A 121,896-nucleotide genomic window follows, 5' to 3' on the forward strand; every position below is an offset into this window, starting at 1 on the left:
AGACCGCATAGCAAGATTGCGTGACACACTGCATAAGGACTGGAAGTATATCCTTCCACTGGCTCTCTTTACCCTACGCAATCAGCCAGGATCCAACCATCACCTGACTCCTCATGAGTTAGTGACAGGTCGCAGGATGCATGTGCCCATTACCCCATCCACGTGTGTGCAGACAGATGCCCAAACAACTGCGACTGTATTAGGAAATGAGTTACATGACTAGTTGATGTCATGACTAAATCTCTCTCTTTCACTTCTCGACAGGTAAAGGATAGGCAGGGAGGTATGGCAAAAAGGCACAAAAGAAGACTAGACAGAATTGGAAACTGCCACAGTTAGTCCACCTCTCCAACTGTTCTCTTGGGATCTCCTGCTGTGCCGCAACCATGTGTGAAAGTGGCACCACCCAAGGTTCACAGGTCCCCATGTTGTGGCTTATTGTACCCCTACATCAGTAAAATTCCAGGGACAAGAAGGCGTGGGTCCACCTCACTGATGTAAAGCCATGCAAGAGTGTTGTCTCTCTGCCTAACTACCAGGATCCAGAGGGAGAAGAGAACACAACCAGACCCAGGACAAGAGCTCAAGTGCATTCTGAGAAAGAAGATAAAAGGAATAAGGAACATGAGAATAAAGAAGATATAAATCACATTGCACCACTTGAGGAACACGGACGCTGAACTATTACTGGAACAGTAAGAAGGGAGTTGATGCTGAGGACCTTTTGAATTCATCACCAGCACAGTTCTGAGGCCAATTTTTCACAAAAACATATGTCTATCTCCCACATTTTTTATATTTTTATATTTTTTACCACCATTATTTTTATATTTTTCAATGGACCACATAATAGTGGAAGTGGTTTGAAAATCATCAATCAAATCTTTTATTATTGTCATTATATGTGGTTGTAAAATGTTTTGAAAAATGTATAAACAGCTCGCCTCACTCAGCATTGAAAAATAATAACCTACTATTGCCCGGTACTAAGTAAACTGTATGAATTTTTTGATATCCTTATGTTCCTGATATCTTCAAAATATCCCGATCAATACACCGCAGGTCATATCTACACACGACAGACATTGTGGCTATTGCGGTCCTTCTGTTTTCCTTTCTCTTTTGTTGTTTTTATTTCTTATTTTATCTCACACTGCATTTAACGGATTATGATAAGATAAATGTGTCCCTATGGCATAATGTTAGTGAATAAGTTAAAAAACAAGTAGATTTCCAGTTAGAGCTGGAAATGGTATTCCGCCCAGACATGGAGACCCTAAGGGCTAGGAGTAGTATTGCAGATGATGAAAATTATATAAGAAGGTATTTTGATAGTTCCATTAATATTTAACGAAATTCATGATATAGGTCAACAGAGAAGGTGGGAAGAGAGAGATCAGGAGAAAGATGCCTTGTTTCCTCACTTATCTCCTAGCCATGATAGCCTCTCGAGTATTCATACCTCAAGAAGTACACGAGTACAGAGCACACTGCTTGGTACATCTCGCAGTATGCCAGACCTGAGCACGATTTCAGGGACAATCGGCATGGATGAAGTATCTCACAGGATCAGAATTCCCATATGTAGAAAACTATGTAAAAGAGGTAAACATGATGGAGAGTATAAGAATGAAAAGTAAGGTGCTAAAGTACATACTACCAGGTCCAAAAAGAGGAGATGTTGAAGTAGTGGATCACCAAATATTAAGGAGTACAGATGCCCAATTTAATTTGATACCTCATTGTGCCGACAGACCACAATTGCAAATAAAAGATAAAAATATATTCCTCAGGAGGATGGGTTGATGGAATAATGGAATGCAAAGCAAAGACAGTATGGAAAGCACCAATAGAAGTGATAAAGTACGCAGACAGAGTGTACTGTGAGGAATGGAAAGAAATTGCTAAATATTTAACATGGGTGGAAGATGAAGCACGACCACTACCCATAACCAAACTACAAGCACCAACATTATGCTTTAGAAATAATGGTTCAGTAAAGCTTGGTGACAATGAAGGGTACAAACGCATTATGGATTTACCAGGTATGAAAGTTGGCACAGCTGTACTAATGGACAATTACTGGGCCTGCGGTAAAAGAGCTTATATGCAGCTTCCACCCAACAGGGGTGGCATATGTACAACAGTGTTACGAAATTCAGCTGCACTAGTAAAACCACAAAGTGAGGTTGACATTGGGACTTCTCCTTCAATGGCACACAACAGGAAGAAAATATCCCCAGTCCTAAAACGCACAAAAAGAACTATTTTTCCAAAGAAGCCAATGCTGCATTCAATGACATCCCAGAGAGTCATAAGTTGTTTAGTAAAACAACATTCTTCACATCCTTTCTAATGTCTGGCCTGCAAGCAGCAGCAAATGCACATTTGATGCAGATAACTAGGTGGGAACTGTTACAAACTATTAATGCCACATTAAAAGGCTTTAATGCCATCAAGGAGGAGTTAAGAGTGGTCAGATTGATGACCCTACAGAACAGGTATGTTCTGGACCTCCTCAAAGCCATGAGGTGAGGAGTGTGCACAAAGATAGGGTCAAGTTGCTGTCCATATGTACCTGCACATGATGAGGAGAATGGGACCTTGACAGAGACCTTATACTCCCTGAAAGAGCTGCGTGATAAAATGGAGGAGGAAGTGAATGACATTGAAGACGATAGCTGATTCAGTTCTCTATTCTCCTGGATGACTACCTGGCTGATAGATGCATTCAAATTTCTGTTGGCAAGTTTGGTACTGGTCTTAATGGCTTTTTGCATCTTGAGGATAGCAATAAGCCAATGTTAAAAGACTGTCAAGAAGGCACTCCAATTGACAGTAATGGTTACTGTGGCTGACACCGTACATCAGTACACTCAAACTGATGATGACGTTTGCTGTCCCATGTACCCATTGGGGCAGCCAGCCAGACACCCTGGAGCATTGTTTACATGCCCAAAAGATACCCATAACTACATTGAGCACAGAATGAAATGTGAGACAATGGCAAGTGCTGGCTTATGACATGCAGTCCAGCAGAATACTTAGCACAAGGAGGTAACTTGAGCGGGGGTCACCAGAGTGGCTGTACAAGGATGGCTATAATATGATGAGACAAAATGAAGGCATGGTCAAAGACTCAACCAGAGGGGGGAATGTAGTGGGGCAATTGAGTAGAGAGCATGTGCCCCCCTGCCTTCCTCAGAAGAAACGAAATTATAGAATCAGAAAGGACACATTTGAAACTGCACTTTAAATTCACCTGGAAATGCAGCTGGCACAAAGAATAGTTAGTTTCGCTACACAAGTAGGGGACAGTTAGGGTCTCATTACGAGAAGTGCAGTAAAAATTGGGTCATTACCGGCATGGAGGAACTAGCGGGTCCGTGCTCGTATGACGCCGCTAATAGCGGCTGATTACGAGTGCGCGAGCATGCGCGAACCCCCATACCGGTAATGACCATACCGGCATGCCGCTAAAGGCCCTCCAACCCCCCGATAGTGCGATCACGGGACCCGCAGATACCACCTCCACCTAGGAGGAACCGCTTAATACCGCCCCGGTAATAACACCATGCTAATACCGGGCTCGCAATACCGGACCCGGAAGTAACGTCATCACGTCAGAACGGGAAATGCGCCGGCGGGCATCTTGAAAAACACAATCCATTGCAATACTCCCAAACCACCAGTGTATTTGTATTACAGGAGAGACCAGGGCCTTCCAAATCGCCATGTCCAAGGCAAGCAGAAAATCTAACCCCCGACTACGCAAGAAGCGTTTTTCTGACGAAGAACTAAACATGTTGGCGGAAACCCTCGCTGCTCATGCTGAGGACATAAATACACATAACCTCAAGAGGGAGGCATAGCAGAAGAAAAAGGAGATTTGAGAGCAGGTAGCCTGCAAGGTTTCTGCTGTTGGCACCACCCCACGGACAGTCAAAGACTGTAAGACAAGGTAGGATGACCCCCGCCTAAGCGTACGAAACATCCTGGCCAGTAATCGGAGGGAGTCCATGGCCACAGGCGGGGGTGCCCACTCCCCCACAAAACTAATGCGCTGGGAGGAGACGTGCAGTACCTTCATACAGATGGAGTCCATCAAGGGCTTTGGGGAGATGGAGACGGCTGCCGCAACATCTTGAGATGGAGGTGAGTGACCCTGCAGACCCCAGTAGGGGAAACCATGACGTAGCACAAGTGATCTGGAATGGAGTCTAGGCAAGGGAATGCATGTCCCAACGCACACACATCAACATATCCATGTCCAGATGTAGGCCCAAACCCTGCCACACTGAAATGCATGCTGAGTGCCAATAGCATTACCAACAGACAGCCAACACACACAGACCATTCCCATGTTATACATCACACAACCCCCAATCAAACGGCATGCCACCTGCCATGCAGCATTCCTGAATTGAGACGTCACGGCTAATGCCAAAATGCCCCCCTTCAAACTACCCTGTGTGACACACCTGTAAGATATGAATGCATGATAAATGAAAATCTCCACAGCACCATATAATGCAACTTGCATGTAACACCATCACTGATGCCCTGCATCTCTTCCACCCCCCCCAGGCACCGATGGAGAAGATGCCAGTGAGGAAGCAACCACAGGGGCATCCACATCCCGGGCCAAGACAACTGGTACCGACAAAACCACCTCCGGGGCAGCCTCGCAGCCCACAACAAAACCCAGGGCGAGTGCCCAGGCCATGGCCGCACATGAGGGCCCCACATCTATGCCTGAGACCGAAACCACAGAGCTGGTAACACCGGTGGAAGGCGAGACCAGTGGCACACATTCGGCAGCAACAGGTTCGGTGGGCGAGGCAGCAGCCACTGCCCCACTGAGCGACAATGAAACTGCAGTGGAGGAGTATGTGGAATAGGATGGACTAACCCATGTGGCATGTCCACACTCCCAAGCCCCGTGTCCACCCCCCCTACCCCACACTCAGGCCACACCCGCAGCATTGCGGATCCTTTACTCAAAGATTCATACCTCAGCACCCCCCCCCCCCCCCGGGGACAGCCCTGCCAATGCACGCCCGGTCGCAGCACCCTCAACCACTGCTGCTCCCACCAACCTTGAGGCACGGCTAGCAAGGGTGGAGGCTAGACAGGACTCCATGCTGGACCTTGTCCGACAATATGTTGCGGAGGGAGAGGACACGAGGCGTGAGATTGCGCAGGCCATAGCGGCAAACACAGCCGCCATTAATGCCTCAGCGTTGATGATGCGAGACAGTCTGGGGACCGTCACGCAGGTCCTCACCTCAATCCTGCTGCACATGCAGCAGCAACAACCCGCACCAGCCATGCAATCACCACGGCTTCCACCCCATCCACCACACCCCCATCCTCCACACTCGCTTCCTCTGCACCCTCCTGCCCTGTGCGTCCGACAAGACGGAGCGCGACGCAGTCAGAAATGCTGCCCCCGGACAACAAGAAAGCAAGGAAATAGTGTGGGACAACAATGGGAGTGGGTCAGATGGTGTCGGTGGTGTATGGGTGTATTAGGGGGAGTTCAATGGGGATATGGGGAATTCTTTGGGGGGTATGGGAAGTTCATTGGGGTATGGGGAGTTCATTGGGGGTATGGGGTGTTCATTGGGGGTATGGGGGGGTTTGGTGTTGTGGGGGAGTCTGGGGGTAGAACATTTCTGTAGTTGATATTAATACACCCGTTGTGTGAAAAATCATTCAATGCCTGGACATTGTTCATTTCGTGTGTATACATTTTATTCATGACAGTGCACAGTGCCCACCTACCCACATTCCCTGTGTGCATGTCCACATGGACCCAGAGTACAATGTGTTACTGACACATATCCATTAATGTCCCTGTGTGTCAGAAGTATTCGTCAATCAGTGATTGGCGTACTGCACGGCCATCTTGTGCATCACGTACTGGCAGGAGTGCTGCTTCTCCTCTGTCTTCATCCTCATCATCCTCACCCGGTGCAAGCATGTCAATGTCAGGTGGCAGTGGTACATTTCTCCGGATGCACATGTTTTGCAGCATGACACAGGCCATGGTGATCTTTGCCACCTTCTCAGGCCTATAAAGGAGTGCTCCACCAGACCTGCTTAGGCAGCGGAGCCGCGCCTTCAACAGGCCAAAGGTCTGCTCAATCACAACACGGGTACAGGTATGAACCCGATTGTACTCCTCTTCATGGCTGTTCCGCGGGTTCCGCATAGGGGTAAGTAGCCACGGCTTCAAGGGATATCCTCCATCACCTGCAAGCGAATACAAATAGGTCTGTGTGAGTCACTCTGAACTGCCACCTTCAGGATTCACAGCCATGGCCGCAGCAATTTGGTGTTGACATGCACATGTCCCTGTACGTATGCACAAATATTATTTAGATGCATTGTATTCTGCAATATGGTGTGGTAGTGCGGATGGCATTGTACAGATGATGCAGGGTGATTACTTGCATGCTGATTCGGATGTACTGTGGATGCAGGACGATGTTTTGCCTCCCATTATTGCTGTGTATACTACACTGTGCATGATCACACTAGCCACATTGGCACAGTTGCAATCATGTTTAGTCATGCATTGCTTGACATACCCATGGTGGCCAGGTTATGCGTCTTACATGTTGTCATTGATATACGGCATTGGTCCAATGTGTGGCAGTGATGTGTCATGTTCGGGTTGGGAGGATCAGGTCAGGAGTGTTTAGCTCTCCGTGCATTCTCCACTCACCCCCCATTCCCACCCTGGTGGAGTATGCACCCCCCACCTCATAACCCTGATGCACTGCCATGGGCCAGTCGGGCAACTCACCAAGCAGCCAGGCACTTCGTCCAGCATGTCACTCCATGTGACGGGGTAGCGTGGAGTTAAGCAGCACCATGGCATCATGTGTCGATCCGGGATATCGGGTGCAACAATGTGTGATGATCTTGCTGGAGTCACATACCATCTGCACATTGATGGAGTGGTATTGCTTGCGATTGCGGTACACCACCTCTAGGGCATGGGGGACTACCAATTCTACATGGGTGCAGTCGAGGGCACTGACGCAATTGGGCATGCCTGCCAGTGCATGGAAGCCTACTTTGTTGTCGGCTATCTCCCGGGCAGTGTGTGGTAGGGATATGTGGGTGCTAGCGTGCTTCAGGAGGGCATCCAGCACTTGGGTCAGCATGCATGAAAATAGTGGTTGTGAAATGCCATGCAGCTGGCCCACTGTGTGCTGGCAGGTGTCTGTGGCCAGGAAGTGGAGCACAGACACCCCCTTTAGTAGCGGGGGGGTGGCAGTGCATATTTCTATGAGGCTGACGATGTCGTCATGTATCATGTCCACAATGGTGGTGATGGTGTCCCGGTCCAACCGGTACACGGTGTGGATCTGCTCAGGGGTTAGATTGAATGGACTGGGTCCGATGCGAGGGATTGGTGGCTGCCTACGAGGTACTACTGGCTGCACTGGTGGTAATTGCTGGCCCTGTGTCACCCTCCTTCTCCTCCTGCGTCCCCTCTGTGCTGCCTGTTGCTGTAGCTGTAGTTGTTGCTGTAGTTGGTGTTTTTGCTGTAGTTGTAGCAGTATAGGCATGTCCTCCAGCCCCATGATTGCAACAGCTAGTGGTATCATTTTGGTGTAGGAAGGGGTGTGGTGTGTGGGTGTACTCCTTTTATACTGGGACAGGCTCCATTGACTCCACCTGTGGTGATTGTGTGCACCTGTGGCAGTTGCAATGACTGCAGGTTGCTGTTTACGGGTGGTCCGCGATGCCTGTATAGCCGCCATCATGCAGGCCCTAATTGCCACCTTCGGGATGCCGGTAATTGCATGCCCGCGTGAGTTGTGATGTCCTCCTATTACCGCCATCCCGGTATTTATTCCGCGAAGGGGCACGTGTACGCGCGTGTGCCGGTATGAAGGGGCATGGTCTGGGCGGTGGCGGTAATGGCGGGTTATCAGGTCGTAATGGCCCAGGCCCGTTAACGATGCCGGTATTACCATTCCGCCTTCCTTTTTTCATTACCTCCATTCTCCTAATAGACTAGGTGACAGGGAGGTGTGTACCCAAGATAGGGGCTCACTACACAAGTAGGGCAGAATGACTGTAGGTAGGATCAGGTTGCAGCTACCCATAGGTAGAGGTATCATGTGCCAGGTATGCACCAGGGCTCAGCAGATAGCAAAATAAATGCAGCGCAAATGTGTCCTACGGAGGAAAATAATGTGACAAGCAGCTGCCATTTTAAATTACACCAGTACAGCAGAGAATTGAGCTCGGCAGCTTTAAGAAAAAGCCCCAGTTAAGCACACTGGAACAAATACATTTAATTCTGGGAGATACTGTGGTAGCTGGACATAGCTTCTACCAAGGAATGTGAAAACTGAAGGCTTCTTAGGGGAGGATTACATGGCGGAACAAGACACCATTGTGTGCATCCAGCTGTCAAAGTAAATTAGGTTACGATAACACAGCAGACCATTTCAAGTCTATGGGACATACTAAACATCCCAGCAAGTTCACAAGTAGTTGGCAGATAAATGCCTCTGCAATCGCCTAGGCGTGACAGAGGAACGCGATTTCACTAAAAAGATAACTAATTGCTGCAATGAAATCTTAACAGAGTGGAAGTAGCATGACTCACAAAATAGTTATTCATAAAAGTGTCAAGAACAGGATGGCGCGGTCACTGTTGCGAGAACAGGTCCTTTATTCTCGGCAATGTCATAGCAGAAGATGATAACCTTGGCTGTTTGATTTAATTAAGAACAAGGCAATACGCTTGCCCTCTCTCTCCTCCCATTTACATAAAACATGTCATCATGTAGCTAGTTCAAGGAGAGTGTGACTGCCTGTTAACCGATGAGCATGTCTTTTTTTCACTGCAGAAGTAATTTAGGGCCTACCAATAATATTCAGGAATGATGAGCAGCACATTTTTTATGGGATAGTTTATGGGTGGGATCTTAGATAAGGACTGTCCAATCACTAGTTGTGGACATATAGAATTATATATGTAGCTTAGTAGAGGGAGCCAATGACCAGGAGCGATAGGTTTTCATAACTGTGACATCATATTGCCTATAAAACCTGCTGTTTCCTGTTAATATGTGGAGACATTCTTGAGTCAGAGCTTGGCTTTTAATGTTGCTTTTTCCCCAATCTATATTGTAATAAGGCTGGGTTACCTTGCATTTGGCATACCACAATCATTCTGTGTTGTCTATTGTTTTGACAAATATGAGGGCTATTTGGCTTTTGACCTCTGGTTATCAGAAGCATCCTGCAAGTGCAGGGTACACCTTTCACTCATCGGTCCATAACTTGGTCACTGACTTCACTGTGGGAAGGGTCTCCGAGGTATCTATCCTAGCACGCACTCTGTAGGATCATGCCCCGGTGCTGCTGTCTCTGGAGGTCCCGCGCCAAGAAGGTGGAAGACCACCATGGGTGTTCAAGAGTGCAGGGCTGTCAGATGGGGTGTTCCGAGATGACCTGACTAAGGCTATAGATACCTTTTTTAAGCTTAATGATGGATCAGTTGAGTCTCATGTAATGCTGTGGGAGAGGTTTAAATGTGTTATTATAGGGGAGTGTATCACGAAAGAAGCCGGGGTGCTAAAACAAATCCGTAGACAATTGGCGGAATCTGAGGTACTCATTAAACAATTGCAGTCAACGGCACCCACACCTACCCTCACAGAAGAAGCCGGAATTAGGGAACAGTTGCAGGTGTTTAGGGAGTTAGCAATCAGGGAAGTAAAAGTCAAGGGAGGGAAAGCGGGAGTGCAACAGTATGGGGAGGGGCAGCGGCCAGGTAGGCTATTGGCAAGCGCTGCGAGAACAGACACGTCTAGTGGCCGGGTCCCATCGGTTAAAAATTAATAAGAGGTTGAGAAATTTGGGGGCATTGATATTGTCCAGGAATTCTTCACATTTTATGCTCGATTGTATGCCACTCAGGTACAGGTCTCCCAACAGGAGGTGAACAGCTATCTATATGGACATGAAGAGGGAAAACCTGGGTCGCTCACTGGAAGAAGTTCTGTTGGCGTTTATATCCCTACCCTCTGGGAAGGCTCCTGGCCCCGACGGGTACACAGCAGAATTTTATAAGCAGTCTGCTGCGACGTTGGCCCCCCTACATGTTGGAGGTGTATCATCAAGGGTTCAGGGACGGTAGATTGCCTGACTCATTGAGGGAAGCAATGGTAGTGGTCCTGCTGAAGCCGGACAAGGAAGCAAATGACTGCTCATCCTACCAGCAAATATCTCTTATTAACTTAGACAATAAAATCCTGGCCAAGATATTGGCGTCCAGACTAGTGCCACTTATGCATAGGAGAAAGGATCCAGTCAAGATTTATTCCGGGGCACTCCACCTCATATGGGCCACGCAGGATTTTCGGGCTAATGTCCGCAATACAGCAGGATGACCCTATGGTGGCAGTGCTCCCCAATGCCACGAAGGCATTTGACTCGGTAAAATTGCCCTTTCTGTTTGGAGTCTTACAAAGAATGGGGCTGAGGAGGGATTTTTCTCCCTAGTCTCATTGTTATACACCCTGCCCAGAGCCAGAGTTAGAGTGAATAGCCTACTCACACCCATAATACCATTGGAGAGGGACATGCGGCAGGGGTGCCCACTCTCACCGTTGCTATTCCCACTAGCCATCAATCCCCTGGATGAGATGATTGGGGAACACCATCTGGAAAGAGAGGGGCAGCTGTGTAAACACAAGTTGATTGTCTCTCTCTACACGAGAGATGCCATGGATCCGCAACATAATTTGGACCCGATCATGGTGGATGTTGACCAGTTTGCAGACTTCTCTGGGTTGAGAATGAATGCCACGAAATCAGTTCTATTCCCACTAATAGAGGGAACTGAGAATTTCAGGGATAGGTTTGGGTTCCAATGGCATGGGTTATATACACAATATCTGGGGATAAATATACCCCCCAGGGAAGTATACAAACACAATTATCAGTGAGTGTTGGGACAGGCCAAGTTAACGATGGATAGTTGGATGAATCTACCGCCTAACCTGTACAGGAGAATATCCCTGGTTAAAATGGTATTAAAGCCTCGTTTTATATATATTTTCCTTAATGTGCCCCTGGCAGTATAGAAAGAAGTATTTTCGGGATTTGAGATCTGCAATACTGCGTTTTATATGGGCGGGGAAGCAGGTCAGGATATCTTGGGAGAAGCTAGTGGCGTCACTGGAGGGAGGGGGCCTGGCACTCCCGGATATTGAAACGTACTACGCGGTGGCACAGGCAGGGTTTCTTCTCTGCTAGTTTGGGAACCAAACAGATAGGAGACATGTGGAAGTTGAAAGGCAGGGACTTCATTTGGGTGTTGACAGGGGTCGCAGTTGCTACCCCTGAGGTCTCCCTTGCTACCCATAAAAATAAAGAAGAACAAAAATTGTTTTTTATTTGTTTAAGGTAAACTGCTGGGCTATGGCAAGCACCATGTGGCTCTTTATTTGTGGTGTTCAGGTCTCTTAAAGAACAGGGGGTTTCACAAGTCTAACACTTTGAGCAGTGACCCTAAATAAGAAAGAAAAGGAATAACAAATAATTTGTCTTTCTGGAATTCTATACAATAATTGCTAGACTCATTAAAGGTTTATTTCAGGGACACTTCAGGGGGTGAGTCACTAATTTAGTCTATTCTTACACACCTGAACTCAATCTTCCATCCTTCAGAGGTTGATAAATGAGTAACAACACAGGTTGAGTGATACTGTATGTATATTTGTTCTACAAAAAGCGCTTAAGTGTAAGTGCTATATAATAACACATCATTATTATTTGGTCTTGGACGCCTGCACTCACAGTAATTTGGTAATATGGGCCTATACACACTGATATTAACGATACATATGGTGATCCATTCTTGTATGAAATGAATATCACATTTTAGTGATATCATAACCATATTTTTCATAGTGTACTTAGAAACAATGCTATGTGATTCAACTTCGTGTTTTGTCAAGGGGTGAAAGATTGTGTTCCATCCCTTCCCATGATGTCATTTTGGGGTGGGAGGTCATATGTCATCACTTCCTATGATGTCATCAGAGGTCCAAAGTCATGTGATATCACTTCCGCTACCCCTGGCATTTTGGTGAAATGACATCCCTGTGGAAAGGGTACTAGCATCCCCGTACTGACAGCACCAGATAGAGCCTCCAGAGTAACTAACATGGTTGAGGTGACCTGCAGAGCGTGGGTCCGCATAGAGAAAAAAGCTAAAGGGTAGGTTATCTACTCCCCAAACCTTCAAGTGACTTACATACCGGGGATTCCACTGACCAGCGAAAGACATTACCTCACATGTATGCAGCGGCCTAATATAACCTGCTTTCAGGACCTGTTCCCCAATGGGCAGTTCCGAACGATAGAAGCGATGAGAGATAGGAGGGATCTCAAACCTCTAGATGTGTTCTTATACTTCCGACTGAGGAACTCCCTGAAACAAGTTTTCCTGAGTTCTCTCAAAGAGCTGGAAAAAGCCCTTATACTAGACAAAATGGTTGGGAGGGTTCACGAGAGTAGGGTGAAATCTACATTGAATGTCACTTGCATGGCCGCTAACACGGGGGGTGCATGTCCCTCTCGAAGCAAGTGGGAGGGCTTGCTGGGATGTATAATGTCAGATGAGACATGGGACTACTGCTGTGGGGGAAACAAGGAGAGTGACCATAAACTCAAATTTAAAGGGATACATTTCAAATAATCAACAAACAATAGTGGGAACCTCCAAACCCCGACACCTAGAGGTAAAGCAAAACATATGAAACAGGTAGTGGTGCCGGAAACACGAGAGCAACTGAAGAACAAGGCAAAGGATATTACATCAGATATTCATTTTATTTTGTTATAAATTGTAAAAAATCTTTAATTAATTCATTTTATAAAAAACATCCTATATAGCAGACATACATTCATTCAACTCTAGAAATAGTACATTTACATTTTTTTAAAGCAAATGTGAAGCAAATGCAACAACTGTTCCATTGTTAAGATACAAATTACACTTTCAAGAAAAACAATTAATGTGATCAAAGGAAAGCAATCAGGTAAACAGATACAATTTCTGTATAATGGGAATGTAAACAACACTTCCAATGTTCAATAATAGTGGTTCACTCCAGACAAAAATTATTAATTTTTTAGTGGTTCTCTCCAGACAAAACTATTAATTTTTTACAATTCATAACAAAATAAAATGAATATTTGATGGAATATCCTTTGCCTTGTTCTTCAGTTGCTCTCATGTTTCCGGCACCACTACCTGTTTCATATACATTTCAAATAATACCTACATTAATTTTCCTACGCACCAACTTCACTACATAGATTTCACTCGGACACCCAGGAGAGCTGTGCAGGGAGTGGTAAAGTGTGATGCTAGAAATGCATTGGAGGGACAGGGCCTCCATGTCCTTGTCCTGTACTCTTTTTATCATGTGTGTTCTGTGTTATTTTCTGTACAGGAGTCCATGTGGGACTCATGGCAGTGCAGCTCTTCCTCTTTTTGGTTTGGTGAACAGACCCTTGGGATACCCTTAAGGCACCTATGGGTGGGGGTACAACCCTGTACCTGTACCCCTAGTGTATGTTTTTGGGCGCCTGTGTGTGGCCCGCAGAGCAGGGTATGGGCTGGTGGCAGCTCCATGCTGAAATTGACAGGTGCTCTGAGTATCCTCCATTTTGGGATACCCAGGCCCTGCCATTGGAATCAATTGATTCCTGATAGGAGACAAGATGTCCCCTGTGGCCTCTTGCTTACTATTGACTATTACCTTGTTTTCCCAAAGTCCTGGTAAGCCGGACTGGCTGATGGGTGGAAGTTCCATATATGGTATTGGGGGGGAAGTCCAGGTCAGACCGGCTGGAGTCTTCCCAATGTTTGTATGTTGTGGGTATGGCCTTGCGGTGGGACCTGGGTGAATGGAGTGTGTGACCAATATACAGTTCATGTAATGGGTGTCTGGTTTCTAGTGTGTAACACAATGACTGAGACAGCCCTGCTCGAAACTGGTATGAATGCAGTGTGGAGTGCTGAATGGCTGGATGCTTGTCCCAATCCACATTCCTTGTTGTGAGTGTCTGGATGGAGAAGAATGGCCTGAATGCAACGTGAGCCTGATTGGCTGCTTGTCTGTGAATGCCCTTCTGAATGATTGGCTGCCTGGCTCAGCAGTGTAAATGAGAGAAAGAACAGTATATCCGGGGACCTCTCACTTACTGGAATTGTTCAGAAGCGGAAGTTCAAAGTTGATGCTTACTCTCGAAGCCGAGCCTGGAGAAGAAGAATTGCTACTGCTTTCCTTCAACGCAATCTGAAAGCTATTGTGCCGTCGAGGACTGATCCAAGAGAGGACCTGGCTAGGAGACCTCTTCCCAAGCTACGAGGGAACATCGTGCACCAGCTAACCTTCACCAAGGCTCCCTGTAAGTCAGTCCTCGAAAGACTGCCGACCGGAGACGGGGTCCGCCGAGGAATCTGAAGCGAAGCACCTGGACATTGAAGTCCATCGCCGTCGACGACCATCATCGTCGACCGGAGCTGCAACGCTCCATTGCCTAAGAACACTTGGAATCAAGGGCGCCCTTGCTCATCACCATCGACCGCTTTGTCCCGCCAGAGAAAGTCAAGGTTGCTGACGAACCGAGGAGAATCCACCGGTGGGTTTCCCGCCACCCAAAGTCTTCAAAGACGCTGACGAACATCTGAAAGCCAGCCGTGGCTGAGTCCGGATCACCAACGCCAACTGCTGACGACCCGACACCCTTGCTGGGCCTATGTTCTTCATTGGCTCTATGCAGCAACGAACTATCGTCGTCGAGGTGCACCGCATGCCTCATCAGCGCAGGATGTGCACAACCGATCATCGACGAGCACGGCCAGGACCGAAGCTGCTTACTCAACGCCATTGTTTACCCTTTTCTTCGAAGGGATCTTGACGATCCGTGGCTCCTGCCTTAATGGGAGTTCACTCAAGAAGGATCCGTCGACGACCCGTCTACGAACTCTGCTAAACCGGCTGACTTCCTCCATCAGGCATGGAACTGTCCAGTAATACTGTTATTTCGGGAAAAGGTTTTTGAGGTTCTGAGTGCAATAGTGAGAGACAATATGGACTTGAATCCGCTGACTGCACTGCTGGGTCATACAGCTCAGATCCTGAAGGGGGTAAGAAGACTGGTCGGACTCCTATTGGTTCTGGCAAAAAGACGGGTGGCGATGGTCTGGTGCGGACCCAATCCCGAGGGTGGAACAGTGGTGTGCAGATATTTTGTACTATAATGAAATGGAGACGGAACTTGACAGGATGTCACATTCCCAGTCTAAACCAACAGACATCTATGGCCTGACTATATACAGTTCCTGATTACCTCTTCTCAGACAAAATTGAGGCCTCCCGGTCTGCACCCCCCCGAGGCTCTGGGGAGGCAGAGAGGTGTACCTGATGGAACTAGTGAAAGACAGCTGACCGAATTGCTTAACTTCAAGAGATACTGGGGTGCTGTAATGTGTTAGAGTTGTGATGTATGAGCAGCTTAAGGGATTGGGGAGAGCCCACTAGTCCCTCTGTGTTACCCATTGGTTGTTAATGTTTGCTATTCTTCTATTATCTTTTGCTGTATGGCTTTGTTGATGTTGTGAAACGCTAATAAAAAAACTTTTTTAAAAATATTTTGAGAAGAGACCTCCTGAGCAAGCTACAGATGTCGATTGCTTTCACGGAGGAAGGTATAGTATGCTCGACCCCAGGTTTTTATCCGGTAAGAGTAGATGCACGTTGCATGCCTATTGTAGCGACAGTGCAATTAGAGGGGTTCCTGTAAGTTCAGCATTGTTTCTTTATGGGGTGATGGTTTATTGATTTGGGTCCTGGGGATCAGAAATCAGAGTTGGTGGGTACTGATTGAGTTTTTATTTTGGCCTGATGTGCCACAGGAAGTAACACCAGGCACCATTGTTACGATTCTCTTAGAGGACATAGTGATAAAGAAGAACAGGGTGGTTCTCTCAGGCACAGATGAGGAAGGCAGAAAGCGGCGCACACTGCTGTGCATTTATCGGACCTTGCCGCTAAGGTACGTGTCCGACAAGAAATTGTTCGAAGACACAGGAGAAATGGTCTTTGGGATTGGGGTGCGTTGCCAGATAGTGAAAGAGCAAAGGGAAGTACCTCAGATCATGCTCATCGGTAAAAATACATCGCCATATTGAAAGGTGGATTTGGGAAAGGTGGCAGGCCATTTATGGACCAGCATTCCTCATGATGTGGGGCTGCTAAAGAGTATTGGAGAAGTGCAAATAAAATTGAAACCTGTTGTGATAATACCACGGGTTTAGCAGTGCCCCAGGTCTAGGGAGATGGAGGAGGGGATCTACAAGACCATTATAGCATTTTTAAAGCAGGGCATAATACAACCTTCTGTGTCCCTATGCAATATGGCCATCTATCCTGAGTCCAGTTGGAGGATGATCCAGGACTTGCGCCCCCTCAATAATATTGTTGAGGTGGAATTCCCAGTGGTCCCAAATCCTGCCACCATTCTCTGTAATGTCCCTACTAGGTTGACCCAGTTCAAAGTGATCGATTTAAAAAATGCATTTTTCTCTGTTCCTTTATGCCCCGATTCTCAGTACCACACAGCGTTTACGTATCGTGGTCAGAGACTCGAGCACACAAGGTTGGCCCAGGGGTACTGCAAATCTCTGAGTATCTTTAACAGGGTGGTTCAAATGGATCTGGAGAATTTACATGTGTCCGGTACCATAATTCAGTATGTGGACGATCTATTGGTTTGTAGAACTTCAGAGAAGCAGTGTTGAGGATATGCAATAACGCTCCTCATCTTGCTCGCGGAGAATGGGTACAAGGAGAAAAAGAGAAATTGCAGTACTGCCAGACAGAGGTAGTATAGTTGTGGCAAGTAATATCGCCTGCAGGAAGGAAGGTAATGGCAGAGAGAGAGCCACTGCATTTCAGAATACGCCTCAGCCAGTCACAGTAAACCAGATGCAGCAGGTTTTGGGGCTTTGTAGCTACTGAAGGTTATGGATTCTTGATTACTCTAGTTATGTGAGGCCCTTACTGCAGGGAGTTTAAGGAAGTGCAGAAGGTGAAAGGTCTGATAGAGTGGTCTGAGGAAATGGGGACTTGCTTTTCGGCAACTCAAGGCTACGATCAGCAATGCTGCAGTCTTGGTGGTGACCCCGAATTATTAGAAACCATTTTATTTGTTTTCACATTCAAACAGGCAGTTGATGACACCAATCCTGACCCAGCAAACATCGCTAGGCCACAAACCTTTAGCGTACTACAGCGGACTCTTAGACACAGTGATGCAGTGACATTTCCCTTGTGAGCAAGCTCTAGCAACAGCGGCTTTTGCGATACAAATGTCTTCAACCATTACTATGGGTTGCACTTTGACATTGTACGTAGAGCATGCGGTCTTGACGATTTTGGAGAAATCCAATACGACATTCACAACCCAAAGAGTTTCAGGGTATGAGATAATGTTATCAAATGCATCGATACATCCCGTGCAGTGTCACCTAGTCAATCCTGTGACATTTGTAGCCGAACCAGTGAAACCTGAGGACACTGTTCATGAGTGTGCCACTTATAGGGGAGAAGAGGAAGAGAGAATGAATGTTAAAGAGGATTCCCTGGAGGGGGGATGAGGTACTTTTCATTGATGGGTCTTCAACCATAAATCAGGACACTGCTGAAAGGCATACAGGTGAAGCTATTGTGCACCTTGTGGACGGGGAATACCAGGTCAGACTGAAGAGATCATTGCCTTCGCATTACTCTGTAGAAGCGGTGGAACTAGTGCCACTTATAGTGGTGCTAGAAATGAGCAAGTGGAAGGCAGTCACTATTTATTTTGACTCTGCGTATGTTACCGCCATGTACATGCTGGATTATCAAGATGGCAGAGAAGAGGTTCTAGGAGGTCTGATGGGTCCGCAATCCGGCATGCTGCATTGCACTCCCAACTAATTGAAGCATAAACTTTGTCCACAGAGATATGGTTAGTTAAATGCACTGCGCATACTAACCATACTAATCCAGGAATGAAGACACAGACAAGGCGGTGAAGTAAGCGGTGTATTAACCATTTACAGTTTCTCAGAAAATGGAAACCATGTCCCAGAAGGTACAGTTACCATCTCCATACACCACAGTTTTGGTGCTTCAGATCATAGAAATGCAAGGGAAAGCCCCTACAGAAGAACAGGAGCTCTGGAAGAAGAGGATGTGTTCTCTCGCCCACGGATTTGCTATGGAGAATGGAGGCGACAGGGAAGGTAGTAATGCCCATAGAGCTGCTTCTTTTGGCTCTAGAGCAACTACACTAACCATTGCATACTTCTCAGCGACAAATCACAGCAGAGCTCCAGGAGGAATGGTTTATCCCTAACCTACAAGAACAGGTAAGTAGATTCGTAGGGAATTGTGTAGTGTGCAAGGAATTCAATCCCGGAAATTCCATGAGGTCGGTAAGGGCGTGTCCTGCGTAGGCCCTCTGGACCATTCAAGGAGCTCCACATTGACTTTGTGGGCATGATTACAAGATGCAGTAACTTTAGATATTTGATTGTGGTTGTTTGGCCATTTTCCTGGTGGCTTGATGTTGGTTCCTGCATACATCCCGATGCTATATCAGCAGCGAGATTTTTGGTGAGTGAGGTGTTTCCGCACTGGGGAATTTGTGAGGTCCTAAAATCCAACAATGAAACCCACTTCTTTAATGCCTTGTTCGCAGAAATTATTTTGTTTTTAGGAATCAAGCGCAGGTTGTGCTCAGTTCACCACCCGCAGGACAGCAGAATGGTGAAGAGGCTCAATAATAACAATAATAATTAGGCATTTATATAGCGCTACGAACCCTCAGGTATCTGAGCGCTGCTTATTATTACCCGTGGTGTGTGGTGCTCATTTATCGACCTCGGAAGGATAAAAGGCTGAGTTTGGCCCTGCCGGGATTCGAACCTGCGTTAGCGGACTCTGCACGGATGTCAAAGCAAGTGCTCTACTTGCTGTGCCACTTGACCAGCAATGGGGTCCTTAAGGCTCATTTAGACAACTAGTGTAATGAATTGAAAAAATCCCGGCACCACTGCCTTCCACTTGCCTTGTTTTATTTGAGAAGCCAGCCGGGAAAAGACCATCACTTAAACCCTTGTGAAATTGTGACAGTTGTAGGCTACACACACCTCTCTCATATGCACCCACGGCATCAGATGCACACAAGAGGTCCTAGGAGAGGAGTTTAGGGAGTACCTTAGGGCTTTAACAAAAAGTGCTTAGATTATATCTTCACTGGTTGTGTCTCCTTACCAACAGACAATAGGAGAAAACAGCGAGGCTACTGACGATCAATGCAAGACACAGCTGCTCCTGGGAGAACACAACTTTGCCCGCACCTTTGTGCATCGCTGGAACGAACATCGCTTACATGGGCCTCACAGAGTTATCTCCTGAACTCCGACTGCTATGAAGGTGGGGGGCAACAAGAACTGAATTAATCTCAGTGAAATACTGAAGAGATACCGTCACCCCTCCATCGGCACAGGAGCAGGCATAAAGTTAAGTATGCCGTAAGGACTCACAGTCAAATCCAGAGCAAAGGGAGCTGCGAACAAAGATCCAAAATTGTAATCTTTTTGTTTTAGAAAGAAATTTCTAATTGTATATTGCGTGAAAATTAATGTTTTTATAGTTGTTCTGGTCCTGGTGTCACCATGTCTGAAGCTTGCAACGACTGTAAATATAGAAAGTTCAAATGTGTCTAGTTTTGTGGAATGCGAAGAGATAATGTCAAGAGAAATAATGAATGTTAATAATGATTTTTTGGATAATGGGATGATGTACTAGATCCCACAATAAATGCACATGGTTTTGCAGCAGATAACATGGTATAGCCATATGAGGAAGGTGGGGAGAGAGAGGGAGGATATTGCCACATCTGCTCTCTCATCCCCCATGCTTCTGGCATCCCTACAGTATTTATCCTGAGTGAGGTAGAGGTAGCAGATGTGCTATGTATAGTGCACCTAGCCTTGTGCAGGGTCGGAGGGCAGTTAAAAGGGCAGTCAATTATGGTATCAATCGTACCAATCGATGAAGATTGTTCAGCTGGCGATCGTAAAGAGCAGAAATAAATACAGTGGGCCTCATTACACGGTAGGCGGTGAGCCATGGCGCTATTAGCGCCATGGCTCATGCCGGTAAAATACCGGCACCGCCTTGGCGGAAAGGGGATTTACCGCCCCATTCCAAGGTTGGAGGGGCGGTAAATCCCCTTTCCGCCATTGCCCTTCCCCATTCCCATTTCTGCCCCATAGGGCTCTATGGAAATGGGGAAGGCGCTAATTACGGCACCGCAATTTTGCGGTGCCGTAATTAGCTCCGAGGTCCCTTAGCGGGTTGGATTTTAACGCCTGCAAGAAGCAGGCGTTAATTCCTCCAACCCGCAAAGGGACCTCGTAGTACGGCGGTAAGGGTTAACGGTCACCGTTGCCATTAACGGTGACTGTTAACCCTTACCGCCGTCCGTGTAATGAGGCCCAGTGTGTTCAAAGAGCCCAATTGACTCTTCAAGGAGCTATTTTTTCTAAAAATCGATGGGAGCAAGGGGTGAAGAGTTGCAGAGCTGGAGGAATGAGGGGATTCTCAGAAGGGGTGGCACAAATAAACCAAGAATGTGGGAATGTATGGAGAAGTTACTTACAACATCTGCCGTGGCTCAAAGAGCCAGAAAGACATGTTAAAATACACATTCTTACCCATTTTCCGTGTTTCAAGGGTGATGGCACGGTGCCCGTTGACACAAATGGAAACTGCAGTCACACGCTTTGCATCGGTGATCTGGCTGCAGGTACAGCTGCCCTTCTACATAACTTCTAGACCTGTGGACCAAAGCCATACAGGCAGTTGGCTTCGGCCTGGCGAGGTATGTGCAGTTGCTCTACCCTTCACGTCCCAGTTCTTGTCATCCCTGAGGAACATCTAGTTTTGGCCCGTCCAATGCCCGAAGATACATATGCGGCCCGTTGGTCACCTGTGCCCCTTACCCACCCTTTCATAATCTTATATGGACAAACCAAGGACTTTGTTCACTGAAAATCAAGAATAATTGCAACATAGCCGACAAATTATCTTTCAGCAGCATCGTCAAAAGCTTTAATGGACATTCCTGATCAATATTGGAGTCATACTGAGACCTTATTTTCCTCTCTTCTGGCACCTGGCGTACAAGCTGCAGCGAATGCCAAATGGCTCCAGGTGACCAGATACAAACATTTATAATTTGTCAGTGTTTAGTGCCATTAAGGAAGAGTTACAGGCACTAAGGTTAATGGCTGCAGAACCGGAACATTCTGAACCACCCGACAGCAATGGATGGGGGAGGGTGTGAGTGAAGATTGGGAGTAACTGCAGTACATTTGTGCCTTCCAATGATGCAGAGAATGGTACCCTAACACAGACTATCGCTGCCTTACATAAACTCAGAGTGATCATGGAAAATGAGGCAGGAATTACAAATGATTTGTGATTAGACTCTCTGTTTTCTTGGGTACCATCTTGGATGAGCCTCGCTGTGAAGATCTTGTTACATATTTTTGTCACTATTCTTATTCTTTTCTGTTCCTGTCAAATGCTCTTAAGGTGTTGTTCTGCCCAGGTACTGAAAGCAGCTGGCATGATGGCTGTGTCCCTGTCCAAGGATAGAATAACTACCATTTCATCTCATATAGGTACTCAAACTAAAGCTCTTTTGTGTCCTCCACCAAGTCGGGTGATTGTGTGGAGCAGTGGGTAGATTATGGACATGGTGGGGGTACATTGGGGTTGTTCAGTGGAGGAGTATGCACATATTGGGGCCGCAGTGAGAGATAGTTTTAGGGTTGTTCTCCAAGAAGATGATTATGATTTGTTATTTAAACTATTAGCTAAAGGGGGGAATTTTGGGGTGGTCAGGAAAGGTCCCCACAAGGTTTATGTTGCGTGCATCTTTTTGATGGGGTGCTTCGAAGAACGTGGAAACTGAGAGAAGGGTAGGGTTAAGCGCTAAGAATTCAATCTAGTTGCCTGGTCACAGCATGGAAACTCGCAAACGCGCCAGCTCAAACACTCATGAGCCTCATACATAGGGCCAAAACTATATGACCAGCACTAATGCCAAAGTGCTGCTTGGCCAAAATAAACACACTCACCAACCACTGGCTACATCAAGGAGACCTAATGCTGGGCATGACATTAAGCACAGACTCAAGGAAACGCTGAACGAGAAAATCCTAGAGCAGTCAATGGCTAATCTAGTGACTAAAAACCATGCATCTGAATTCTAACGACATATCCAAGATCAGAACATACCGCCCCCAAACATCCAACACTCCATTGGCAATTCCTTTGTCTGGGACTACATTAAATAGAGATTCAACACCATCGGGACTAGGGAGATAGAGGGTGCATGGTATGGTATCCGTAGGGAATGCAGGGAATGCCAAATGTGTGGGGCAGGTATCCTTAATACAGTAAAACATCTTTTGTTTGAGTGCGAGGCTCTGGGGACATTGAGACAAACTACACTGCTGGCCATTGGTATGATGGATGCAGAAGGATGCATGGAGGATGGGAGCTGTTTTTAAGTAGGAAGAGTGAAGCGTGTTTCATTTACAACTACGCTGATGACACTCAACTAATTCTAAAACTCCTCCTGAACTCAAAACCCAACTGCCGACCTGACCTCGCTTCCTGCCTCCTCGACATAGAGCTCTGGATGACCAGAAACCACCTCTTGCTAAACCCCTCCAAAACAGAAATCATGGTATGTGGCAACTCCGAACTTCTTACACACCCACTACCCTGGCCATCTGCCATGGGCAACTCACTGACTCCCTCCAATTCAGTAAAAAACCTTGGATGCGCCCTTGACTCTGACCTAACACTGTTGGGCCAAGTCAACAACGTCTCAAAGTACTGCCACTACCACCTTAAAACATTAGGCGCATCTTTCCATACCTCTGCTTTCCCAACAGACTCTCTGCGGTCCAATCTATTGTTATATCAAGACTGGGCTACGCTAACCCCCTCTACCTCGGAGTCCACGCTTACCAACTGAATAAACTACAATGAGCACAAAACGCCGCAGCCAAACTGCTACTAGCGCTCGGCCCGAGAGACGACATCTCCCCAGCCCTCAAAACTCTGCACTGGCTTCCGGTGGCTCGAAGGGTGACCTTCAAAACCTTATGCATTTCTCACAAGCACTGCATAAAACCGGACCCCAAAATCTTCAAGACAAGCTAAAACCTCTCACCCTGCACGAAATCTAAGATCAAGCTCAGCCGGCCTCCTAGTCATACCTAAAACAAACTCAGTCAGGTTAGGTGGATCATCATTCTCAGCCTTGGCCCCCCGCTGTGGAACGCACTCCCACCCCACATCCGCCTCGTACTCAAACTAACTCAAACTGAACAACAGCATCTCAATGACACCAACTCAACAAACTAGTAGATCTTGAATAACAATAAGACAAATAACAATTCAACATCAAGATCCAAGCGAGAAATCAATAACTAATAACCGCTAATGTAAACTAAAAGGACAAACAGATATGATATGATATGATATGATATTTGTAACGCGCCTATACACAAGTGTTTCAAACAGAATAGAATGGGTAAAGTAGATCAATGCAGTGAAGTGGATAAAAAGAATAAATCGTAGGAAAACAGTAATGCGGTCTAAATTAATGAAATGGATGTAATGATTGCAATGGACAAAATGAACAAAATGGACGAAATGAATAAAGAGAAGAGGATGGAAAGATGAATACAGGAGACTGATGAGTACACAGACAGATGGCATGGAATGTATGAGTGCATGGCATAACTGGAAAGTACAGAATAGACGAATCCAGTAAATGAGACGGATGTAGTGCATGAAACAGATAGAGAGCACGGAACGGATCCAGTACGTATGCCAAGTGACATGGCTTGAATCGATAATGCATGATGAATGAACGAAGTGAGTGGAGTGGATGAAATCGGTAGAATGGATGAAGCGCGTTGAACGGATGAGTGCGCTGAGCGGATGAATGCGTTGAGCAGATGAGTGTGTAGATCAGATGAGTGTGTAGATCGGATGAGTGTGTAGAGAGGATGAGTATGTAGAATGGATGAGTGTGTAGAGCGGATGAGTGTGTAGAGCGGATAAGTGTGTAGAGCGTAGAGCGTAAGGGTGCTTAGAGCGGATGAATGAATAGAGCGGACGAGTGTGTAGAACAGATGAGTGTGTAGAGTGGATGACTGTATAGAGCGGATGAGCGTGTAGAGCGGATGAGTGTGTAAGAGCGGAGGAGTCCGTAGAGCGCAGGAGTTCATAGAGCAGATGAATGTGTAGAGCAGATGAGTGTATAGAGTGGATGAGTGTATAGAGCGGATGAGTGTATAGAGTGATGAGTGTATAGAGCGAAGGACTGTGTAGAGCAGTTTTTTGCATAAAGCAGATGAGTGCGTGGAAAGGATGAGTGTGTTGAACGGATGAGTGTGTGGAGCGGATGAGTGCGTGGAGCGGATGAGTGCGTGGAGCGGATGGGTGCGTAGAGTGGATGGGTGCGTGGAGCAGATGGGTGTGTAGAGCGGAGGTGTGAGTAGAGCGGATGAGTGCGTTGAGCCGATGGATGCGTTGAACAAATGGGTGTATAGAGCGGATGAGTGCGCAGAGCGGAAGGGTGCTTAGAGCGGACGAGCGTATAGAGCGGACGAGTGTGTAGAGCGGACAAGTTTGTAGAACGGACGAGTGTGTAGAGCGGACAAGTGTGTAGAGCAGATGAGTGTTTAGAACAGACGAGTGCGTAAAAGCGGATGAGTGCGTAAGAGTGGATGAGTGCGTAAGAGCAGATGAATGCGTAGAGCGGATGGGTGTGCAGAGCGGATGGGTGCGCAGAGCGGATGGGTCCGCAGAGCGGAAGAGTGCGCAGAGCGGAAGAGTGTGCAGAGCGGACAAGTGGGCAGAGCGGATGAATGTGTAGAACAGATGAGTATATGGAGAGGACGAGTGTATGGAGCGGATGAGTGTATGGAGCGGACAAGTGTATGGAGCAGACGAGTGTATGGAGCGGACGAGTGTATGGAGCGGACGAGTGTGTAGAGCGGGTGAGTGCATAGAGCGGGTGAGTGTGTAGAGCGGGTGAGTGCATAGAGCAGGTGAGGGCGTATAGCGGGCAAGGACGTGGAATGGACAAGTGCGTGAAGCGGATGAATGCATGGAGCGGACGAGTACCTCGAGCGGACGAGTACCTCGAGCAAACGAGTACCTCGAGCGGACGAGTGCCTCGAGCGGACGAGTGCGTAGAGCGGACAAGTGCGTTGAGAGGATGAGTGTGTAGAGCGGACGAGTACGTAGAGCAGACGAGTGCGTAGAGCTGATGAGTGCGTAAATCAGATTGAACAGGTGAAGTAGGTGGATGGAATGGGTGACATATGTGGATAGAATGAGTGATGTATGTGGATAGAACGGGTGACGTACATGGATGGAACGGATGAAGTATGTTGAAGGTACTGGTGTAATATGTGAAAGTAACAGGTGAAATATGTGGAAGGTACGGGTGAAATATGTGGATGGAGTGCATAAAACAACTTATAATACACAGAAATGATCGGAGTACATGGAGCAGATTCGGGTGCATGGAACGGATTGAAGTGCATGGAACGGATTTGAGTGCATGAAACGGACTGGAGTGCATGGAACGGATCGGAGTGGGTGGAACGGATTGAAGTGCATGGAACAAACTGGAGCGCATAGAAGTGCGCGACATACATGGAATGGTTTGAAGTGCATAGATCATTTGGAAGAGCATGTAAACCATCATATCACATCACCACGCTTACTCTCTTCTTTACACCACCATTCAACTAGAACACAGAGATACTGTGACCCCTTTCGGTATAGCTGTTCTCATACCAACATCTGCCTCATACTCCACATCACTCTAACTAAACACTGCTGGTTACACACCCTCCAGCCAGGCATTCTCCTAAGGCCTAACGCAGCCAGAACCGGTCTGGATAAAACCTGCCAGAACAAACACATACTCTTCATCTCTCAACCACCACACCTACCGCTATGAAGCAGCTATTACACGAATGCCACACCAGCTGCACACATATCCGGTGCTCACACGGACCTTTGACTGTCTCTACTCTCTCTACTGACTTGAACTTCGGTTCCCGAGGGCGTTCAACCTACCAGCGCCTTGAGACCATACCAATGGTACATAAGGCGCTGTATAAATGCAAAGTAACATAACATAACATAACATGTCACACATCTGTGGAGGAAGATCTCAACTATCCTGGATATTTACAGATTAACTGTCTATCACTGGATATAACAGCCTGAGCTTTTTCCTTCTTAGTACCTTGATGTACTCTGATATTGCTATGCAATCATTTCATGGATGTATGGATTCTTCTGATTTTTTCACTTGATTGGAATTCTTATGTTGTGTGAAAAGTTTGTATTAAACTATATCACAGTAAAGTAAATAAAAATAAATAATGTGCATGCAAGGAAGAGGACTGATCATAGAGATCCCACTGTGAAGAAAATATGATAGTTATTAAACATTTATGCACACTGTTATCAATACATAGGGAATTTGTGGATCTAAGTATAGTGGGATTTTCACAAATGGATTAAAACGGGCTTAGGCCAGTTATTACTAGTAATGTATTATATCTGCATACAAATGTTTAACTGGTTGATGATGTCATGACCTACCAGGGACAAATCCTAAAATGAGGTGCATTCTAGACATGAGCTGAAGATGGTAGTTAAGATAATAGCTCCCAATGAGAATGCAGGAATTGGAGAAAGATGGGATTTCTTTTAAGAGGTTTTTGTCCAATCACATGTTAGGGGTAGATTGTAATGAAGTACATGGGAGTGTTTTAACTGTTGCAAAAATGTATACAAGATGTCAGCTGATGCGGTTCACTGGGACTTGGGTTAGTTTGGTTCTACAGCACCACCTTTCTGCTACCCGGATAATTGTACAATAAACTTGCTTTATGTACAGAACGTGCACTCGTTTCTCAGGTGGTGTGGCCGCCTGGGTTAAGGTGATCAAGGGGCCCGCCCTCACAGCTGTTATGAAAATTACATGAGGTATGAATGCTATTACAGTGGATCTCTATATAATCCACCTGCTCTTTACAGGTGCAAAAGAGCAGGCAGAGATATCTGCCTCTCAGCCCACACCAAAATAGTGATATGGGTAAAACATGGGTAAATTAACAGCACAGAACCAGTAAATATAGAGAGCAGAGGTAGGAAGACATCCAGAGAGGTTATTGCAGTGTGTCGTCCCCTGCATCAGGGCCATTTTCTGGCTTCTCACATATGAGGCCAAAGAGTGAGCTGAGAAAACGAAACAACTCAACTTAAAGCCTCCCATAGACCTTATTCTAGGTCTAGAGATCAGATATTGATTGGTAGCCAGATAATTGCCCTGAACTGTGCTTTTGTAAAACATATGGCAGAGCCATGCTCTGAGACCAAAGCCAACAAATGGCTGGTGTGAGATGGGTTAATGTAACTATACACTATTTGGTTTCCCTTATCTCTTGTACAATGTTATGGTGTACGTTCTATGCTACCTAAGGATTTTTTAGTACATGTAGGACTATTGTAGAACATGTATACAAAAGAACTTTAATGATTAGCCCTAAGGTGGAGCACAGGGGGAGGCATCCTGTTCAACAGATTAGCATCAAGTAAAATGGGCAACTCTTCCATCAGATATTTCAAATTGCCACGAGTTCCATCTATTTCTATTTTATATTTAGCCACGAAGATAGGTGTTACTACCAGAATGGTTTCTCATCGCTCAACCGATTGATCAAGAATAGAAGAGGGTGAGGCAATGTATCCGACTAAGCCGTCAACTGGAAATGAACAGTAAGGTTTTTCAGTCTTTTTCTTAACTACAAAATGGACATATCCAACAGAACATTATTCTAGAGCTTAATACCAATAGCCATTACATGTGCTTCATTACAAGTCTGTCGGTCTGGAATTAAGGGAGCTGATAGCAACGTATCGGCACCCATTCCGCACCGGCAGACTACAACTTTGCCTGCTGGGGCCTCTGTGCACGGCAGGTCTGAACTGCCGGGTGCAGCGGCCCCGGTGGGCACAGTGGTCACGGAAGCACCGGCACCATTACCAACGGTGCTGGTGCTTCCGAGTCTCCAGTCCTGTGGAGTCCTATGGGATTGCACAGGAATGGGTACTTACCAAATCCGCCGCCTGACTTCCTGTTCCGCCAGGACTTGTAATGTTCTGGTGGCACCGGGAAGTCAGGCATCAGATTTGGTGTTGCAAGGATGGTGCCAGCTCGCCGGAAGCACCAACGGTAGTTACCGCCATCCTCGTAATGAGGCCCTGTATCTGGCAAAGGCTCTATATCTAAAAAACCTAGGGACTGAGAGGGAAAGGTGAAGCAAAGATCTAAGACGCCTTGTAAAGCAATGCCAAGCAAACCAAACCACAGACTCGTGTATAAAGGAGTGGTTCTGTCCAGAGTCTGATGGGTGATTGCCTAAAGTCAGTGTTTTTTTTTCAGAACGAGTGTCATAATACGAGCAGCAACATTTCGAAAAATCTTTAAGTGCCGGATGACATGTTCAGTTAAACCTGCATAGAGACAATCACAGTAATTTTGCCTCAACAATGGTTCTGGTTAAAGTAGCAGTCAGATTCTGTTAGCAAAGATCAAAGTTGTTTTAAGATCATAAGGTGAAAGTAAATATGTAGAACTAATTAGACCACTAATCTGCGGTACACTATACAATGATGAGTATGGATCGTGCCCAGTGATTTTACCTGAAACAGAACATGTATGGAGCAATTCGACTGGGAGAGATCTATAAACCTGGGTAGTTCTTTCCGAAGAAAGTGAGAATGAGGAGTGAGAATGAGGAATAAACACTATTTCAGGTCTTGGTGTAATTAATAGCTAACCAATTTGAAGATATCCATTTGGAAATGTTCTGAAAGTTAGATTGAACGAAGGCCACATTATAATCTGAATATCATCTATGTAGTTCTGAGAATTACTCCAAGATCCAGAGATCATGTAGGGGTTTTAAAAAGTATACGGGAACTGCAAGATATCTGTGGAATCCCAGTGGGACAGGCATACCCAGACTTGGGTCCCAAGCCTGTTGGACCTAGAGATCCGAGCTGCAACTCAATGATGGCTCCCAATGTGCCCGAAATACGGCTGTCGTTCAGGGACGTCCTTTCACCAAAATGCCTGGGCTAGAGGAAGTGACATCCCCTGACCCTTGACATCTGATGACATCACAGAAAGTGAAGTAATTTGACCCCACTCCGAAGTGAACTCACAGGAAGCGAAGGAACAAAACCTTTCAGGAAGTAGCATCACATAGCATTGTTTCTAAGTACAATATGAAAAATATGGTTACGATACCACTGTAAAGTGATAGATATTTCATACAAGAATGGATCACCATATGTATGATTAACATCACCGCGTGTAGGCCCATATTACCAAATTACTGTGAATGCAAACAGACGTCGAAGGCCAAATGATAATGATGTGGTATCATATAGCACTTACGCTTAAGCGCTTCATATAGAACAAATATATATACAATATCACCCAACCTGTGTTGGTACTCATTTATCAACCTCAACAGGATGAAAAGTTGACATTGCCAAGAGTCGAACCTGCAACCTGAATATCACACACACAGTGTAGTAGTGAGTGCTCAACCCAGTGAGGTATTTTACCGACTATAGCTATCTGAAAACCAGACACTGCAGAAACAAAGAGCCACATGCTGCTGGCCACAGACCAGGAGCCTCAATTTATTAGAAAAAAGAATAATAAACGTTCTTTTTGTTTGTTTTTTTGGAGGGATAGCAAGGGAGACCCCAGGGGTAGCAAGAGAGACCACAGGCATCGCAGGTGCGACTCCTGGTGAACCCTAAATGACGTCCCTGTTGGCGTTGCTTGTGGTCTCGTTCACAAGGAATCTGATCAAAGCTGTTCTGGCTGGCCTGTCCCTTTTGGGGTGGGGCCAAGCCTAATTTGCATATGATATGATATGGCATTTATAATGCACCTATATACAAGTGTTACAAGGCGCAACAAGGCAAGGGGGGGGAACAGAGGGAACACAGACAACGATCTTGGGAGGCCAGGTGACAAGGAGATTTTGCAAGCGCTGGGGGGGGGGGAGTGAAGTACATAAGATAAACAGTAAGATAAATAAGACAATAAATAAGAGTGCGGCCAGCTGGTGGCAAGTGCAAAGGTAAGTGCAGACATCAGGTGTCAAGTGCAGGTAGGGGGCTGTAGGGATACATAACAGTCCCCAAGTGCAAGGGCTGCCAGGGGGGGTGGTGCAGGTGTGCAACTGGCGGGGGGGCTGGGCCTGAGATCATAGGGTAGCCAGGTAACCAGTACAGTTTCAGCCAGGAGATCAGCAGGGGAGGGGAGGAGAGAAAGCAGAAGCAAAGGAAGGTCTTGAGGTGCTTCCGGAACCGGTGATGGTTCTCCTCAAGTTTCAGAGAGGCAGGGAGGCTGGACCATAGGGAAGCCCTAGCAGAGGAAAGAGATCTACCACCAACTTGTTGCTTGGAGAAGCGACTGACCCTGAGGGAGTTGGAGGCAGATGAGCAAAGAGCTCGAGGAGGAAGGTATTTAGGAAGAGAGAGTTGAAGGTATTGAGGCCTCAGGCCACAGAAGGCCTTGTGGACAATGCAGAGGGTTTTGAACTTAATCCTCATCGCCACTGGGAGCCAGTGCAACGATTTCAGTACTGGTAAGATATGATCTCTGGGCTTGAGGCCAAGGACAAGTCTTGCAGTCCTGTTTTGGTTGAGTTGCAGAGGGCGGAGAGTAAAGACAGGCAGATTTAGAAAGAGGCTGTTGCAGTAGTCCAGCCTAGAGAGAACTAGAGCTCTGGAGACAGTGAGCCTCTGGGGGAAGGAGAGGAAAGGAACAATACCTCTGAGGAGGTGCAGCTGGTAGTGTGACTTCTTAGAAACATCAGAGATGTGAGGAGAGAAGGAGAGTGTGGAGTCGAAGATGACCCTGAGGTTTTTAGCCTCACCGGTGGGCGCAGGAGGAGGGCCAAGATAGGCCAGCCAGAGAGTGACAGGAAAGGAGAGAGCGGGTGTGCCGATGAGGAGATTCTCAGTCTTACTGGCATTAAGGCAGAGATCATTGGCGGCACACCGCTCCTGGATAGCAGACAGAGATGAGAGAAGGAGAACAGGTGGCAGCAAAGACCCTGAAAAGGAGTTGAGCGTCAGCCGCATAGCACTGAATGTTGGAGCAGAGAGCGGCAATGCAGTGGGCAAGAAGTGCCAGGTATTGATTGAACAGCCAGGGAGAGAGGTTAGACCCCTGGGCAACACCACAGGTAGAGATGGAGATAGAGGAAGGACCCAAGTTGGACCTGGGAGGGTCGATCGGAGAGGAAAGAAGTCAGCCAAGCCAGGGCCTGATCGGTGATACCCAGGTTATCACAGAGACGGTTGAGATGGATGGCATGGTTGACCGTGTCAAAGGCAGAAGAGAGATAAAGTAAGAGGAGGGCACAGGGGGTGTTGGAATCAAGGATGGAGAGCAGGTCTTCATGGATGTTCAGAAGAGCAGGTTCTGTGATTCTGGCAGCTCTGAATCCAGACTGATGGTCATGGAGACAACCAACAGAGTCAGTGTGAAGATTAAGCTGGGAGATGGCCAGCTTTTCCAGGAGTTTGCCCAGGAAAGGAGTGATGAAGATTGGCCGATAGATAGCCGGGCAGGAAGGGTCGGCTGTGGGTTTCCTAAGAAGTGGGTACACAAGGGAGTGCTCCAGGGGGAAGGGAAGTCCCAGACTCCAGTAGCGAAGGAGTGGTTGCAGAAGTCAGCCAGAGCAGGAGCCAGGGTGTCAATGTGGTCCTTGATGGTTTTGGAGGAACATGTGTGAACCTGTTTTGACAAGACTTTCATAGATCGGACTTGTCTAGAAACCTTGTTTGGGGAGAATAGGGGAAAGGCAGAGAATGAGGGAGGAGAGGTGGCCAAGGAAGGGCCAGAGGAAGAGCAGGGAGTAGAGGAGGAGGAGAGGAAGAGAGAGAGGACATGATGTCCTGAGTTTTAGAGATGAAATGAAAAGCCAGGGCCGTGCAGAGGGCCTGGGAGGGGACAGGAGAGGTAGAGACTGCAGTAGGATTGGCCAGCTCCTTGCATATTTTAAAGAGTTCGGCTGAATTGTTAGATGCCGCAGGGATGCAGGCTTGGATGTGGGCTCTTTTCTTGGTGTGGACAGAGAGCCGGTATTGAGCCATAAGTGAGAGAGATTTGAGGGTGATTATTAACAAAAGAATCACCCTCAAATCTCTCTCACTTACGCATAAATGTCTCGCCAATCAAGAACTGATATACTTGTCCAACAGATTCACACCTATCTCCTCCAATCGCCCCCAATGAGCAGCCCAAGCCAAGTACACGGCCTCCTGCTACCTAGGTTCAAGCTGCAGAAAGCAGGGTGTTGCAGTTTCCCAGTGCTCGCCGCCAGGCTGTGGAACTCACTACCAAACTCTCTCAGATCAGAACCCTCATTCTATTTATTCAGAAGCAAAGTTAAGACCTGGCTTGCAGCGCAGGACCATTCAAACCAAAACTAGACACACTGCTCATAACAACGCACGCTCTTTTCTGCGCCTATGTTATGCCTGTTATACACTGTATATGAATGAACATGTAAATTGTGATATATATGTAAATGGATATGTAAAAGGTGATGTATTTGCATCACCTGTAAATCTATTTGACTGTAACCTTTCAAAAATGCGCCCAGGGGCCTTTGGCCCAGGCGCGCTATCCAAATAAACAAAATACAAATACAAATTGCCTTTGAAGCAGGCGGCAGGCCAGTTTGTCAGAGAATGTACAGGAAGCACGTCATTTCCTCTCAGCCACCTCATACCAAGAGTTGCACTTGGCTTTGGGCTTCAAGCGGCTCCTCATGTCAGGGGCAAGAACACTGACAATATCAGATATAGCAGAGCGGAGCATTGAAAGGGCTGTGTCAGGGTGTGAGTCAGCCAAGGGGGAGGGGTGTGAGAAAGTGGCAGCAAAAGCCTCAACTAACACACGCTTAATGGGTCAGATAACCGAAAAGGTAGGTGGCAGTGCTGGAGTTGGCTTGGCCTGAGGGGTAGAGAAGGTGAGCTGGGATGAAAAGAGACCCCTCCAGGAGAGAGTATTGGTAAGAGGGATCGAAAGGGGAAGGTCTGAAGAGATCAGAACATCCAGAGTGTGCCCTGCAGAGTGAGTCGGGTCAGAGGGGAGAATAGAGGGAGAGAGTCACAGAGGTCGTGAAAGAGTCCAGAGGAAGGACAAGAAGGATCCATGTGGATGTTAAAGTCTCCAAGAAGGAGGAGTTGAGTGTTCGAGACCAAGAGGGAAGAGGAGAGGTCTGCCCACTCAGAGAGGAAGGAGGAGATCGGACCTGGTGGCCGATAGATGGTAGCCACAGTAAGTGAATGGCCGTGTAGAAATAACAGAGGCCGGAATCCACACAGGGAAGACTAGGGCTACAACACCTCCCGAACGGTTGGATCTGGGCGCAGAGAAGATCTTGTAGCTGTCAGGGAGGAGAGTGTCAAAACTTGTGACAGTGCTGGCCGTGAACCATGTCTCGGTGAGACTGAGGACATCGAGGTCAAGTTCACCCAGGAGGCAGCATTCGTCAGAGGAGTGTTTGACAGCTGAGCAAGAGTTTAGAGTTGCAATATGGAGAAGGTTGACGTCCTTGAAAGACTTCCGGGGAGGGATACAAATCAGAGGTACGCCCTGCGGAGGTGTAGAAGAAGCCCGAGGGGGGGCAGAAAGGGAAGGAGGAGAGGTCAAGGTAGCCAAGGAGGAGACAGGAGGGGGAGGCGAGGAAGCCGTGGAGGGTAGTGAGGGGACAGCAGGAGAAGAAAGGAAATTGATGAAGCGCGGGAAGCGTCTATCAAAGAGGAGACGGTTGGCTTGAGGGGCTTGGACCAAGACGGTACCATTCAAGTAAACATTAATGATGACCTTAGAGGAGTGGCAGGCGGCCAGGAGGGCCTCCCACCGGGTGCCACCATTAATGTTAGAAGAGAAAGGAGAGAGCACAGAGACCATATGTAGAGTCCATAGGTTTGGCGAGGGAATGACAAAGAGGATGTTGGTGAGTGTTTGCCTGGAGGAAGCACTGGTATCGGTATCAGCGATAGGGAGTCCTGGGTTGGAGACCAGGATGTCCTTTTTAAACTTCTTCCTACCAGATTTAGGGCCTCATTACATGGTAGGCGGTAAGGGTTTACCGGTACCGGTAAGGGCACCGGTACCGGTAAACCCTTACCGCCTTACTACGAGTTCCCTTTGCGGGACCCGACCTTAACGGCTGGTTTTACCAGCCGTTAAAGTAGGGTGCCGCAAAGGGACCTTGGTGCTAATTACGGTACCGCAATTTGCGGTACCGTAATTAGCGCCTTCCCCATTCCCATTGAGCCCTATGGGGGCAAAAATGGGAATGGGGAAGTGCCTTGGTGAATGGGGAATTACCGCCCCCGCTCACCTTGGAGTAGGGTGGTAATTCCGCCATCCACCAAGGCGGACACAGTAAAATACCAGCGGCAACCATGGTGCTAATAGCGCCATGGTTACCGCCTACCGTGTAATGAGGCCCTTAGTGAGGAGAGCAGGATAGTTGATAGAGAAGCAGTTAGATAAGATAAGAGAGACGGAGAGCCCCATAGAGTAGGTAGGGAGAGGAGAGAAGAGGAAAGGGTGTGGGGAGGGGAGAGCACTAGGGAGGGAAACAGGAAGGGGAGCAAGCAGACAAGACAGAAAGACGCGACAATAGTACAAGATGACAGGAGCTTATATAATGGTAGAACAGTTTGCTAGATGAATGCTTCGCTAGGAGTCAAAACCACAGAACGGCACTACTGCAAGATGTAATTTGAACACTGGAGAAAACACACGTAAATCTGAGAGTCCTGTATAGTGGGGAAAAGACCTAGGTTTCACAATGCAATTTTAAAGATTTTCACAATGCAATTGAAATAACAGAGAGAACACACCTAAGTCTGAGAGTCCTGTATAGTGGGGAAAAGGCCTAGGTTTCAAAATGCAATTTTAAAGATTTCAAAATGCAATTTAAATAACGGAGAAAACATACCTACGTCTGGGAGTCCTGTATAGTGGGGAAAAGGCCTAGGTTTCACAATGCAATTTTAAAGACTTTCACAATGCAATTTAAATAATGGAGAAAACACACCTAAATCCGAGAGTCTGCTATGTGGTCAGCTTTTCAGGTTAGAGTGAAGGCTCTGTCCCTAACCCAGGCCTCTCCTACCTGACTTAGTCGCTGCTGGTTGACGGCTGGCCACTGGTTTCCCCTGCTGACACCTGCAGACAGGATATGGAGCCGCCTCAGTGGGAGCCACCCTTTGCCTTGGGGCCCTTAGCTGTAGGGGGCTACCTGGGGAGGGTCAGTTAAGACCTGAGAAATGACCAATCAGGGCTGGTGGACGGGAGGAGTGGATAACAGGGAGGTGGTCGTGGACAGAGAGAAGGGTGAGGGAGAGGGCACACAATGGGGCAGAAGGCAGGCAAAAAAGCACAAAAATTCACCAAACAGAGGCCCAGGCGGGTTTCAAGCTCCAAACACTCACCTGCTCTGTTTTTTTAAAATGAAACGAGCAGGGAGATCTGCCAGGCTTTTTGCCTTGCAGCAATCAGGGAAGGTGGACCGCCTGGGAGGTGGGAGGGTTGGGCGACAGGGAAGTGGTCTTTGACATAGTGAAGGGTGGGGGAGAGGGCACACAACGGGGCAGAAGGCAGACAAAAAAGCACAATAATTCACCAAACAGAGGCCCAGGAGGGTCTCGAGCTCCAAACACCCATCTGCTCCGTTTATGATTTTTGAGCTTTCTTTATTGGCTTCGCAAGCTAAAGACCGATGGTCTGGAGGGTTTCCCAGAGCAATGCCATAGATTAAGATTAATTCTAAACCTTCCAGCCATCACCGCTTTTGTTTTGATATTGAATAAACAATTAAATAAAGATTGTGCATGGCCGCAAACTTTGCACTGCATGCAGAGTACAAACTTAGATATACCAAGTGCAGCACGTATCCGTCTGCTGTGGATCATGATTAAATCTAGCTGCAATCCTGTAAAGTGCATACCACTCAGGTACACAAATGATGACTACGTGTATTTGTGGGGCACACAGTACGCAGCATCATGCCATGTGTATACCAGAGTATGGCAAAGTTTTGGCACTCAAAGCCTCGTATTCTGAGGACCACAAACTTTAGTCTGTCAACATGGTCACGCTCTTTCCAACTACTCTGAACAATTACCACAGGACACTTGACTGCATGGGTAAAGCACACCTACCAAACTTTTGAGTTGAAAAGGCGGGTGAAAACAGACGATTTTTTATTTGTTGATGGGCTGTGAAGAGGGAATAGAAGTGAACGGGCGTATAGGGGCATTAGCAGATGAGTCCGCTGCTTGCAAGTCGGGTGACGATGGTGCCACTTGTAATGCCAGTGAGTGACGACGAACAACAGCACAGCAAAATGGAGGAGGCACCCCTGATAACCCGGGCAGTGTCCTCCTCCTAACCTCCCCTCCTGGGAAGAAGGTTGCATTTATACATTCACTAACGAGGTATTTGACTTTTTACGCTTTGGGGTAAGTTGAATACCCCTTCAACTGACGTTTTTCCGTGGTAAGCTTTTAAAGTCGTGTGTGCACCTGTTCGTGTTTGAGCTCCTGTGCTCGCATGACTGCATTCGCGTATGTGATGGGTTTGTGAATTTGAGCGCGCATGTGCCTGCAATGCACGTGGCTGCGTGCACACGACTTCCTCAGTCACCCAGTTGGACTTGTTCCTAGTGACTTAATTACCAACCGCGCTCACATAAACTGTGACTCAAGTATGCGCTACGCCCACTTCCTCAATGATCGAGCCCTTCTTCATTCAGAAATCCAGCGCCGCCCGCTCGGGCCGGGACACGGGCCTGTGGCAGGCGAGGCACTGAGCCACGCGCGGAGCTTTTCCCGGGGAGCTATGATTGGCAGCAGCAGCAAGTAAATACACACTGCTGCCTGCAAGCGAGGGAGATGCGCAGGGAAGCCCCGAGGAGGCAAGATTTCCCGGTGTGATAGTGCGTGCTCGCCCTCGCAGCGTGCTGCTCCCAGATAATCCCCCCCGCCCCCATCTAATCGGGACGTTGGCCGATTGCTGGGCAGAGGAAACACCCAGCATACTCGCCAGGGTTCAGCCAGTGTACAGCCCGCTGCCTATCCGTTTCAGGAAAGCAGATAAGCGCGGAGGGAACGTGGTTAATACAGATCAGATGATAGGGCGAACACTACAGGGGGAAGGAGGGGGCCACGGACTCCCAGCGCAGACTTCGGCTGGAGCGCGAAGGAGGAAGATTGATCGGTGTGTGCGTGGGGGAATGGATTTGGAGTTGGCGTGGGTCCCCAGTCACAGTGGCATTTTGGGTAATGAGTTGGTGGATCTGGCTGCGGGTGAGGGTATGAAGACGGGAGCGGTTGATGTGAGGTTGCCTTTGAGTGTGGACGAGGTGAGGGCTGTGATGATGAGACGGGTCATGGATGAGTGGCAGGAGAGGTGGGTGAGTGCGGTGAAGGGCAGGTGGATGTTTGGTGTTCGTGGGAAAGTGTCGGTGAAGGTGGATGCGGGGAGTCTGGAATGGAGGAGGGGGAGGAGGTGATGCTGAATTGGTTGAGGATAGGGCATGTGGGGCTGAATGACTGTCTGTTTCGAGTGGGAAGCGTGAGTCGAGGGACTGTGCGGTGTGTGGGGTGCCTGAGACTGTGGGACATTTTTTGCTTAGGTGTGAGAGACATGTTGAAGAGAGAGAATTGATGAGGGTTCAGTTGACTGCGCTGGGTGTGGCTGAGCTGAGTGGGAGGGCTTTGCTGTGAGGTGACGGGGTGAGAGGCAGGAGGAGGAGCAGTGTGATGTTGGATTTTGTGAGGCAGACGGGGCGGTGGGAGGAGTTGTGAGTTTATGTGTGCTAAGTATTGATTGGCGGGTCTGGTGCACATCATCCTTTAGGATGGGGAAGCGCCTGCGTGGGTCCGCCCACGCCTCCGATAATTGAGAAGAAGAAGGAGAAGAAGATGCACGGCCTCTTAATAACTTTGTTATTTAAAATCTGGGGCTGAAGGCAAACGTCGTAAAATCAAGACGAGTTGGTTGTTACTGCAATAGTGCAATTCTGTGCTTTCACTTGGTCTGGGACATGGGGCTGTATTATTACAAGACACACACCAGGCTCCAGCCAACCACACATAGCAGTGTCAGCCCCCATTGCCCACCCCTCTGTCGTGGTGGCGGGGTAGCAGACCCTAGAACATATAATAACCAATAATAGACAGACACTAGTTTACATTTTGGAAAGAGCAGGTCACAATTTATTGGAGCAAACAAAAGGGAGCAGTCCCAGCCCTAAAGCACCATGGTTCACGACCATACTTTTCAAAAGTGGCCCAAAAGCAGGGCAGAGTTATTGTTCTGAATGTTCTCGGTGTCCCCTTGCCGTCCACGGCTTTAGCAAGGCAGCGCGATTTGTACTGCACAGAGTACTTCCTCCTCGGGCCACTGAATCTTGCATGTGAGGAATCTCAAGTGTCACTAAGGGACTCAGTGCCCATTGTCCGAGTTTGGCTCGAGTGCGACCATCGGGGAAACCTGCCCAGGCTTCAAGCTGCGCTGTTACTCTCCTCCCCGGCTAGGACTGCCCCGAACTCCGCCTGTATCAGAAATGGAACAATTAATACAAAATACAAAGGGTTAAGCAAACATTCATTTAACCACTTAAACCTTGAAAATCCGCTGAAATCAAATAAACAATTGTACATGTTTAAACATATTTACATTTAGTATAGTGAATAAAAACATCCAACAGTATTGACCAATTTACACCCCGAAATCCGATGAAACAAAATTCACACATTTACACATTTCATTGAATTCCTACTCTAAGGCTACTACCCTAGTCAGCATACCCCTCAAGGGCTTACCTGCTCTGAGCTGGCCAAGAAGGGTGAGGGACGGTGGGTGTTCAGGCAAGGGGGACTGGAAAGAGACTGGGCTCCAGTCCCTCCCCGCCTTATATGCGGTCCCCAGGGCGTGCCGGAAGCTCCTGCCCTGGGGACGCCCCCCCCGCCTCCTGAAGGATGGGTGAGGAGATCCTGTAGAGGGGAGGGGGCAGCCAGAGGGGCGTCCCGCTTTGTGGGATACCCTCTAGCGCCCCCTGCGGGGGCTTGTACATCCCCTAATAATACACAAGAGACCAGAAGTGGGATGAAAAGCGCTGTAATGCAAACACACTCCAGTGCATAGGAGGGCAGAATTATGCTCTGCCCATCCTAACCCTGGCTCATCCTTTTGTACAATGGAGTAGCTAGATCTATTCTCCACCCATTAACAGCACATATCATAACAAACAGGTCATTTCGCCGAGCAGAGGGAAGAAAGTACATTTTGCAACTGCAGGCTGTTTTTGCGAGGCAGGCTCTGACAGCCATGGGATTTGAGCCAGCAGCATCATCACTGTGTACTTCTCAGGAGGGGCTGTTCATGCCTGTGTCTGAGGCTTCACAGCATTGCACAGCTCAGCAGCTGTGCTGTGCTCTGTGACATTGCTTGGCATGGATGTTCAGCTGTTAGTCCAGTCTCCTAGGCAAGTCTGTAGGCCAGTCCATTTGTATCCAATGAATCTCAAAGAAGCCAAAAGAAAGTGCAGAATCAGAAATGTAATACACACAGGTTCTGGAGGTATTGCTTTTCATGTTTCACACTCATTGACAACCTATGGCAATGCTAATCCATTTAATGATGTCCACCCAACACCTGTCCCCCCCTGAACAAACGCCCCCTTCTTTCCAATGTTTTTGTAAACAATTCTATGAGCTCCTAGTGACATTGCCTTACCAAATACTAACTACCAACTAACCTTCCAGCCTCCCGCCCTAACCAACGCCACATTGCCCCCAAAAAATCAAAACACTTAAAAAAACACATGCTACATTTTAAACATATCCTCAAGGCACATGACATATATGCTTGAACATGACTGGATCACCACACAAACGTACCTGATACCAAACATACACACAACAGGGTATGCCCAGGCCATAAAACTCCTGACTTACCTAACTATGGCAGATACCGGCAGGGTCGGACAGGGGCATAAAATTATCTCGGGAACAAATGAAAAAGTGGCACACGGTTGCAAGTGGCAATTCTTTCCTTTTGTGACTGACTGTTTTGAGTAGTAATGAGGGGGGAGGTTTTTGATGAAAATGTGATGCAAATTGTGCATTTTAAAGAATATTTATTCCAGTAACACTGGTCAAAACTACTAGCCTAATGGTGAATTAGCTTATCACTTTGACCCAAAAAACTAGCCCACACTAGCAGTTTGTGGTTTAGGTTCGGGCATTGTGCTATTGCCCTATAGACAGTCCGAGCCTGGATACCAGCCACCTTTAACTTAGTTCACCCTCACAGGACGCCCCACAAACCTCTGTAGGTTTCTAAGGATAATGCCCCCTGCTCTATTGTGAGCGGGGTTTAGACTATTAAAGACACAGGGACGATTATTAGGCAGTGATCTACTTTATCTACTCGTCCAGCAGCAAAGCTTTAAAACATTTTTTAAGAGTAACTGGCAGTTTCTGAACGAGAGCATGAAACAGCTCCCCAGTTAGCCAGAGTCATGACTGCTGATCGGCACTGGTTCCAGTCTATAAGAACCCCTGGAATCACTCACTCATCCTTCGTCAGTGCTTGGAAACAAAGTTTATTCCTTGCATAACAACAGGATCACGAAAAAAAATGAGCATCCAAACATTCAATAGTAAGACCAACAATCTGTTGCAAACTCCTTTAATGTCTCAACCACTTTCGAAAACTGGGAAACAGGGAAAACGAACAGGGTGGGTGTCACCAATTAAGTTATGGACTCTTACCCACTTCAGCCCACTAACAATGCCTGACCATTGTGTTGGGACACTTCAGGTATACGGCTTGGGTGTTAGTCTGTTTTGAAAGTGTTTGTGTTATAAAAAGTCCTATTAAAAAGAGAAAAAAAGTTCAGTCAATCGACAATAGGTAATTGCTGAATAGGTACTTAATTATATCACATCTGTCTTACGTACTTATAAATTTGAATGAGCTATAAAACTTACAATGGCTATCGATGATGAAGTGTAAGCCCCACTGAATCGAATTTACCACCTTTTTTCTATTTTTAGAATTCTATAGAATTATATACTCTCTTACAAACTTATACATTTATCAAAATAGATAGCTCTCAGTTCTGCTAGGTCCAGACAGTACATCAATAGGTGGCGTATGGTTTCCACTTAGACCTTGTAAAACCGTAATTTACAGTCGTAGGTAGAGCTTTTATCTCTAGATCCCAACACTTCTCTGGTTGGAAGAAGATTGAAGCGCATTTGTATGAAGGTCAAGCTATAGGCTCTATTTGGGAATTTCCTCAAATGCTTAAGAAGATAGTGTACGCTTTAATATCACCCAAACAATTGTCAAAGACCTTATATTTTTTACATACATTTTGTATTCGCTGTCAATCAAAAATCCATAATTTCTCATTTACCTTTGCAGGGTTAGATGGCAATAAATCCACACCAATATGTGCCTCTTCCAAAATTGCGATCTTGGTTAGTGTCAAAGCCTGTTTCCATCTAGAGAAGGGGGAATTAGGGACAGTTATTAAAATTGTCCTTAATAATGACACCCTTTTCCATTGAGTCATCCCTAGTAACAAAATCAAACCCAACTCAAACTGAATGACCAGCATGGGAAAACCAGGTGGGAGGGCCAAGACTTTCTTCCAAAAAGAACCCGCTAAATATTAACAATCCATTTCTATTTGGTAAAATAAGGCATCAAGTAACAGTTCCTCATCGAAAAAATCAAGGGAACTGTCCTCTTTGTGATCCCCTTGTGATTTGCCATCTTTCTTTTTTCATTCAGCTGCCATTTCAAAACTGCTGTTTCCTCGTGTGCTTTGCCTCACTCAGAGTGTGCTTTCGTGCTGCGCCTTTTATCCGTGTGTGAAAGATTAATGGAAGTAGGTGTGTGTAATGATCAGTAATTGCCTGACCTCGCCTGACCATTGCATTGGGACACGTCAGGTAGTCGAGTGTTAGACTGTTTTGAAAGTGTTTTTTCTTTGTAAAGGGTGGCGGAGTAGAGTTCCTAAATATCCTACCTGGTAGGATGGAGTAAAGGTGTTATAGGGAAAAGTATACTGTGTCTCACCATCCGATGTCCCAGTCCCTGAAGACCCCTCACCCAGGTGATCCTCCCGCACCTGTCCACCCCCAGGAACTGTATCCAAAAGTGATTGCCATGTCCTGGCCACCTGGATGACAGATCCCCGGTTGGTGGGCCATGTCTTGCAATTGGCCCATCTGTTTTTGTACAGCTGCAATTTACGGGTTGGTGGGCCATGTCTTGAAATTGGCCCGTCTGTTATTTATAGCTGCAATTCTTCCCAGCCAAGAGTACTCTTAGGTTTTCCATATATCTAGTAATTTTCTAGTTCCATGAATAATGGGGGAGTATTAACTTCATAGAGAGCTTTTTTTTAAATGATGTATTAGGTATGCAGCTCAGAGAACCGAACTTTAACCCAAAATAAAAAATGAAGAAACAACAATAAATTCATAAAAGAAAACATCAATAAATTCATGAATATAAACCAGCAAATAACAATATTCCTAAGTTAAATGAATTAGTTCCAATTAATCCATCAATACATTTCTTAGGAAATCTAAAATTCATTAGAAAATTATAAAAACAAGTTCTATTAAAAAGAGAGAAAAAAGTTCAGTCAATGGACAATTACTGATTAGGTACTTAATTAGATCACATCTGTCTTACTTTCTTATAAATTTGAATGAGCTATAAAACATATAATGGCTATCGTTAAAGAAGTATAAGCCCCACTAAACAGAATTGACCACCTTTTTTCTATTGTTAGAATTCTATAGAATTCTATACTCTCTCATAAACTTATAAACTTATCAAAATAGCTAGTTCTCAGTTCTGCCAGGTCCAGACAGTACATCAATAGGCAGCGTATGGTTTCCACTTATACCCTGAAAAACTGATATTTACGGTCGTAGGTAGAGCTTTTATCTCTAGATACCAACACTTCTCTGGTTGAAAGAAGATTGAAGCACATTTGTATGAATGTCAATCTATTGGCTCCATTTGGGAATTTCCTCAAGTGCTTAAGTAAAATATTGTACACTTTAATATCACCCAAAACATTGTCAAAGACCTTATATTTTTTACATACATTTTGTATTCGCTGTCAATCAAAAATCCATAATTTCTCTTTTACTTTTGCAGGGTTAGATGGCAATAAATCCACACCAATATGTGCCTCTTCCAAAATTGCCGTACAGTCAGACCTCCATAGTTCCAACGTTCGATCTTGGATAGTGTCAAAGCCTGTTTCCATCTAGAGAAGGGGAAAATAGGGACAGTTATTAAAATTGTCCTTAATAATGACACCCTTTTCCATTGAGTCATCCCTAGTAACAATATCAAACCCAACTCAAACTGAATGACCGACATGGGAAAACCAGGTGGGAGGGCCAAAACTTTCTTCCAAAAAGACCCAGCTAAATAGTGACAGTCCATTTCTATTTGGTAAAATAAGGCATCAGCCCCATAAATCAGTATTGCAATCGCCTTCTGCTTCAAAATAAAATCGCTGGACATAGTGAAAACCGGCTACATTTGTTATTAATCACTAGACCTTGTGTCGCCAATGCCTTTTGCTGGGATCTTGCATTTTGAACAATAGAGAGATTTCCTGTATGATTATTAAATAAGGACCCCAAATAACAGTACTAATTTTTCAACAAATGGGAGTCATTAGGCAGACCCCAATAAAAGTTTGCTTTCTTCCTACCCATATCAGGCAAAAGCCTCATTGCCTTTGATTTCGAAATATTAATGTACAGACCATTCTCTTTCGAATATCGCTCTAAAGCAGCCAATTGCTTTTGCTGACCGATCTCTATTTGAACCAATAAAATGAGATTGAATGTCTGCATGCAGTAATCACTGTACAGGGTTAGAGCCAATTCTATGGGGGAAAGCCGTAACCCTTTTCAAATGCATATGAAGGTCTGAAATAAATAAATTAAATAACAAAGGATCCAGAGGGCCTTGTTGCTTTAAACTCCTCTGAGTTAGAAAAGAAAAGGATAATACGCCTTTAACATTTAAGCAAACTCAAATGGACATCTCACTATAAAGTCCCCTTAAAAGCTCAACTAGATATGTAGGACATCCCCATCTCGTAAATTTTGACATAACAGTCACCTATTAATACTATCAAACGCAAGCTGAAAATCTATAAAAGCCAGATATAACACGTTTCTATTAAGAACTACATGGGCTTTAAAAAAAAGAGAGAAGATAAAACCTTTTAATGGAGTTTCAATGCCTTTAACAAAATCTGTCTGATTTAAATCTAAGATACCTGCGAATTTTGCTCAATCTAAAAGCTTGGAGAGCAACACACTAGCAAATATTTTGGTGCATCCAATAATGCAATAGGGCAATCATTTTTTAAAAAAAAAATTATTTTTATTTTGAACTTTACTCAGTTACGACTGAGTTTTGTCAAAGATTTACATCATCCAGTTCGTCCTGCCATGAAACGACAGACAATAATCATCAAAGTTCAAAGACCTCACCCCTGCTGACCTGGCCAAAACAAATTTCTTGCGGCAATAATTGCTCGGTGCTGTGCCATCTCCCATTTTAAAAATTGGAATAATAACCACAGTCTTCCAAGACTGGGGAATTTGCCTGGAGATCAAAATATGTTTAACAATCAATGACAAAATATCTGCCCACCACTCAGAGTATTGTTTCAACATGGCATTTGTGGTGTCATCGGGATCCAGAGCTCTACAAATAGCTTCACTATTTGACATAATTTTGACTAATAAATAACTGATTGTGTCAGTCTTCCAAAATATTTAACACAAGGCTGAAATAATGTCTGTTTCCAACTGCAAGAGTACGACCACTAACCATTGGTACCCTGAATAATTGACTGCAAACCCCGACACCTGTTGAAAGCCTTCTAGCTCTTCCATTCGCGCTACAATCGATGTGCCCACCTTGGTCAAGGTGACAAGGACATCCTGTGCATGAACAGAGACGTTATATTCCTTGTCCTTGTACAGAACACCCCTAATCTCTGCATTCTTCCTGGCACAGGACAGAAAAGTTTCATGGAGAGAGCAAATAGCAGGGGGGACAGCAGGCAACCTTGTCTCGTTCCTCTAGTGACTGCTACTGGGAGAGTGGGTTTTTGCAATAACCCATTCTGTCGTGGTTGGGTTCACATAGGTAGCTTGTAGGTATTTCTGAAATGTGGGGCCTATCCCACTCACCTGTAGAAGCAATTTGAGGTACTACCAGTCCAGCTGGTCAAGGGTTTCTTGAGCATCTAGACCTATTACTCCTGAACGGCCCAGCCCCTCCAATTCTCAGCCACCTCCACCAAATCAAGGACTCTTCTGATGCTGTCCTATGTTCTCTTATGGACTATGAAGCCCATTTCATCTTCTTGGATCAGAGGTGGAAGCCCTCTTAACAGTCGAGTAGCTAAGATTTTTGATTAGTATTGATGTTCATGAGAGTTATCGGGTAATAGGACTTAAGCAAGGTCGGGTCTTTATTTGACTTTAAAATCAAGATAGTCACAGTCTCTTGCATTATTGCTGTCACGCACCTTGCATCTGGGAAAGTGTTCAATAGTTTGGTTAGATGGGGAACCAATAGGGAGCAACATGTTTTTAAAAACTGGAAGGTGAAACCATCTGGACCCTGCGTGGCGTTTTTGAACGATTTAATCACAGCCTCTACCGCCTCTTCAGGAACTGGATGGTCAAGTTGCCTTATTGCCTGTTTGTGGGAGGACAGGAAGCAATGCTTTTCATAAGTATTTCTTCTGGGACGCAGGGTCTAGGGACTGGCCGTCCATGATTTCCGAATAGTACTGGTGAACCAGATCCAATTTGCTGCAATGTTATTATGGGTTGTCTGCTTGTCTAATTTGTAAACTAACAGTTTATTTGCCTTGTTCCCCCGAGTGTAATAGTGCTGTTTTGTTTTTAGAGACCCTGAGATGTTCTCTCCGCTAAGTAGGCTTCCAATTGGGACCTCGCCATTCTCAGTGGGGGTATGTCATTTAGTGTGCCAGAGGCTTTATGTGCTTTTTCCCTGATACAAAGTTCTTCCTCCAGGTCCGTCTTGATCTTCTCCCTTGTTTTCGAGTAGGCTGAAGCCTGCTTTATTATTTCTCCTCTGAGGACTACCTTCATCGCGTTGCAGACCAGACCTAGAGGTAAATCATCTTTGAGGTGGATCTAAAAATATACTACAATGGCTTACTTAAATTCCTAACAAATCATCCCCCCCTTTTTTTTATTATAGGGGCAAAACGATTCCACGGTCCGTAGGTTCAAGCCCTGAAACCAGGAGATGAAGGATAACAGGACCATGGTCAAAGAGGGTCATCAAACTGTGCTACTTCTACCTTTATGGTTGTGTTTGCTCTTGGTCTGTAGCAATGCGAAGGCTGAGTGGGCATTTTAGCTCCTACTCATCCTTGTACTTCTGCAGGGCAGAATCCAATTTGTCACACTATCAAACAACAAAGACTAAATGTTTATGGTACAGGAAAATACTTATTTGAAGGACAATTCAAATCACTGGCCTCGCCTGCCTGTAACACAACTACCATGGCCCTCCGTGAGCTGTACAATGTGATGCTCACAAAATGGTTTGAAGAAGGAATATGTTTAATACATCTGGGTGCCAGTGAACATGTTCTGCTGCTGTTTGCAGGAACTAACGTGGCTGAGGAAGCAAAGAATCTCTCAGTGATTGCAATCAAGAGCATGATCCTCCATGTAGTAGACCTGGCCGTGTAAACAGGATAGATGAATCAAAGCTGGCGACTGTGAGAAACCTGAATGTGTCTCACTTACTAGCCCCCGGGGATTGGTCATCCAGGTGGCCAGGACACAGCCATCGCTATTGTTTCCAGTTCCTGGCGGTCGGTCCACCTGGATGGGGAGTGGAAATGGGACACCGAAGGGTGAGACGCAGTATACTTTTTCTTATGACACCTTTTCCCAATTCTGTCCAGTAGGATATGTAGAAACTCTACCCCCCTTTTCCTACACAAACACGTTCTCACCCCGCGAGCGACAACAGACTAATATCAGAGCTGTTTACCTAACATGTCCCAACACAAGGGTCAGGCAGAGTCAGGCAATTGCCAACAACAATACACACCTGACTGCCCTTTCCCTTCCCCACTGGGATAAAAAACAGAGCACATGAGCATACTTCGAGGAAGGCCGAATGCACAAGGAATCCACTATTCCAGGATGGTAGTTCAAATGGAGGCGAAAGGCGGAGAGACCTGAAAGGACGTCAAGGAGGAAGTTGCCCTTGCCCTTTTCACCCCAGACCCACAAAGCCTCCAAAAAAAGAAACATAAGACTGGGAATCGCAGCTGTCGAATGGTGTGACGGATGTCAGTGGTACATGGAACCCTCCCACACTGATAGTCAGGGTGGGGAGACAGGGTTGCCATTGAGGTACCGTCCTTGACTCCAGTGGCAAAAGAAACGCCAAAAGAGTTCAGCACAGCCGGTGAGTTGGAAGAACTTGATAGTGGGCCGGATTGTGTTAGACCCAAGGTTACAATGGCAACATTACTAAGATAAAGAGACAGAGATCCTTTGTGCAAACTTGGTACAAGAGATAGAGGGGTGTGATGCTGGAAATGCATTGGAGGGACAGGGCCTCCCTGTCCTTGTCCTGTAGTCCTTTTTCATTTGTGTTCTGTATTGGTTTCTGCCCAGGAGTCCATGTGGGAATCCTGGCAGTGCAGCTCTTCCTATTTTTGGTTTGGTGTGCAGACCCATAGGAGACCCTTATGGCACCCATGGGTGGGGGTACAACCCTGTGCACTAGTGTATGTTTTTGGCCAGCTGTGTGTGGCCCACAGATCAGGGTATGGTCTGGTGGCAGCTCCATGCTGAATTTGACATGTGCTCTCAGTACCCCCAATTTTGGGATACCTAGGCCCTGTGTCACGATCCACTTCCTGAAACCCCCCCCCCCCCCCGGCAGGTCTATGGGCCAGGAGGGGTCTCGGCCCAGGCCCCCAACAAGCTTAGGCATCCTTTGCCTAGGCCCTCTTGTGCTTGGGAACTACTTTATTTCAGTGCCAGTCAACATGGAGGCATCCACATGGCTTGGCTCCTTGGAACCAAGCTATGCGGTATAGTGTTTTGGGTGTGGTAGCCTAGGGACTATTTTACCTGGACTACCTTCTTGATGCTATTTAAACCACACCCAACTTGGATAGCACGCCTCGCGTTACTTTGCAATCCTGCAATGTGATGCTCATCGTGTTCAGCTGCATCTGCAAACCTCGGAAGAACAGCATCTGAAAAACAAAGGACATTGTTAATAGCAGCAGCTTACCTGTGATTCCACCGCTAGCTGCCCTCCGCTCCTGCAAACAACTACAAGGAACAGCGAGCCTACCGGACCGTCGGATCTGCAAAAAGGAGAGAAACAGGACATTAGACATTTTACATTTGTGCCGGCAGCTTACCTCACGAGTCGCCCATCGACCAGCATCGCCTTGGGACTTCTTGCTCCGGGTGAGCACCGCAACCTACGGGAACAAAAGACAACAGGTTATCAAAGGCAAGGCATCATAGCACTGCGCATAGCGCCTACTTACCGCATCAAGGCGCTCTCGAAGCACCATCACCTGCCGGCGAGTCCCAATTCAGCCAGAGTTCCACAGCGAACTTCCGAGCACCTAAGGAGAGAGAAAAGACATTATTTTAATCCAAGAAAGGCATACAGTATAACAGTAATAAGGCCTACCTGAAATACTCTAAAGGGCCTGCATCAGTGAAGTAACTAGATCGCACTCGCCCACAAAGGACAACGCGCCCCTGCCAAGGACGGAGAGCACGCCAAAACCGATAATAAGGTGAGGAGGGGCTGCGGGCATACTGGGTGTTGTGAGGCTCCTACCCCAGTTGCCCAGTCTTGAACATTACCCACCTGTTTTCCAGGCAGAACCTCTCCGCTGATTATATCTGGGAGCGGCTGAGAAGGGTACCAGAGTCCCCACAGCTGGGTGGCGTCCCCGTGGATACCAGGTGAGCGTAACAGAACGCGAAGCCTGCCAAACCAATCCACCTCGGTGCCAAGGAAACATCAGAATTAGACCAATTGGCCCAATTGTTGGGAGAACTTCGTGCTGAGGTTCACTTTGCCAGACAGGAGACTAACACTCTCCGGAGAGACTTATTGGTGACTAAAGAGCGTACCGAAGATATCAGTAGGCAAGTCTTGCAATCACAAGGGGGTCAGACGCCTCTACCTGGGAACAACCCACCGATGCGAAATCCTAGCATGCCATCCACTGTCTCTACTCCGGTACAAGTTGTATTACCTGGTACAGTTCCTTTGGCACCACCGGAGAGGTTTGCTGGTGATCCACGAAAATACGCGGCTTTCATGAATCAGTGTCGCCTTCATTTTCTTTGCAGGCAGGGAGCATTCCTAAATGACCAAGCCCGGGTAGCCTTTGTTTTATCATACCTAAGTGGCAGCGCTGCAGATTGGTCGGTATCATTGGTGTCCCATGATGATCCCTTATTACATAACTTTGGGGACTTTCAGAGGGAAATGGAAAAACTCTTTGTTCGCCATACACGAGAACAAGCTGTGGACAATGAACTCCTTTCCCTCCAACAGGGGAATCAGGATTTGTTAACGTACATCGCTACTTTCAACCGATTGGTTGCTGAAGCTAGGTGGCCTGAAAACAAAAGAACCACGTCGTTTCATCGGGGCTTACGAGGCGAATTGAAAGACGTTCTAGCTCAAGTAGTTAATCCTCCCAGAGATAATAGCGCCGGATCATGAGTTTGGCGGTAATGTTAATCGCCATTCCCCATTGAGCCCATTCGGGAATGCCCCATTCCCCATTGGGCTCAATGGGGAAATTTCACACTAATACCACCGGCGGATTTCCTGCCAGCGGTATGAGCGCGAATTTTTGGCAGATTTCCCCCCAGCTAAGAGCTGGGGCGAAATCCGCCGAAGTTCTGATTTGGCGTTATTAGCCTTACCGCCAAACTCCCCGGTTCTAATAGCGCCGGATCACTAGTTCGGCAGTAATGTTAATCCCATTCCCCATTGAGCACATTCAGGAATGCCCCATTCCCCATTGGGCTCAATGGGGAAAGTTCACACTAATACCGCCGGCGGATTTCCCGCTGGCGGTATGAGCGCAAACTTTCGGCAGATTTCCCCCCAGCTAAGAGCTGGGGCAAAATCCGCCAAAGTCCTGATTTGGCGGACCTTTAAATCCGGCGGTAATAGCGCTACCGCCAGATTTAAGGGTTACTGCCAAAGTCGTGATGAGGCCCAAGGTAACCACGGTGGATGGGGCAGAAATCGCTTCCGGACCCATAACCCAGCGCACAGCCGAGATAACCTTGCTGTGCCAGGACGGACATCGGGAACTTATTTCGTTCGATCTCATCAAGGCACCTCAATTCCGGCTCATACTAGGGATACCATGGTTAGTTGCTCACAACCCTTTGATTGACTGGCGGGCAAGAAAATTAACCTTTCCCAGCGACTGCTCTCCAGCCTGTTATTACCAAGAACAGAAACCTGCTTTCAGTATCTCTACGACTCCTGAAGTGGCAACTTTGGGAGTGACTAGTACCTTGCCTGAGGAATACCACGATTTCCAGGATGTATTCCAGAAGGACCAAGCAAACACGCTGCCGCCGCACAAGCCCTATGACTGCCAGATCGACCTTGTTCCCGGTGCTCAAGTTCCTTGCGGCAGAATCTATGCTCTCACGGAACCCAAAAACCTTCATCTGAAGGCTTATTTAGACCAGTACCTCGCAAATGGATTCATCCGCCCATCCAAGTCCCCTGCAGCTAGTCCTTTGTTCTTCGTACCAAAAAAAGAAGGGAACTTAAGAACCTGTATTGACTACCGCGCATTAAACCAGATCACTGTAAAGAACCGTTACCCCTTCCCGCTCAACGCAGAAATGCTGGACCAGGTCAAAGATGCCCAAATTTACACCAAACTGGACCTTCGAGGAGCATGCCACCTGGTACGGGTCAGAAGCGGAGACGAATGGAAAACTGCTTTCCGCACCAAATATGGTTTGTTCAAATATCAAGTCATGCCCTTTGGGTTATGCAATGCTCCTGCAGCGTTTCAGTATTTCATGAATGACGTTTTGAGGGAGTTAATTGATGTCTGCGCCCTAGTGTACATAAATGATATCTTAGTGTACTCAACTTCAAAACAGGATTACATCAAGCACGTCCGTTCAGTCCTCTCCACGCTCCGGGAACATCGTTTATATGCAAAGCTGGAGAAGTGCTTTTTTCACGTCACCGAAGTTGAGTTTCTGGGTTTTATTCTTACTCCAGAAGGCATCAGAATGGACCTGCATAAAGTGGACACCGTTTTGAAATGGCCATCACCAACGTCAGTAAAAGGGGTACAGAGCATGTTGGGCTTTGCGAACTTCTATCGCCGGGTCATACCATACTTCTCACAGGTCGTACACCCGATCATCATATTGCCTAGAAAAAATAACAAAAAATTTGCCTGGACCAAAGAAGCAGAGAAAGCTTTTCAGGAACTCAAGAAAAGGTTCACCTCCGTGCCAATCCTGCGACATCCTCGCCCAGATCTTCCGTATATCGTGGAAACAGACGCTTCCAGCATAGTGATGGGAGCTGTCCTCTCACAAAGAGACCCAGTAACAGGCCAGCTACATCCAGTGGCCTTTTGGTCAAAGAAATTCTCTCCCCTGGAGATGAATTATGCCATTACGGACAAAGAACTCTTGGCGATCAAATACTCCTTTAAGGCCTGGCAGCACTACCTTCTGGGGGCCAGACACACCATTACAGTTATCACGGACCACCGAAACCTGCAATACCTTAAGACAGCTAAAGCCCAGTCTTCACGCCAATTGCGGTGTGCCCTTTTCTTTGCCGAATACGACTATGTCATCACTTTTCGACCGGGGTCAAAAATGGAAAAGTAGACGCACTCTCTCGTACAGGCACTGATGACTTGGTATATACGCCCCCAGATCCAGTCCCCATCATACCGGAAGACAAGCTCTTGGGCCTCACTACGGCCTTAACCCAAGTTGAACTGAGAGATAAGATTCAACAAACCATGAAACCAGATGCCTTCCTCGCATGGCAAGCGCAAGGAGAACAATATTCCATTAAAGATCACTTACCCTTTTTTAAGGATCGGTTATTTGTACCCACCGAAGACTTACAACAGCAAATTATTTCAGGTTATCATGATTCCCTGATCGAAGGGCACCCTAGAATCACCAAGACTCTAGCCAAGGTAAAACAGAACTTCTGGTGGCCTGCCTGGCGTAAGGATGTCATCTAATATGTTCAGTCCTGCGGAGTCTGTGCGCAAAAAAAGTCACAAAAACAAAAACCATCCGGTCTTCTGCAACCTTTGGACATTCCTCCCACTCCCTGGCACACTCTTTCCCTTGACTTCATCACTGACCTACCTCCCAGTCAAGGGTTTAACACCATTCTGGTAGTCGTGGACTTGTTCTCAAAGATCGCGCACTTTATTTCGCTCAAAGGCCTCCCTGACGCACCCACTCTAGCCAAAGTGTTCCTGGATGGTATTGTAAAACTACATGGCTTCCCATCAGTCCTGATCTCCGATCGAGGTAGCCAGTTCATCTCCAACTTCTGGAAAAAATGTTGTGCAATGGCACAAATTGACATCCGGCTATCCACTAGCCATCACCCCCAAACGGACGGTCAGACCGAGAGGACTAACCAGACCCTCGAACAATAGCTACGGTGCATGTTACACCATGAACTAAGAGACTGAAAAGATTTGTTATGGATAGCCGAGTACACATATAACAAATCCTTCCACTCCAGTACTGGACAAACACCCTTTTATACACTTTATGGTAGACACCCACGTACCTCAGAACTAGATGTCCCAACAAGTTTGGAAATGCCAGCAGTAAAAACCCTTCACACCAACATCACTCAGGCTTTCAAAAAGGCCAAAGAACATCTTATTTTCGTCAAAGAAAAACAAAAGCAATTTGCCGACCAACACCGGAAAAAGGCCCCAGACTATCAGGTAGGAGACAAGGTTTGGTTGGCTCCCAAGTTTGTACCCATCAAGGGAACCCAGACTTTTCAACCCAGGTACTTAGGACCTTACACCAACAAGGCAATTATCAATTCAGCGGCCGTCAAACTAGACTTACCACCTAACCTACAGATTCACCCGGTATTTCATGTGTCCCTATTAAAACCAATGCAGCCCGGTACACGGATTGGGACACCACCAAAACCCATACTTATTGAAAGAGAACCAGAATTCAAAGTCAGGAGCATCTTGGATTCCAAGTATTCGAGGGGAAGGCTATACTACCTAGTTGATTGGAAAGGATTTGGACCCCAAGACAGATCCTGGGAACCCTGTGAAAACATTCATGCACCACGTCTGATCAGAACATATCATCGCAACTTTCCAACTAAACCAGGGCCGGACAGAAGGAACACCTTGAGAGGGGCCTTGGGGGGGAGTGCTGTCACGATCCACTTCCTGAAACCTCCCCGGCAGGGCCATGGGCCAGGAGGGGTCCCGGCTCGGGCCCCCAACAAGCTTAGGCATCCTTTGCCTAGGCCCTCTTGGGGCCAGTCCTGGCGCCTTTGGCGCCAGTCTCATACTTAATGAAAACTTGTGCTTGGGAACTACTTTATTTCAGTGCCAGTCAACATGGAGGCATCCACATAGCTTGGCTCCTTGGAACCAAGCTATGCGGTATAGTGTTTTGGGTGTGGTAGCCTAGGGACTATTTTACCTGGACTACTTTCTTGATGCTATTTAAACCACACCTGACTTGGATAGCACGCTTTGCGTTACTTTGCAATCCTGCAACGTGACGCTCATTGTGTTCAGCTGCATCTGCGAACCTCGGAAGAACAGCATCTGAAAAACAAAGGACATCGTTAATAGCAGCAGCTTACCTGTCATTCCACCATTAGCTGCCCTCTGCTCCTGCAAACAACATCCAAGGAACAGCGAGCCTCCCGGACCGTCGGATCTGCAAAAAGGAGAAAAACAGAAGATTAGACATTTTACAATTGTGCTGGCAGCTTACCTCACGAGTCGCCCATCGACCAGCATCACCTTGGGACCTCTTGCTCCGGGTGAGCACTGCATCCTACGGGAACAAAAGACAACAGGTTAGCAAAGGCAAGGCATCATAGCGCTGCACATAGCGCCTACTTACCGCATTAAGGCGCTCTCGAAGCACCATCATCTGCTGGCGAGTCCTAATTCAGCCAACGTTCCACAGCGAACCTCAGCGCACCTAAGGAGAGAGAAAAGACATTATTTATATCCAAGAAAGGCATACAGTATAGCAGTAATAAGGCCTACCTGAAAGACTTTAAAGGACCTGCATCAGTGAAGTAACTAGATCGCACTCGCCCACAAAGGACAATGCGCCCCTGCCAAGAAGGCAGAACGGAGAGCACGCCAAAACCCATAATAAGGTGAGCAAAGGTCCGGGGAAGGGCTGCGGGCATACAGGGTGTTGGGAGGCTCCTACCCCAGTTGCCCAGTCTTGAACATTGCCCACCTGTTTTCCAGGCAGAACATCTCGGCTGATTTTACCCGAGAGCGGCTGAGAAGGGTACCAGAGTCCCCACAGCTGGGTGGCGTCCCGTGGATACCAGGTGAGCGTAACACCTGCCATTGGAATCAGTTGATTCCTGATAGGAAACAAGATGGCCCCTATGGCCTCTTGCCTTCTATTGCCTGTTACCTTGTTTTCCCAAAGTTCTGGGAAGCCCTGACTCTATCCCTTCCCCCTGACTGGTTGTTGGGTGGAAGTTCCATATATGGTGTTGTTGTGAAGTCCAGGTCAGACTGACTGGAGCCTTCCCAGTGACTGTATGTTGTGGGTACCTTGGTGAATGGATTGTGTGACCAATATGCACTTCTTGTTGTGGATGTCTGGTTTCTGGTGTTTAAGTGCCTTCGGTGTGGGCCGCACACCCTTGATTCCCACTAAGGGTTAATCAATTTCTTTTGTGCTCGTTATTCAGTTGATAAAATCCAACTTCAATCGTAGTTCAAAGATGTGTAAATTTTTTAATTTTTCAATTGTTGTGTTTATAAAGCTCATAAAGAATTGTGCTTAATTGGTTAAACTTCACCAAAAAAGCTAATTATCTCAGTTGAGGCAAAACAGAAAACCCATCCGGCTAATGCATTTCGGATTGTATCCTTCGTCAGAGCCAGGTTAGTGCTACACACATTATAATGCATTGTAGGTGGATTGAGAAGGTTTACAATGTTTAAGTTCATAATTGATCCGTACATCATATGTAACAACCAGATATTCAAAAAATTAACAACCAAAACGATCATAATTAACAAACAGGGCGCCCACAAGGACAAACAAATATTTGACATAAAAGCCCTACCTTTGCACAATGCGACGCGAAGTCAGATCGCGTATAGACTGATAGCAGCTAATTACACAGAGGAGATAACACGTTTGTTCTCTCCACACCAGGCAGTGCTTCATAGAGAAACACCACACGCGGACAGCACGCGTGGGTTGCATACTGGCATACAGGTTAGTGAAATGTCTAACTAGCCACAGATATTCTCACACAATATAGTACGACAATTAACACTTTGGCATAGTAAGCACACGCCGCCTAGCTTGACCTCTAAGCACCGTAGTCACCAAAAGGGTTCAACCTGCAATTTTAGTATGTAGTTGATCAGTCCCATTAACTGTTTGAACCATAGAGTAAAATCACTATCTGTGTAAACATTGTATTTTTACTATCTGTAATGATGTATGCCTACTTTTTTGTTTTTTTGTCTCCTTTCTCCAATTTCACTTTTATGTCAAATATTTGTTTGTCCTTGTGGGCGCCCTGTTTGTTAATTATGATCGTTTTGGTTGTTAATTTTTTGAATATCTGGTTGTTACACATGATGTACGGATCAATTATGAACTTAAACATTGTAAACCTTCTCAATCCACCTACAATGCATTATAATGTGTGTAGCACTAACCAGGCTCTGACGAAGGATACAATCCGAAATGCATTAGCCGGATGGGTTTTCTGTTTTGCCTCAACTGAGATAATTAGCTTTTTTGGTGAAGTTTAACCAATTAAGCACAATTCTTTATGAGCTTTATAAACACAACAATTGAAAAATTAAAAAATGTACACATCTTTGAACTACGATTGAAGTTGGATTTTATCAACTGAATAACGAGCACAAAAGAAATTGATTAACCCTTAGTGGGAATCAAGGGTGTGCGGCCCACACCGAAGGCACTTTTGCCTCGGTCTCTTTTTCTCCATGTTCATTTTCTGTGCCCAACACGGTGGCACATGATAGTGGGCTGCACCCCATTAACATATTTATTTACAAAATAACATTCCATTGGAAACGAAATACACTATTAAGAAAGGAAGCAGTGCACTCTCGCCCCTCTCTCTTATCATTATTTTCACTTCCGTGTAACTATTTGAGAGGAAGCACGCGATTATGTCCTATGAAGAAATTGAAAAACTAACGGACACGAGAGCGACAACTCTAGGTTTCTCAACAGAAGAGGCAAACGCAATCCTAGGCCTAATTAAGGAAACCAGCAGCACACTAAAGGATGCAGATCCCAACAGAAGGATAAAACAACTTGAGTATACCATTCGAAAAACAATTAACCGAAAATTGCACGCAGTGACATTAGGCCGTTATTACAAGGCACAAAGGATCCCAAGAGGTTTACGAATTGGACTTAAACCGACTTTGTGCAAAGAAAGCAAGGAATTTGTACATAAATGGGAGCAGATTCTCAATAAATGCTCTTTGGACTTAATTCTACTTACGATTAAAGAGCTCTCTATGAACATACAGAATCTAGAACAAGAGATACAGATTTTATCTGCTGAAATCATAGATCTTACAAGTAAAGATTCATTGGATGAGATATTAGCAGATATCAACACAAGATTAGAGGGATACAAAACTGATTTGGAAGCAAGAAAAATAAGGAAGTTTAGGCGTGACACGTTTGATTATTTGAGAGACGAAGTCTATACGTGGGCGGACAAATTTCAAAATCAACCTCAGAGGCCACACAATCCCAATCGGAACTCAGAAAACAGCAGTTCAGATACAGATTCTAGCAGAGACGAACAGACTGCACAACCTCAACAACAAAGAGCGGAAAGAGACAGTGGTCACAACAGAGCCACCCCGAGTACCAGTGCATCAACATCACGACAAACGCCTTTTTTAGACAACCGAGAAGGAAGAAACGAACGAGCAGGGGCAAGAGGAAGGGGCACCGGAGTTCAAACAAGATTCCAAGCACGAGCAACCTAGTGGTCAACATTTCAAACAGAATACTAACTAAACAGGAAGAAGAGGTGTTGCAGAAAGGTCTGAAATTTGTACCGACTTATAATACTAATCTATTCAACACTAAGGTAGAGCTGCATAAATTGACTAGAAAGCTCAAACTCAAAGTTTTCTTTGCGGAAATGGAAAATACTAATTCTTCACCAGAACCACCTGAATTAGTAGAATTCAAACCAAAAAGTACCTTTTCTCCTCCAATTAATGTACCAGCAATCGACATTTTTGAAAAAATGGTTATAACAGATCTTAAAAAGATCAAATATGGAATGACAAAGAATAGAAACCTCAGCAGAGGTGAAATGTCAATTGTTCAGAACCTATACTCTGATGAAAAAATAACCATTAGACCAGCAGACAAAGGGGGTGCATTGGTATTATTAAACACCTCAGATTACGAAAATGAATGCAAAAGACAACTGGACAATCATAATGTTTACGCCAAAATAGATCACGACCCGACTATGGAAATATTAAAAGATCTAGATGAACTTCTTACAAAAGCAGAAGAAAGTGAGATGATCACACATAAGACAAAGGCCTTTCTATTGAACTTAAAACCAAACATTCCTCACTTTTACTTGCTGCCCAAAATCCATAAAAGTCTTAATAATCCACCTGGAAGACCGATAGTAGCAGCCACAGGAGGGATTTTACAACCACTAGGAACATACATAGACTATTTCTTGAACCCTTTAATACAGAAGACATCTACGTATGTGAAAGACAGTACACATTTTCTGAACATCATAGAAGGAGTCCAACTTATAGAGAACAACATACTTTTCACCATAGATGTGGTTAACCTCTACACAAGCATTCCACACGACTTGGGACAGGAAGCCGTAGAGTGGCTCCTGTTACAGGAAAACGATATAGGAGCAGTGAAAGAATTCATCTTATCACTACTTTCTTTTATTGCAATGAATTCATATTTTGAACATAAGAACGAATTTTACATCCAAACTTCCGGAACAGCGATGGGAGCTACAATGGCACCAGCTTACGCAAATGCGTTTATGTACCAATTCGAAATGACCCATATCTTGCAAAAACCTGAATGGCAGAATAAATTGAAAACATGGGTGCGTTATATAGATGATATATTCGGCATCTGGCAAGGTACAAGAGAAGAACTCAATGAGTTTATAATTTATATCAACAATATAGACCCGCGTATTCAGTTTACCTCAGAAATTGGCAATCCTGGAATCCATTATCTGGATATCCTGGTGAATGTAAATAACCAACAAATTACTACCTCTTTGTTCACAAAACCTACAGACAGGAACAATCTATTACACCGTATGAGTTTTCATCCACAAAACACTCTGAAGAATTTACCTTATGGACAAATGTTGCGATTAAAAAGAATTATCAGTGATGACAGAGAGTACGAACAAGAACTTGAAAAACTAAGCAAAAAACTTAAAGATAGGGGATACCCGAACGAAGATCTACAGTCAGCAAAAGAAAAGGTACAAACAATAACAAGAACCAGCACTTTAGTACCAAAGGACAAAAAACAATCCCCATCACTTGTATATGTGTCTAAATATTCATCCCAAAGTATGCAGATCAAAAGATGTATAAATAAACATTGGACAATACTTAAAAATGACGAAAGAACTAAGAATCTCTTCCTAGAACCCCAACGTTTGCTTATCAAAGATCCAGCAACCTTAGGGATTATCTAGTTAACACAAGAGATACCAGAACCAAAAGGATCAAACTAAAAAAGACGGGAACATTTCCATGTTTAAATTGTAGTAATTGTAACAACATTATTAAAGGAGGACTGGTTCCACATCCATACACGGGAGAAAAGATCATGATAAAAAGCTATGGCACCTGCAACACTGAAAACTGCATTTACTGCATACGTTGCCCATGTGGACTTTACTATGTAGGGGAAACAGGGCGTAAACTGAGAATTCGGATGAATGAACATAAATCATGCATACGCAATAAGAACATCAATTCAGCCGTAGCAAGACACTTTAATGCAAAGCAGCACAACATCTCTCAAGTCAAGTTCCAAATTTTGGAAACCCTGGAAATGACAAGCATATATGCTGATCTGAAAAAAAGAAGGCAACAAAGAGAAGCCTATTGGATAGATCGTCTCGATTCTTTGGCACCACGAGGACTCAATGAGGAATTCGATCTCAACTGCTTTCTGTAATAATGTCACTATTTGTTCACCGTGCAATGCCAATAATGAACATGCTAAATTGTTTCATACTCATGCAATAAGTATAAATCACTACCCGATTTGAAAACACTGTTGCCTTCTGCTAAACTATCTTCAGATAGTTCTTGTAACATTTATTATTTATTATTTAGTATTAATTTTGTATTACCTTTTGTTTATGTATATTAGACAGTATATCTTTACGTTACATAACTTTATATTAATAGCCAATTAGACACCTCAAGCCATGAGGCACACGATGGATCTAAATATACTATCAGAAACATATATGTGCTAGCTGCACAATTTACAACACGCAGAAGCTTTAATATCTTTACATGCGCAATTAACATCTTAACATTTACATTCTTTATATTTACCAATCATAGTTCACACTCTATGCCATTCATGTTCTAATATTGCCTTTACCAATATGGCCGACTTGGTAATACACGAACGGCCATTTTGTTTATAAAACGTTGCCCAGGGCAACGACACGAACCGCGAGTCCCAGACGCTGTTCGGAGTTGATTGAGCAAGACGCTGCTCACAACGCTCCAGGTAAGCCCTACCTTTGCACAATGCGACGCGAAGTCAGATCGCGTATAGACTGATAGCAGCTGATTACACGGAGGAGATAACACGTTTGTTCTCTCCACACCAGGCAGTGCTTCATAGAGAAACACCACACGCGGACAGCACGCGTGGGTTGCATACTGGCATACAGGTTAGTGAAATGTCTAACTAGCCACAGATATTCTCACACAATATAGTACGACAATTAACACTTTGGCATAGTAAGCACACGCCGCCTAGCTTGACCTCTAAGCACCGTAGTCACCAAAAGGGTTCAACCTGCAATTTTAGTATGTAGTTGATCAGTCCCATTAACTGTTTGAACCATAGAGTAAAATCACTATCTGTGTAAACATTGTATTTTTACTATCTGTAATGATGTATGCCTACTTTTTTGTTTTTTTGTCTCCTTTCTCCAATTTCACTTTTATGTCAAATATTTGTTTGTCCTTGTGGGCGCCCTGTTTGTTAATTATGATCGTTTTGGTTGTTAATTTTTTGAATATCTGGTTGTTACACATGATGTACGGATCAATTATGAACTTAAACATTGTAAACCTTCTCAATCCACCTACAATGCATTATAATGTGTGTAGCACTAACCTGGCTCTGACGAAGGATACAATCCGAAATGCATTAGCCGGATGGGTTTTCTGTTTTGCCTCAACTGAGATAATTAGCTTTTTTGGTGAAGTTTAACCAATTAAGCACAAATCTTTATGAGCTTTATAAACACAACAATTGAAAAATTAAAAAATTTACACATCTTTGAACTACGATTGAAGTTGGATTTAATCAACTGAATAACGAGCACAAAAGAAATTGATTAACCCTTAGTGGGAATCAAGGGTGTGCGGCCCACACCGAAGGCACTTTTGCCTCGGTCTCTTTTTCTCCATGTTCATTTTCTGTGCCCAACACGGTGGCACATGATAGTGGGCTGCACCCCATTAACATATTTATTTACAAAATAACATTCCATTGGAAACGAAATACACTATTAAGAAAGGAAGCAGTGCACTCTCGCCCCTCTCTCTTATCATTGGTTTCTGGTGTTTGACACAATGACTGAGACAGCCCTGCCCGAAACGGGTATGAATGCAGTGTGTAGTGTTGAATGGGTTGCTACTTGTCCCAATACACATTCCTTGTTGTGAGTGTCTGAGAGGGAGGAGAATGGCCTGAATGCATCATATGCCTGATTGGCTGACTGACTGCTGAATGCCCTTCTGAGTGATTGGTTGCCTGAGTGTGATCCAGCAGAATGAATGAGAGATTAACTAGTATATCGAGGGGCATCTCACTGCTAGAATTCGTTCAGAAGCTGGAGTTGAAACTAACATTGAAACTGAAGCTGAATCTCGAAGCCCAGCCTGAAGAAGAAGGTTGACTGATGTCTCCCTTCGCCAAAATCCGAAAGCCGTCAAGACTGATCCAAGAGAGGACCTGGTTAGGTGCCCTCTTCCCGTGCTCCGAGGGACCATCGAGCACCGCTAACCTTCGCCGAAGCTCACTGGAAGTCAGACCCTCCAAAGGCTGCCGACCAGAGACTCGGACCGCCGAGGAGAACGAAGATAAGCACCGGACATTCCGTCCACCGTCGTCGACCAGGGTTCGCAGGTTTGCTATAACCGTGGAGGCCTGTTGAAGTTGAGTTGCCCAGAAACGGGGACCGCCTGACGCCATGCCATCGACGACCGGAGCTGCACGCTCCTTTGCCTAAGACTTTTGATTCACGGACATGCTCGTCTGCACCGCCGCCCGCCTTATCCCGCTGGAGAAGGGCAGGCCATCGACACGCCGTGGAGCATCCACTGGGGGTTTCCCGCCACCCAATGACCGTAGAGACGCCAGACGACTTGACGCCCTTGCTGGGCCACAGTTCTTAACCAACTCTTTGCGGTCCTGAACTATCGACATCGAGGTGCCCCGCATGCCTCTTCCTTGCAGGACATCTTTACTCCGTCGACGAGCACCGCTGGAACTGAAGCTGCAGCCTCAACGCTGAGTTCACTTTCTTTGAGGGATCTCGACGATCTGTGGCTCCTGCTTTAAAGGGAGCCGCTCAAGAAGGATCCGTCGACGATTCGTCGTCCAACTCTGCTATTCCAGGTACATTGGGGTGGTAGAAACCTAATAGAAGGGAATAAAACAAACTTATAGAACAATATATGGACTGGGCTTGTAGTGTATCTTTATTTTACAGGTTGCCCAGGTGGGGGGATCTCCATACAGAACTGTGTCTAACGGTAGGGGCCAGTATTCTGCCAATTGTTCTAACCAACTGCTTACCCTCCTATATCTATTGCTGGTTACCTTTATTAAGTTATTTGTGTGACATTTAACCAGAGTACAGTTGATGCACTTTAATGAAATCTGATAATAATTGTGGTACCACTTAGAACTGTATATATTTGCCATTGTAGATTTACTGAGCACAAAGTGAGTTATTGTGATTGTGTATATAACCTTGAACCTTAATTATACAAAGACTATTTTTAACTAATACAGTGTGTGGACATTCCTTTGTGGGGGCCTGGGGACTACACTGTACTTAAGAACCAACCTGCATCACCTCCTGAGAAGCTAGGCCTTGATTGCTCGTCCATTGCTACCAACAATAGAGAATCTTGACTAGGGTCCTCTGTGCCTCTCCTCTACCATATTGAAAGCAGGAGTACAGACACCGCCCTCCAGTCTTTACAAGGGGTTTGACGCAACGGTGGCACGTGTCCGAGGTCTGTAACCAGTACCCCTCTCCTGACCAAAGAGACAGTATTGAGCCAAAAGGGAAAGGAAAATACCAAGACCAAGAGGCCACAGGGAAGGCCAACGTGAGGTGTCAAGGTGGCCATACACGGGTCACGTAAACCCCCTTGTACAATCGAAAGTCCTTGACAAGTTGCAACAGAGTTTGTGAAATCGTGAACCCAACTGAGGGAATTGCAAGTCAGGTGTTTGCGCCTGGTGGAGGGGAACGCTGTGCAAACTGGTTATTGTGAATAAACACGCCCTTGGCATAAGGTAACAAGGTGACCCAGCGAGATGTGATTACCCTTCGGAAGTACTTGTTTAACGTTGGCAAGCACTGTGGAAGGTCTGAGCCCAAATGAGGCAGACCTACCATAAAGGTAGTTGTTCAAAAAGACATTAAAACTTTTGAATGTAACAAATAAGGAAACTATGATTAGAAGACGATAGTGAACCCGACTGAGGGACGTCAAGAGAAAATTTGTCAAGAAGCAAAATGTATAACATTGTGATAGCAAGTATGAACCCGATTGAGGGATGTCCACAGTGAATGGTTGGTCCGATTGAGGGAGGCTAATCACTGAGAAAAGAATTGGAGCCTGGCTGATGGGGATCCAAGGGTGAAGAATAATCACCCTACATGAAAGTTTTCAGAAGGAACTTTTGTTTTGTTATTTTGGCATATCAGGCCTCTGAAGCAATAGACTTTGCATGAGAAAAGACTTGGATAGAGAAGGCCCTGATATAGAGAAAAGGAACTGTGAGCTTGTGCCATAAAAGCCCAGGAGTGTGTTGTGCTCAAGAGTCCTGCCTTGTCCTGTGCTAAAAACGTGGGGAAGGGAGACCCTGGGCGTAACATCCTGACTTATCATTTTGTGAACACTTATTTCTTTTCTTGCGAACATTATCCAGCACTAATTTAAAGCATAGTGGTAAGGATAGGCAACACGTTTTCTTAGTATAGGTACTTTTTTTGACTAGACTCCACTAGGACTGTTTTCTTATTATTTGATGGTCGTAGCTTGCTGCCATCTTAGATTTATTGTTAAATTAGGCATTTATGTCACCTACTTTACAGATAAATAAACACTCTGGGACTGTGATCACTTGTGTCTGTCTTGCTGTGATATCATGCCTTTCTTACATATAGTGTCAGTAGTGGGATGTGATTCAACTGAAAGAAATTAAAACCTGTGCTGAATATTGTCGTACCACTAGAAGGGGAAAATATAATTGTTGAACTCCTTGACTCCTTGACAGAGCTTTGCCCGTGGTTATGATTAATTCAAAACCTTCCTGCCATCACCCTTCTGTTTTGCTGAACTCCTTGACTCTGACCACGTATCCACCCTTAAAGATGTATTGGTCTCTCAACTTCAGGTCCTGACTGGTGAACAGGATCTATTCTTTAAGACTCAAGTACTATGGGACAGCCTTCCTCTCTCACATTATAATATACAACAGTAGGATCGAATAGTACTGAAAGTTCGTGCCGTTATTACTTTTATTACACCTACTGCTCTGAACCTCCTTTGTCAAGCCATTTGTTTTGGCACCCAAACCTCATCTATAGCGGGGCCAACAGGGGTAGAGATTAATTTACATAGGGCCATTCCTTCAGCAGACTCGGAATCAGAGGAGTCAGAGGACTTCGAGGCTATATCCGAGGGAGTTGAGAGTTGTGTCTTTTCTGATTTGGAACCCCCTACTGAGGGAACACCCCCGGAACAAATGGCAGACCTAGCCAATGTCATCGCCCAGTTGGCAGCCCATCAGATGCAGGCCGAAGCTAGACTCCAAGAAAATGTAACAAAATGTATTGAATTACAAGCAAGGCCCCTACTACCACAAGGGGTACTTCAGCCTTATCTTGAAGGTGAAGAATTAGGAAATCTTTTCCCGAACTTAGAACGCCTAGCTGACCAACTAGGATGGGAAGAGAACCTCAAAAGATGCTATTTGGGCCCTTTGTTGAAAGATGAACTACAAACCTCCTATCAACTACTTAATCTTGCACAGGGTGTCACCTTTCTATCCATTAAAGAGGGGCTGTTGAAAAGAGCGGGGCAAACCTGCAATTTTTATCAGCAGAAGTTGAGAGCCATTAAATTAAACCCAGGAGAAACCCTCTTAGTAATGGGTGAACGTGTCAAAAACACGGTAGCTCTGTGGATCACTAACAAATTCTTAGAAGAACTGAAGGAGAGGCTAACCCTAGGACAATTCACTAATTCCTTACCTCCTCTTTTGATGAAAGCTGTTCTACAGTTAAATCGACCTACCTTAGCCACGACCGTTGAGACTGCACAAAACCACTCAGATGCAGCTAAGCAATTCCACTCAGCCCATCATTGGGAGGAACGGAAGGATCATAAGCCTTTCCACCAACCTCCACCTCAGGGATTAGATAAATAAGGGGGGTCATATAGAACTAAAGAAGGGATGCCACAAGACAAAGTAGAGATCAGAGGAATTGACCCTAAGGCCAAAGATGAAAGCTAAAAAGGAGGCAATAAAATGAAGCAGACCACCTCCTCCTGTCTGTTTTTCTTGTAGTAAAACAGGACCATATCCGATAGTTGCCAAGAGCAGGAGCTCCTTTCCCGCCTCTATACTTCTGGAGCAGTACACCTCTACAGTTGCAGCATCACCTTAGAGGTAATTCTGTGGGCTTAATAGGCTTTGTTCTACACAACGTGATTATATTATTATACTGCTACAATCACTTGCTTATAGTTAACCACAAGGGTTAACTGTCTTAAAATGGCTGCAGCAGTTGCCACACTCCTGCAACCACAGTAAACTGACCTCCGGTGTTGATTGGTCCAACCACAGTCTATCCCTCAATCAGGGATAGCCAGCAGGCAAAAGCCGGTCCCCGATGAAGGCACTCGACAAAGGCGGCACTCGACAAAGGTGGCACTCGACAAAGACACCTGTCCCGAGCCTGTCGGATCTGGGAGGAATGTGAGTAATGCTCCACCATCCATACCTATTATATACTTTAATTGCCCCACTACCGTGCTCCTTTCTGCTGTGTAACCCTTGTTATTGCATTCTGGTCCTGCAACCACATCCACGCCTGCTTGACTCTCGACCTGCATAAGCAGGCTCCCCTGACGAAACACAACTCAGCCCTCAATCTCATATCCAACAGGTCCCTGCTATCGGCAGGAGCAAAGGCTTAACGCCCTCGACATCCCCAGATGCTCTCTCGAATTTCCACGCTCTGGCAACAACACAGCCCATGTACTTTTTCATATCTCGGCCCCTTAACGCTATAAGTGAACATTATTGAGTGCTATTGCCGCAGGTACCTACCTATCTGCCGCGCATACATCGGTGATTGCGGCTTCTCTGTACGATCACCAATCGGTAGACTAACACTGCTGCTGCGGTTAACAGCCAAGCCTCCTTCAGCAATCGTTGTCTGTGCTACCATCAGTACTTCTGCTAACCAACTGTTCTCTGAGCCTATTGTCTCCCATTCACGTGTTCACTGTGATGGCGCACTGCCACTAATGTACATAATGTTTAGCCAGCCCATGACTGTTCAACAGGCTCTACAGCGCCACATCAAGTGCCTGATACGTACCTCGCCTTAGTACTCTTACATGCTCCCACCCCTACAGTGTTTGACATTAGGGTATTCTTGCAATTGTACAAATGTTTTTTGTTTAAGTTGTGTTTTTGCCTGATTCCATCACTACCATCCTCAAATAGCAGGTCCCATCTAGGTATTGCCGCCATTATACTAACCTATAAGATGAGATATTCATTATTGGTTCAGCCTCTGAACAAAGGCTACTGTCTAAGCTTAATTATTTTACTGCCTTGCCTCCTCTTCCTTGATTTGCATGTTCCACACTATTTCTACACTTGTATGCAACCTTCAGTAATGTACTAGGTGCAGCCTGCTTACCACTGTCTTTACCTTATCATTACCTCATTATTGTTATCTGCAGCTTTCTGCTTTGCCGCCTTGCCGAATGCTTCCATAGTCTACTGCAAGCTAAGTTGGGCCTTACACTACCATTATCCTCTGCTACCTTTGCCTTGCCGCCTTGTAACACCAAACATATGCATGCCGCAGACATCCGCACTGCATTTGCATCGTGATACATCTCTGCCTAGTATAACGGCTATTACAACTGCATCTTCTCAATATGGTACTGCAATATATGTACGATGCAAGGGTGTATCTTATAGTGTAATGTGCTACTGTTACTGATGGTGGCACAACCACATCTTCTCAATATGGTACTGCAATATATGTACGATGCAAGGTTATATGTTACGGTGTAATATGCTTCTGTTATTGATGCTACCACACCCTATCAACCATCTAGCATAATTTGTTTCTCACCCGCCCTTACTTTGCAGTCAAGCTACATTGACTGTTTTGCCTGCACTGCTATAAACCTGCTAACCCTGTTACAGTCCTACTGCATGCTTAGACCTACAACTGTAACTGCTACAGATCCGTAATAGAACACAGACATGCTCCACCTCTGGCTAACTATTTCCATTGTACTACCTAACTTAGTCTGGCCCATGCTTCACAACATGGCCGACCCTGCCTATGACACAGCTTTACCGCTGCCATCTAGAACACCACCCTGGCATTCCCAACCCTCACCTACTAAAGGGAGCCGCTCCCTATCTATGGCCCCTGTACTACCTTGCTCAGACAGTATCAAACCCACAACCTTCTTATCTAACCTCAAACAACAAGCTAGCAAAATGAAGATACTTTCGGCACACAGACCACCTACTATGGACAAATCAACAGTTGAATCTTTGCTACATCAAACCCACACCCAATTTACCTTGCCTGGTTTCAACTAATAACCACAAACAGGGTCTTAGACTCACTAATGTACGTCTGCCAGTTATCAACAGCCCCCCACTCACCCATCTCCAGACCCACACCCAACATACCGTGTCCTACTGCAACCAGAAATCGCAGACTTGGCCACAGATGCCCCAAAGGTTGCCACCTTGCATCCAGCAACCCTCACCCAACAACTACCAAACCAGTAACTGACCAGGAAAGCAATATTAAACAAGCCTTCCTAGCAAAAACATTGATGGCACTAAACTGCATGCGGAAAACGCAGCTACTACAATCAAAGAAGGCTTTATCAATGCCAGATCATTAACAGCCCATGCGCTTGACATTAATGACCTCATACTGACCAATGACCTTGACCTATTAGCCATTACGGAGACATGGCTCCAACCCACATCTGGTCAACTGCTCTCCCAGACCATCCCAGACCAATACACTATTATTAGGCAAGACAGGAACTCAGCCAAAATGGTGGCGTTGCCATCATTGCAAAAATCTCCCTAGGCTCTGTGGGATGTTTTTACCCATGCATCCAAGCTCTGCTACAAATGGCAATGCTGATTGCCAAAAGCAACCCAGAGCTGTTGGGAATTCATTTTCTTAATGTCAAGAATTTGCTACAATCATGGGCACAAGACCACTCAAAGATTCAACCTTCTTGTGGGGGGTTCCACATCACCACTCTACTGTAAGGATGCCCATCAAAACAATAGCAAAATTCTCCTGTTAAATTCAAGACAACTCCCAAAAATGGGTGCAGTACCGGCTTTGGACACAAGCCGGCGCTAGGGGTCCAAACTCTGACAGGAGTGAAGCCTGGCTTAAAGAGAGTGAATTCTGCCCGGCAACAACCCCCGACAGGAGTTGAAACTTGATCAAACTGCATTCCCAGGCCTGGCTGCCTCCTGCTTCCCCACCAAAAGGAGATGACACCTCTCTGATTAGATTAGGGGTGGGGCACCTGCAGAGGGCAGAGACACAGAACAATGCACTGTCCTGGGCTCAGGCAAATGTTATATTGGGGGGGGTCGTAAAATAGCTTCCTCTTGGGAGAAGTGGGAGGAGAAGTGCCTCTGGGAGCCACCTGAGCTGGAGGTGGGGACAGACAGAAGCTTCCCCCATGTGCTTTGGAACCTAAACCACACCCATCTGGGCCAGAGCATAATTAAAAAAAAGATGGATAATTCATAGTACGGACTTGTCAGAATTATATAAGTAATATCATTATTCTGGTGATTTTTCTGTGCACGTTTTAAGAGGTGTTAGGACCCTGTGGTGTATTCTGGGAGGTTGCTAGCAGAAAATAGGGTCTTACTCCAAATGTCTGCATGTTAAAAATCTGACACTTCATCAATTAATGTCCATACTCCTTGCACACATTTGTGTAATTTTTGGTAAATGTCCGATATTGGTAAACCGACCAAAAAGCACAAAATGTTGTCATTTCTGAATCCCAGCTCGCAGGAACATGAGGCTTGAACAGAGACCTGTCTTAATTCATCTGTAATATGTACATGTAATTTCAACACATTGTGTATCTAGGAAATATGTATTTGGGTCAGAGATAGATTTGTGTGAGATTTGACAAGGGGAGGTTCCTCTGACCATAAAACCTACAGCATCACTCTGACACTCCATTTCTCCACCCCCCAATCAAGGGAGAGAGGAAAGCTTGGCCAATAATAAGTGAGAGGGGCAGGCTTAGCTAGGCCCAGGCACACACCCATTTTCAAAACACATAAAAAGGAACATTGAAACCCAGGTAGAGACATTCACTTTCCACTTTCTTGCGGGACGCTTTGCCGGGAGACTCCAGACTTCAAATCCATCAAGATCCAGAGACCAGAGATCCAGAGAGACCAGAGATCCAGAGAGACCAGAGATCCAGAGATCCAGAGATACAGAAAGAGACCAGAGAACCAGAGAGAACCACAAACGAGATCGTTGTGAGCAGAACCGGTGCTTGACAGACCCAGAGAGCAGAGCTGACCCAGATAGCCGGGACTTCAGAACCACCCGCCGGAAGTCCCGTCCAACCTGAACAGACCTTGATGGCTTATTTCAAAAATATAGTGTGAGTACTCACTGTGCAAAACCAATTTCTTAGTTTAAAATAATCTAATCCAAACTATTTTAGCCTATTAGAACTGACTCCTAGAATCGTGTCATTCTGTCATCTTTAAAACTGAAAACTGTCATCTGTCATTCTGAGCTTTAAAATTTCAAATCTGAAAAACCACCTTGACTAAATTGGCCGTATCTCCGGAACCATTTGTGCTAGGAACGAGATTTGACTTTCATCTTAAAGCTAAGATTCTAAGCTTTCCAATGAACCTAGAACCGACGTCCTACTCCCTATAGCACCTCTGTGATCAATTTGCCGCGATTTGACATTTTGCACAATTTCAGCCACGTGTAAAAATCAGCAGCTCCTTGCTTTCCTTTGCTAAAATTCGTTTAAACCTGCTAGTTACTCATAGAGCATTGCTAAAGTGAGCCTGAACTAATATAAACTAGATATCACCCACCCTGAACCTCTAGAGGGAATTAAAATCAATTTTAGCATCATTTCACTTCATTGCCACCACATTCATAGCATTTTGGGCCTGTGTTTTTAAACCATACCTGTTTTCTCTAAGCTTGCTGGGGGGGAACTGCATTTCGTATTGCATTTTTGTTGGGATTCTTGAAGACAGTGTGCTCTCCTTCCATTTCTTACATTGCATAGGGGGGGAGGGAATTGTTCAAGAAAAAGTGATCATATTATCTTTTGGTTGAAATAATCTCAAGGTTATTTCTGTGTTGTATTCTGTCTCACCTTGCCTTTCCTTGAACCATATAAAGCATTCTCTGCCACCTTATTCTTCTTTTCCTATTCATAAGTTACCAAGAACTGTGCTACTGTAGGATTACCTATTGCTGATTACTGCTCATATTCACAAGTGTGCTATCCATTATCAATTTATTTATAGAATTGTGATATATATATATATTGTTTAATTTTTCAAATAAACCTTTTAAATTTGCAAAACAAGCCTACTTCTTGGCTCAGTGGGGTCAAGGGGGATTCTAAGAGAGTGGTGTTATACAAGGGTTCATCATCCATAACTTGCCATAGGAATACATAAATAAGGGCTTCCCTTGGGCATCCCTTGGGCATCCCAGACAAGGCACTGACTTAGTGGGATTGCTTGATTGGAGTCACCTACAGCTCAGGCAGGTCCCCATTGAAATTTTCCCCTCAGGAAAACTCCTAACCATCAGATTACCTCTGTCCCCCTCACAAACCATAACAAACCATAACATCACACCTAATCTATAGACCTCCTGGTCCCCTATCCTCGTTCGAGGAAGACTTATCATCACTGTTCACAACCAACTCTAAGCCTGGTTGACAAGTCCTACTCTTAGGTGACTTTAACCTAGGACTCCATGATACTAAAGATCTCAATGCACTAGCCATCAGCAAAAGCATCACCGAATTAGGTTTCACACAACATGTCTCACAGCCGACCCACAACAAAGGCATACCGATAGACTGGATTGCAGACACCAATTGCAAGATCAGCATCTTTTCCAACTAGACTTGCGCTTGGACAGATCATCATGCCATCCTCTTCACCCTACAAAAGGACTTAACTCCAACCCCAACAAACTTCTGGCACCAACCAGATTAGCTAGAAACATGCGCAATGTAATAACGCACAAGCTACTCCCACTTTTGCAACCCATTACCAAATCTGCTACTACTAATGATCCCAAAGATGACCCCACGCATCTCGTGGACCTCTACAACACTACTATACTAGATGCCATCAACAAGATCGCACCTCAAAAACTGCACAATGCCAAACCCCACGCCCACATGAACACTTGGTTCACCCCTCATCGAAGAACCCTGAGAAAGCATAAAAGAGCAGCTGAAACAAACTGGAAACACCTCTCTCCTACAACCAAACTTCACAACAGCATCCTCCACCTACATAAAATGGCATTTTCCTAGCAATGAAAGGATCCATAAGGCTAAGGCCAACACCAAATCATTATTTAACATACTTAGAGAGCTAGAAACCCCCACGGCACCTCCAGACTCATGCACCAAAGACACTACCTGGTGTCATAACATTCAAAATGTGCTCTCTGAGAAATGGAAGCTCCTTCAAAAGAAAATTGAAACCCAAAAAACACCCTATGCAACAACATACCCAAACTCCTCCATTAGAACAATCAGATCTATTCACATTCTCCTCCCTCAGCATCAAGGAAGTTGAGGAGATTATCCTAAGTCTAAAACCCTCTAAATGCATGGAAGGCATCTGCCCAACATCAATTATAAAAGAAACAGTAAAGGAGCTTGCTCCCTTCATTACCTCATTGATAAATGCCTCATTCACAACAAATACTGTACCTATGAACCTTAAGGACGCCTGGGTCCTACCCCTTCTCAAGAAACCGTCCCTCAACCCAAATACACCAACCAACTACAGACCGATCACCAAAGTGCCTTTCCTTTTTAAGATCATCGACAGAGCGGCTTATCTGCAGATCCAGCACCACTTGGAAAGCAAAAATCTACTGGGACTAAGACAATCAGGCTTCCGCCCCAGGCATGGCACCGAAACAGCACTGATAGACATAGTTAGCCAAATAGAAGCAATAAAAGATAAAGGCAACATTGCCATCCTTCAGTTACTAGATCTATAAGCTGCCTTCGACTTAGTTGCAAACAAAACGCTCTGCAGCCATCTCCCCTCCGCAGCCCACTTCTCCAATGACGCCACTGCCGGGATCCAATCGTTCCTCAACAACAGAGCAACTAGAGTGTTCTCCCCGACTGCCACCGCCACACCTGCTACTGTCACATGTGGGGTCCCCCAAACCCCTATTGACTTAGACTACATGGGTATCTCATATACAAACTACGCCGACGACACCCAAATTCTTATCTCCATCACAGCCAACTACATAACATACTCTAAAAGACTCAATGACATATACCTCGTCATCCAAGCCTGAATGGCAACACATGGACTCTGCTTAAATGACGACAAGATGAAGCTACTCCTAGTAGGAGCACAATCCAGACTCAACAAACTGGACAACCAATTTAACACCTTCAACATTGATGGCAACATCATCAAGGTCTCAAAGGATGTCAAAACACTAGGCATGTACATCGACTCTACCCTTTCCCTATCCAGACAAATCAACGCTAGTCCGTCCTCTACGGCTTACACCTACAAGCTCCTCAATGCCTGCAGACCCTTTTTGACCCCTGACAATTACCTGACCTTAGCCTGGGCATTAGTACTTACTAGACTAGACTACTGCAATGCCCTATATTTGTGCACTAACCAACACAACTTAAAAAAACTGCAAACCTAACAAAACAATGCGCTCAGAGCAGAAACCAACTTTCCAAGAACACTGCACATCTCAGAGTTTAGGCAGAGTGTCCACTGGCTCTCAATAAACCAGAGAATCAAATTCAAAACCCTTTCTCTGACATACAAATGGCTGAACAATCAAGCAACCATGTACTTGTGAGATAAATGTCAACTTTACTCAACGTACCGATTGACCAGATCATCCCATTCCAACGCCCTCATCATACCCAGATTTAAAGTCCAAAAGGCTGAAGGCAAAGGCTTCCCAGTACCTGCTGCCAAAACCAACCTGGAATGCCCTACCCATTGGCATCAGATTAGAACCTTCCTACCACAACTTCCGTAACAAGGCCAAACAGTGGCTTATTACGAATGAGGCCTAAGTGCACTCGCGCGATCCTGTCTTGATGTATATATGTAAATATTATGTAAACACTTACTTATATCATGCAATATCAAAAATGTAAATAATGTCTATGTAACCATAAGAAATGTGTCCAGATGCCCAAGGGCTTGGCGCGCTATATAAATAAATACAATACAATACAATACAAAGGACATGTAGCTAGACACTTTCCAAAGAATCTAAGGGATGACCCTATGGAAATAGGCTGTCTAAAGAGCGAAGAATGGGAAGAAACTGAAGGAAGAGCTAGAGACCTTTAGTATCTGTTTATGTCAATCTTCTACTGACTTCACATACGAAAAGGCCTGGGTGAATAAGAGGCAAGTGAGGGACTTGATTGACTCAGGTAGTAAGCAAACTGTTATACGGGCTGATTTAGTTACAACAAAGGACCTGGAAAATGCAGCCCTAATTAGAGTTACGTCTGTACACAGGGACAATGAAGTGCACCCTAAAATACCGGTATACTTTAATATCCAGGGCGAATCCTGTGAAATATCATCAGCCATAATTCCTGGACTCCCCGAAGAAGTTATTCTGGGGTGGGATTTCCCTACCTCCCTACTCTCTTACAGGAAACTCCACCTCCATTTGGAGATTTTCTACCCCAGAGTTGTTGGCAAGAAGACCACTACTCCCAAAACTCTCCAGTATGGGACTGGGAAAACGCTGAGCCTAGGAGACCTGAAACCGCCCTTAAAAAACAATGTTTAGGTTACTGTAGATAGGCCAGTAAAATCACTTCACCTCTACCAATACCGGTCATGAACAACCAATGGAATATGTGAGAGTCCTTGGACATCTCTTGTCCCTGTTCTCTTCCCGGTCCTAACAAAGCAGAACCTGGACAAAGAACAGGCATATCCACCTCGCATAGAGGAAGGGTATGTGAGAAACCTGAAGGTGTCTCACTTACTAGTCCCCGGGAATCTGTCATTCAGGTGGCCAGGACCCAGCCATCGCTACTGGATCCAGTTCCCTGGGGTGGACCAGTGCGGGAGGATCACCTGGATGGGGGGTATTCGGGGAGTGGAAGTGGGTCACCGAAGGGTGAGATACGGTATAGCCTTTCTTATGACACCATATCCCCATCCTGTCCAGTAGGATACGTAGAAGCTCTACCCCCCGCCTTAATACATGAACACTTTATCACCTGGCGAGTGACAACAGACTAATATTAGAGCCGTTTACCTAACATGTCCCAACACAAGGGCCAAGCAGAGTCAGGCAATTGCCGACAACTACACAACCTGACTACTCTTTCCCTTCCCCACTGGGATAACAGGCAGAGCACAAGAGCATACTACAAGCAAGGCCAAATGCACAAGGAAACCACTATTCCAGGACGGCAGTTCAAACGGAGGAAAAAGGCGGCAAGACCGAAAAGACGTCAAGGAGGGAGTTGCCTTTGCACTTTGCAACCCAGACCCGCAGCTACTGATAAAAGAAACATAAGACCGGAATCGCAGCTGGAGAATGGTGTGACGGATGTCAGCGGTACTTGGAACCCTCCCACGCTGATAGCCAGGGCGGGGGGACGCGGTTGCCATCATAGTACCATCCTTGACTCCAGCGGCAAAAGAAAAGCCAAAGAGTTCAACACAGCCGGTGATTCGGAAGAACCTGATAGTGGGCCGGACTGTGTTAGACCCACGGTTGCAGTGGCAAGATTATGAAGATAAAGAGACAGAGGTCCTTTGTGTGCAAATTTGGTACCAGAGGTAGAGGGGTCCAGAGCCATGGTGGCGCATGTCCAAGGTTTCTAATTGGTACCCCTCTGCTGAACAAAGAGACATTATTGAGCCAAAAGGGGAAGGAAAATACCAAGACCAAGAGGCCATTGGGAAGGCCAATGTGAGGTGTCAAGGTGGTTATACATGGGTCAGGGAAATCCGCTTTTACAATCGAAAGTCCTTGACATGTTGCAAAAGAGTTTAACGTGAACCCGACTGAGAGAATTGCAAGTCAGGCGTTTGCTTCCGGCAGCGGGCCACGCTGTGCGATCTGGTTATTTTGAATAAACAAGCCCTTGCTATAAGGTAACAAAGTGACCCAGCGAGACGTGATCGTCCTTCAGAAGTACTTGTTTAAGGTTGACAAGTACTGTGGAAGTTCTGAGCCCGGATGAGGGGGACCTAACAAAAAGGTGGTTGTTTAAAAAGACATTGGGCCTCATTAGGAGGCAGGCGGTAGCCGTGCCTGTAATACAGGCACGGCTGCCGCCAGTATTTGTTTTTTCTGGCGCCCAAGAATGGGCAATTACCGGGTCATTACGGCCTTGCCAGACCTGGTATTTGCCAATTCCTGGGCGCCGGAAATAATTCTTCCCGATTCCCATTTGAGCCCCATAGGCTCAAATGGGAATGGGGAAGCCGGATGCACCGGCACCATTATAAACGGTGCCGGTGCATCCGACATGCTGTGTTCGTGGGTGCCGCTCTGCCCGCCAGGTCAGACCTTGCGGGCAGAGAGGCACCTGCAAGCACAACTCGTAGTTTGCCTGTACGGGCGCTATGGTATCGGCAAGCTTACCAGTACCGTAGTTCCCGGACCGGCAAACTTAGAATGAGGCACATTGAGACTCTTGAATATAACAAATAAGGAAATTGTGATTAGAACACGATAGTGAACCCGACTGAGGGACGTCAAGAGAAAGGTTGTCAAGAAGCTAAATGAATAACAATGTGACGGCAAGTATGAACCCGACTGAGGGATCTCCACGGTGAATGGTTGGTCTGAGCCCGTTTGAGGGAGGATAATCACTCAGAAAAGGATCATAGCCCAGCTGTGGGGGATGTAACGGTGAAGAATGACCACCTTACGTGATAGTTATCAGATTTGTTTTTGTTGTTTTGGCATATCAGACCTCTGAAGCAAGAGACTTTGCATGAGAAGAGAATTGGATACAGAAGGCCCTGATATAGAGAAAAGGAACTTTGAGTTTGTGCCAGAGATGCCCAGGAGTATGCTGTGCTCAAGAGTACTGTCTTGTCCCGGCCAAAAACGTGGGGAAGGGAGACCCCGGCCATAACATCCTGATTTATCATTTTGTGAACACTTCTTTCTTTTCTTGTGAACATTATCCAACACTATTTTATAGCATAGTGGTAAGGACTGGCAACAGGTTTTCTTAGTATAGGCCCTTTACTAGCCTCCACTAGGACTGTTTTCTTATTATTTGATGGTCGTAGCTTGCTCCCATCTTAGATTTAGGGTTAGATTAGGTGTTTATCTCACCGACTTTACAGTTTAATAAAAACCCTTGAACTGTGATCACTTGTGTCTGTCTTGCTTTGATACCATACCTTTCTTACACGATCCACCTATTTAAAGGTTTGAGTCGCAGAACAGTAAATAGGAAGCGCTAGTGTGTCCTTGGATCCTCAGCGCACACTACAACCACAGTGCTTGTTCACAGTGAACCATCAGACAATAACAATTACAAAATTATAAAGTCAGAAGGTCAACCTTCTAGAGTATAAAAGAACCCTTGACAAGGAGAGGAGTAAGACTCAGGAATTGGAGACCTGAGGAGGAGAATAAGTAGTGGTGGTGTGGTGATGAGGATAGAGCCAGAGTAGAGGTGCAGGTGGTTTAGAGGAGCAGGGGGGGTGAATGGAGGTTGAAAAGGGTGAGGGGAGAAATAAGGATCAGGTGGAGTGAACATCTGGTAACAAAAGAGCAGCAGAGATTAAGAAGGGTGAAAGGAGATATAGTTAGATGGTTTGGAGAACACAAAGAAATAAAGATTGGTGGTGAAGGAGGGGTAGAGAAGACGTAAGGAGGAGATATAACGTTCATCAAGACAAGGGAGGAGCAGAGGTAAAAGAGGTCAGGAGGAGCCATGAGGAGGAGGCAAAATACTAAAGAGAAAGCGAGAAGCAGCGGTTGTGGTGACAAGAAGGTATTGAGGAGGAGGAAGTGAGAAAGACCAGAAGAGAGCATGTGAACAATTTAGAGAGGGAGAAGAAGAACAAAAGAGGAGGAAAGCCAAGGCTGGAGGAGGAACCGTTGAAAAGGAAAACAGAAGAAAGAAACCAGAGGGAGGAGAGGAGCAGAAGACCAAAAAGGATGAAGAGGGAAGGGGTAAGGAAGAGAAGGAGGAGCCAAAGACAAGAAGTAGTAAGCTAGAGGGGTGGATGAAACCAAATTGTTCCGAGAGACTATGGTAGGGTCTCTGACCAGACCAGGGATGGTGGAGCCAATTGTGCTCCAAAAGAAAAGAAAGAAAAGGAAAATAAATGATGTGGTCTTCAAGCTTGAAAGGAATCCGAACTACATTTACCCTTCAACTTGCGGAGTCTATGGGAGAGAGTGAAGGACTGAAATATCGCCGTACTAGGATAGGTGGTCGGGCTTTCTCGATTTCTCAGGATAACCTCTGGAATGGCCTACCTTCCGCAATAAGGAAAATCTTCAATCACCTAGCTTTTAGGAAAGCGCTCAAGACAACCCTGTTCTAGGTCTAAATCTATGGTTTAACATTGACTGAATGACCTCCCTCTTTAGCGCCATGATGCCTTTGGGCGGCCATGCACTGTATAAGTAAAGATAACATAACATAACATAACTAAGGATGATGGTCCCAAAGAAAAAGCTTGATTTGTTGATGTTTGCTGGTTTCCCAGTGCCTGTCCTCAGTTAACCCTATCTGCCTAGCTTTTCTGTTCTGTTGAATATAGACCCTTAAACCTTCAACCTTGGATTCTGGGCTTCTGTTGATCCCACGGTCATAACAGGTATCAGAGTAAACAGACTGCATCGCCACAGCGATGGTGGTGAATATCGGTAGCTAGATATGTCCTACTTCTTTCTCTCTGCAATAATTCCCCTATGCCAATGAGAAACGGTGGAGCCAAGCAATTCCTGGCAATAGAACCTTCAAAGTCATGATCTATGAGTCTAGGTCAGTGACATTGCAGAGGGACGCCTGCTGAAGCCAGCCCTCTTGATGGAATTCCTCCTCCTCTCCCCTTTCTAGTCGAATCTGACACCCCTCCAGTCAAGTGGGACAGATGGAGGAGATGTTTGAAACATAAATGCTTGCGATGGGAGGGGACAAGGTTGCACCTGCAAGGAAGCAGGCCCTCCTGCTTCACAATCTAGGTACAGGGGGTCGCAGTATATTTGACAGATTGCCAGAACTTGAAGGCGTTGTGACTCGTAACCTGGATGACTTCACCATTGCGAGCAGAAAACTTCAAGAACACTAAGAACCAAGGAAACGTTTGACTTTTGAGCATCATAGATTTTTCCAGAGATGCCAAGAACAATTGGAACCTGTTGAGAGTTATGTAGCAGCACTTCGCACCTTAAGTCACACTTGTGAATTTGGTCCCTTAGTGAACTCTTTGATTAGGGACCAATTGGTAATATGCACTGTTAAGATGGATTTCTGAACTCTGTCCTGGAGGGGCAGAGGTTCAGAAGGCCAGCCCAGTTTCTTGGAACAGGGTAACCTCTGGACAAGCCAGACCAATCAGGGTAGCGATGGCGGCGGTCAAGACTAGGTCTCAAGTGGGGTGAGGGTAACTGGAATCCCGCAATGAGCACACAAAGCAAGGACGCTTAAAAATTACTCCAGACAGGTGTTATATTAAAAATATAGACAAATTTATTACAAGGCCTTTTTTAACATCGACCATAGTAAAGAATCACAGTAAAACTCCAGTAAACCAACACATCACAATCAATACAATATATATACAAGACCGAGGGGTCTAAAGAGTTAGAAGCACGAAATATGCAGACCACCTAGATGGGGAGGAAAACAGGCAGTGCAAGTAATCGTTAGACCCAGTTCGACATCAGAGGCCACCTAACTAAAAGGAAGTCCGGGCCCTACGAAGAGTGGAGCCTTGTGCTCAAAAGTACCTGCACACGCAGGTGCCAACGGGCAAAGGAGAGTCTCTTCAGGGAATCAGGCAGTTCAGAGAGGTGGACGAAAAGATGTTAAACAAATCCCTGTGACTCAGGCAAGGCCTCCACTTGGGGGCAGAAGCAGGGCGTGAGTGCGGGCAAGGGTTTGCTGTTTACCACAGCGATGGAAAGCCACAGGCTCCTGTGGGAGGGCGACCGGTTAGGGTATTGACTACTCACCGTTCCCCGATGCAGGCAGACCCAGGCTTCTCCGGTTCAGTTTCAGTACTGGCAGGTTCAGATGCGATCAGAGGGACGTCTCGACGCCGTGTAGATTCCGCGACAGCAGGAGTCAGGGTCGAGGGTGTCCCAGATGCAGCGAACACGGACAGGTTTGTTACCACAGCAGGGCAACTCGGCAACCGCGTGTATTCAGGTCCCAGAGCACACGTCTCACTTCAGACCTGGGAACGCCAAGTGTACGAATCGTGTGAGAGTGCCGAGGACACAGGATTAGCAGTAAGCCAGACGGCGGTGACAGAGCAAGGTTCCTGTGTAGGCTGGTCAGTCCACTGGATGGCCCAGGGACGCTTCCGAAGGCTTACGTACAGGAGTTGGTGAAGATGCCGAGAATAGTTGTTCCCACTATTCTAAAGGGTCGAAGCGCCTTTGCAGACCTTCTCGTTCGATCAGAGGCCGAGTGGTCTCGCAGGACGACAGCAGTGCAGGGTGCCAAACCTTCAGTGGGTCACCAGCGATTCCTCGACTCAGCTTCTTAGTTGCAGGATACTTGGCTCCTTATCCTTTGTTCGTGAGAACTTAGGAGATCGACATGGTAGTGGTGTTTTCAGCCTCCTCTTATCCAAAGTTCCCTTTGCGCCAAACCGGAGAGGGCCCAATGGGAGATCCGCTCACAAACACTCACACCATACGTGGACCTATCATGGACCACGGTGGTCCCAGGCATTCAGGACACTCTAGACTCTCTGGCACCCAGGATGTGTATTGGGAACAGACATCCCAGCCCACATCCTGGAGGCACACACAAGGCATGCAGAAGCCCGTGAAGGCATTGTGTTTTGCGGGAAAGTGCATGACCAAATAAGGACTGCCCCGGGTCGGCTCGACCTGGGTGAAGGTGAAGGGGCAAGACGGTCAGCGGACAGGACAAAGAACATTGTGGCATGGCCATTTTGGAGGCCAGGCCACCCATTTGGGCCAAACGGGGGAAGCGCGGTCAACATGGCAAAAAGGGGTTCAAAACACAAAGAAACGATAGCTGCCACCAGTCCCGTCCGTGACACACTTGCACATTTCATAATAAGTCCAGCGAGATTTTCTAGGGCCTTTGGAATGACTAGAGACCCAAGAGCGCGGTAATGTAAGTTACGGTGCACTCTTGTTTCATGTTGCTCAAAAGCTGCAATATGAGGAAAGAACTAAGGGAAACAAAGTCTCCCAGTACTGACTGTCTTAAGGGCATGTCAGTTTCCCCAGAAGAATTGAGCGAAAGCCCAGAGGAGTGTGGCGGAAGGCTGCGCTTCTCTGGCAAAGACTAGATCAGGGTGTAAAACAACAGCAAAAAGTTTGGGGGTTGCCACATGGAAGGAAAATTACCTACAATTATGAAATCTTTCCTAACATGCACCAATAGCGTCAAGGTTCAAGAGAAGCTTCTAACTAAGTAACTTTCCTTGGAGCAGGCCGTGGAACTAACCTGCAGTATAGAAAAAACAGCCCACTATATGAGAACCATGAAAATTAAGCAACCCAACAGTGAAATGTGTGCTGTCAGAAACATAAAGGGGTATGAAGGAAGTAAATAAATTAGATGTTTCAAGTGGGGCTGTACCAGACATCTGTCCTCAAGTTTATTTTGGCAGGCCCAAAATGCCAACTGTATTAAGTGCAAGTGCAGAGAACATTTTGTTCGAGTTTGCAAAGAGGGAGGAGTGGTGGAGCAAGCGGCTGCTCTTAAGGCAGAACAAGAGGTTGCACAGTTTTCTCATGTAGAGTTATCCCAACCAGAATACAAACCTGCAACTTTGCAACATGTGTTTGAAATGTCTGCTCTCAACGGGGGTAAGAATGGCCCCTCAGACCAGTTTGTTAATTGTAGATCATTAACGATAAAGGTAGATAGTGCATCTCTTTTGCCTATAGTGTCTGGGGAGACTTTCACCAATGCCAATGCTGGTAGAATGGAGGATCTTTCGTAGAATGATATATGCCCACGTGGTTATGGTGAAGTCGAGATTGAGATGCTTGGAAAATTGAAGGCGGTCATAGGATACAAAGGTCGAAATTGTGTTGCGGAAATATATGTGGCAAAGAAAGGTTAATTTCTCCTGGGATGGGAGGAACAGGTGAGTCTATGAATTAGGATTCAAGCAAACTTGGAAGTGCAAGTATCCATTGCAGAAGTTCAGGATAGATGGGAATATAAATTTCCAGATGTTTTCTCTGACAACCTGGGCAGGCTCAAAGATTTCGAACAACACATTAAGTTCAAGAAAAATGCTTCTCCAGCTATTCACAAAGTACTTCCTGTCCCTCACCACCTTCGTTGTCAACTAAAGGATGAACTTGACAAATTGTTGCAGAACGGTGTGATTGAAAGGGTTGAAGGCATGGAATGGCTATCTCCTGTGGTTCTGGTGGCAAAAGCAAATGACAGTCTGAGGAAGCGTGTGGATCGCTGAGATTTGAACAGAAGCATTTTGATAGACAGGGATCCTTTGCCTGTAAAATAAGATGTTTTGGCTCTTTTAGGGAATGCTAAGCAATTCACAGTTATTGATCTTTCTTTGGCTTACCATCAGGTGGCACTTACGCACAATTGTCAAGAACTTACTTCTTTCATTATACCGGAAGGAACCTTCAAGTACTGCAGCATGTTTTTCAGTGAATTATGGAAAAAAGTGCTTGAGGGTGTGGGGAGAGTGATTGTTTTCAAGATAATGTGTTAGTTCATGCCAGCACTCCTGAGGAGCAAGAAAACGTGCCCTGCCAACCCTGCACTTGCTCCTTTTGAAGAAAGCAGGATGTATGGTCCAAAGGAGCAAGTGCAGGGTTGGTGTGCAAAGTGTGGAGTATTTGGGTCATTGTATCTCAGCTGAAGTGATTGTGCCCATGCATAATCTGGTTGAAGCGATTAGTTTGGCCCCTGAACCCAAAGATAAGGAACAACTTTGTTATTTTTTAGGTTTATCCGAATATTATCATAAGTTTGTAGAGAAATCTGCGGCTTTATCAGCACCTCTTAGAGTGTTGTTGAAGAAATTAGTGAGATACGTATGGCCAGAGGAATGTAAGGAAGCATTTAAGGAAATTAAGAGGTGCATTGCTAATGCCCCATCCATGGGGAAGTTTCCAACTGGAAGTAAGACATACCTTATGGCCAACGCCAGCATTTTGGTTTTAGGAGCGTCATTGACCCAGAGTGGGAAAGGAGAGGAACGCATGGTGGCGTTTGCCTCCAGGGCTTTTAGGGGTGCAGAGAGCAACTATTCAGTAGTGGAGAGAGAGAAGCTTTAGCAGGGGATCCCCAAGAGTTTGTAAGTGGCTTCTAGGGCTTTATGAATATGATTTTTCTTTGTGTTATCTAGCAGGTAAGAGTAATTGTAAGAGTAATTCTGTTGCAGATTGTTTGTCAAGATTACCAGTGAGTTTCCCTGAACGGCTGAAGGAGCAGTAGTGGCGAGACATTGCTGAAAAAGAATAGGAACGTGTAGTTGCATGGGAATTCTATAAATTATTTCTGAATGGACAATCAAGGGGTGGCCCAATCGAGATGTGTTCGATAGAAAATGTCAACATTATTTTGAAGTGAAGGATGAGTTATCCTTGGTGGGGACAAAAGTGAGGAGGGGGACAAAATTGACTGACGCAGCTTAGGAAGAAATTGATTTTGTTGGCTCATCAAAGTCATATGGGGTTGAAGGCTACAAAAGGGAGGTTATGTTAGAGCTATTGGTGGCCTACCATGGATGGTTCAGTTGAGAGAGAAGTGAGGAATTCTGGAGTGTGTTTCTTGAGCGACAAGAACGAGGTAGTGCATGAAAAACCATTGATTCTGGTTGAATTACCTGCCCAGCCCTGGCAGAAAATTGCTGTGGATGTGATGGGACCTATTCAATGGATGGGAGATGAATTTAAATATTTGTTTGTCATGGTGGATTATCACGCAAAGTGGGAGGAATGGGGGTGTGTAAGAGAAGAAAACACTGTTGAATTGGTTAGATTTTTGGAAAAAGTGTTTTTCACTGAATGTTTTCCCAGAAGTTTGGTTACTAACAATGGTGTACAATTTTCCTCAGAAATGATGAGCAAGTGTCTGGAAACGTATTCCATATCTCACATGCATATGGCGCGGTATCACCCCAGGGTGAATGGCCTAGTGGAGAGCATCAATAGATTCCTCAAGAGAGGAATTCAATTGGCATTGAGAGCTGTGTTGCAGTGGCATGCAGTTTTGAGACAGCTGATTTGGGGATATTGCACCACCCCTCACTCAGTGACAAAAGTTTCCCCTTTTGTTTTGTTAAAGGGCCATGAGCCAGGAACTAAGTAATGCCCTGGTTGGATGGATTGTGAGAAAGTGATGAGGGTGGTGAGAGATGGGCAGGGTCATTATAAAAGGGTATTCGATGAGTGCCATGGTCTGAAGGATTGTCTGTGGATAGTTGGTGATCTGGTCCTGATAAAAAAAAACAGGTTGGGTCCCAAATGCTGTGAAAGTAAATGTTCGGGACCCAAAAGAATTACAGCTGTCAGGAATGATGTGATGATTGTTGGGAGGTGAAGTTTGGTCAACGGGCAGACTGGATTCTTTCAAGGAGGGTATGTTGGTAGGTGATACCGAGGAAAAGGGTGAAAGAGTAAATGTTGGTATCCCCAGTGGGGTAGTATCCCCAGTGGGGCAGCCACAAGTGATGGTCATGTTGGTATCCCCAGTGGGGCAGCCACAAGTGATGGTCATGTTGGTATCCCCAGTGGGGCAGCCACAAGTGATGGTCATGTTGGTATAAGAGTAGCTGGAAGGGCGAGGAAAGACTCAGGGTATCTGAAGGATTTTGTACAGTAAGAATGTGTTTTGTGTTTACCACCTTTCAGTCATGGTGATACGTTCACTGTGATGGTCAATTTGTGGTCAGTGTTTCATCAGTTGATCAGTTGCTGATGTTCTCTTCATTTACCAAAAATTACTGTGATAATTTAATTTATTTAATTTATTTATTGGTCACGTATATAGTGCCTATGCACTTAGACAAGCGTTTCAAAGCGCTCCAATGGAGGGAGGCAAACAGAAAAAAACTGAAAAAACATTCTTAATAGGCATTGGGACATTCAGAATGGGCAAGAGCTATGTGTTTTGAGGTACAACACATAACAAAGAGGATGACAAACTGTAAACAGCATAAAACATAATTATTGTTTGTGCCTGACGGTCGATTCAATATGCAAGAGCTAAATATAGAGAGAAGAGAGAGGGGCAGGGGTGGGGGGGGGCAGAAGACAAACTAACGAAAAACGATCATACTAGGCCTTGTGACATTTCAGATAGTGAAGTGCTAGACAATCGATGGGAGAAAGGGAGGCGGGAGGGAGGAGGGGGGAAAAGGGATAGCTAGGGGGCAAGGATAGTACAGGATAAGCATGAGTGAGGCAAACAGATGCATGGAGGGGTGCAGGATGTTACAACGTCCCACATTTGAGAGTCCAGAGCACACAGATGCATGGAGGGGTGCAGGATGTTACAGCAACCTAAATGTGAGAGTCCAGGGCAGGATGTTACAACAACCCAAATTTGAGAGTCCAAGCCACACAGATGCATGGAGGGGTGCAAGATGTTACAACAACACAAATGTGAGAATCCAAGGCACACAGATGCATGGAGGGGTGCAAGATGTTACAACAACACAAATGTGAGAGTCCAAGGCACACAGATGCATGGAGGGTTACAGGATGTTACAACAACCCAAATTTGCAGAGCAGGTAAACATACCAGAGGTGAGCCGCTGCAGAGGAAGAGATGAGGGGGCCAGAGGGCCCTTCAAGGCCCAGACAGGAACAAACAGGGCAGGCTTGACCTGATTGGGCTTCAAGAAGGTAGATGGGCCCAATCAGAGCTGTGTGTTGTTGGTGTTGAGCAGGCACTCCAGTGTCTGCGATCAAGGTGGCCATGATGGAAAGATGGCAGAGAAGTGCCCAACACGAACGGAATGCACTAAAATACTCCCGTAACCCCACAAGCAGCAGCAGGGGAATGCTGCAGGCAATCTTCAGTGCAGGCAAGATGAATTTTGCAATTTAGGATTTTATTAGAAAAAAGGTTGAAGCGCACAGAGCACCGCTCTTAAATAACACAAAGAGCCCAACGGGCATGGTTTCACTTGGCGGAGGTGGTGTGAGGGCTCCTCAGGGTTTCGTGGAGCTGCACCCGGGTTCGTCTGGTGTACTGAGGGAGAGACGAAGAAGAAATTAATTTGTGGTCAGTGCCATCAGCTGGCCAGTTTGTTTTATCAATTTTTTTGTATGAGTTCTTACAATGTTCCTTCTCTTGTTGCTGTTCTATCCTTAAGGAGGAAGCTATGTTATGTCTAGTTATATTATTGTGTTTATATTACTTGCCATTCTCCAAATTCTAGTTGTCTTTCTTAGTGTTCTGGAATTGTTGATGTGTTAGTCAGTTGGTGGTTGAAGCCTCAGCAGAAGCTGTGCTCTGCAGGCTCAATAAAGTACCTGGAAAATGAGTGCATGTCTCATCCTATCAGAGAACCCCGGAGAGGAATTCAGTGGCTGGGATTCTGCGAGCGTGATTCGACGTCTGGGATATTTGGGATTCGGGAGGTGTGCCAGCGACGTCATGTAGGGGTCGCCAGAGGTCGCAACTGTGACCTCTGAGTTTTCCCTTGCGACCTCTGTGGTCTAATTTGCGACCTCAAAAAAAAAAAAGGTTATTCTTTTTTTTTTGTAATGCAAACTCCTGGGCTCTGGCCAGCACCATGTGGCTCTTTACTTCTGGAGTGGCTGGCTTTCTTGATCAAGCCCCTTAAATAAAAGAAGAAAAATGAGAATAGGAGTGCCACAAGTTAACACTTTCAGCACTGACCCTAAATAAGAAAGAATAGGAATATCAAATAATGTGTCTTTCTGGAATTCTATACAATCATTGCTAGACTCATTAAAGGTTTATTTCAGGCACACTTCAGGGGGTGAGTCACTGATTTAGTCTGTTCTTAAACGCCTCAACTCAGCCTTTCATCCTTCTGAGTTCGATAAATGAGTACCAACGCAGGTTGGGTGATATTGGGTGTATATTTTTTCTATATAAAGTACTTAATCGTAAGTGCTATATGATAACTTATCATTTGGCCTTGGACATCTGCTTGCATTCACAGTAATTTGGTAATATGGTCCTATCCACACTGATCTTAACGATACATATGGCGATCCGTTCTTGTATGAAATGTACCTCACATTATAGTGAGATTCTAACCATACTTTTCGTAGTGTACAATGCTATGTGATTCCTGTTTTGTCAACGGGTGAAAGGTCATGTTCCATCACTTCCCGAGATATCACTTCGGGTTGGGGTCAAATGACATCACTTCCTGTGATGTCGGTCAGGGGTCAAGGGCCGTGTGATTTGACTTCCGCTACTCCTGGCATTTTGGTGAAATAACGTCCCTGAGGTGCGCTTCGGTGGAAGCACATTTTTTCCAAGGAGCTTGGCAAAACGGCAGACAGTATGAAGTGGAAGCATTGGGCGTAGTGTTCAACAGCAAACCTAATTTACCAAGAGGTCCGGCTTTGCACATGTAGAGCATGAGCCTTTTTTGTTAGGTGGGGGATTTGCAATTAAATTGTTCAATGCCAGACCTATTGGCTTTGCCAGTGCTGTTTAGTTTTAGAGACCTGCACCTCACTCCCATAAAGTAAAATAGGCCAGATGATATTATCAAAGAATGTTCGCGTTTAAGGGGACATACATTTTTGTTTTACAAAAATAGTCCTATATGGCCTTTTTCGAAATTCAACATTTTCACAGCTCCCACTGCGACAAGATTCTCGCACAATGGGAGTTGCAAAAAGGATGCAAATTCGATCCCAGCCCCCCCTCCCACGTTGTCTTTCCAGGGGATCCCCCGGAAGCCCTGCCATTTCGCCTGCTGTGCACTCACCTTATCTGGGGGGCACCCTAGGTATCCCTGCCACTCCTCCCTTTCACTCCCCTGTCTGCTCACCACCCCCCACCTTCTCTAGCCCCCTCCCCACTTACCTCACCGATTCCTAGACTTGCCTGGCCATCATGTCGCCTTTCTTGCTCCTTGTATTCAGAGGCATGGACAGGTTAGGACCTGAGCAGTCATGGCCCACCCAAAATCTGTACATGTCCACTCAGCAGCACTATGTGGGAATTTACAGATGTTAATGTCACTGCTGTGGGCCAAATGCATTAGCTTCAGGCCTCGCTTGTTAGACGATCCTGGCTACGCCTCTGTCTGTATTGCGCAAAGCACATTTTGCATGTGCAGTACATCTGCAAATACTTGGCGCACACAACAAAAAGAGCATATATTGTTCCTAACTTGTAATGTGTTGCGTTCCGTCCATAGTACTCCTAGTAGTACTGCTTGTAAATACTATTGTTGCTAAACGTACCACTATTAATAGTAGCAATAATATTACTGCTACTTGTAGTAGTGACACTACTGATGGCAGTAGTACTATTACTACTGCTTGAAGTATAACTAATACTTCTGGTAGTGCTACCTTTGGTTGGTTGGGTTTAGTAGATAAATAAGTACGTTGGTGCAAAGTAAAAGAAAAAGCAACGTCTTCCTATACTTGCTTGATGCTATAGTTACCAGATCCACAGACTGCACTTCCTATCCTCCTCTGATGTCACTTCCTGTTTATGGACTTGAAAGCACCTCACAAAATGGAGGACACCTATAGCAAGGTGAATGCTTTGCTGACAAACATTGTGAAAATAAAATAGATGGAAACGTTCTTTTTCTGGAAAATAGGCAGGTCCTTTGAGACCGTTCTTATAACTAAGTATATTAGCAACAACCGCAAAACCTTTCCAATCTAAGCCAAGAAATCATGGACTAGTACAGAATGGATTGTAAAGAAGCCAAGGGATTAAGCTTCCAAAGCTAAAGTGGCCTTTCCGGCGGATATCATCTTTTGTAGGAGGGTGTTTAAGAAAGACCAAGACCAACCAAGCAAGAGCAAATAAGGAGGCGAAGGATCCCTCAGGGCAAGCCCTAATGAAAGCATCATTGAAGAAATAGTTGTGTACATTCTGGTCAATCAAGGGTATCGCTTGGTTGCAGGGAATCAATGCTAATGTGCAAAGACTCCAGTTCACCTCCAATATCAGAATTCGGCTGTGAGGTCAAATTAGAATTAATTCCAATACCACCAAAACAGAGGCAGTATCAGAATTAGCATCACAATTGACCGCACAGACAAACTCATAATGAGGCCCGAACTCTCCTCTCTCCATGACCTCCACCAACCTACTTTACATTCTCAGGACACAGAGCGACCTCAAAGGCGTTCCTAGTTTAGGGACCCGGGTTTTGGGATCTGCTTTGCAAAGGCATTCGCTTTGAGTGTGGGTGTCATTGTCACAAAGTCTCAGTGACAGCAGAAGAAACATCACACGCATCTTCACTCCTGTGACATGGGAAGGTCACATCTAAGGAAGTGGTCTCGCACAACCTTTGCCCCCAAAGCCATCAAAGGAAGCCGCATCACAAAACCTTTGACGCCAAAGGACTTTTTTTTAAAGCAATCTTTATTTAAATCGCGGAATCTGCAGCATGTTGAAACAAAACACAATGGCTGGCAATTGGAACACACAACCAACTACTACACTAACAAAAGGCAAGACTTACTTTTAGGTTGAACTGGCAAAATGCATGATTTGTGGGCTGCAAAACAAATGACAAGCCTTCAAGCTGAGTTGAAGAGAAATTGATGGGGGTGTTTGAATGTAAATTATAGAAAATTTACAACAGGGAGTTAATATATTTGCAAATAAATCTAATTAATTCAGCTTTGTAACCATATATTTGTGCCAAATCAACCTTTATAATATCTTGTCTCATTCCCAGCAAATGCATTTTAGATCTGTATTTTAAAAGATAGTCATTCAGAGAGGTGAAATCACAGTGCTTACTTGAAAAACAGGGCGTCAATTTCGATCAGAAAGGACTTGCAGTAACGCATTTACAGACGGCGGAGGCATACAATAGCACAAAAGATGAGAACCAGTAGTGGAGGCATTCCCAGGAAGAGTGCCTGTACAATAGCACAAAAGATGAGAACCAGTGGCGGAGGCATTCCCAGGAAGAGTGCCTGTACAATAGCACAAAAGATGAGAACCAGTGGCGGAGGCATTCCCAGGACGAGTGCCTGTACAATAGCACAAAAGATGAGAACCAGTGGCGGAGGCATTCCCAGGAAGAGTGCCTGTACAATAGCACAACAGATGAGAAACAGTGGTGGAGGCATTCCCAGGAAGTGTGCCTGTACAATAGCACAAAAGATGAGAACCAGTGATGGAGGCATTCCCAGGAAGAGTGCCTGCACAATAGCCCAAAAGATGAGAACCAGTGGCGGAGGCATTCCCAGGAAGAGTGCCTGCACAATAGCACAAAAGATGAGAACCAGTAGTGGAGGCATTCCCAGGACGAGTGCCTGCACAATAGCACAAAAGATGAGAACCAGTGGCGGAGGCATTCCCAGGAAGAGTGCCTGCACAATAGCACAACAGATGAGAAACAGTGGTGGAGGCATTCCCAGGAAGAGTGCCTGTACAATAGCACAAAAGATGAGAACCAGTAGTGGAGGCATTCCCAGGACGAGTGCCTGTACAATAGCACAAAAGATGAGAACCAGTGGCGGAGGCATTCCCAGGAAGAGTGCCTGTACAATAGCACAAAAGATGAGAACCAGTGGCGGAGGCATTCCCAGGACGAGTGCCTGTACAATAGCACAAAAGATGAGAACCAGTGGCGGAGGCATTCCCAGGAAGAGTGCCTGTACAATAGCACAAAAGATGAGAAACAGTGGCGGAGGCATTCCCAGGACGAGTGCCTGTACAATAGCACAAAAGATGAGAACCAGTGGCGGAGGCATTCCCAGGAAGAGTGCCTGTACAATAGCACAACAGATGAGAAACAGTGGCGGAGGCATTCCCAGGAAGAGTGCCTGTACAATAGCACAAAAGATGAGAACCAGTGGTGGAGGCTTTCCCAGGAAGAGTGCCTGTACAATAGCCCAAAAGATGAGAACCAGTGGCGGAGGCATTCCCTGGAAGAGTGCCTGTACAACAGCACACAAGATGAGAACCAGTGGCGGAGGCATTCCCAGGAAGAGTGTCTGTACAATAGCCCAAAAGATGAGAACCAGTGGTGGAGGCATTCCCAGGAAGAGTGGCTGTAAAATAGCACACAGATGAGAACCAGTGGCGGAGGCATTTCCAGGAAGAGTGCCTGTACAATAGCCCAAAAGATGAGAACCAGTGGTGGAGGCATTCCCAGGAAGAGTGCCTGTAAAATAGCACACAGATGAGGACAAGTGGTGGAGGCATTCCCAGGAAGAGTGCCTGTACAACAGCACAAAAGATGAGACCAGTGGTGGAGGCATTCCCAGGAAGAGTCATTGGACTAGTCAACCCAATCCATTTCCTAGTCAAGACACTTACACCTGCACACTCATGTTAACCACCACCCTCACCTCCTGGCCTATCACCATGACACCTGCTAACCCGTACTTGGATGATCCAGCACTCTGGATACGCCACTTTGCTACCAGACCAACACCCAACCAACCTTGTACTACGGCCCTTAGAAACACTAGACTGAATTCTAGAACTAGCCCACCTACCTATCCATGCTCCCACCACCCTAGCATTTCTATTAGAAACATTAGATTGAACTCTAAAACTAGCCCACCCACTTTTCCATGCTCCCACCACCCTAGCATTCTAACCAGAAACTTTAGATTAAGAGCCCGCAGGATGAAACACTCGCATACTGACCACAACCCTGCCAATTCTACCACTGACTCAGTCAAGTTAGCCCATATCCATTTGCACGACCTACCTGTACCACCTGAAAAATCTTCCCATAAAGACAAACTCATTAAAGCAGCCTTGGTGAATGCTAGGTCTCTTCCTGCCCATGCGCTCGACATCGCTGACCTTATATCTCACGAAAAGCTCGATTTCCTCGCAGTCACGGAAACTTGGCTTAATGCTGCCTCCGGTCCATCCCTGGCCCTTGCTATACCTAATGATTATGCTATTATTAGATGCGACAGAAACACCACTCAAACGAAGGGAGGTGGACTCGCCATCATATTCAGAAATACATTCGACATCAAAGTCATCCAGGATGCTCAAATCCCCTCTGCTGAATCCTTGTCTATTAAGCTACCTCTATCACCTAACCACACTGCATCTTTACACCTTATTTACCAACCACCAGGTCCCATCTCCTCCTTTATAGAGGAAATCGCATCACTCATAACCACAGATACCAAACCCAACTCTCAAACAATCTTACTTGGGGACTTTAATCTTGGTTTTAACGACCCTAAGAACACTAACGCCCATGACCTAGCTAACACCTTATCGGATTTGGGTCACACGCACATTATTCACGAGCCCACTCACATCAAAGGCAGAACACTGGACTGGATCACTCACCTCAATTGCTCTATTGACCTTCTATCCAATGACCCATGCATTTGGTCGGATCATCACATAATAACCTTCTCTATCAAAGCCAATACACCTCACCTGGCGCCTATCATCGCCCCAGCTACCAGCACGAGAAATAAGAAAGATATTACACCTGACAAACTCTTACCCATACTACTCCCCATCCTGAACAATATCGACCCTGAGGTTGACCCCACAGTCTCAGTGGATATCTACAACCAGGCTATACTTAAAGCACTGAACACCATTGCCCCCCTAAAATTGCGGAAACCCAAACCTCAGCGTCACCTCAACACTTGGTTCACGCCGCAGCTAAGAGAATTACGTAAAGCTAAGAGAACCGCAGAGTCACATTGGAAAAAACATCCCACAGCTTCCAATAAGACTGAGCTAACCCTAGCCTCCTCTAGTTACAAAGAAGCCATCTTTATTGCTAAAAAGGACACATATAACAAAAGGATTACACAAGCGGAATCTAACACAAAGGAACTCTTTAAGATTTTGAAAGAACTAGAATCCCCCATTGCCCCCATAGACAAATGTGTTACAGATGCACTATGGTGTAGTAATATTCAGAAGGCCTTATTAGATAAAATAGCTCGCCTACAATCTAAAATCAACGCAAAAAAATCCCTGCTACTTGCTGATCCGGACTACAAACAATTACCTAACAAATCACCTACCTTCAAATCAACTTGTAAACCTTTCAGCTTCTCACCCCTCTCAATCTGGGAAGTAGAAAACATCATCAGGAAACTTAAGCCATCAAATTGCCAAGGTGATGCCTGCCCTGCCCCGATCATCAAAGCTGCTGCGCACGACCTGGCACCATTCATAACCAACCTCATCAATGCCTCCTTCAAAACGGGAGTAGTGCCTGATAACCTAAAAGATGCGTGGGTCATCCCACTCCTTAAAAAACCTACTCTTGATCCAGCCAACCCGTCTAACTATAGACCGATAACAACTGTACCTTTCTTACTAAAAATATTGGATAGAGCAGCTTACTTACAAATACAGGCCTACTTAGAATCAAACAATCTCCTAGGACTTAGGCAGTCAGGTTTCCGACCGAGACACGGTACGGAAACTGCATTAATAGATCTCACTACCCAGATCCAAACCCTGAAAGACAATGGTAAACTTGCACTCCTCTTATTGCTTGATCTGTCAGCAGCTTTTGACCTGGTCAACCATCAAACACTCTGTCACCACTTGAAAACTGCAGCACACTTCTCAGACGCAGCCACAGCCTGGATCAGCTCCTTCTTGGAGAACAGAACCATGAGGGTCTTCTCTCCCACTGATTCTGCTGAACCTTCACCAGTACCCTGCGGAGTCCCGCAAGGCTCTTGCGTGTCCCCGACACTCTACAATATATTCACAAAGCCCCTCTTTGATATCCTTGACTATCTGGGTGTCACGTATACCAATTACGCGGACGACACCCAGATACTCATTCCTATCTCGGGGAACTATGAAACAGACAGCAAAACCCTTAATGAAATCTACTCAGTAATTCAAGCATGGATGGCTCACCATGGACTCTGTCTCAATGACGAAAAAACCGAGCTGATCATCCTTGGCACTCACGCCAAACTCAAAAATCTCAATCCCGCATTTAAATCCTTCACCATAGACGGCAATCTCATCCCCGTGTCAAATAACACCAAAACCCTTGGGGTTTACATCGATGCCACCTTATCCTTCTCCAAACAAACTAATGCAGTAGCATCATCAGCCGCTTACACCTGCAAGCTGATCACTGCATGTAGGCCGTTCATCTCCTCACCCAATTGCATTACTCTTGCTAGAGCATTAGTCCTATCCAAGATAGACTATTGTAATGCCCTTTACTTAGGCACTAGCTACAAAAATATCAACAAACTGCAAGTAATTCAAAATAATGCCATCAGAGCTGCCCTCAACATCCCCAAAAAGATGCACATCTCGGAGACCAGACGCAAACTACGTTGGCTTCCAGTCAAGCACAGAATATCCCTTAAAACTCTGGCCCTTACACATAAAGCCAGGGCCAACCTTGCACCAGCCTACCTCACCAACCAACTTACACCTCACACTTCTTCAAGACCACTTAGAGCAGCACAAGCTAACACTATGTCCATACCGAGATTTAAACTTCATAACTCGGGTGGTGCTAGCTTCCCTGTACAAGCCTCCAAATTATGGAACACAATACCTGCGCCTTTGCGAGCAGAACCTTCATTTAACCTATTTAAACATAACACGAAGTGTTGGCTTCACAACATGGACTCTATGACAGCCTAACTGCCTGATCCCTGCATGATCGACTGTCACTGGTACACTTTGTAATTAATGTACTTATACTAGACTATGTATATATGCATTTGCATGACTAAGTTTGTACCCACCTGTAACTGCAATGTAACAGAACCCTTATTCACTGCTTTCAATTGCAACTGTAACCAGATCTAACTTATGCGCCCGTATGCCCCTGGGCCTGGCTGCGCTTTATAAATAAAATAAATACAAATAAATACAAAATACAAGAGTGCCTGTACACTAGCACAAAAGATGAGAACCAGTGGTGGAGGCATTCCCAGGAAGAGTGCCTGTACAATAGCACAAAAGATAAGAACCAGTTGCGAGCCAGTTTACGAGGGTGTAAAAAGAAAAGTGGGACATGGACCAGGGACAAAACAAACAGGAACACATACATATGTATAAGAAAAAGGTGACATTAACCTATAGAAGGAAGCGCTTCAAACTAAAGAGGAGTACTATATAAATATGCAAAATGACATTATTAAACGTCACTGGAGGGAGAAGTGGGTTCAGGAAGGCAGGATGGGGAGAGGGCAGGGAGGGCTTCTTCTTTAGCAAGCAAGGGAGGTTAAAGCAGAGCCTGGAAGAGATGCACAGTGGGGCTAGAGGGTTTCAGTGCAGCAGGCGAGTAGGGAGATAGAGCGGATGTGAGGGGAGGTTTGGGGGGGTGGTGAAGTTCAGTGCAGTGGAGGATCAGAGGGAGCAAGATGGTGAGTAGAGAGATGGCGGATTAACCTGGATACCTCGCATCTGTTTTTTCAAAAAGAAATAGATTTTCCACGCAGTTATCTCACGTTTTGTGCTGAGTCGCAAGAGGGTTTGTTTGTTTTATTTCATCATATTGTATTGAGAACACCTCCTATAGATACAGTGGGGGCTCTTATGACCCGAGTGTGGTGAGCCGACTCCTGTTTCGACCCGTAGGTCCTTTTCAAGGCTATGTAATGCGGTCCGGTGCCCCCTATGGGGTCAAGCAAGAAGCGACTACGCGCAGCAACATGGAATACTAGGGCCCAACAAGAGCCCAGCTGTAACCACAGGAGCACACGTGACTTATCACACAAGGACCCCACTGTGTCTATAAGAGGTATTCTCAATACAATATGTTGAAATAAAACAAACAAACCCTCTTGCGACTCAGCACAAAACATCAGATAACTGTGTGGAAAATCTATTTCTTTTTGGAAAAAAAGATGCGAGGTATCCAGGTTAACCCCCCTCCTCTCTTCTGAACAAATGAGGTGTGGGCTACACCTCGGCAAAAACCTGTGACCTTGCCACCATTATCACAAGAAACAAACATATCAAAATAGAGCTTAGCAAGGCGGTTCCACCTCCAGGGCCCGTTCTCTTTTCAAGATGGTGAGTAAACTGAGATACCATCAGACAGGTACTGTGGAGCACAATCGATAACTTCCTCCCTCACTCGCTCGCTCGCTGTGCCACTCTCACACTGCTCCACACACTTTTTCCACATTCTGTTTTTATATTCAGAAATCCTTAACACACTTCTCTAGCTCAAGGGTTACATGCTCACCTCTGGCAAGGGACCAACCTGCACTTCTCAAGTTCGGATCTGGCAGGGCCGACTAAGACTCAGCCCTTAAGCTTCCAGAGGTCAATACTTTGAATGCCCTTACACTGGCTAATAACAACAGCTAATATTGATGCACTTGAAGCAGGAAGAATCCAGCAGGAAATACTAGTTAAAAAGCCCGATATCACTACTAATAAGCGCTAGCATACCAAAAGATCAAATATTTTAAACGCTAGTGTTAAAATCCTAAAGACGGGATTTGAACACTAGCCCTCTGGACAGCATAGATATTGGAAGGATGCGGGTGAGAGGTGACTTTCATCTTCTCGGCGTCCTTAACAATGCAGCCTCGTTCCCAGGCCCTGCAGCTGGGAGCCTTCCCCCTGCCATTCCTGACCTGGACACTGAGGCCTGCCGCACTAATCCTGCTCCCGCTGCTGCCTCCCATTGCGCGCCCTTCGGCAGTTTAACAAGCATGTTGGCCGCTGGGCCCGCTCTTGACAGGTCCTCGGGCCAGCTCTTGTCACTTTAAATCTGTGTTGTTTCCTGTCAGGGGGCTCGCGGCTGGGGTCGGCGAGGGATTTCTGCAAAATGTGCCCACGGGAGAGGGTGGGGAAAGGGGGAGAGAGGCTAGCAAACAGTGCCACACACGTTGACCGAGAAAAAGGATGGGCTGCTTGTGGGGGAAGAGAGGCAAGGCGGGCTCTGACGTTTAGGCGAAGGTAAAAGGTTGCTTGACAGGCAGACGTCCCAAAAAAACTGCCAGGGCTGGGGCCGAGTCAATTACATGGCCGATGTGCCCAGGCAGACAGGTGCCCCACTGCCTCTGAACATCTGGTTAGACTGTGCAGCGCTGCTAAGCGTGGAGCACTGCCTCTGAAAAGCCGGTAAGGGTATGGGAATGAGTCAGTCACGTGACATGTGACTGACACTGACTGACACTGTACAAGACCAATTTGGCTCTTCGGAGGCGTTGGAATACAATTACCTATTTCCCGGACAGTAACACTGGGCCTCATTACGACCCAGGCGGAAAACCATGGTGCTTTTAGCACCATGGTCCATGCCGGTAACTTACCGACTCCGCCATGGAGAAAGGGGGAATTACCACCCCATTACAAGGTTGGCGGGGCAGTAATTCCCCCTTCCTCCATGGCCCTTCCCCATTCCCATGTTTGCCCTATAGGGCTCAATGGGAATGGGGAAGGCGCTAAGTACGGTACCGCAAATTGCGGTACCGTACTTAACACCAAGGTCCCTCTGCGGGTCCCGACTTTAACGGCTGGTGTAAACCAGCCGTTAAGGTCGGGTCCTGCAAAGGGACCTCGTAATCAGGCGCTAATGGGTTGACGGCACCGCAGCCTTTTACGGCGCCGTTAACCCATTAGCGCCAGGGTCGTAATGAGGACCAGGGAGGAGGTTGCTCCTGTTGGATAATGACTAACAAAGTTTAAACAGTTATTTCAATCACACAATGAATGCAACAAATGTCAAAACATAACACAACGCTGGTCAGAATTGATGAGATCAAAGTACACAACACATCATGTTTAATAAGCAACATTGCAAACGTATGTTAATGTTAAAGGATATTTGTACCGTGCACTATCACCACCGGAGTGGTCCCCTGGCGCTCTGGCGGCTCTGAAATGGGAAGGGGGGTGAGTTAGTGGGAGTAAGTGGAAAAAGTGCAAGAGCGCAGAGATGTGCTGTTGACAGCCTCAACACGGTTAACACCGTTCACTGGGCTTGGGTTGTTTTCCGGTCGGTAGACATTGTGTGCTGTTGTTTGTAGTCTATGTGTGGGTTGTTTTGTTGTGGTGTAGTGAAGTTTGTGCGGTTTGTTGTGGAATAGGGTTGTGGTTGTGTCTGGTTAGAGTTTGAGAGGTGTAGGCTGAGGGGTGAAATTGTTAGTGGATTGGTTATTGGCATCGCTCTCTACAGGCGATGTACTGAATTTCTACGTTTTTCCTCGGTGTGGCGCGCGAACATCACTGCATGTCAATCTAGCTCTGGCAACAGCCGATATTCGCCATCCCTTCCTTAAAGAATGCTCGCCAATTTTCACAACTGTGCTCTAATTCGGTCCTTGCCCGACATTGGAACCTGTCTATGTGTGCGGGTAACTGGTGTTCGCGATTCTATCTTAATCTGGCCTCAGTAGCACTCCAATGCAGTCCAGACGTGGCTTTGCTCAGCAACCGCTACTCTTACCAGATGTGGCAATGGTCGGCATTCGTTATCCGACCCAGCGCTCACGTAGGCTATCGCTCACAATCCTGTCATCTGAGCGAGGTGCATGTCACCATTCGTAGCTACCTCTAGGCGCGGTATCTGCCATCATTCACAACTCTGTCCAGGCTCTGCGCATGCCAACGTCCATGTCTCCATCCAAAATGGCAGCTGCTAACATTCATAGTTGCCACTTGCTAGTGTTCATCGAGTGGGTGAGGCTGTAGGATGGGATTGGGCAAGGGTGTTAATTCTGTCTTCCTGGGGTTGTCACTTGTGTCCTATTAAACCTAGCGATGTCTCTCTCGTTGTTGTAGGACTTTTCCTTAGTCATTTCTGGGTGTTGTCTGTGTCATCCTAATTTCTGTCAACCTGTTCTCTCTGTTTCCTGTTTGGTTGTTTAGTTGTTTCAGTTGGTTTCTGCAGTGTTGAAGAGCCAGGTTTTTAGTAGTTTCCTGAATTGTAGGTAGTCTTTGGTGTTTCTTATTTCTTTCTGGATGTTGCTCCAGGTTTTTGCGGCCAGGTGGGAGAAGGACGAACCTCCTAGTTTCTTCTTGAGGTATGGTTTTGGCTGCAGGTGGATTTCATTGCTTGATCTGAGGAGTCTCGTTGGCTTGTAGATTGTTATTTTCTGTTGTAGGAATTTGTATGCTGATTGCCCTGTGTGTTATGAACATCGCTTTGAAGGTGATGCAGTGTTTGACTGGGAGCCAATGTAGTTTTTTTTAGCGCTGGAGTGATGTGGTCTCTTCTGGATAGTTTGAGGAGGAGTCTGTCTGCTTCATTTTGGATGCGTTGTAGATACCCAGACAAAGCCCTACATGACCCATCCACTCCCCCCGGACGTACCATCTCCAAACCGACAGACGCATTTAGATAGAAAGTTTGAGAGGAGTCCGCCACACCAGCCCAGCACCCAAGGAGGAGAATAGACACCCAACCCACATTAATCAATCCATCGGCACTAGAACACCTAGAGAGCGGGCTAGAATAGAACGGCTAGGAGCAATCATAACACTTACAAAGCGCGTTAGAACAGCACAGGGAGCACCCCACACAAACCAAAACGCTGCCAGGTGCAGCCCTTTGCCCACCCCGATGAAATTGTGAGTTTTGCCGACTGCCACACTCAGACAGATTTCTGAACTTCTATTAACCTTCATACAACCGACTAACAAAAAACTCAGCATTTCTGCAGACTTATCTCATTCAAAATCTCACACAACCATCTCTCGCACAACAACCCGCAAGCACGTCACAACACCGCAACAACACATAAGCAAAACCAACAGCACACGAGGACTGACACCGATCCAATACTCGCACCGAAGCTCAACACCCGGTGTATACCGAGTTGAAGCTGCCAACAGAGCACCACTTGTCTCACAATCCTACTCCCGCTTCACCTACTAACCCACCCCACCTTCTCATTTGCAGATCCCCCAGAGCACCTGGGGACCAACTCTGTTGGTGACGGTGCGCGGTACAAATAACTTTAACATTTTAACATTTCTTCAGGAGGCATTCTGGCACCCCGGGGTAGAGCCTGTTTGCATAGTCGATTCTTGACATGATTAGGCCGACGATTGTGAGTGTTTTGTGGGTGAAGGAGAGGAAAGGTAGGATTCTTCTTCTTGTGTGAAGGAGGAAGAAGCAATCCTTGATTATTGCGTTTATTTGTGGTTCTAAGTTATTTGTTGTCCATCAGGACTCCCAGGTTTTTTACTACCTTCGATGGTTCTGGCACGGTTCCTATTTTCATTGGCCAGGCAATGTAGGTGCTGTTTTCTTGGTTTTGGGATATAATCATGCTTTCTGTATTTCTTGGGATGATTGTCAGGTTATTGGCGTTCATCCAGTTAAAGACTTCTTTTAGACACCCAGTTAGGGTTGAGTGATCGGATTGAGTGTCCTTGATTTTGTAGATGATTTGAGTGTCGTCTGCGTAGTTGTAGCACGTAATTTTGTATTTTTTGTAGATTCTGATTACTGGAGTCTGGTAGATGTTGAAGTATAATGGTGCGAATGACGATCCCTGTGGTACTCCACAGTCGTTAACTCGTGGAGTAGATTTGAATGGTTTTATCCGTATAGTTTCTGTTCTGGTTGCTAGGAATGATTTAATCCAGAGTAGTGCCATCTCCGTTATAACTATGTCTTCCAATCTTTTGGTTAGGGTGTCATGGCTAACTGTGTCAAAGGCTGAGGAGAGGTCGAGCAGAATCAGAGTTGATGTTGTGTTGGCGTCTGCATTTGTTTTAGGTCGTCCCAGATGGATAGTAGTGCCGATTCTGTTCCTCTTGCGGGTCTGAAACTGACTTGTGCCTGGTCTAGCCGTTGGTGTTTTTCTACATGTTCTTGGGCTAATTTGTAGAAGTATGTTTCTAGGAGTTTTGCCGGGTAGGGAATGTTTGAAATGGGTCTATAGTTGGTGAGGTCTTCCACGTCGCCACTTGTGTTTTTTAACAGTGGAAGAAATATTAATAATTACATATGATCCAGTTGGTGCGCAAAACATGGAAAATACATGCAAAAGGACGGAGGGAGATAGCCCTAATATTCACCACGTCTAAAGTTAACTAACAGTGGACATTTGTCTCTCACAATGCAAATAGAAACAATACTTTTTTTTACAATGGTAAAAACAAAGTTTCTTTGTGGGAGAAACCAGTACAGATGTACACAGTCATCAGTTCTGTGCAGCATGAATCGGGAGGCGCACACATCTGTGTAGCCAGGATAGTCTGTCAGAGAAGACCTTAATTTGTTGGACTCATGGCCCAGGATAATCTGTCACAGGACTTGAACCTATTGGACTCATGTTCCAAAATAATCTGTCACTGGAATTGAACCTGTTGGATTTATGGCCCAAAATAATCTGTCACAGGACTTGAACCTGTTGGACTCATGTTCCGGGATAATCTGTCACTAAATTCGGACCTGTTGGACTCGGTTCCGAGAAAATCTGTCACAGGACTTGAACCTCTTGGACTCATGGCCCAAGATAATTTGTCACCGGACTTGAACCTGTTGGACTCATGTTTCAAAATAATCTGTCACAGGATTTGAACCTGTTGGACTCATGGCCCAAGACAATCTGTCACTGAACTTAAACCTGTTGAACTCATGGCCCAAGATAATCTGTCACTGGATTTGAACCTGTTGGACTCATGTTCCAAGATGAACTGTCACAGGACTTAAACCTGTTGGCTCATGACACAAGATAATCTGTCACAGGTCTTAAACATGTTGGACTCATGTTCTGAGATAATGTGTCACAGGACTTGAATCCGTTGGACTCATGGCCCAAGATAATCTGTCACTGAATTTGAACCTGTTGGACTCATGGCCCAAGATAATCTGTCACAGAATTTTAACCTGTTGGACTCATGACCCAAGATAACCTGTCACAGGACATGAACCTGGTGGACTCATGTTCCAAGATTATCTTTTACAGGATTTGAACCTGTTGGACCCTTGGGCCAAGATTATCTTTTACAGGATTTGAACCTGTTGGACCCTTGGGCCAAGATAATCTGTCACAGGATTTGAACCTGTTGGACTCATGTTCCAAGATAAACTGTTACAGGATTTAAACCTGTTGGACTCATGTTCTGAGATAATCGGTCACTGGACTTGAATTTGTTGGACTCATGTCCAAGATAATCTGTCACGTGACTTGAACCTGTTGGACTCATGGTCCAAGATAATCTGTCACTGGATTTGAACCTGTTGGACTCATGTTCTGAGATAATCTGTCACAGGACTTGAACCTGTTGGACTCATGAGCCAAATTAATCTGTCAATGGACTTGGATTTGTAGGACTCATGTTCCAAGATAAACTGTCACAGGACTTGAAGCTGTTGGATTAATGGTACAAGATAATCTGTCACAGGACTTGAACCTGTTGGACTCATGTTCCAAGATAATCTGTCATGGGAGTTGAACCTGTTGGACTAATGGTCCAAGGTAATCTGTCAATAGACTTGAACTTGTAGGACTCATGTTCCAAGATAAACTGTCACAGGACTTGAAGCTGTTGGACTCATGGTCCAAGATAATCTGTCACAGGACTTGAACCTGTTGGACTCATGTTCCAAGATATTCTGTCACAGGACTTGAACCTGTTGGAATCACGGTCCAAGATAATCTGTCACAGGGCTTGAACCTGTTGGACTCATGGTCCAAGATAATCTGTCACAGAGTTTGAACCTGTCGGACTCATGGTCCAAGATATTCTGTCACAGGACTTGAACCTGTTGGACTCATGGTCCAAGATAATCTGTCACAGGGCTTGAATCTGTTCGAGTCAGGGTCAACGGCTTAGAATGTTTCAGCACCAGCAAGTCGGGCACCTTCGTCAGGAAAAACATCACAAGGACCCCATGTATGTGAGGTAGAAGTTAGGACTAAGTCAAAACTATTTTTTGACAGAGTGTGGAAAGAAGAAAGGGGTCAAAAGCAAATTATTCAGGAGAACATGTTTAACAGGGGCAAACCAGCCACTATTGTCAGCCATTGGGTGTTTTGATGGTGTGTCTCATCAAACACTGGGAAAGTCATGTCTTTGCCTGTTTGCTTTCTGCAAAAGGATACAAATAATGGAATTATAATCATGGGCATATGAATCTTTGTGTTAGAACAAAGAAGCTAAGGTTCAATATTTAATTGCACATACCTCTGCAAGGTTCTGGAGTGTGTCTCAAGCAGAGTAAGGATCAAATTTGATACCAACAGACCAGACGTGAGTTAGTCAGGATCTATTCAAAAAAACAGAATAGGGGGGAAAAGAGTTTCTGCTCACTCAATGCCTTGGGTGCAAAAATATCTTACTTGCTGAATTAAGTTGAATGAATCAAGGACATCTGGTGATGGTGTGCTCTAGGACCTTGAATGATCTGTTCTGCTAGATGAAATTACCAGTAAAAAATACTTCAGACTCAATAACCAGACAGACTCAAAGGAGATGGTAAGACACACCCTAAGCTACTTCTAATCACATGGTATAGGGTACTCGTCACAGCACAAAATGTTGCAGCAGACTAATACTTGGCAACACTGTATGTAAAAGTGCATGGCAGGCTATTCTAATTGGTTGGCAACCCAAATCCAACCTTGGACATTCTGCTTGTTAGCAGCACGTACATAGAAACGAAACCCAGATGCTTGGAGATGCTTCAGCTTTTCCTCTGTTTCCGAATTAGACCACCCTCTCTCATCGATAGGCCTCATGCAAGTGCCTTCTTTTGGAAGACTGACCTTGCTAGTCTGCACTGTCTCGGGACATTCGAGGGAGTGTATGTACACTGCTATTTTAGCTTGTTTGCGAGCTCTCTGTCACGTGTTACAAGACCGTGAAATTGTGCATTTAGACAGTGCTTTCAACATCATTTGATTCAATTTTTGCTGGGTGTGGTTCGCCTCTTGGACTTACTCACTCCATCCCATATTGCCTTTTAATTATCCAATATTTGGCATCAGTAAATGTTCTTGTTCTCCTAATCTTTGGGAAATATGTCCATGCGGATGGTGTGCTCGTAGATTCCCTTCGTGCTTTTCCTTCAACTATCAAAATAGCATCCTTGGTTCAAAGTCAATGTACTCCCCTATTTTGCAAGGAAGACAGCTTCTTCATCGGCTTTCCATGTTAAAAACGCTGGGCTCGTAGTTTGAGGTAGTTGGGTTGACTGACATGAGCCATAGTCCATCTTGTTCTGATAGTAGTCCTAAAAGTTGAATATATACCTCTCATAAGCAAGCTTCCATGAATTCTTTCTACATTGCATTTCAGCGTATTTACAGTTGTTGACCAGTGAACATTTCATTCTTCTTTGTATTCGTAAATACTGCATCATGGAGTACATATTTCTCTTAGTATTCCAATTACATCGTCATTCTTAAACATTTTCACATCGTTTCAGCATAGGTTCATATATCTTCTTTGTGACATTCTTTTACTGTTATTGGACTTTGTTTAACGTACATCCATGTCACGCACCATTTTATTCATGGCTGCATTCCGGCAACTCAGCAAGGGACATCCTTCTTGGTAGCTTTCCTCCACTGTTTCAACATGAGGTTATCTTCTGAATGACTGCCTGAGTGCATATCATTTTTCATATAGTCAAGGTGGTATGGACATGTCACATAAACTTGTGCATGGGTTCCCAATTGTGGCTCCTCGTCTGTCATTCCAATAGGATGAGGTGAGGGGGCATTGACTAGGGAGAATGCGTCCACTTGCTCCTCTACAATCGCCCCTCTGGTCACATTCTCGACCAGCAATCTTCGTCTCCTCTTCTGAAATTCCTGCTTTGTCTTCTTCAATCTTCTCATTGTATTTTCTTTCCTTTTAAACCCATATTTTTGTCACCCCCTTCAGGCGGCCAGCATTTTTTATGTGTTGATCCAAACTGCGGGTCATCAAACGACAATCTCCTGCTGGTACACAAAATATCCATTGTCCCACATATTTTTTCAGATGCTGGGGATAATAGAACTTAATTCCTGGAGGTGCAAGAGAACTCTTCTTTATATTTTCTCGGGTAACTTCTTCTATTTGCATCTATTATCCGGTATGCTTGTTAATGTCAATCATTATTTTCATTCCAATAGTTTTCATGGTTGTTTTATGGCATTGTCCCAAGATGATCCTTATGAGACAGAATCCCAACATTACTAATAGTAGTGTTGTTCCAAGTAGTTTAAAAGCATTTGCCAACCAAGATGGAATCAATCCAATCAACGATGAAAACCAGTCGTCTCCTGCTGTTTTATCAGCTTCATCTTCCATCTGTGTGTGCAAGATCGTCAGCATCATTATTGCCTCTGTCAATGTCCCATTTTCTCCATCATGAGAAGGTGTAAATGTACAGCAAGAAGGTCCAACATTGGCGGAAATGCCTCCTCCCATTGCTGTTACCAGATCCAGAACATACCTGTTCTTGTGAGTCATCTGCCTGATGGCTCTCAACTCTTCCTTTACTGCATTGAATTCTTTTATTGTTGCATTGGTCATCGGCCGTAGCTCCTGTCTTGTAATCTGGAGCCACTTTCAATTCACTGGAGCTTGAAGTCCTGGTGTGCATACAGATGTCATTATCATGGCGGTCTTGCTGAATAGTTTGTGCTCATCAGAATGTTGTCGTAAGCCTCTATTGACTTTGATGAGAAGCAATCCTCTCTCTTTAGTCCACGAAGATGAAGTGATGTCTTCCTTCTGTTATATTCATTCATTTTCGTGAACTCTTCAATATGGAGGTCAATTTGAGGAATCACTAGTGCTGGGACATGTACATTTACTATGGAGCACACAACTCCCCAATCTTTAGGCAACTGGATGTAGGCTCTGAAGCCACAGGCCCAATATTGATCCATCAGAATCCTCCATTGATTCCTGGTACTTCAAGTGCTTCTCCACATCCTTTGTTCTTTCCAACATAGACCTTAACATCATTCTTGAAGCCGGTTGTCACATTCTTCACTTGCAATATATACACTGGTCCTGCTTCATTCTCAACCCAGGTTAGTAGTCTTGCATGCTTGGCCCGTGATTCTAAGCATTCAACATTCACCTTCTGTACCTCTTGAATTCCTGCTTTTTTCAATAGGTGTGCAGAGCATGATATTAGGCCATCTTCCCATCCAGTGCTGGGTGCTACACGCCCATACACCAACAGCTGTGTCCTTTCCCAGCATCCTGGCTCTCCTGATATTTCAAACAAAGAAGGAGAAGATTCAAACTTTGAACCCTCCCGTCCCCTGCACACTGTTATGTGTTGGATAAACCAACTACTATGACCTAAAGAAAGTAAATCCTTAAGAAATTAGAATGTAAATAATGATTATCAACAATAGCAAGTTTTGTAAAACACATAAGTGTATATATTTTGTTTAGAATGTAAATTGAATACAAAGACAAAAATAATCACAATATTTTTACACAAAAGAAACAAGTTGAAGAAATGTTGACAGTTGTCTGCTTTCAATTGGCGACACGTTTCTTTCGTTAGGTCATAGTAGTTGGTTTATCCAACACATAACAGTGTGCAGGGGATGGGAGGGTTCAAAGTTTGAATCTTCTCCTTCTTTGTTTGTTATTTGTGGAGGTCTTGTGCCAAGATCTCAGTTTCCTCCCCGCTCCTTAAACTCAATTGAGAATATTATTCACTGTCTCCAAAAGTTCACCACATTAGGAGTGCACCAATTTTGGAATCTTTTGTCTCCTGATATTTCAGTCATGTCTGAGCAATTAATTCTCTTCATATCAATAATTTGTATCTTCTCTCCAAATTGGGATGCATATACATTTTTTTAAATTTATTGTGCAATAGCCAACATTTGACTTTTAACACATTTACAACAATACAAAAGATAAATTAACATAAAATTCTTCAAACAATTTACAAGGTCCACATCAATAAAATCTTCATCTTAAAAAGAAAAATAGAATAATAAACTGAACACACACTAAGGAAAAAAAAGAGAATAAGAAGCAGACTGTTCTCCCAGACAAATCAATCAAACTGTAGATCCAAGTTTCACAGAAGAGAGTTCTCCAATATAAAAAGCAGGTTAATTACCCAAGATCCATTAAGGACCCTCCATAGCAGATTTGGCTAGAATGACACTTGTTTCTAGGATGTTAATTCATACGTAGGCGAGACTGGATCACCGTTTAAATTAATTTCTCTTAGAGCTCTAACAAGCTCCATAGAGAGAGCAGACTCATGGCAGGAGGATAATCTCCCCCAGAACGCATCAGAATCAAGCCAAGCTAACTGATGGACAAACCTGCTAAATCTTCTGACCCTCATATTCCAAGTACCCTGACAGCTAGATAATAGATGCTTTAGCGACTGGAAGACCTTGATTGAACACTTATCACAATATGGGTCAATTTTCCCTTCTCTATCTCTAGAGGCCAAAATCTCTTGAGTAGGAAGTAGATTTAGACGAAATCTAAGAAGAGATGATCCAAAACTCATATCAGGTGTTATTTTTAGATAAGCGGGAACCAAAGAGAGAGGCTTATCGACCACAGAAAACAAGGCAGATCTTTTCGTCCTCTTCATGCTGTCAATCGTATCAATCGAGTCTCTTTGTTTAATCTTTCGTTTTACTCTGTCTGGATTTTGGAGCATACATTTTTTGTTTATCCACCCTAATCCACTCCCCATCCTTTTTGTTTTTACATATGTATCTTTGTATGGAAAAGTCTGTCTTGATTGCCATCTTAAAGTTGCCCACTTACCTTCGAATTGGCCTCTCGTAGTAGTTTGTATTTGTATTCTTATTGTACTTCATATAGCGCCTTTGTCCAAATCGCTTTACATCTAAAACAACAACAGTACAGAGTAATGGTCGGTACTGGATGTCAGCATTCAGACACTTCTGGTAACAAGCAATCAAGGACAATGAAGCAGGTGAGTTTTCAGGGAACAACGGAACAGAGAGTAACTAGTAATGGAGCGGAGAGACCAAGGGAGCAAGTTCCAATGAAGAGGAGCAAGGAGCTGAAAAGAGCGAAAGCTGGATTGAGCAGAAGGGGTGCAGGGGACATTCAACCTGAAAAGACAGGAGGAGCAAAGAGAACGAGATGGAGTGTAGAAGGAAAGAAGAGAAGCAAGATAGTCAGGGGTGAGCCTGTAGAAGAGATTTAAAAAGTAAACAAAGAAAGTGAAATTTAAGTTGAGACTGGAAGGGTAACCAACCAAGAGAAACAAGAGATGGAGAGACTGAGTCCCAACAGGAGAAAAGACAAAGTAAGCGAATAGAAGAATGATAGATTGATTTGAGAGGAGCAAAACGTGAACAAGGAAGAACAAAAAGCGTGACAGAAAAATAGAATAAGCGAGAAAAGATTAGTGAAGGGATGAGACGTTTCGTAGCATGGAAGGTGAGAAACGGACGAACTCTACGAATATTATAAAGGTGAAAGCTACAGGAGCAAGATGTGAGAGAGATATGATAGGCAAAGGAAAGGTTAGAATCAAAATAAAGACCACAGTTACGCGCAGTGGGAGAGATAGATAGAATAGAGGGTGGAAAAGAAACAGACAGAGGTGGGAGATGTGGGGGAAGAGTGTTAGCAGGAAAGAATAAGACCTCAGTCTTTCCTGTATTTAAAGTGAAGAATTGGGAGGCCATCCAAGATTTGATGGCAGAAAGACATGTTGAAACAGTGAGATGAATATCAGGGGTGAAGAACGAGAAAGAAAGAAAGAAAGAAAGAAAGAAAGAAAGAAAGAAAGAAAGAAAGAAAGAAAGAAAGAAAGAAAGAAAGAAAGAAAGAGCAAAAGAAAGAAAGAAAGAAAGAAAGAAAGAAACAAAGAAAGAAAGAAAGAAAGAAAGAAAGAAAGAGCTGAGAATCATCAGCAAAGAAGTGATGCGATAATCCAAGGGAAGGGATTATAGGAGCAAGAAATTAGGTATATAAGGAAAATAGAAAAGGACCCAGGACCGACCCTTGGGGGACACTGTGATCAAGATGAGAAGGTGCAGAAGTGTTACCACCCCAAGAGACAGAGAAAGTTTGTTTAGATAAGTAAAAAGAAAATCACTATAAAACACAACCCTGAAGAGCAAAAGAAGAGAGCGAGACCAGAAGCAAAGAGTGTTCCAGAGTGTCAAAAGCTGCAGATAATTCAAGAAGAATAAGTACAGAGGAGTGTCTAGAATAGCGAGCTGTGAGGAGAGAGTTAAGCACAGAAATGAAGGCTGTCTCAGCGGAGTGACGGGGGCGAAAGCCAAACTGAGTGGGCAGAAGGAGAGATAGTCCAGAAACAAACAGAGATTTGTGAATAAACAAGGCGTTACAGAAGCTTGGATAAAAAAGGTAAGAGAGATATGGGAAGACAGTTTGAGACAAGCAGAGGATTGGCCGTAGGTTTTTTAAAATAGTAATAATAACTGCATGTTTGAAAGCAGAAGGAAAAATGGAGGTAGAAAGACAGATTTTGAAAAAAGAAAAAAGAAATGGTACAAAGAGGGGGAAGATTTTAGGAATAAGCAAGAAGGAATAGAATCAGAAGGGGCGGCAGTAGGGTGAGCTTTGGCCAACACAAGTGCCACATCAGAGTCAGAGACAGGAACAAAAAAATTAGAGATGAAGTTAGAGGGAGTAGGAAAAAGTAGAGGAGAAGAGTTATAAGAGGGCGAGGACAGAATATCCTGGCGTAGAGAATGAACTTTAGAAGAGAAAAAGTGTCCAAAATCAGATGCTTATAGGGATGAGTTTATAGTGCAGGTTACTAGATGACTGAGACATTTTGTATTGTGTGAAGACATTTCTCTTGCAATAAATGTTCTTGCAGCTTTCATGGCAAACGGTATTAGGGAACAGACACAGCAACTTTCTTCTGACGTTCTCTCTCCCACCTCTTTCATGTGATACCATACATTATTTTCCAAATAAATTATCTAAATATGAGTGGAAACTTTCATTATCTTCCCCACCATCTCTCTTTATTCGGAAAAAGGGTTTATTAATATCAGAACATAATGGGGTTCTTAGTCTCTTAATCTGGAAAATAGGAATAATGGCGCTGGTAGGGGATGTCTTATTTTCTTGTTTCTTGCTGTTTCTAATATTTGTAAATGCCAACGTTATAAGGAGAATAGTAAAAATCAGAACGCCACCGAAAATTCTATACATTATTTTGCGTTTGGTCCATCTTTTTCTTTCAGCTACAGCTGTTACCTCTTGGAACATTTCCATTGTCACCACTTTAGTTATAATATATCAGTTTTTATCGTTTTAACTGTAAGTCATACATTTATAACGAAAACTGCAAAATGGGTGCCAAAACAATTCTTAAAATGACGAGGCCATACTTTGGATCTCCAAAAAAGTCACAATGTTTGTAGTTCTTCATATTAAAGCTGGATAAGATTGAAGTATATGAGAGAAAATAACGGGTAAGTATGTGTGGGCAATTAGCAACATAAAAGCTCAAATATTATTTTCCCTCTTTCATTATTTCATAATTTACTCTATTCGAGTCTAAGGAAGATGTTTTAAGATTACTCCATATGAATTAATCTATAAATCAATTCTAATCTAAAAGTGTTTTGCTTTCTTTATCCAAGTTCTTGACCATCGATCGTGTAATCATTCTTTGTTCTCTTGCTTCACTGAGGCGCCTTGCTTTGCTGGAACTGCTTGCTTCACTATGGACACTTGCTTCACTGGGGACGGGTGCAAGAGAGGTCAATATTGCTTCACTTGTATAGAGTTTGATATCATACAGGTGGATCCAAGCCCTTATTCCTTTTAACTTCAATGCAGTAGGGCTTATGTCCTCCACCTTGTGTGGGCCTTCAAATCAAGGGTTACTCCAGGTGCATACAAATTGGTGCACTAACACTTGGTCCCCTATACATACTGGCAGTGCCTTTGATGCGTTTTCCAAATTGATTGGCAAAGTGTGCTCTTTGTTTAAATTTGACCGCTCCTGTTGACGCTTGATCTGTTGAGAAATAAAAGAGATACTTTGAGTCATTGTTTTAAAATAATCGTGCATTTCGTCACCTAGTGCCCTTACTAAACTGTGGGCATCTGTATTTGCTCTTGTCAGGGGTGAGAGGAGTTCTAATTCGCCGTCCAGTCACCAGCTCATTGGGTGTTAAATGGTGCTCTGAACCAGGTTGGTTCCTCGGTGCATATAATGCAAGGGGTAGGCAAGGTAGCCATCCTTTCTTTAATGTTAATTTGAGCTTTGCTATCCTTTCCTTCAGAAGTCCATTTAATCTCTCACATATTCCGTTGGCTTGCGGGGGATAGGCCGAAGCAAACTAATCCTTAATGCCTAAAAGTGAGTCTATATTTTCAAAGAGTTCATTCACAAAATGCGTCCATTATCGGATCGCAAAACTTTGCACACACCCCACCTTGGAAAGACCTCAGGGACCAAAAACTTTGCAGTGCATGCAGCATCAGGATGAATCCATGGACCTGATTCAATTGATCTGGAAAAGGCACACACTACAACTATCATGTGTCGTTAGGCATTACATGTTTGCAACATATCCACATAGTCTATGTGCAAATGTTGGAAAGAGCCATTAGGTCTGGGGATTACTCCTTTCACCGTTCACAGGGTATACCCTGCTGTGAATTATTGGCACACAATATAGTTTACAATGAACTATCCCACATGCTCACTGAGGTTCGGGACAAACCGGTCTTCTTATATAGTAGCGGCTAGACTCTCTCAAGTCACATGCACGGCATAGTGGAGATGCCCCAATGCTACTCTCAATGATGCTAGATGCATAACTGGCTTTCCTGTGCTGTCCTGCTTCCAAATTGCCTCAATGGGAGATAAAGAACAACCCCGCACTTTTTCCATAACTCCTTTTCTTCCTGTGATGCTCGTCCTTGTATCACAATTAACTGTGCAATGGGCATCATTTTAACTCCTTCTTTAACCAACATCGATCGCCCTTTTGCTTTCTTCAAATGTTTTAACTCATCTTCATACATAATTGAATAATATGCAGAACGTTTAGCCTCTATGTTTGCGGCTTCATTCCCGCAAGAGATTAAGGGCCTCATTACGAGTCCGGCGGTAACCGCGGCGGTAAAACCACCTGGTTACTGCCGGACTCGTATTACCATTCCGCCTCCGTGATTCCCGGAATTACCAGGGCATTACAACCCCGGTTTTCCGGGAATCACGGAGGCGGAATCGTGTTAATCCCCATTCCCATCGAGTCCTATGGGACTCGATGGGAATGGGGATCATGGAAACACCGGCAGCATCTCGTAATGCTGCCGGTGTTTCCTTGTCCGCCTGCAGGCGGGCGGTGTTATACCCACCAGGTCAGACCTGGTGGGAACATCACCTCCCGCCTGCAGGAGTCGGGATCAGGCGGTCCGGAAACAACGGTGGCGGCGGGTTTACCGCCACCGTTATTTCCGGACCGCTTGAGTTATAATGAGGCCCTAAGTCTGTTATTTGTTAATGTGCTGCGCATTTCACAATGGCTCTGGTGGCTGGGAAGCTTAAGACTTCAATGAGTGTGTCTAATAGCCCCGCATGTTGCACTGGAGTGCTGTCTGTGTGGAGGAAGCCCCTCCTCTTCCAATGTGCTAGGCCTGCGTGTACTGTTGACGTCACATAGGCGGAGTCAGAGAACACTGTCACTTCCTCAGCCTCAAAACTTCAACAGTGCCCTCTCAGGTCACCCTTACTACTGCTGATCCCGAATGTCTCACCCCAGAAGGCTGATCAATTTTGGATGAACTATCAAAGAAAACCACTAACCCTCTTCCTAAAGCATTCTCCCTAAAATGGGGAATATCATTATAACATTCAGTGCAAGTAACACAATCATGCACATCATCATCTTCTCCCACTGGTTCGGAAATGAATGTTGCTGGATTCACTATACTACACCTTAAAATTTTAATCACATGGTTTTAAATAATTAATTCATACCCCAATGTTCATTGAGTAGTCAACATGCTCTTGGGCTTCTCTAGAATTGCAAATAATGTATGCTCTGCAAATAGAGTTACAGAACGCCACATAGTTATACTTGAAGCCTTTTCTATGGCAAATGTAGCACCCACCAAAGATTGTTCAGAGGGATAGTGTCCTTTCATAACTGCCTCTAGAATCCCACTATAAGAAGCCAATGGTTTATGAACATGTCCTAATGTCATCTTCTGTGTAAGGACTGCTGTCATGGCTTCTCAATTTGAATGGGAAAATAAATAAAATTCTTCAGTGTAATTTGGAATCCCTAATACAAGAGCTGTGCCGATTGCATTTTTGTATTCATTAAATCCTTCAGTTATGTCTTCTGTCCGCACCAATTAAGTTTTGGCCACCTGTGCTTCTTTGAGCACTTTTAAAAGTGGCTGAATATATGTACTGTAAGCAAAGACTCACGCCCTGCAGTAATTGCATAGACCTATAAATTGCTGCATTTGTCTCACCTTGTTTGGCTGCACGGTTCCCATAATAGCTCCTGCTCTTTCAGGTGTCACTCATTTCCCTTCATGCTAGATTAACTCTCCTATGTATAATACTTCTTCTTGAAAATACTGTAATTTTTCTTTGTTTACTTTGTACCCTTTCTCTGCAAGTATCGTCCTAAATTTGACAGAGTTTTCTATACATTTTTCTTCTGTCTCACTGCACACTAAGTTGTTATCCATTGCATTGAATTATGGTGCTTTCAAGCTCAACATTTCCTAAGTCCATCTGAAGGACTCTATTAGAGATGGACAGTAACCCTGAGGTAATCTAGTATGTTTCAGGAAAATTGTTCTATAGGAAAAGGAAGTCAGATCCTGTGAGTCTTCGTGTAAGGGAATTGAGAACAAAAAAAGTTTTCAAATCGACAACAGTAAAATACCTGACTGTTGATGGGATATTGCACAATATTGTCACTGGGTTTGGAACTAAAGGAAACTCTGCTTTGACTATATGGTTTAAAGGGCAAAAGTCCTGGCTAAACCTCCATGACTCCCCTTTTGATTTCTCAATAGGGTACACGGCCATTTTGCATGGCAAAGCTGATGGCACTAATGCCTGGTTTCATTAGTGATGATAAAGTTTCGAATATCCCCTCATCCGCTTCTCTGGACATTGGATACTGCTTTGCACAAGGCAAAATAACTCCTGGTTTAAGCTTAATTTTCACTGCTCCTACTCCCTTTAATAGGCCCACATCATATGGGCTTGTGGTCCATAAGATACTTGGCACTTTTCCATGTCTTCCTGAAAAAATGGCGGCTTTATGTTTACCAACACCATTCTCTGTGGTACCTCTATACTCTCAACTTTGATCCAATAAGTAATACTTATAAAGAATACTAATTTACCATATGAATAATCATCTCTAAATAGTTCCTCATCTGTAAGGTCTGCCAGTCTATATCCTTTATGGAGGGCTATCACTGTTCTCCATCCTCTTCCCTCATTGTCTGTCCCATGAACCATCACCCTTTCTTCTCGTACACTGCTGCTTCTCATTCCAAAGGAATAACCTGCTGTTGCTGCCCCTGTAATGATTGTGTTTGCATTGGTACTTGTTGAAATTGCTGTGGTTGTGGCACTTGTGTCTGTATTGGCACTTGCTGGAACTGCTGTAGTTGTGGCGCATATGCCTGATTCAGTGTGTGATCTTGGGCATAATATCCTTGTGAATCTGTGTTATATTGTGGAGCATATCCTGCCCCCCCCCTCTTGGAGATTGCCAATTCTGCTGTGGCATGGCTGCTCTACTGCCACATACTCTAGCAGTGTGCTCCAACTTGCCACAATTCCAACATATTAATGACTGTCCACCATTAAATCCTCCCCTTCCTTGAGGATTTTGAAATCCTCCTCATCCTCCTCCTCAAGGCCCATTCCCTCTGCCTCCTGGCATATAATTATACCCGTTCTGATCCTGAACACTGGCCATATTATTTTGCTGTGGGACTTGCATCACTTGTGCCATGCTTCCCTCATTATTTGTCAACACTGCTCCTTCTATGGCAAACTTTGATATTATTTTCTCCACTAACTTCGCCTCTTCTTGCTTTCTACCCTCAGTAGTCTTCTTATTTTTCTCTTTCAGCATTCTGCAATAATGCACGATTGCCAATTGTATCTCCGGCCATGGTTTTGCTTCCATTCCCACCTGTTTTTTTAACTGCCTCTATACTGGTTCTGGCAGTCCCTGACATAATGTGGTAAAATAACGCTACCATTTTGTCCCATGGTTCGTGCGTTTCCACACTCCATCTATCCTGAATATCCTGAATAAAAGCAATGGGGTCTTCATCTTCCCTCATTTTCCTAGTCATTACCGCCCCAATATCTGATGTGTCTGGATATTGTACTATAAGTGCTAGCCATAGGTCTGCTCTACAGTTATTGAATGGCACCCCATCATGCAGTCTGTTTTGCACAGTTACTTTTGGATACCATGCTCTTTTCTAAATGTCATCAGACCTCTCCAGAATAGCTGATAATAGGCCTTTTATATCGCCTATAGCTAGTGTCATTCCTGACATCCTTTACGGCAAATCCTTAATCCATTTTCCCGCACCGGAAGTCAAACTGGGCAGTGTGCATTTTAAACTATTCTCATCCTTCTGGGTCATGGTATATATTGTGGTCGACCCCCTCCTTTCACTAATAGTGGGAACTGTGAAAACCCTGATCCTTTGTCATACCTATGCACACTCCTTGTCTTCCAGGCAGCATTATCATTGCCTGCTTGTTTTCTCCCTGGCAAAGCCCTTAGTCTGCTCACATAGGGCAGGGACGCATCCACCTGCACTGTGCGATTGTACTTTTGGTTGTTCAGTATATGGTTTTGGTTCTGGTGTTTTTCTTATAGGGTTCTCAAGATCTAACCATTTTACTTCTTTATCGACGCTCGATTCTCTTGAAAATCCATATGTGCCTTCCTCTCACGTCTCCTTATTTTGTGTCCTTTTCTCATCTGGCATCTTTATGCTCCAACTCGTGTGGCTGTCCCTTCCGTATCCTCAAGATCTAACTTACATAAGGATATAATCCTATGATTGTTTATTCTGACATCATCTAAGCTTTCTCCTGTTCCACTAAAGGATGCTCCTTGTTCGCCCTCTTGCGTTCTATACCCTTCTGTATCCCTCATTTGTCTATATAGTCTCCCCATTCTTGTTCCTATGCTCTCTGTGTCTTCTTCTCTCCATGTTAGCATATCCAATGGTCCTCGCCACCCTTCACAAGATGGTTGTGACCCTCTCTCTTCTTCAGTTCGCTCTTGGGTTTCTATGGGTATCATGATTCTACGGCATAAATATTCAATCTCATCATTTTTAAATCCCTTGCTTCTGTTAATTTCTTCATCCCTTCTACTCATTTCCCTTAATTCCTCTTCCTCTCCCCTTTTTTATAAACTACGTGCTTTCAATCTTTGGGCTTCTACTTCTTTTCGTTTCTCTTCTTCTAACCTCTCCTTCTCTCTTTTCGCCTTGTGCTTTCTTCGCTCTGTCCTTTGTTTACATTCCTTGTCTCTCTCTTGTTTATTTAACCTTTCTTCTTCCTTCTCTTTTGCTTTTTTGTCTTGTTCTTCCCTTTCCTCTCTTTCTCGAACTCCACTAATGACTTTTGTTATTTGATTTGAGTACTATCTGTCCTCCCATCCATTCATTCCGTACTATTGTCGTACCCTTAGCTGAATCTGTTATTCTCCTTTGTCTCTCTGCCTCTTCTTCTGCCTCTTCTTCTATCTCTGTCTATCCTTTTTCTCATATTACTGTTTACTTTCATTGCGTGTCTGTATATATTTAAATTCTCTACTCTTACTCTCTTCTTCTGTCTCTTCACTAGTATAGGTGGGGTGTTCGTATGATAGATTAATAAACCATGCTGCTGCTTTCAATTCTTTTAAAGGGTAAAATCTCTCCTCTTTATTCTCTACGTCTTTCTTCTCAGAAAGGGAAAGAGGAGCTGAAGGCGTTACATCTTCCCCTTTACGCTGACTAAGCATCCATGCCTTACAGGCGGTTCTAATTGGTTGGCAACCCACATCCAACCTTGCACATTCGGCTTGTTAGCAGCACATACATAGAAACGAAACACAGGTGGTTGGAGGTACGTCAGCTTTCCCTATTGTTTCCCAATTAGGACACCCTCCCTCATTGGTAGGCCTCATGCCAGTGTCATCTGTATGAAGACTGACCTTGCCAATCCGGGACATTCAAGCAGGTGTAGGTACACCGCTGCCGTAACTCCATGCCTAATTAATAGCCCTTGTTTGCAAGCTCTTCGTCACGTGTTACAAGATCATGACATTTTTCATATCGACAGTGCTTTTAACATCATTTGATTCAATTTTTGCTGGGTGCCTCTTGGCCTTTAGAGACTTTTTCACTCTATCCCATATTGACTTTATGCCTTTTCATTGTCTAATATTTGGCATCAGTAAATGTTCTTGTTCCTCCTAATCTTTAGGAAATATGTACTTGCGCATGGACTGCTTGTAGACTCCCTTAATGCTTTTCCTTCATCTCTCGAAATAGCATCCTTGGTTCAAAGCCAGTTGTACTCCCCTGTTTTGCAAGGAAAACAGCTTTTTCATCATCTTTCGATGTTAAAAACTCTAGGCTCGTATTTTGAGGTAGTTGGGTTTATTGACATGAGCCGTGTTCCTTCGTGTTCTGATGGTAGTCCAAAATGTTGAATACCTCTCATATGCAAGCTTCTCTGTATTCTTTCAACCTTGATTTTCAGTCTATTTACAGTTATTGACCAGTGAACATTTCATTCTTCTTTGTATTCATAAATACTGCATCATGGAGTACATGTTATCTTAGTATTCCAATTACATTGTCATTATTAAGTATGTTCACATCGTTTCAACATGGGTTCATATATCGTCTTTGAGACATTCTTTTGCAGTTATTAGACTTTGTTGAACGTACATCCATGTCGCGCACCATTTTATTCATGGCTGCATTCCGGCAACTTGGGAAGGGGCATCCTTCTTGGTAGCTTTCCTCAATTTTTTCAACATGAGGGTATCTTCTGAATGGCTGCCTGGGTTTATATTGTTTTTCATATAGTCGACGTGGTATGGACATGTCACATAACTTTGTGCATGGGTTCCCAATTGTGGCTCCTAGTCTGTCATTCCAATAGGGTGGGGGTGAGGAGGCGTTAACTAGGGAGAATGCATCCACTTGCTCCTCTATAATGGTGTCAGAGGATTCTGAATAACTTCTCGGACTACGAAGAGATTGAGGTTGTTTGTCCCGTTTAAGAAAACGCAAATATTTGTACCAGTGTGACACCACGGTGCTGCACGCAGCCTAATGACATTATAGTGTCACCATGGCCTGCGCTACGCAGATGGGGAAAGGGGTGTCACTCATAATAAAGGGCTGTATAATGTGATGTAATCAATGTTAAAATTGATCAAGCCCAGCTAGAAGTTTTAAATATTGGGGAAAATATTGGAAAATGTCTTCTACACTAGGAATGATCTGGTAGATAGAGCGTCCCAGGGCTGCAGGTATGTCATATGTCTGATTTGGTGCACATATATATCGAAGGCAATGATAAAACCTTAACGGAAGGTATTGTAGATTCAGTGTTGTACAGATCTTGTGTTGCAAACGGAGGTAAGAAGTCTTCATTTAGACCAGAAATGTGAGATTTCAGGCGATATATCCACCTAGCATCCTTTTATAGCAGTAGTTGTTGCAGATTAGAGCTCATGGTCAGTTTCCAGAACCCACCAGAATAAGAGTTTTGCACCATATTCCAGTGGTCGAAGTGTATGAAAAGAATGAATGGAACAAATCCTATTGCCACGCCCCCTCTCATGCACAATACAAACCCCTAAACAAATGCGCCTATTGTTTAAGGGAACATTCAGTGCAGTGCAGTGCAGTGCACTCAAGTGCAAATTACAACTGCTTCCTACACTTTTATTTTAAAATGAAACCATTCCTCCTGTTTCTTTTTAAAATAAAAGTATAGGAACAGCAAAACGTAAATACAAAAAGTATAGAAGCACTGCTCCCAGCAGCTCTCGCCCACTTCGACCACTGCCGTATTCTCGGCCTGTGTTCTGAAATACGTATGTGAACCGCTTTCATTGTCTGGCTGACATATCCTTTTTTGCATGGGCATTCAATGAAGTAAACTACCTTACTGCTCTTGCAGTTGGTAATTTCTTTTAGGAACCGCTCTCTATCCTGGTTAGTGAAATGTTTCAAGGTACCCTGCCCTTCCGTATAACTACAATGTTCCCAATAGGTCAGACCAACTCTGCCGGTATGACATGGTGCATGACGGATTGATGAACAGCCTACAAAACTGCATTACTGGATTGTACGTTGGCAAACAAAATTCATACTTAATAAATTAGCTGAGGTATCATTCTGATGACTGGCAAAAAAGTGCAGGAAAGAGCTCGATTGCTAGCACCATTCTCCTCCACACGGTGGAGATGAATTTGTGAATGACCACGAGTAGGAGTGGGCGAAATTTCCACCCACGAAGCAAAAGGTGCGGAATTCGCACTGGATTCTGCTTCTGCCCCTTGCGCAAAATCAGCAATATGGTTCCGCTGCAACTAAAATATCACCCGGTTTTGTGCAGTTTTGCACGCAGCATGGTGTTTTGTTTCCATGTTGGTTTCATTTATCAAGATAAGAAACTTTGCAAGGGTCTTGTTTCCATCCATGCTAGTTTCATACAGCGACACAAGAAACATTCTGTGGGTTTTTCCGAACCGTGCTAGTTTCACGCAGTGCCACAAGAAACTTTGCGTTGGGTTTTGATTTGTGCAAAGTTCACATTGGGACACAAGAAACTTTGCACAGGTCTTTTGCGATCCGTGCTAGTTTTGGCCAACGAGATGAGAAACTTTGTGAAGTTCTTTTTCTACCCATGCTAGCTTCGCGCAGCAACATGAGAAACTTTGCATGGTTTTCCCCAAGCCCTGCTGGTTTAATGTGTCTTGAGAAACTTTGTTGAGGCCTTTTTTTCGATCTGTTCTAGTTTCACACTTCAGCATGAGAAACTTTGCACAGGTTTTTCGATATGTGCTAGGTTCGCCCAGCGGCACGACAACGTTTTTGCAGTTTTTGTTTCTATTCTTTCTAGGTTTGCGTAGCCACACCAGAAACTTCGTCACACAGCTTTAGATTTGTGCTAGGTTTGTACAGCGGCATAAGAACTTCACTCTGCTCTTTTCGATTTGTGTTATGTTTCGTGCAGCAGCACTTGAAACTTCGGGCGGCTCTTTTCAATTTGTGCGGGGTTCGCAGGACAGCGTGAGAAGCGTATGTTGCTTTTCTGTCTGTGCAGTAGCACATCAAACTTTGCGCGGCTCTTCTCGGTTTGTGCAGCAGCACCAGAAGCTTTGTGCCACTCTTTTCAATATGTGGGGGTGGTGGAACAAAGCGTCTGTTGCCCAGTTCTGTTTAGAAAAGTTAGGTTTTGTGCAGGTTGGAACGGCTACTACCCTTGAGGGTGCGCAGAATGCAATTACAATGGAAGTTTACTGTGGGGACGGATGGGAGGGGCGATAAGGAATACGTGGGGGAACATCCAGTAGAAAGAATGTTACCAGGGGTAAGTAACTTATTCTTTGAATGGATTGTGTCCTCCCACTTATTCCTTATCTTTGATGGACTCCCAAAGCAATAATGTATGTAGGAGGAGGGAGTAAAAAGTATACACAGAATGCAATACTGCCTTCCCGAATTTGGTTTCTTGGCAAGTGGTGGAATCCAAGCTATAGAACCTTGCAAGCTGCACAAATGTTTTTTTCTGGAAGTCCACTTTGCCTGACGAAGCTGCAATACCCCGGGATGAATGAGCCCTCAGATGGTCTGTAGGGTCTCTACCTGCCAATTTGTAACATTCTATAATAGTTAGAATGATCCACCTTGAAATTGTTTGCTTGGTGATGGATAGGCCTAGCTTGTGACCCGTCTATCCCACAAATAATTGGTCAGTTTGTCTTAACTTTGCCAGTCTGCTAATATATAAACTCAAAGCACGCTTTGGGTCAAGTCTGTGCAGTCAAGTACATGGAACTGGCACAATGGAAATCGCATGTACAAATCCACATTTAATGCACTTCCTCAATTACACTTATTTTGCAGTGACTTGTAGTTCATACAATCTATTCACGTACACAGATTGGAAATTCAAAGGGGGTACATTTTGGTGGACAACTAAACAGCTTAGCAAAGTGATGCAGGAAAAATAAATGTGAACATATTACAAATTCCTCAGCCATTCCAGTAGGCTGGAATCTTGGCGCCAATTAGTACAGTGGTATTCAAACTGTGGGGCGCGGGGGCGGGGAGGGATGCGCAAGAGCCCAGCATGAAATGTAAAATAACGAAATAAATAACATGTTTTATTAGATTGGGAGAAATGGGCAGGGGCGGCTCACATGGTCGGGTTGAAGCATGACACTGTTTTAGGCACCAATGAGAAAGTGCCCCGCAGTTGTCAATGGTTATTCATTAACAGACTGTTTGAATAGTACCCAAGGGGGTGCTTTGTGTTCAAATGTAAGTACATTATGATATTTATAGAATATTTATTCAGCAACAATGGTCAAAATTACTAACTGCATAGTGAAGTAACTCAACAAACTGGCCCACATTGGCCACAAAGGTAGCCCATGTTGACTGGCCCACACCAGCATTTTGTATTTTTGGTACGGGCATTGCCCTACAGGCCAGTCAGAGCCTGGTGGCTCATCCATAATGGCAAGGGGGCG

At 45.1% G+C, this 121,896-nt stretch overlaps 1 long non-coding RNA gene across 1 annotated transcript; it reads right to left on the reverse strand.

Annotated features, from left to right (window-relative positions):
- Positions 1 to 38,595: 38,595 nt before the first annotated feature.
- Positions 38,596 to 107,986, reverse strand: LOC138514323 (uncharacterized). Its single transcript, XR_011281911.1, has 4 exons — positions 107,903 to 107,986; positions 43,505 to 43,669; positions 41,792 to 41,879; positions 38,596 to 41,243 (listed from the first exon to the last, which is right to left on the reverse strand). It is a non-coding gene; the product is annotated as an uncharacterized lncRNA (long non-coding RNA).
- Positions 107,987 to 121,896: the final 13,910 nt, after the last annotated feature.

The sequence above is a fragment of the Ambystoma mexicanum genome, chromosome 12 (genome assembly GCF_040938575.1).
Source record: "Ambystoma mexicanum isolate Mex_15411 chromosome 12, UKY_AmexF1_1, whole genome shotgun sequence".
NCBI lineage: Eukaryota > Metazoa > Chordata > Amphibia > Caudata > Ambystomatidae > Ambystoma > Ambystoma mexicanum.